Source organism: Salvelinus fontinalis, chromosome 1, assembly GCF_029448725.1.
Source record: "Salvelinus fontinalis isolate EN_2023a chromosome 1, ASM2944872v1, whole genome shotgun sequence".
Lineage (NCBI taxonomy): Eukaryota > Metazoa > Chordata > Actinopteri > Salmoniformes > Salmonidae > Salvelinus > Salvelinus fontinalis.
The window spans coordinates 10,348,589-10,469,333 of NC_074665.1; the positions used below are offsets into that span (position 1 = coordinate 10,348,589).

The 120,745-nt window shown below is 45.4% G+C and overlaps 2 protein-coding genes across 4 annotated transcripts; one reads left to right on the forward strand and one right to left on the reverse strand.

Moving 5' to 3' along the window:
* Window positions 1–6,817: 6,817 nt before the first annotated feature.
* kif20ba (kinesin family member 20Ba) lies at window positions 6,818–69,259 on the forward strand. 3 transcript variants are annotated; one of them, XM_055866708.1, is made up of 32 exons: window positions 6,818–7,020; window positions 7,451–7,649; window positions 9,020–9,127; window positions 9,228–9,366; window positions 9,673–9,857; window positions 9,969–10,011; window positions 10,584–10,793; window positions 11,891–12,002; window positions 12,173–12,244; window positions 12,358–12,504; window positions 12,743–13,157; window positions 13,457–13,596; window positions 13,974–14,097; window positions 14,391–14,592; window positions 15,373–15,434; window positions 15,579–15,698; window positions 15,948–16,101; window positions 16,733–17,321; window positions 17,655–17,793; window positions 18,954–19,076; window positions 19,170–19,218; window positions 20,598–20,723; window positions 21,874–22,004; window positions 22,351–22,506; window positions 23,253–23,429; window positions 55,657–55,809; window positions 56,010–56,108; window positions 58,375–58,572; window positions 64,044–64,097; window positions 65,191–65,265; window positions 65,987–66,104; window positions 68,194–69,259. In XM_055866708.1, exons 2-32 carry the CDS (start codon window positions 7,452–7,454, stop codon window positions 68,301–68,303), a joined length of 4,728 nt encoding a protein of 1,575 aa, XP_055722683.1. In that variant the 5' UTR covers window positions 6,818–7,020; window position 7,451; the 3' UTR covers window positions 68,304–69,259. The 3 variants fall into 3 exon arrangements, with proteins under 3 accessions (XP_055722683.1, XP_055722597.1, XP_055722768.1); XM_055866622.1 differs by having other exon boundaries at window positions 64,041–64,097; window positions 68,194–69,258; XM_055866793.1 differs by lacking the exons at window positions 23,253–23,429; window positions 55,657–55,809; window positions 56,010–56,108; ... (3 more) ...; window positions 65,987–66,104; window positions 68,194–69,259 and adding an exon at window positions 22,817–22,931.
* Window positions 69,260–108,840: 39,581 nt separating this feature from the next.
* On the reverse strand, window positions 108,841–115,424 carry LOC129814087 (5-hydroxytryptamine receptor 7-like). The gene is made up of 2 exons (XM_055866915.1): window positions 114,563–115,424; window positions 108,841–111,809 (listed from the first exon to the last, which is right to left on the reverse strand). The coding sequence occupies exons 1-2, from the start codon at window positions 115,093–115,095 to the stop codon at window positions 111,002–111,004; spliced, it is 1,341 nt and encodes a 446-aa protein (XP_055722890.1). The 5' UTR covers window positions 115,096–115,424; the 3' UTR covers window positions 108,841–111,001.
* Window positions 115,425–120,745: the final 5,321 nt, after the last annotated feature.

Here is a 120,745-nt window from a genome sequence, read left to right on the forward strand (position 1 = left end):
CCTCCTCCACGTCTCCTGATGTACTGGCCTGTCTCCTGGTAGCGCCTCCATGCTCTGGACACTACGCTGACAGACACAGCAAACCTTTTTGCCACAGCTCGCATTGATGTGCCATCCTGGATGAACTGCACTACCTGAGCCACTTGTGTGGGTTGTAGACTCCGTCTCGTGCTACCACTAGAGTGAGAGCACCGCCAGCATTCAAAAGTGACCAAAACATCAGCCAGGAAGCATAGGAACTGAGAAGTGGTCTGTGATCACCACCTGCAGAATCACTCCTTTTTTGGGGGTGTCTTGCTAATTGCCTATAATTTCCACCTTTTGTCTATTCCATTTGCACAACAGCATGTGAAATTTATTGTCAATCAGTGTTGCTTCCTAAGTGGACAGTTTGATTTCACAGAAGTGTGATTGACTTGGAGTTACATTGTGCTGTTTAAGTGTTCCCTTTATTTTTTTGAGCAGTGTATATTAACAAATGATCTGTGGTAGGCTATGTGAATAACGTGGTAGACTACATGAATAAAGATTTGCTTCCGTCTGTAATATTTGATTTAGATTTATAAGGACGGTTCGAGTTTACAGTTGAAGCTGCTTCACTCAACTCTGCCTCATGCCTCACTACTACAGAGTTTAGTTAGCTTCTTAGCTAGCAGTAAAAGGCATTATTGTTATTAGCCTATTTAGCTCTAACCAGCTAATCTAACATGATGGATGTGAAATTACACCACCGAGGCCGCCACCAAGCCCAGCAGCGATGATGCTGCCGAGCTCCAGCTAGCTCCGTGCGCAGAGCCTAGCCCCCTTCCATTAGTGTCGCCAGGATAATATGGCTCCACAGCCCCCCTCCACCCCCGACTGTTCCTGGCGATCTTGGAACAAAGGAGCTAGCCCAGGTTAGCCTAGAATCCTACTCTAGCCGCAAGTTTTCTGTCCAAAAACGTTCATTTAATAGCAACTGGTTCATATGAAGAGAGTGGCCGGGAATACTGCATCTGCAGATGCTGCATTTTGGTTCCCCATGTTCTGTATTGCATCCAACGCTAACGCTAACACCCAGGGCAGTTATTCTAACTGGGAGCATGCTATCGATAGAACCAAAGGATTTGCTAGGCACACATCTAGCAAGGAGCATTTGAAATGCACTGCACTGTGGAAAGAAAAAACAAGTTTTATTCAGTTGCATTCATATAGGCTGTTTGTAATAGGTGAATTACCCTATCTATCTTGTAGCCTATATTCATTACCAAATAGGCCTTGCTTTACTGTGTAGGGCGCTGTCCATTGTGCTGTTACAGCGGAGATGGGATACAGATTTCACTTCAAAAGCACTTAATGGAAACGGAAATTAAACTATGTTTATTGTGGTATAGCGTGATATAAGCAGAATTCAATATAATTCCAATGCAAGAACCCCCCCAAAATTGTGACCCCCTCACCGATTTCATCTGCCCCCTTAGTCACTTCATCCTTGCGCCTCGTCTGTTTTATTTATTGCATTTATTTTACCCTTATTTTACCAGGTAAGATGCCTGAGAACGCATTCTCATTTACGGCAACGACCTGGGGAATATTAACAGGGGAGAGGAGGGGGGAATGAATGAATAAGGGAGAGTAGGAGGGTTGTAGGAGGCAAATCTGTCGGAATTATGGAGGACATCTGTACTAATTGAAACAAATGATTAACAATGAAGTTACGGTGCCACAATGTTGAAACGTTGTCTGGTGGTGGAAGCTGGTGGTGATTACCCAGTCTGTACCCAGTCCCAACTTTGGCAGACATTCATCCCCCCTCCTGAAATTCTCGCTGACCTTTTTAGCCACAAGCATAAGCTAGCTAGCTGGGAAGGGCTCATTAGGAAGACTGGCTGAACTGACTGAACCCAATCCATTCGTTCCCACTCAACACTCACTGTTCGACAATACTGCGCGTCATCAATGTTGGGAACCAGGCGTGTCCGTATAGCCTCTCCCACAAGCCAACCTTTGCTACTAGCCATCGCATGTGCGATAACTATTTATTTCTGATTATTATATTAGCCATACACTCACATTCCTATTATTTACTTTGATCTTTGCCTCAATAGCGATTTTTTTCCCCCACAATCCTGAATTGAGATCTGAGATCTTCTATCTCAAGGCCATCAGACTGTTAAACAGCCACCACTAACATTTAGCGGCCGCTGCCAACATACTGACTCAACTCCAGCCACTTTAAAAATGGGAATTGATGGAAATTATGTAAAAATGCACCACCAGCCACTTTAAACAATGCCACCTAATATAATGTTTACATACCCTACATTACACATCTCTTATGTATATGTATATACTGTACTCTATATCATCTACTGCATCTTGCCATCTTATGTAATACATGGACCACTAGCCACTTTAAACTATGCCACTTTATGTTTACATACCCTACAGTACTCATCTCATAGTTATATACCGTACTCTATACCATGTACTGCACCTTGCCTATGCCGTTCTGTACCATCACTCATTCACATATCTTTATGTACATATTCTTTATCCCTTTACACTTGCGTGTATAAGGTAGTAGTTGCGGAATTGTTAGGTTAGATTACTTGTTGTTATTACTGCATTGTCGGAACTAGAAGCACAAGCATTTCGCTACACTCGCATTAACATCTGCTAACCATGTGTATGTGACTAATAAATTTGATTTTGAATGGTAACTAGGAAAGGAATGAAAACTAGGGAAGGATAGGGAGCAAGGACAGGAATAATGGAAATTGAGTTAGGAAATGATAGGGGGGCTAGGAAATCAAAAGAGGGGAGGAAAGGAAGGAAATAGTTCAAGGAAAGGAGATAGAAAGGAAGCTAGGAAAAGAGGAGACAAAAGGAATCTAGAATAAGAGGAAATGAAAGTGAGTTAGAAAATTGAACTAGGAAATGAAAGTGAGTTAGAAAAGGGAACTAGGAAAGGATGGAAGGAAGAAACGTTATAAAGGAAAGGAAGCTACAATACTCCTTCCATAGTTGTTTTTGACGAAAATTAAAACGTGTCAGTTTGTCTCTCACGAGGTTGGAGTAATAACAAGTTCAACTACTTAAGACATTAGATCGCATCTAGGTTGTGCCTTTTAGATTTCGAGACAATTAACCGCTAAGGAAGAACGTTTCACTTCTCTCATTGACTTCTCTAACACCACACTCATGCCTGGACTGCTTGGTTTGCTTTCCAAACATTCCCGGAAGTCTCGCTGTGTTGCACCTCTGGGTTTAGAAACTCTTGTGGTTACACGGTTTTGATTGAGGTGTGTGTTTTCTTCCGTTTCTTACCACGCAGCTAGCGTACATTTCAGCTACCGTACTGCAAAAGTATGATTCGTATTTCACTATTAGTTATACACAAATAATTGTACATTTTCAGTTATAAAACTGACGTTAGTATTAATGATGGGTGTTGTTGATAAAAGGTGAGGTGCACAGGTGAGCGAGTCGGTCAAGGATCGACTCAGACGAGGAGTTAAAGTTTAACAATCAGCAGTTTATTCAGAGTAAATATATTTGGTACTGCGCATGCGGGGCTCCGTCTTAGAACTCCGAGTGAGCTGAAAAAGGAGAGCCCCTAAAACAGGTTGATTACAGATTATATACAGTACAGAAAGTAGGTTGATTCTTTGAAGTCCTGGTCCTCTGGTTGGCTCTGGTCCGGGCGTAGTCCATGCTTATTGGTCCACCATTGTTGTTGAAGAATGTCCCTTGCTTAATGTCTGTTTTGAATTTCCCAACTGCCGTGGGTGCACAATGTTAATAAGCTTAGGATCCCTAGAAGCTCTATTAGGTATTAATGCGGTGTGTGTGGTTCTCTGTGTTTGAGTGTGAATGTGCGTGGGTGGTGTGTGTGTGTGTGTCTTCCAGCCATCAGCAGATATGTCATCACAAGATAAAGTCCCTTAGACCTCTGCGGTTGACCCAGTTCCTGTTTTCTTGGCTGTATGTGGAAACATATGTATGGCATGCCAGAAGCAGGTTGTGCAACATACTGCAAACACCCTTGTAATATAAGTTCATTTGCTTTGCCTTTTGTTACTAAAAGCTAATGCATAGATATAAAGGCCTATCTTGGCTTCAAGCATATATGAGCATAAAAGTTTTTCTTACAGTGTACTATTGCTTCATGAGTTGTATGCGTGTGCTTGCTGTGACTGTCACCCTGATATAATCTACTAGGTATCTACTCCCCACGTCTTTGCTGGACAGTAGTGCTTGGCAAGCTGGAGCGAACAGCACTGTGTCCCGGTGTTGTTGCGGTTCATGCCCCCCCCATTGAGTAGACTATGTATATACAGTTGAAGTCGGAAGTTTACATACACCTGAGCCAAATACATTTAAACTCAGTTTTTCACAATTCCTGACATTTAATCTGAGTAAAAATTCCCTGTCTTAAGTCAGTTAGGATCCCCACTTTATATAAAAAAAGTGAAATGTCAGAATAATAGTAAAGAGAATGATTTATTTCAGCTTTTATTTCTTTCATCACATTCCCAGTGGGTCAGAAATTTACATACACTCAATTAGTATTTGGTAGCATTGCCTTTAAATTGTTTAACTTGGGTCAAACGTTTCGGGTAGTCTTCCACAAGCTTCCCACAAAAGTTGGGTGAATTTTGGCCCATTCCTCCTGACAGAACTGGTGTAACTGAGTCAGGTTTGTAGGCCTTCTTGCTCGCACACGCTTATTCAGTTCTGCCCACAAATTTTCTGTAGGATTGAGGTCAGGGCTTTGTGATGGCCACTCCAATACCTTGACTTTGTTGTCCTTAAGCCTTTTTGCCACAACTTTGGAAGTATGCTTGGTGTCATTGTCCATTTGGAAGACCCATTTGCGATCAAATTTTAACTTCCTGACTGATGTCTTGAGATGTTGCTTCAATATATCCACATAATTTCCCTACCTCATGATGCCATCTATTTTTCTGAAGTGCACCAGTCTCTCCTGCAGCAAAGCATCCCCACAACATGATACTACCACCCCCATGCTTCACGGTTGGGATGGTGTTCCTCAGCTTGTATGTAACGTTACGTTTTTCATCAATGTTAACGCTAGCTAAAGTTAGCTACCTTAACTTATAAAAAATGCATTAATTTGATAATGTATTACTTATTATTGAATATAATACTTGAAGTATCAAGTCATGGCGGTTGTAAACTCAGCAAAAAAAGAAACGTCCTCTCTGTCAACTGAGTTTATTTTCAGCAAACTTAACATGTGTAAATATTTGTAAAAACATAACAAGATTCAACAACTGAGACATAAACTGAACAAGTTCCACAGACATGTGACTAACAGAAATTGAATAATGTGTCCATGAAAAAAGGGGGGGTCAAATCAAAAGTAACAGTCAGTATCTGTTGTGGCCCCCAGCTGTATTAAGTACTGCAGTGCATCTCCTCCTCGTGGACTGCACCAGATTTGCTAGTTCTTGCTGTGAGATGTTACCCCACTTTTCCACCAAGGCACCTGCAAGTTCCCGGACATTTCTGGGGGGAATGGCCCTAGCCCTCACCCTCCGATCCATCAGGTCCCAGATGTGCTCAATGGGATTGAGATCCGGGCTCTTCGCTGGCCATGGCAAAACACTGACATTCCTGTCTTGCAGGAAATTACGCACAGAATGAGCAGTATGGCTGGTGGCATTGTCATGCTGGAGAGTCATGTCAGGATGAGCCTACAGGAAGGATACCACATGAGGGAGCAGGATGTCTTCTCTGTAACGCACAGCGTTGAGATTGCCTGCAATGACAACAAGCTCAGTCCGATGATGCTGTGACACACCGCCCCAGACCATGACAGACCCTCCACCTCCAAATCGATCTCGCTCCAGAGTACAGGACTCGGTGTAACGCTCATTCCATCGACGATAAACGCGAATCTGACCATCACTACTGGTGAGACAAAACTGCGACTCCTCAGTGAAGAGCACTTTTTGCCAGTCCTGTCTGGTCCAGCGACGGTGGGTTTGTGCCCAAAAGTGACGTTGTTGCCAGTGATGTCTGGTGAGGACCTGCCTTACAACAGGCCTAGAAGCCCTCAGTCCAGCCTCTCTCAGCCTATTGCGGACAGTCTGAGCACTGATGGAGGGATTGTGCGTTCCTGGTGTAACTCGGGCAGTTGTTGTTGCCATCCTGTACCTGTCCCGCAGGTGTGATGTTCGGATGTACCGATTCTGTGCAGGTGTTGTTACACAGGGTCTGCCGCTACGAGGACAATCAGCTGCCCGTCCTGTCTCCCTGTAGCTCTGTCGTAGGCGTCTCACAGTACGGACAATGCAATTTATTGCCCTGGCCACATCCGCAGTCCTCACACCTCCTCGCAGCATGCCTAAGGCACATTCATGCAGATGAGCAGGGACCCTGGGCATCTTTCTTTTGGTGTTTATCAGAGTCAGTAGAAAGGCCTCTTTAGTGTCCTAAGTTTTCATAACTGTGACCTTAATTGCCTACTGTCTGTAAGCTGTTAGTGTCTTAATGACCGTTCCACAGGTGCATGTTCATTAATTGTTTATGGTTCATTGGACCAGCATGGGAAACAGTGTTGTATTCATTGTCAACTCTTTACAATGAAGATCTGTGAAGTTCTTCGGATTTTTACAAATTATCTTTGAAAGACAGGGTCCTGAAAAAGGGACGTTTTATTTTATGCTGAGTTTAGTAGTTGTGAAATTCCAGCGATTCTAGTGTTAAAACTCTATTCGAAAGCCCCCCCCCCCCCATTTTTCCTTATATGGTTCCTTTCGACACCCCCACTTTTCCTGAGAGCTGCACCGAGAGATGACATGTCAGTGGGTTGCAGCATAGAGACTGAGGGATGACGTCGCAGTTGGAGCCTATGGAAAAAAACACTTTATTCGCCCCAATGAACTCTTCCGGTAAAAAAAATAAAAATCACTCTCTCCCGATTGGTCGAATTTAAAAATAAGACCGCGACAGTTTGGGCTGAAGAAAGATTTTTGATGCGATCAATATTTTGGGAATCAGTTCTGTCACGTAAGTAGAAAAAAAGCCTTATGTCAATTGAATGTTTTTTAATTTTTTTATCATTCGGATAGGGTAGCGTTATTCATGTTTCTATATTCTGTTAGCTACGAATATAGTTAGTTAGCGTTGTCATCGTCTGAATGGTTTAGCCAAAGAATACGTTATTATTATTGACTTCGTCTCTTCCTCTCTCTGGTTTAGCTAATGTTAGCTGTAACACAGAGCTGTCAATGCACATACCAAAGAGTTTAAGTTAATGCCAAAATTTGTCTACTCCAACGCCACTTGCTTATTGTGCTGATTAACATTAGTGTTGTGATCTGCTTAGTTACATGTCAAAGGTGCGTTGCTAACGTTAGTTAATTGCGAATGTAGAAGATACGCTTGCTGAACATCTAACGTTAGCTGTCTCTATCTCCCACAACATTATTTGACACAGGATGATGGAATCGTGTTTTTACAACAAATTGGAAAACATGGAGCGGGAAGTTAACTTCGACGACTTGAAGAAAGACCTATTTTCTGAGTTTAATTCCATAGACTCCCAGGAGTCTTGCCTGGAAGAGCATGAACACTTGCAGGTGTACCTTCGCATTCGACCATTCACATCAACTGAGAGTGAAAATGGCGAATCACAGGTAATTGAACTCGACACACACACCCCTCTTGCTTGACATCCAGGCAGGGGTGTATTCATTAACCTTAGCGCACAGAATAATCGATAATTTATAGATCGTGCCAAACACTTTGCAGACTATTCGGAATGGCGATGGTTACATATCGGGATATACATTTTTACATGTATCGTTTTTACTGTCGTAATATTATGTTTGCCCTATTTGGCTGTACCTGCACCAAAACTCCAGTATTTCCCATAGCTTGTTCTCCATCTTTTTAAATAGGGAGCCAATTTGTTTTCAGCGCTAATTTCCATGACGGATCAAAATGTGTTTTCTGATTGTTCTCTCTTGTCCCTCTGCAGTAGACATATGGTGAGCAATATGTTTGGAACAGCAAAACGCAATGCACATAGAAACGTGAGAATTGTAATACATATCCTATTGGCACCAAGTGTCATGATGTCATATCTTCAGGTCCCTGGCAATTCCCAGCCCTAGTGGAAACCATACAATTAAAATTAACTACAACTTCCGTTTAAGAACCCAACAGCTTTTATGTCATGTCATGTTTAAGAGCGTTTGAAATATATGATATCTGTTGCAAAATGTTTTTCGGTGTAATGAATACACCCCAGTTTGTCACATGAACCATCTATATTGAACAAAAATATAAACTCAACATGCAACAATTTCAAAGATTTTAATTAAAGTTCATTTAAGGAAATAAGTCAATTTGAAATTAATTCATTAGCCCGACTCTGTGGATTTCACATGACTGCAAGTGGCCACCATGGGTGGGAATGGACGAACCCACTGGGGAGCCAGCCCAGCCAATCGGAATAGTTTTTTCCAGACGAGGGCTTTATTACAGACAGAAATACTCTGCAGCACTCCCCTCAGAGGGTAGAGAAATAAACAAATTCTCTGGCAACAACTCTGGTGGACATTCCTGCAGTCATCATGCAAAGTGCACACTCCCTAAACTTGAGACGTCTGTGGAGTTGTGACAGAACTGCACATTTTAGTGGCCTTTTATTGTCCCCAGCACAAGGTGCACCTGTAATGATCATGCTGTTTCAATCAGCTTCTTGATAATCCAGCCACCTGACAGGTGTGGCATATCTTGGCAAGGGTGAAATGCTCACTAACAGGGATATAAACAAATTTGTGCTCTATTTGAGATGTTTTTTATGTGTATGGAAAATGTGTGCTGTCTTTTATTTCAGCTCATGAAACATGGGACCAACACTTTACATGTTGCGTTTGATATTTTTGTTCAATATAGATACCCATTACCTCACCACCGCGCACACACTTCCGATTTAACAAGAGACTTGGAAACATAATAATGACTATGACTTGCTGTCTTTTCCCTGTACACATTCAAGGACTGCGTTTCCATCGAGCTCCCGGACACGGTCCTCCTTAAGGCTCCAAGGACTTCGCTCTCAGCACGGCTCCGTGACAAATCGGCTCAACGGTTTCAATTCTCACAGGTCAGTCAGCAGGGTTTGTTGGAGACATCCATGACCTTTTTCCTAGGAACAGAAAATGAAGGTTCTTCCAACCACGTTCTTTTTTTATTTTTGTCCTCAGGTGTTAGGGCCAGAAACCACTCAGAGGGAGATGTTTGACGGCACTGTGAGAGGTCTCGTCAAGGAGGTTCTGGAAGGCGGAAATTCTCTCGTTTTCACATATGGAGTGACAAATGCGGGAAAGACATTCACATTTCTAGGTTTGATTTCTTGATTATTTTCTTGCCCATGCAAAGTTGGACAAATGCAAACTGTGACGATTTGGTGTAACATCCAACTTGTACACGAGGTCCAACCTGAGTTGGCACAGATTCACTGTTAGAATACCAGCAATGTGAAAATCCTATGTTGAGACTTAAATCCTCTGATGGTGCTTATAAGTTTCTATCGCAATCAAAAAAAACTGTTGTAGGTATGAACTGACATGCTCTTTATGGTAAACTCCTGCTAACAAACACTGAGACAAAGTGATTGAGAAATGAAGAGATCCTCAACACCTGTTTTAGGTCCAGAGGCCAATGCAGGGATCCTCCCTAGGTCTTTGAATGTCATCTTCAACAGCATTGCCGGGCGTGTTTATGACCAGATGACTATCAAGCCACAGCGATGCAGAGAGTTCATCAGGCTCACTAAAGACCAGCAGAGTGAAGAGGCCACTAGCAAGCGAAATCTCTTCAGGCTCCTCAAGGAGGTACTGGGTTGGTTCATTGACCTAATAAAAGCCATTGCATTACTCAACAGTTTGTTCTTTTGTTCTAGTAATTTATATTAAATGATGTCCCTTATTGCTCTTCTCCCATAGAGTGATAACCAGAAAATCTTCACCAACAAGACAACCCTGGAAGGCAAGGGAATGTGTTATTTTATATGCCATTCAGCAGATGCTTTTATCCAAAGTGACTTAGACGAGCGTTCATATATTTTTACATATGGTTGGGTCCTGGGAATTGAACCCACTATCCTGGCGTTGCAAGGTTCTAAATTGTGATCATTTTACTCACATGCGCCTAAATATTTTGCTATGCAATCTGTATTTTTATTTAGCACTTGTGCGCCTAGAAAAATAAAGGATTCTAACTTTATTACCTCCAAACATTTTTCATTGTGGTCCTGCATTTCTTTATGCACGCCTATGATTTTGAACTTGGTCGCACACTGGCTCCTTTAAAAAAAATAAAAGGTTTCCGTAGAGAGTTCTGCATTGTAAACAACATGCTCCTAATTGAGTTACATGGGACCAAATTGTTTATATTATCATTCCACGATGCATAGTCCTGTCCTGCATTTAGACATGATTGTCACACCCCACATGTCGCCATCTCTCTGGTAGTTTGGTGTATCATTAGCCATTTACAATAGACTTCTATCCAACCAGAGGTTTGTAACAGTCTAACACCACCACTTGTTTCTCTGACAGGGTCCACACTAAGTGACATTGAGGGGACTGTGACGGAACAACGTTTCAGTCTGGATGTTGAAGCACAAACCAAGTTCTCCGTCTGGGTGTCCTTCTGTGAAATCTACAACGAGAACATTCACGACCTGCTGGAGCCCATGCCGATCGGAGCCCAGAAGAGAATCTCACTGCGGCTGTCACAGGATGTCAAAGGCAACTCCTTTGTGAAAGGTGACGGCTGCGGGTTGTGAAAGGTGACGGCTGCGGGTTGTGAAAGGCGACGGCTGCGGGTTGTGAAAGGCGACGGCTGCGGGTTGTGAAAGGCGACGGCTGCGGGTTGTGAAAGGCGACGGCTGCGGGTTGTGGAAGGCGACGGCTGCGGGTTGTGAAAGGCGACGGCTGCGGGTAGTGAAAGGCGACGGCTGCGGGTAGTGAAAGGCGACGGCTGCGGGTAGTGAAAGGCGACGGCTGCGGGTAGTGAAAGGCGACGGCTGCGGGTAGTGAAAGGCGACGGCTGCGGGTAGTGAAAGGCGACGGCTGCGGGTAGTGAAAGGCGACGGCTGCGGGTAGTGAAAGGCGACGGCTGCGGGTAGTGAAAGGCGACGGCTGCGGGTAGTGAAAGGCGACGGCTGCGGGTAGTGAAAGGCGACGGCTGCGGGTAGTGAAAGGCGACGGCTGCGGGTAGTGAAAGGCGACGGCTGCGGGTAGTGAAAGGCGACGGCTGCGGGTAGTGAAAGGCGACGGCTGCGGGTAGTGAAAGGCGACGGCTGCGGGTAGTGAAAGGCGACGGCTGCGGGTAGTGAAAGGCGACGGCTGCGGGTAGTGAAAGGCGACGGCTGCGGGTAGTGAAAGGCGACGGCTGCGGGTAGTGAAAGGCGACGGCTGCGGGTAGTGAAAGGCGACGGCTGCGGGTAGTGAAAGGCGACGGCTGCGGGTAGTGAAAGGCTGCGGGTAGTGAAAGGCTGCGGGTAGTGAAAGGCTGCGGGTAGTGAAAGGCTGCGGGTAGTGAAAGGCTGCGGGTAGTGAAAGGCTGCGGGTAGTGAAAGGCTGCGGGTAGTGAAAGGCTGCGGGTAGTGAAAGGCTGCGGGTAGTGAAAGGCTGCGGGTAGTGAAAGGCGACGGCTGCGGGTAGTGAAAGGCGACGGCTGCGGGTTGTGAAAGGTGACATTACTTAGTCTTTTATATATTTAACCAATGACACTTAGTCATGCATGCGTACGTTTTTCATCCGGGTGGTCCCGGGAATCAAACCCACAATCTTGTCGTTGTAAGCACCACGCTCTACCAACTGAACCGGAGATGACCAAATGTTCCTTTGTGTGATTTCAGATCTGAAGTGGGTACAAGTGAACAATGCGGAGGAGGCCTACAAGGTAATGAAGCTAGGGAAGAAGAACCAGAGCTTCGCCAGCACAAAGCTCAACCTTCTCTCGAGTAGGAGGTGATTATTAAGCACGTCAATCATTTCCCTTTTTGAATTATTTGAGTCTTTCTTTGAGGCTGGTACGAACTTGCATGAGCCAAGTTCACACAGAACAGATTGACCGCTGTGTTCTTATAGACATCTGTTACTATGCTCAGCCACAGCATCTTTTCTGTTCCTATGCTCAGCCACAGCATCTTTTCTGTTCGTATCCTGCGGATGGAAGATGCTAGGATTCCTCGTGTTAACTCTATCAGCGAGTAAGTGGAATGGATATTTTGTTTTATTAATTTGCACAAAAACGATATCCTTAGAAGCCCTATGCAGTACTTGTGGATGTGTGTGTATTAAGGCAGGGTTTCTTTATGTTCAGGCTGTCCTTGTGTGACCTGGCTGGGTCTGAGAGGTGTGCTAAAACTCAGAATAAAGGGGGGCGTTTGAAAGAGGCCGGGAACATCAACACTTCCCTGATGACACTGGGCAAGTGCATCAACACGTTACGGCAAAGCCAGCAATCCAAGTGAGCCTTGAATGTCTTCTTTCAGAAAAATATTTAATGTTTATGGAATTATACATTTTAAAGTGTCTGGTGGGGTTTACAAATCTGCAGCTTGGAATTGTTGATGTTCTGACCTGATGTGGACCACAGTGGAAATATGTCAGACTTCTTATTCTGCCAGTCATGTTTTTCGATGTACTGGATGTATAGATATTATTTTTTAAATTACTGACAAATGTAATCAAACCCTTGTTGCTAGGCTACCACAGCACGTCCCCTTCAGGGAGAGCAAGCTGACCCACTACCTACAGGGTTTCTTCTGTGGGCGGGGCAAGGCCTGCATGATAGTCAACGTCAACCAGTGTGCCTCCATGTACGACGAGACGCTCAACGTGCTCAAGTTCTCCGCCGTGGCTCAGAAGGTGGTGGTGCTGACCACCAAGACCGTCCCCCACCTCGCCACCAAGAGGTCGGCCCGGGAACTGTCCATGATCATCAACAACGCAGACAGGAAGTACCTGTTGGGTCAGAAGAGAAGGAGCTCCCTGGTTGGCTGGGAGACCAGTCTGGAGGACGTGCAGGAGCATGACGACACGGAAGAGGAGAGCGTGATGGAGACCATGCAGGAAGTGGGCGATGACGAAAAGGTTCTCATCAACAAAGACACTTATGAGGTAAGTCTCTTCCCCCGAACTACTTCTGTTGCTATTTTGATTCTTACACAGAAATTCCAATTGGCTCATCAATGCAAAAAAAAACTAAATTTCCAGGCTCTGATTTGATTTAGACATTTGGGGAAGATTTAGGCCTGCTAATAGGAAATGGACCAGAGTTTTGCTCATCGGGTGAAATGGTCAAAACTCTGGGACCCTAATTAATGTGAAGTTCATCTCCGGGTTAACCTAGAACTACAGTGTCACGTAATGCTCAATGACGTCTGTCCACAAGAGGTAAATGTCTGTCAACCTTTCAGAGCCAGCTACTCCAGTTGACGGAGCTCCGGGAACAGCTGCAGGAAGAGAGGTCTAAAAACGTTGCTTTGGAATCCCGGATCCGTGACGAGGTCACCAAGGAGTTCTCGGAGTTCTTCTCTGAAATGCAGACCGATTACAAGTGAGCTCTTCTGTGCCTTGTTTCAGTCATCTATTTTGTCTGTTTTTGGTTGCTTAAAAAAAAAAAATGGTTTGGTTTTATAGTGTTTTTCTACCAACTGAGGTACTCAAAACACTTTACTTAGTAGGGGAGCTTTTAAAGGTAAATGTTTTTTGATACATAACTGAACAAGCTCTAGCTATAATGTTTGGGATGGCAGGTAGCCTAGTGGTTAGAGTGTAGGACTTATAACCGAAAGGTTGCAAGATCGAATCCCTCGGAACAAGGCATTTAACCCACTGTTTCTAGGCCGTCATTGAAAGTAAGAATTTGTTCTTAACTGACTTGCCTAGTTACATAAAGATAAAAAAAAATATGTGTATATCTCTGTCTTACAGGGAGCGTCTGGCCAAAGAGGAGAAGAATGTCGAGGAGAGAGCAGAGAAGCGTCTAGAGATCCTGAGAAATCTAGTGAACATTAACACCAGCCAAGAGGAGTTGGACAGAGTAGACCGAGTCACAGTAATGCATCGCGTCTAGATATGTTGGACATTAGCAGTGTCAACCTTCATGATGTGGCCATGTCTCTCTTCCTTTACCTTGGTGTTCAAACTGCGGTGACAAAAAAAATACCTAGCTTGTCTTTTCTTACTAGTGCTGTCTTTGCTGAAGGCTACTTTATTGGGGAATAATGTATTTACTATGAGAGGCATATGTGCTTGTCTCACCTAGCTATTTTAAGATGAATGCACTAATTGTAAGTGTCTCTGGATTATAGCGTCTCCAAAATGACTCGTATGTCTTCTCTGCTGTAGGAGGACAGCTCGGCATTGGGAGGGATGTTTGACTCCATGTGCAGTGACCTGGCAGGCATAAAGAAGGCGGCTGAGGAGGCCAAGACATGTCTGGTGGTCACCCAACCCAATGGCGAAACCATCTCCAATCTGGAGAAGAGAGTGGATGATCTCTCGGGGCTGCTGAGCCAAGCCCAGGAGCAGCTCACTGTCAAAACCAATGGTAGCCAACTGACAACCAGTTGCCTCGTTATTTTGAATTGTTTTATATCCCAGTGAATATCCCATATTCAACATTACATTTTTTTGCCCAAGCACTACACCTATTTACAATAATGCTGTGTTCATAACCAAGTGGGAAGGTGATATTTATCACATACAACTCAGGGGGGAAAATCCACTTGAATGGCCCTCCAACTGGTAAGACCTAGTGGGGAAACTATGCTTCATCCCTGAGCTCTGTCTTCTCACACATGCTGACCTCTGACATCACCTACTCAGGAAATTACCTCGGTAACAGCATTTTTTTAAATGCAACAACAAAACATTTGTATAAAGATTGCTTTTTAACTCTATAATTTGTTTATAAACATGATAGCTGTACTTTTAGTTGATGGTTGACGCAGCTTGTTGGCCATTTAGCTAATTGGCTTTCCAACACGTTCAGATAATTACCACTTTCCCACTTGGTTATGAACTCAGCATAAGCAAAGGCTTGAGGAGTTGATTATTTGAATCTGGTGTGTAATGCTAAGGCAAGAACTAAAATGTGCCACCCCTTTGGTTCCCCAGGAACAGCATTACGAAACACTGGTGTAACCTATCACGTTCACATACACAGTAGGTGTATCTCTTTCAGCGATAACCTGTTAATCACCTGTTTTCACTATCCATCGACGACTGCTCCAGATCGGTTTGACTCATCCCATAACAGTGGCTGTGATGGAACTCACACAGTGTTTCCCTTCGGTTGAGTAGTCGTTGTCTTTCCGTTAAATTTCAGAACTAGAACGTTATTGCAGACAAGCTCAGCAATCGAACCAACAGCTTGAAGAGGCTAGAAAGGTATTGTGCAATTGTTTTGGTTCTTTTCCAGCAATGGGACTTTTGGGTTGTCTGTTCTAGTTAATCCATATTCCGCTAGGTTTTAGTTCACGGTTAACAGAGTAGTTCTGACAAGAGTTTTTCTTTTCTGTTTTCTCTTTTTAGACTCTCGAGTCTCAGGAGCTGAAATTCTCCCACTTCCTGGAGATGTGTCATGAGAAGGATGAGATGATCACCTCGCTTCAGAACACTGTAGACCAACAGGTCCAAGCCACGATCAAGGATGTATGTAGATTTTTAAGTGGCCCTTTTGATCTGACTAGCTAATGGACATCAGCCTGTTTCATACTTAGTATTCCACCTTTACATCTCCCATTTATACTAGACTGGTGCCAATATCCCATCCTTATGTCACATTATAAATTCTCATATCTAGAATGTGATTTTAATTATTATTTTTTATATCTTTTTTTATTCCAGCTTGAGTAGGCCATGCTTGATGTCTTTAACATTTTTGGGGTTTTTCCTTGACAGAAGACTACATTTGACGGCATCAAGGATGAGATCCTGCAACTGAAAAGCAGCTGCACTTGCTCCAGAGGGGAGAGGCCCAGCTCTCGCGCAGAGAGCCGCAAACGGCTGGTGGATCTCCAGGCCAACCTGGAGGACCAGCCCCCCAGCAAGAAAGGTACGGGGTGGGCTCCGAGCACTGCCGGGAAGCCCCTCCCACCGTTTGTTGGGGTGAGAGCAGGGGGGAGAGAGAACACAGCCAAAGGTCGCAAAAACACCCGCTTAAAGAGGCGACTGTCTGCGCTCAAGAACTAATGCAGCCCAAAGTTTCAGACACTGGAGCACTTTTCATCATGTTTTTCTATGTATCCATGTTTGTGTTCCCCATTTCTGGCTTGATGTTTTTTAAGTGGTTGTATTCCATATGATTTTGATTATTAATAAAGTTTTTTTGTTGTTGTTGCTGTGCTCAGGTATTTTCCAAATGTTGTCTAGCATTGGTAGGAATTATAGCTGTGTCTCATTGGTAGAGAGACACCACTTCATGTCCTGGGAAATGGGCTTCACTAACCAGACACTATATTGACATGGTTATTAAAAGACAGATTTTTCCCACATCTTGTTTGCAGACCAAAATTGCAACGTGTCCAGTTATGATATTAAACAAACCAACGGTCCTAGTCTCATTCCCCTGGCTAATGCTTAAGGAGCACACTACATTTGGTTTGACACTGTTGACCATCAAGTCAACCTCAGAAGCTTTGCATCACCTTTAAAGATAATTCAATAAGTGTCCATGTCTTTGTTAGGGTTCCTGGGGAGAGGACAGAAGGAGATGGACAGATTGCGCAGGGAGCTGGTGGAGGTACAAAAGGACAGTGGGCTTCTCCGAGACAAGCTGACGGAACAGGAAAGAGAATTCCCGGAGGCCCTAGAGGAGAGTGAGCTGGAAGAGAAACCGTCCCCACAGGAACTGAACTTGGCGCAGCTCAAGGCAGAAATGGAGGAGGCTAAAGCCATGGCCCACAGCGAGAACTCTGTAGCGGAGGTCGTGACCTTGAAAGGAAAGATGGCTGCACTGGAAGAGAAGCAGGGCACCCACCAAACGGAGAGGGAGGCAGCCGTAATCGTGTCCCAGTCATATAACGACGAGCTCATGTCCCAAACGAAGAGAGTGACAGAGTTGGAGAAGACACTGTTTGAGAAGGAGACGCAGGTCTCAGGCCTGCAGAGGAGCCTGAGGGAGGTGCAGGAGATGTGGGAGGAAGAGGAGACCGCTACGGTGCAGGAGGCTCGTAAGAGGGAGGTGGAGAGGAGGAGGGAGCTGCTGGCTGTGGCTGAAGAGGCCATCACTCAGAAGAACGCTGAGCTGGAGAGGAGAGAGCAGGTCATCACCAGGTGGGCTGGCTGGTACCTTTCACTCTGGCTACTGGGGAGGCCTATGTGCCAATCCCAAATCATAACCTACGTCCTATGCACGTGTGGAGATCTGAGGGGATTTGATTGGTATAAGCAATATGGTGAAACTTCCTGCCTAGTCTATCAGGGAGCAAGGTGTAGCTATTACAAGATGGATTACGCTTGTCCTCTCAGATCTCCACAAGTGCGTAGTGCACAGGGGACGATTTGGGATTGGCCTACCATGTTTCTTCCTTTCCCCTGCTCCTCCTTACTGGTAAACCTCTCTAATGTAGTGCTGTTTGAGTTCATCTCGTGTGTTCGTGACCACAGATTGAAGGAGACGGCTAAACTCGACTCGGACAAAGTGAAGAGTTTGACCTTGGACCTTGAGAGGAAAGACGACGACACTTCTGATCTCAAAGAGAAGCTGTCCGACTCAAAAAAACAGATACAGCAAGTTCAAACGGAGGTAAAAGCTGTTTTAATATTTATTTATGCAACAGATACTATCATAGTAGGTTCATAATTACAATCACTAATAACATTCATCACTGTTAATAACATGAATCACTATCAATAACATATGAATCACTATTCATAACGTATGAATCACTATTAATAATGTATGAATCACTATTAATAAGGTATGAATCACTAATAACATACGAATCGCTTAATAATGTATGAATCACTATTAATAACATGAATCAGAATAATATATGACTCACTATTAATAATGTATGAATCACTATTGATAACGTATTAATCACTATTAATAACATATGAATCAGAATAATATATGACTCACTATTAATAATGCATGAACCACTTTTAAAACATGAATCGCTATTAATAACATATGAATCACTTCATAACGTTTTAATCATTATTCATAACGTTTTAATCACTATTGATAACGTATGAATCACTATTTATAATATATGAATCACTATTGATAACGCATGAATCACTATTAATAATATACGAATCACTATTGATAACGCATGAATCACTATTGATAACGTATGAATCAGAATAATATATGAATCACTATTAATAATGTGTGAACCACTTTTTAAAACATATGAATCGCTAACGTATGAATCACTATAAGAACATATGAATCACTATTCATAACGTATCAATCACTATTCATAACGTATGAGTCACTATTCATAACGTATGAATCGCTATTCATAACGTATGAATCGCTATTCATAACGTATGAATCACTATAAGAACATATGAATCACTATTCATAACGTATCAATCACTATTCATAACGTATCAATCACTATTCATAATGTATGAATCACCATTGATAACTCATGAATCACTATTAAAAACGATTGAATCACTATAATAATGTATGAATCACTATATTATATTAATCACTATAATAACGTATGAATCACTATTCATAACGTATTAATCACTATAATAATGTATGAATCACTATAATAACGTATGAATCACTATAATATATTAATCACTATAATAACGTATGAATCACTATAATAACGTATGAATCACTATAATATATTAATCACTATAATAACGTATGAATCACTATCATAACGTATGAATCACTATTCATAACGTATCTCCCCTTTTGTTTTCCTACCCAAGATCATTTCCATGCGAGAAGAGGAGAAATCTCTCAAACGAAAACTGCAGGACTTGGAGAAAGTGAAGAGACTGCAGCAGGCAGACTTGGCTAATAAAGACAGGACCATACAGCAACTGAAAACGGTATGTTGTTTAATCTCGGTTAATCTTGGTTGTTTTACTTTAAATGTGTCCATGTTGTTGACCGGAGCTTGATCCAGCTCGTTCTCTTTCCAGGAACGGTCTGCTGACGAGAACCTCAAGCTGTATCCGAACGCCTGTAAAGGTACATAAAGCCTATTGAGCCATAATGTTCTGCTCTGTATTTCTGTGTGCCGTACATAGGCTGTGTTCTTGCCTACTACTTAGTAAAATGACATACTGTGTATTTATTGTCCTACATACTCTTTGGAGCACACTGTTTAGTTCAAATGTAGGCTCTCCTCTCTGTCCTGTAATCATGGAGTTAGGCTGCTCTCCTCTCTGTCCTGTAATCATGGAGTTAGGCTGCTCTTCTCTCTGTCCTGTAATCATGGAGTTAGGCTGCTCTCCTCTCTGTCCTGTAATCATGGAGTTAGGCTGCTCTTCTCTCTGTCCTGTAATCATGGAGTTAGGCTGCTCTTCTCTCTGTCCTGTAATCATGGAGTTAGGATGCTCTCCTCTCTGTCCTGTAATCATGGAGTTAGGCTGCTCTCCTCTCTGTCCTGTAATCATGGAGTTAGGCTGCTCTTCTCTCTGTCCTGTAATCATGGAGTTAGGCTGCTCTCCTCTCTGTCCTGTAATCATGGAGTTAGGCTGCTCTTCTCTCTGTCCTGTAATCATGGAGTTAGGCTGCTCTTCTCTCTGTCCTGTAATCATGGAGTTAGGCTGCTCTCCTCTCTGTCCTGTAATCATGGAGTTAGGCTGCTCTCCTCTCTGTCCTGTAATCATGGAGTTAGGCTGCTCTTCTCTCTGTCCTGTAATCATGGAGTTAGGCTGCTCTCCTCTCTGTCCTGTAATCATGGAGTTAGGCTGCTCTTCTCTCTGTCCTGTAATCATGGAGATAGGCTGCACTCCTCTCTGTCCTGTAATCATGGAGTTAGGCTGCTCTCCTCTCTGTCCTGTAATCATGGAGTTAGGCTGCTCTCCTCTGTCCTGTAATCATGGAGTTAGGCTGCTCTCCTCTCTGTCCTGTAATCATGGAGTTAGGCTGCTCTCCTCTCTGTCCTGTAATCATGGAGATAGGCTGCTCTCCTCTCTGTCCTGTAATCATGGAGTTAGGCTGCCCTTCTCTCTGTCCTGTAATCATGGAGTTAGGCTGCTCTTCTCTGTCCTGTAATCATGGAGTTAGGCTGCTCTCCTCTCTGTCCTGTAATCATGGAGTTAGGCTGCTCTTGTCTTTTTATTTTAAATCTAAACTTTATTTAACCAGACAAGCCAGTTATGAACAAATTCTTATATTACGATGACGGCCTACCCCGGCCAAACCCGGACGACGCTGGGCCAATTGTGCGCCACCCTACGGGACTCCCAATCACGGCCGGTTGTGATACATCCTGGATTTGAACCAGGGTGTCTGTAGTGACGCCTTTTGCATTGAGATGCAGTGCCTTAGACCGCTGCCCCACTCGGGAGCCCAATATGTATCTCTGTCTTGTATTCATGGGGTTCATTGTGCTTCCCCAGACCTTCAGGCTAAGGAGCGTATGATGGAGGACATGCGTCTGGCTCTAACTGAACAGGAGGATACCCAGACCCAACAGGAGCAGGTGTTAGAGGCCAAACTGGATGAGATTGACGCCCTCATTGAAGGTGGGATTATCTCAAGATGTAGTTTTCCATGACGGTGTATATTTAGTGTTTTAAGTTCTAGTTTATTTATTCGCACACTCACAAAAAGGCAAGTGAAAGACAAACCGTTCAGATAAAGAAAAAGGTATCAAAATCAAATCACATGTATTTGGATAGGCAGAACATGACCAAGATGTTCAAACGTTCATAGATGACCAGCAGGGTCAGATAATAATAATCACAGTGGTTGTAGAGGGTGCAACAGGTCAGCACCTCAGGAGTAAATGTCAGTTGGCTTTTCATAGCCGATCATTCAGAGTTAGAGACAGTAGGTGCGGTAGAGAGAGAGAGTCCAAAACAGCAGGTCCGGGACAAGGTAGCACGTCCAGTGATCAGGTCAGGGTTCCATAGCCGCAAGCAGAACAGTTGAAACTGGAGCAGCAGCATGACCAGGTGGACTGGGGCAGCAAGGAGTCATCAAGCAAGGTAGTCCCGAGGCATGGTCCTAGGGCTCAGGTCCTCAGAGAGAAAGAGAGGGAGCATACTTAAATTCACACAGGACACCGGATGAGACAGGAGAAATACACACCACTAGAGGGATATCTTCAACCACCAACTTACCAGGATGATCAATGGAAACAGGATGCACCTGAGCTCAGTTTCGAGTCTCATAGCAAAGGGTCTGAATACTTATGTAAATAAGATATTTCCGTTTTTTTAACCTGTTTTCGGTTTGTCATTATGGGGTATTGTGATGTCATTATGGGGTATTGTGATGTCATTATGGGGTATTGTGTGTAGACAAAAAAGTATGTTTAATCCGTTTTTGAATAAGGCTGTAACGTGACGAAATGGGGAGAAGGGGTCTGAATACTTTCCGAATGCACTGTATATATGCGTGTACATGTATTTGAAATACTCTAAATAATATTTCACCCCAGATCTGAATACTGTCGGCGCTGGGTTCGACTGAGATCGACATTGTCTTGAATGTATTGATGTTGTTCTGAGGGTACAACTCAATATTAGGAAGGTGTTCCTAATGTTTGTATGCTCAGTATATACAAAACATTGTTCAGTCAATTAAACATAGAATAGTGATTACAACTGAACATGGTGATAGTACTCAAGTGTTCTTGTTGTTTTTTGTTCCCCCCCCCCCCCCCCCCAGAGGTGGATAAACTGAAAGGACTGTTACGCTACCAAGACAGTGGGAAAGACACTGGAGCCATGAGAGACAACCAATCGGACGAGGCCAAGCTAGCCATACAGGAAGCAATTCAGGCTCAAGTCACCTTAAAGGTGGACATCTCAATATGTGACTCACCAACATGGATTTGGTCTTATGTAGCAAAATTTGAAATGTTTTTATTTTATTTTACATTGGATAAAAGTAGATATTCAGAGCTACTAAATGGTATATCATACACTACATTTTAGAGGAACAACGGGAAAGTAATTTTGCTTTGAAAGATGATGAACTTCACTCTCCTCTGAAGTCGTGACTTGCGACATACGCCTTGCTTCCTGAAACGGGTCAACATATGTAGTTGTTGATAGTGTGTATTTTCTCCCTTTATCTTTTACATTGGATTAGTCAGTACATGTAAGTGTACTTCCAAGTATAAGTAATGGTGTGTGTTTCTAGCTGTGTACTGAGAAACACCAAGCTGACAGGAGGAAGTGGCTTGAAGAGAAGACTGTACTGATCCGGCTGGCCAAGGAGGCCGAGGATAAGAGGAACCAGGAGATGAGGAAGTTTGCAGACGGCCGCAAGCTTCACGCCAAGCAGCAAACCCAAGTGGTAAAACAACTTCCCCTCGGGGACCCCCAGCCGTTCCATGTGTATGAACTAATTCCACAGTTATCAAACCTGATTCAACTAATCATCAAGCCCCTTTACAAGGTGAATCAGGTGAGCTAGTTCAACAACATTGTGAAACGTCTGGGGATCCCATAGGAGAGGTTTTCCTTACAATACAGCTACAATACCCTGTACAGACAAAGGCTGCATTTACACAGATCAGACATTTTGCCAATAATTGGTTAAAAAGATCAGAATTGGGCTGCCCGTGTAAATGCAGCCTAAGAAACCCCTGTCTGTGACCCTGTAGGAAGGTCTGGTGGCCCAGCTCAGTGAGAAGGGGTTAAAACCTACTAAGAAACCCCTGTCTGTGACCCTGTAGGAAGGTCTGGTGGCCCAGCTCAGTGAGATGGGGTTAAAACCTACTAAGAAACCCCTGTCTGTGACCCTGTAGGAAGGTCTGGTGGCCCAGCTCAGTGAGAAGGGGTTAAAACCTACTAAGAAACCCCTGTCTGTGACCCTGTAGGAAGGTCTGGTGGCCCAGCTCAGTGAGAAGGGGTTAAAACCTACTAAGAAACCCCTGTCTGTCTGTGACCCTGCAGGAAGGTCTGGTGGCCCAGCTCAGTGAGATGGGGTTAAAACCTACTAAGAAACCCCTGTCTGTGACCCTGTAGGAAGGTCTGGTGGCCCAGCTCAGTGAGATGGGGTTAAAACCTACTAAGAAACCCCTGTCTGTGACCCTGTAGGAAGGTCTGGTGGCCCAGCTCAGTGAGAAGGAGCAGGACCTAGTGAAGTGGAGGAAAGAGAGGGACTCCCTGGTAACAGCTCTGGAGGTCCAGCTAACCAAACTCCTCTCCAGCATCGCCGACAAGGATGAACAGATAGCCAGTCTCCGCTGCCATGCCTCCTCTCAGCCAGCAGAGGTCAGTGCAAGCACACATGATGGACTGTTTAGTTGGTTGGGACTGTCACACTATTTTCCTTTGGAACTATACAAATATGAACTCCCCCAGTCCCAAAACTCCCAGCGAAAATGGGCTTTTCATTTATCCGACTGTCGTTTATCTGATTGTCGTTTATCTCCATGTCCAGCCTTTATACACTGCTCCAAAAAATAAAGGGAACACTTAAACAACACAATGTAACTCCAATCACACTTCTGTGAAATCAAATTGTCCACTTAGGAAGCAACACTGATTGACAATAAATTTCACATGCTGTTGTGCAAATGGAATAGACAACAGGTGGAAATTATAGGCAATTAGCAAGACACCCCCAATAAAGGAGTGGTTCTGCAGGTGGTGAACACAGACCACTTCTCAGTTCCTATGCTTCCTGGCTGATGTTTTGGTCACTTTTGAATGCTGGCGGTGCTCTCACTCTAGTGGTAGCATGAGACGGAGTCTACAACCCACACACGTGGCTCAGGTAGTGCAGTTCATCCAGGATGGCACATCAATGCGAGCTGTGGCAAGAAGGTTTGCTGTGTCTGTCAGCGTAGTGTCCAGAGCATGGAGGCGCTACTAGGAGACAGGCCAGTACATCAGGAGACGTGGAGGAGGCCGTAGGAGGAAGACCCAGCAGGAGGACCGCTACCTCCGCCTTTGTGCAAGGAGGAGCAGGAGGAGCACTGCCAGAGCCCTGCAAAATGACCTCCAGCAGGCCACAAATGTGCATGTGTCTGCGCAAACGGTCAGAAACAGACTCCATGAGGGTGGTATGAGGGCCCGACATCCACAGGTGGGGGTTGTGCTTACAGCCCAACACCGTGCAGGACGTTTGGCATTTGCCAGAGAACACCAAGATTGGCAAATTCGCCACTGGCGCCCTGTGCTCTTCACAGATGAAAGCAGGTTCACACTGAGCACATGAGCACATGTGACAGACGTGACAGAGTCTGGAGACGTCGTGGAGAACGTTCTGCTGCCTGCAACATCCTCCAGCATGACCGGTTTGGCGGTGGGTCAGTCATGGTATGGGGTGGCATTTCTTTGGGGGGCCGCACAGCCCTCCATGTGCTCGCCAGAGGTAGCCTGACTGCCATTAGGTACCGAGATGAGATCTTCAGACCCCTTGTGAGACCATATGCTGGTGCGGTTGGCCCTGGGTTCCTCCTAATGCAAGACAATGCTAGACCTCATGTGGCTGGAGTGTGTCAGCAGTTCCTGCAAGAGGAAGGCATTGATGCTATGGACTGGCCCGCCCGTTCCCCAGACCTGAATCCAATTGAGCACATCTGGGACATCATGTCTTGCTCCATCCACCAACGCCACGTTGCACCACAGACTGTCCAGGAGTTGGCGGATGCTTTAGTCCAGGTCTGGGAGGAGATCCCTCAGGAGACCATCCGCCACCTCATCAGGAGCATGCCCAGGCGTTGTAGGGAGGTCATACAGGCACGTGGAGGCCACACACACTACTGAGCCTCATTTTGACTTGTTTTAAGGACATTACATCAAAGTTGGATCAGCCTGTAGTGTGGTTTTCCACTTTAATTTTGAGTGTGACTCCAAATCCAGACCGCCATGGGTTGATAAATTTGATTTCCATTGATCATTTTTGTGTGATTTTGTTGTCAGCACATTCAACTATGTAAAGAAAAAAAGTATTTAATAAGAATATATTCATTCATTCAGATCTAGGATGTGTTATTTTAGTGTTCCCTTTATTTTTTTGAGCAGTCTAAGTGTTTTACCATGTTATTTTCAGGACAAGCAGAGCTACAAGTAGAACACATAACAATTTGACAAACCGTTCATGTTTTTTTATTTTATTGAAGGACTGCAAAAGCAAAAAAAAAAAAAAATGTGTATTTATTATGGATCCTCATCTGGGGGTCCAACAAAATGAAGGCAGTTATACATTTTAAAAACATTACAATACATTCATAACAGATTTCACAATATATTAAGTGTGGGGCCCTCAGTCTACCACCACATATCTATAACACCATATTCATGTGTGTATAGTGCATATGTTATCTTGTGTTTGTATACGTGTCTATGTTTGTGTCGCTTCACAGTCCCCGCTGTTCCATAACGTGTATTTTATCTGTTTATATTCATTTAATTCTACTGTCACTATCAACAAGGCAGATCCTACAGGCCCTGGTTTTAGCACACCTGAACTATTGTTCAGTCATGTGGCCAGGTGCCAAAGAGGGACGTAGGAAAATTGCAATTGGCTCAGAGCGGGCAGCACGTCTGGCCCTTGGATGTACACAGAGAGCTAACATTAATAATATGCATGTCAATCTCTCCTGGCTCAAAGTGGAGGAGAGATTGACTTCATCACTACTTGTATTTATGAGATGTATTGACATGTTGAATGAATCTGATTCTACTGCTCCATCAGTTACTTGATGTGGAATAGAGTTCCATGTAGTCTTGGCTTTATGTCTTTCTGTGCGCCTCCTATAGTCTGTTCTGGACTTGGGGACTGTGAAGAGACCTCTGGTGGCATGTCTTGTGGGGTATGCATGGGTGTCCGAGTAGTTGAAACAGACAGCTCAGTGCATTCAACATGTCAATACATCTCATAAATACAAGTAGTGATGAAGTCAATCTCTCCTCCACTTTGAGCCAGGAGAGATTGACATGCATATTATTAATATTAGCTCTCTGTGTACATCCAAGGGCCAGTCGTGCTGCCCTGCTCTGAGCCAATTGCAATTTTCCTTCGTCCCTCTTTGTGGCACCTGACCACATGACTGAACAGTAGTCCAGGTGTGATAAAACCAGGGCCTGTAGGACCTGCCTTGTTGACAGTGTTGTTAAGAAGGCAGAGCAACGCTTTATTATAGACAGACTTCTCCACATCCTAGCTGCTGTTGTATCAATATGTTTTGACCATGACAGTTTACAATCCAGGATTACTCCAAGCAGTTTAGTCTCCTCAACTTCCTCAATTTCCACATAATTTATTACAAGATTTAGTTTAGGTTTAGGGTTTAGTGAATGATTTGTCCCAAATACAGTGCTTTTAGTTTTTGAAATAGGCTTCAATTGAAGATATGGCAAATAGGAGTGGCATTATCAGTTGTTTTTATTCAATTTAGTCACATGATTTCTCAAATTGCAATTTGTTTGCCAATCGGTTGTACAGCCAGGCCGATTTGCCATCTCTTTTACCTCATCCCTCACAACCATATCATTTTTAAATTCCTCATCAATCCACGGGGATTTAACTGTTTTTACAGTCTTTTTCTTAATGGGTGCATGCTTATTAGTAACTGGGATAAGCAATTTCATAAATGTGTCAAGTACAGCATCTGTTTGCTCGTCATTACACACCACGGACCAACACATATTCTTCACATCAACAACATATGAATCACTACAAAACGTATTGTATGACCTCTTATACACTATATTAGGCCCAGCTTTTAGAACTTTGGTTTTCCAAGATATGGCTACTATATTGTGATCACTACATCCTATGGATTTGAATACTGCTTTCAAACAAATGTATGCAGCATTAGTACAGATGTGATCAATACATGTTAATGATTTCCTTCCTGTGCTGTTTGTAACTACCCTGGTAGGTTGATTGATATCCTGAACCAGGTTGCAGTCTCTAGTTACAGTTTGAAGCTTTCTCTTGAGTGGGCAGCCTGATGAAAGCCAGTCAACGTTTAAATCATCCAGAAAATATGCCTCTTTATCACATACAGTACCAGTCAAAAGTTTGGACACACCTACTCATTCAAGGGTTTTTCTTTATTTTTTACATTGTAGAATAATAGTGAAGACATCAACACTATAAAATAACACATATGGAATCATGAAGTAACCAAAAAAGTGTTACTAAAGAAAATACTAAACTCAAAGAAACACCCTGGAATGAGTAGGTGTGTCCAAACTTTTGACTGGTACTGTGTGTGGCAGGGTCTACTGTACAGACTGGTACTGTATGTGGCAGGGTCTACTGTACAGACTGGTACTGTATGTGGCAGGGTCTACTGTACAGACTGGTACTGTGTGTGTGGCAGGGTCTACTGTACAGACTGGTACTGTGTGTGGCAGGGTCTACTGTACAGACTGGTACTGTGTGTGGCAGGGTCTACTGTACAGACTGGTACTGTGTGTGGCAGGGTCTACTGTACAGACTGGTACTGTGTGTGGCAGGGTCTACTGTACAGACTGGTACTGTGTGTGGCAGGGTCTACTGTACAGACTGGTCTGTGGCAGGGTCTACTGTACAGACTGGTACTGTGTGTGGCAGGGTCTACTGTACAGACTGGTACTGTGTGTGGCAGGGTCTACTGTACAGACTGGTACTGTATGTGGCAGGGTCTACTGTACAGACTGGTACTGTATGTGGCAGGGTCTACTGTACAGACTGGTACTGTATGTGGCAGGGTCTACTGTACAGACTGGTAGTGTGTGTGGCAGGGTCTACTGCACAGACTGGTACTGTGTGTGGCAGGGTCTACTGTACAGACTGGTACTGTGTGTGTGGCAGGGTCTACTGTACAGACTGGTACTGTGTGTGGCAGGGTCTACTGTACAGACTGGTAGTGTGTGTGGCAGGGTCTACTGTACAGACTGGTACTGTATGTGGCAGGGTCTACTGTACAGACTGGTACTGTGTGTGGCAGGGTCTACTGTACAGACTGGTACTGTATGTGGCAGGGTCTACTGTACAGACTGGTACTGTGTGTGGCAGGGTCTACTGTACAGACTGGTACTGTATGTGGCAGGGTCTACTGTACAGACTGGTAGTGTATGTGGCAGGGTCTACTGTACAGACTGGTACTGTGTGTGTGGCAGGGTCTACTGTACAGACTGGTACTGTATGTGTGGTGTCTGGTACTGGTACTGTATGTGGCAGGGTCTACTGTACAGACTGGTACTGTATGTGGCAGGGTCTACTGTACAGACTGGTACTGTGTGTGGCAGGGTCTACTGTACAGACTGGTACTGTATGTGGCAGGGTCTACTGTACAGACTGGTACTGTGTGTGGCAGGGTCTACTGTACAGACTGGTACTGTATGTGGCAGGGTCTACTGTACAGACTGGTACTGTATGTGGCAGGGTCTACTGTACAGACTGGTACTGTGTGTGGCAGGGTCTACTGTACAGACTGGTACTGTATGTGGCAGGGTCTACTGTACAGACTGGTACTGTGTGTGGCAGGGTCTACTGTACAGACTGGTACTGTATGTGGCAGGGTCTACTGTACAGACTGGTAGTGTATGTGGCAGGGTCTACTGTACAGACTGGTACTGTGTGTGTGGCAGGGTCTACTGTACAGACTGGTACTGTATGTGTGGTGTCTGGTACTGGTACTGTATGTGGCAGGGTCTACTGTACAGACTGGTACTGTATGTGGCAGGGTCTACTGTACAGACTGGTACTGTATGTGGCAGGGTCTACTGTACAGACTGGTAGTGTGTGTGGCAGGGTCTACTGTACAGACTGGTACTGTGTGTGGCAGGGTCTACTGTACAGACTGGTACTGTGTGTGGCAGGGTCTACTGTACAGACTGGTACTGTGTGTGGCAGGGTCTACTGTACAGACTGGTACTGTATGTGTGGCAGGGTCTACTGTACAGACTGGTACTGTGTGTGTGGCAGGGTCTACTGTACAGACTGGTAGTGTGTGTGGCAGGGTCTACTGTACAGACTGGTCTGTGGCAGGGTCTACTGTACAGACTGGTACTGTGTGTGGCAGGGTCTACTGTACAGACTGGTACTGTGTGTGGCAGGGTCTACTGTACAGACTGGTACTGTATGTGGCAGGGTCTACTGTACAGACTGGTACTGTGTGTGTGGCAGGGTCTACTGTGCAGACTGGTAGTGTGTGTGGCAGGGTCTACTGTGCAGACTGGTAGTGTGTGTGGCAGGGTCTACTGTACAGACTGGTAGTGTATGTGGCAGGGTCTACTGTACAGACTGGTACTGTGTGTGGCAGGGTCTACTGTACAGACTGGTACTGTATGTGGCAGGGTCTACTGTACAGACTGGTACTGTGTGTGGCAGGGTCTACTGTACAGACTGGTACTGTATGTGGCAGGGTCTACTGTACAGACTGGTACTGTATGTGGCAGGGTCTACTGTACAGACTGGTACTGTGTTGTTGTAGGGTCTACTGTACAGACTGGTACTGTGTGTGGCAGGGTCTACTGTACAGACTGGTACTGTATGTGGCAGGGTCTACTGTACAGACTGGTACTCTGTGTGGCAGGGTCTACTGTACAGACTGGTACTGTATGTGGCAGGGTCTACTGTACAGACTGGTACTGTGTGTGGCAGGGTCTACTGTACAGACTGGTACTGTATGTGGCAGGGTCTACTGTACAGACTGGTAGTGTATGTGGCAGGGTCTACTGTACAGACTGGTACTGTGTGTGGCAGGGTCTACTGTACAGACTGGTACTGTATGTGTGGTGTCTGGTACTGGTACTGTATGTGGCAGGGTCTACTGTACAGACTGGTACTGTATGTGGCAGGGTCTACTGTACAGACTGGTACTGTGTGTGTGGCAGGGTCTACTGTACAGACTGGTACTGTGTGTGTGGCAGGGTCTACTGTACAGACTGGTACTGTATGTGGCAGGGTCTACTGTACAGACTGGTACTGTGTGGCAGGGTCTACTGTACAGACTGGTACTGTATGTGGCAGGGTCTACTGTACAGACTGGTAGTGTGTGTGGCAGGGTCTACTGTACAGACTGGTACTGTATGTGGCAGGGTCTACTGTACAGACTGGTACTGTATGTGGCAGGGTCTACTGTACAGACTGGTACTGTGTGTGGCAGGGTCTACTGTACAGACTGGTACTGTGTGTGGCAGGGTCTACTGTACAGACTGGTACTGTGTGTGGCAGGGTCTACTGTACAGACTGGTACTGTGTGTGGCAGGGTCTACTGTACAGACTGGTACTGTATGTGGCAGGGTCTACTGTACAGACTGGTACTGTATGTGGCAGGGTCTACTGTACAGACTGGTACTGTGTGTTGCAGGGTCTACTGTACAGACTGGTCTGTGGCAGGGTCTACTGTACAGACTGGTACTGTGTGTGGCAGGGTCTACTGTACAGACTGGTACTGTGTGTTGCAGGGTCTACTGTACAGACTGGTACTGTATGTGGCAGGGTCTACTGTACAGACTGGTACTGTATGTGGCAGGGTCTACTGTACAGACTGGTACTGTATGTGGCAGGGTCTACTGTACAGACTGGTCTGTGGCAGGGTCTACTGTACAGACTGGTACTGTGTGTGGCAGGGTCTACTGTACAGACTGGTACTGTATGTGGCAGGGTCTACTGTACAGACTGGTACTGTATGTGGCAGGGTCTACTGTACAGACTGGTAGTGTGTGTGGCAGGGTCTACTGTACAGACTGGTAGTGTGTGTGGCAGGGTCTACTGTACAGACTGGTACTGTATGTGTGGTGTCTGGTACTGGTACTGTATGTGGCAGGGTCTACTGTACAGACTGGTACTGTGTGTGGCAGGGTCTACTGTACAGACTGGTACTGTATGTGGCAGGGTCTACTGTACAGACTGGTACTGTATGTGGCAGGGTCTACTGTACAGACTGGTACTGTGTGTGGCAGGGTCTACTGTACAGACTGGTACTGTGTGTGGCAGGGTCTACTGTACAGACTGGTAGTGTGTGTGGCAGGGTCTACTGTACAGACTGGTACTGTGTGTGGCAGGGTCTACTGTACAGACTGGTACTGTGTGTGGCAGGGTCTACTGTACAGACTGGTAGTGTGTGTGGCAGGGTCTACTGTACAGACTGGTACTGTGTGTGGCAGGGTCTACTGTACAGACTGGTACTGTATGTGGCAGGGTCTACTGTACAGACTGGTAGTGTATGTGGCAGGGTCTACTGTACAGACTGGTACTGTGTGTGTGGCAGGGTCTACTGTACAGACTGGTACTGTATGTGTGGTGTCTGGTACTGGTACTGTATGTGGCAGGGTCTACTGTACAGACTGGTACTGTATGTGGCAGGGTCTACTGTACAGACTGGTACTGTATGTGGCAGGGTCTACTGTACAGACTGGTAGTGTGTGTGGCAGGGTCTACTGTACAGACTGGTACTGTATGTGTGGTGTCTGGTACTGGTACTGTATGTGGCAGGGTCTACTGTACAGACTGGTAGTGTGTGTGGCAGGGTCTACTGTACAGACTGGTAGTGTGTGTGGCAGGGTCTACTGTACAGACTGGTACTGTATGTGGCAGGGTCTACTGTACAGACTGGTACTGTGTGTGGCAGGGTCTACTGTACAGACTGGTACTGTATGTGGCAGGGTCTACTGTACAGACTGGTAATGTATGTGGCAGGGTCTACTGTACAGACTGGTACTGTATGTGTGGTGTCTGGTACTGGTACTGTATGTGGCAGGGTCTACTGTACAGACTGGTAGTGTGTGTGGCAGGGTCTACTGTACAGACTGGTACTGTATGTGGCAGGGTCTACTGTACAGACTGGTACTGTATGTGGCAGGGTCTACTGTACAGACTGGTACTGTATGTGGCAGGGTCTACTGTACAGACTGGTCTGTGGCAGGGTCTACTGTACAGACTGGTACTGTGTGTGGCAGGGTCTACTGTACAGACTGGTACTGTGTGTTGCAGGGTCTACTGTACAGACTGGTACTGTATGTGGCAGGGTCTACTGTACAGACTGGTACTGTATGTGGCAGGGTCTACTGTACAGACTGGTACTGTGTGTGTGGCAGGGTCTACTGTACAGACTGGTACTGTGTGTGGCAGGGTCTACTGTACAGACTGGTACTGTATGTGGCAGGGTCTACTGTACAGACTGGTACTGTATGTGGCAGGGTCTACTGTACAGACTGGTCTGTGGCAGGGTCTACTGTACAGACTGGTAGTGTATGTGGCAGGGTCTACTGTACAGACTGGTACTGTGTGTGGCAGGGTCTACTGTACAGACTGGTACTGTATGTGGCAGGGTCTGGTACTGGTACTGTATGTGGCAGGGTCTACTGTACAGACTGGTACTGTATGTGGCAGGGTCTACTGTACAGACTGGTAGTGTGTGTGGCAGGGTCTACTGTACAGACTGGTACTGTGTGTGTGGCAGGGTCTACTGTACAGACTGGTAGTGTGTGTGGCAGGGTCTACTGTACAGACTGGTCTGTGGCAGGGTCTACTGTACAGACTGGTACTGTATGTGGCAGGGTCTACTGTACAGACTGGTACTGTGTGTGGCAGGGTCTACTGTACAGACTGGTACTGTGTGTGGCAGGGTCTACTGTACAGACTGGTACTGTATGTGGCAGGGTCTACTGTACAGACTGGTACTGTATGTGGCAGGGTCTACTGTACAGACTGGTACTGTGTGTGGCAGGGTCTACTGTACAGACTGGTACTGTATGTGGCAGGGTCTACTGTACAGACTGGTAGTGTGTGTGGCAGGGTCTACTGTACAGACTGGTACTGTGTGTGGCAGGGTCTACTGTACAGACTGGTACTGTATGTGGCAGGGTCTACTGTACAGACTGGTACTGTGTGTGTGGCAGGGTCTACTGTACAGACTGGTACTGTATGTGTGGTGTCTGGTACTGGTACTGTATGTGGCAGGGTCTACTGTACAGACTGGTACTGTATGTGGCAGGGTCTACTGTACAGACTGGTACTGTATGTGGCAGGGTCTACTGTACAGACTGGTAGTGTATGTGGCAGGGTCTACTGTACAGACTGGTACTGTGTGTGTGGCAGGGTCTACTGTACAGACTGGTACTGTATGTGTGGTGTCTGGTACTGGTACTGTATGTGGCAGGGTCTACTGTACAGACTGGTACTGTATGTGGCAGGGTCTACTGTACAGACTGGTAGTGTGTGTGGCAGGGTCTACTGTACAGACTGGTACTGTATGTGTGGTGTCTGGTACTGGTACTGTATGTGGCAGGGTCTACTGTACAGACTGGTACTGTATGTGGCAGGGTCTACTGTACAGACTGGTACTGTATGTGGCAGGGTCTACTGTACAGACTGGTACTGTATGTGGCAGGGTCTACTGTACAGACTGGTACTGTGTGTGGCAGGGTCTACTGTACAGACTGGTAGTGTGTGTGGCAGGGTCTACTGTACAGACTGGTACTGTGTGTGGCAGGGTCTACTGTACAGACTCGTACTGTGTGTGTGGCAGGGTCTACTGTACAGACTGGTACTGTGTGTGGCAGGGTCTACTGTACAGACTGGTAGTGTGTGTGGCAGGGTCTACTGTACAGACTGGTACTGTATGTGGCAGGGTCTACTGTACAGACTGGTAGTGTATGTGGCAGGGTCTACTGTACAGACTGGTACTGTGTGTGGCAGGGTCTACTGTACAGACTGGTACTGTATGTGGCAGGGTCTACTGTACAGACTGGTAGTGTATGTGGCAGGGTCTACTGTACAGACTGGTACTGTGTGTGTGGCAGGGTCTACTGTACAGACTGGTACTGTATGTGTGGTGTCTGGTACTGGTACTGTATGTGGCAGGGTCTACTGTACAGACTGGTACTGTATGTGGCAGGGTCTACTGTACAGACTGGTAGTGTATGTGGCAGGGTCTACTGTACAGACTGGTACTGTGTGTGGCAGGGTCTACTGTACAGACTGGTACTGTATGTGTGGTGTCTGGTACTGGTACTGTATGTGGCAGGGTCTACTGTACAGACTGGTACTGTATGTGGCAGGGTCTACTGTACAGACTGGTAGTGTGTGTGGCAGGGTCTACTGTACAGACTGGTACTGTATGTGTGGTGTCTGGTACTGGTACTGTATGTGGCAGGGTCTACTGTACAGACTGGTACTGTGTGTGGCAGGGTCTACTGTACAGACTGGTACTGTATGTGGCAGGGTCTACTGTACAGACTGGTACTGTATGTGGCAGGGTCTACTGTACAGACTGGTACTGTATGTGGCAGGGTCTACTGTACAGACTGGTACTGTGTGTGGCAGGGTCTACTGTACAGACTGGTACTGTGTGTGGCAGGGTCTACTGTACAGACTGGTACTGTATGTGGCAGGGTCTACTGTACAGACTGGTACTGTATGTGGCAGGGTCTACTGTACAGACTGGTCTGTGGCAGGGTCTACTGTACAGACTGGTACTGTGTGTGGCAGGGTCTACTGTACAGACTGGTACTGTATGTGGCAGGGTCTACTGTACAGACTGGTCTGTGGCAGGGTCTACTGTACAGACTGGTACTGTGTGTGGCAGGGTCTACTGTACAGACTGGTAGTGTGTGTGGCAGGGTCTACTGTACAGACTGGTACTGTATGTGGCAGGGTCTACTGTACAGACTGGTACTGTATGTGGCAGGGTCTACTGTACAGACTGGTCTGTGGCAGGGTCTACTGTACAGACTGGTCTGTGGCAGGGTCTACTGTACAGACTGGTACTGTATGTGGCAGGGTCTACTGTACAGACTGGTCTGTGGCAGGGTCTACTGTACAGACTGGTACTGTGTGTGGCAGGGTCTACTGTACAGACTGGTAGTGTGTGTGGCAGGGTCTACTGTACAGACTGGTACTGTATGTGGCAGGGTCTACTGTACAGACTGGTCTGTGGCAGGGTCTACTGTACAGACTGGTACTGTGTGTGGCAGGGTCTACTGTACAGACTGGTACTGTGTGTGGCAGGGTCTACTGTACAGACTGGTACTGTATGTGGCAGGGTCTACTGTACAGACTGGTACTGTATGTGGCAGGGTCTACTGTACAGACTGGTACTGTGTGTGGCAGGGTCTACTGTACAGACTGGTACTGTGTGTGGCAGGGTCTACTGTACAGACTGGTACTGTGTGTGGCAGGGTCTACTGTACAGACTGGTACTGTATGTGGCAGGGTCTACTGTACAGACTGGTAGTGTATGTGGCAGGGTCTACTGTACAGACTGGTACTGTGTGTGTGGCAGGGTCTACTGTACAGACTGGTACTGTATGTGTGGTGTCTGGTACTGGTACTGTATGTGGCAGGGTCTACTGTACAGACTGGTACTGTATGTGGCAGGGTCTACTGTACAGACTGGTAGTGTGTGTGGCAGGGTCTACTGTACAGACTGGTACTGTGTGTGGCAGGGTCTACTGTACAGACTGGTACTGTGTGTGTGGCAGGGTCTACTGTACAGACTGGTACTGTGTGTGGCAGGGTCTACTGTACAGACTGGTACTGTATGTGGCAGGGTCTACTGTACAGACTGGTACTGTGTGTGGCAGGGTCTACTGTACAGACTGGTACTGTATGTGGCAGGGTCTACTGTACAGACTGGTAGTGTATGTGGCAGGGTCTACTGTACAGACTGGTACTGTGTGTGTGGCAGGGTCTACTGTACAGACTGGTACTGTATGTGTGGTGTCTGGTACTGGTACTGTATGTGGCAGGGTCTACTGTACAGACTGGTACTGTATGTGGCAGGGTCTACTGTACAGACTGGTAGTGTATGTGGCAGGGTCTACTGTACAGACTGGTACTGTGTGTGGCAGGGTCTACTGTACAGACTGGTACTGTATGTGTGGTGTCTGGTACTGGTACTGTATGTGGCAGGGTCTACTGTACAGACTGGTACTGTATGTGGCAGGGTCTACTGTACAGACTGGTAGTGTGTGTGGCAGGGTCTACTGTACAGACTGGTAGTGTATGTGGCAGGGTCTACTGTACAGACTGGTACTGTGTGTGGCAGGGTCTACTGTACAGACTGGTACTGTGTGTGGCAGGGTCTACTGTACAGACTGGTACTGTATGTGGCAGGGTCTACTGTACAGACTGGTACTGTGTGTGGCAGGGTCTACTGTACAGACTGGTACTGTGTGTGGCAGGGTCTACTGTACAGACTGGTACTGTATGTGGCAGGGTCTACTGTACAGACTGGTCTGTGGCAGGGTCTACTGTACAGACTGGTACTGTGTGTGGCAGGGTCTACTGTACAGACTGGTACTGTGTGTGTGGCAGGGTCTACTGTACAGACTGGTACTGTGTGTGTGGCAGGGTCTACTGTACAGACTGGTACTGTGTGTGGCAGGGTCTACTGTACAGACTGGTACTGTGTGTGGCAGGGTCTACTGTACAGACTGGTACTGTATGTGGCAGGGTCTACTGTACAGACTGGTACTGTATGTGGCAGGGTCTACTGTACAGACTGGTACTGTATGTGGCAGGGTCTACTGTACAGACTGGTACTGTATGTGGCAGGGTCTACTGTACAGACTGGTCTGTGGCAGGGTCTACTGTACAGACTGGTACTGTGTGTGTCAGGGTCTACTGTACAGACTGGTACTGTGTGTGGCAGGGTCTACTGTACAGACTGGTACTGTGTGTGGCAGGGTCTACTGTACAGACTGGTACTGTATGTGGCAGGGTCTACTGTACAGACTGGTACTGTATGTGGCAGGGTCTACTGTACAGACTGGTACTGTATGTGGCAGGGTCTACTGTACAGACTGGTACTGTATGTGGCAGGGTCTACTGTACAGACTGGTACTGTGTGTGGCAGGGTCTACTGTACAGACTGGTACTGTGTGTGGCAGGGTCTACTGTACAGACTGGTCTGTGGCAGGGTCTACTGTACAGACTGGTACTGTGTGTGTCAGGGTCTACTGTACAGACTGGTACTGTGTGTTGCAGGGTCTACTGTACAGACTGGTACTGTATGTGGCAGGGTCTACTGTACAGACTGGTACTGTATGTGGCAGGGTCTACTGTACAGACTGGTACTGTATGTGGCAGGGTCTACTGTACAGACTGGTACTGTGTGGCAGGGTCTACTGTACAGACTGGTACTGTATGTGGCAGGGTCTACTGTACAGACTGGTACTGTATGTGGCAGGGTCTACTGTACAGACTGGTACTGTATGTGGCAGGGTCTACTGTACAGACTGGTACTGTATGTGGCAGGGTCTACTGTACAGACTGGTACTGTGTGTGTGGCAGGGTCTACTGTACAGACTGGTACTGTGTGTGGCAGGGTCTACTGTACAGACTGGTACTGTGTGGCAGGGTCTACTGTACAGACTGGTAGTGTGTGTGGCAGGGTCTACTGTACAGACTGGTACTGTGTGTGGCAGGGTCTACTGTACAGACTGGTACTGTGTGTGGCAGGGTCTACTGTACAGACTGGTACTGTATGTGGCAGGGTCTACTGTACAGACTGGTACTGTATGTGGCAGGGTCTACTGTACAGACTGGTACTGTATGTGGCAGGGTCTACTGTACAGACTGGTACTGTATGTGGCAGGGTCTACTGTACAGACTGGTCTGTGGCAGGGTCTACTGTACAGACTGGTACTGTGTGTGTCAGGGTCTACTGTACAGACTGGTACTGTGTGTGGCAGGGTCTACTGTACAGACTGGTACTGTGTGTGGCAGGGTCTACTGTACAGACTGGTACTGTATGTGGCAGGGTCTACTGTACAGACTGGTACTGTATGTGGCAGGGTCTACTGTACAGACTGGTACTGTATGTGGCAGGGTCTACTGTACAGACTGGTACTGTATGTGGCAGGGTCTACTGTACAGACTGGTACTGTGTGTGGCAGGGTCTACTGTACAGACTGGTACTGTGTGTGGCAGGGTCTACTGTACAGACTGGTCTGTGGCAGGGTCTACTGTACAGACTGGTACTGTGTGTGGCAGGGTCTACTGTACAGACTGGTACTGTATGTGGCAGGGTCTACTGTACAGACTGGTACTGTATGTGGCAGGGTCTACTGTACAGACTGGTACTGTGTGTGGCAGGGTCTACTGTACAGACTGGTACTGTGTGTGGCAGGGTCTACTGTACAGACTGGTCTGTGGCAGGGTCTACTGTACAGACTGGTACTGTGTGTGTCAGGGTCTACTGTACAGACTGGTACTGTGTGTTGCAGGGTCTACTGTACAGACTGGTACTGTATGTGGCAGGGTCTACTGTACAGACTGGTACTGTATGTGGCAGGGTCTACTGTACAGACTGGTACTGTATGTGGCAGGGTCTACTGTACAGACTGGTACTGTGTGGCAGGGTCTACTGTACAGACTGGTACTGTATGTGGCAGGGTCTACTGTACAGACTGGTACTGTATGTGGCAGGGTCTACTGTACAGACTGGTACTGTATGTGGCAGGGTCTACTGTACAGACTGGTACTGTATGTGGCAGGGTCTACTGTACAGACTGGTACTGTGTGTGTGGCAGGGTCTACTGTACAGACTGGTACTGTGTGTGGCAGGGTCTACTGTACAGACTGGTACTGTGTGGCAGGGTCTACTGTACAGACTGGTAGTGTGTGTGGCAGGGTCTACTGTACAGACTGGTACTGTGTGTGGCAGGGTCTACTGTACAGACTGGTACTGTGTGTGGCAGGGTCTACTGTACAGACTGGTACTGTATGTGGCAGGGTCTACTGTACAGACTGGTACTGTATGTGGCAGGGTCTACTGTACAGACTGGTACTGTATGTGGCAGGGTCTACTGTACAGACTGGTCTGTGGCAGGGTCTACTGTACAGACTGGTACTGTGTGTGTCAGGGTCTACTGTACAGACTGGTACTGTGTGTGGCAGGGTCTACTGTACAGACTGGTACTGTGTGTGGCAGGGTCTACTGTACAGACTGGTACTGTATGTGGCAGGGTCTACTGTACAGACTGGTACTGTATGTGGCAGGGTCTACTGTACAGACTGGTACTGTATGTGGCAGGGTCTACTGTACAGACTGGTACTGTATGTGGCAGGGTCTACTGTACAGACTGGTACTGTGTGTGGCAGGGTCTACTGTACAGACTGGTACTGTGTGTGGCAGGGTCTACTGTACAGACTGGTCTGTGGCAGGGTCTACTGTACAGACTGGTACTGTGTGTGTCAGGGTCTACTGTACAGACTGGTACTGTGTGTTGCAGGGTCTACTGTACAGACTGGTACTGTATGTGGCAGGGTCTACTGTACAGACTGGTACTGTATGTGGCAGGGTCTACTGTACAGACTGGTACTGTATGTGGCAGGGTCTACTGTACAGACTGGTACTGTGTGGCAGGGTCTACTGTACAGACTGGTACTGTATGTGGCAGGGTCTACTGTACAGACTGGTACTGTATGTGGCAGGGTCTACTGTACAGACTGGTACTGTATGTGGCAGGGTCTACTGTACAGACTGGTACTGTATGTGGCAGGGTCTACTGTACAGACTGGTACTGTGTGTGTGGCAGGGTCTACTGTACAGACTGGTACTGTGTGTGGCAGGGTCTACTGTACAGACTGGTACTGTGTGGCAGGGTCTACTGTACAGACTGGTACTGTATGTTGCAGGGTCTACTGTACAGACTGGTACTGTATGTGGCAGGGTCTACTGTACAGACTGGTCTGTGGCAGGGTCTACTGTACAGACTGGTACTGTGTGGGGCAGGGTCTACTGTACAGACTGGTACTGTGTGTGGCAGGGTCTACTGTACAGACTGGTACTGTATGTGGCAGGGTCTACTGTACAGACTGGTACTGTATGTGGCAGGGTCTACTGTACAGACTGGTAGTGTGTGTGGCAGGGTCTACTGTACAGACTGGTAGTGTGTGTGGCAGGGTCTACTGTACAGACTGGTACTGTATGTGTGGTGTCTGGTACTGGTACTGTATGTGGCAGGGTCTACTGTACAGACTGGTACTGTGTGTGGCAGGGTCTACTGTACAGACTGGTCTGTGGCAGGGTCTACTGTACAGACTGGTACTGTGTGTGGCAGGGTCTACTGTACAGACTGGTACTGTGTGTGTGGCAGGGTCTACTGTACAGACTGGTACTGTGTGTGTGGCAGGGTCTACTGTACAGACTGGTACTGTGTGTGGCAGGGTCTACTGTACAGACTGGTACTGTGTGTGGCAGGGTCTACTGTACAGACTGGTACTGTATGTGGCAGGGTCTACTGTACAGACTGGTACTGTATGTGGCAGGGTCTACTGTACAGACTGGTACTGTATGTGGCAGGGTCTACTGTACAGACTGGTACTGTATGTGGCAGGGTCTACTGTACAGACTGGTCTGTGGCAGGGTCTACTGTACAGACTGGTACTGTGTGTGTCAGGGTCTACTGTACAGACTGGTACTGTGTGTGGCAGGGTCTACTGTACAGACTGGTACTGTGTGTGGCAGGGTCTACTGTACAGACTGGTACTGTATGTGGCAGGGTCTACTGTACAGACTGGTACTGTATGTGGCAGGGTCTACTGTACAGACTGGTACTGTATGTGGCAGGGTCTACTGTACAGACTGGTACTGTATGTGGCAGGGTCTACTGTACAGACTGGTACTGTGTGTGGCAGGGTCTACTGTACAGACTGGTACTGTGTGTGGCAGGGTCTACTGTACAGACTGGTACTGTGTGTGGCAGGGTCTACTGTACAGACTGGTCTGTGGCAGGGTCTACTGTACAGACTGGTACTGTGTGTGTCAGGGTCTACTGTACAGACTGGTACTGTGTGTTGCAGGGTCTACTGTACAGACTGGTACTGTATGTGGCAGGGTCTACTGTACAGACTGGTACTGTATGTGGCAGGGTCTACTGTACAGACTGGTACTGTATGTGGCAGGGTCTACTGTACAGACTGGTACTGTGTGGCAGGGTCTACTGTACAGACTGGTACTGTATGTGGCAGGGTCTACTGTACAGACTGGTACTGTATGTGGCAGGGTCTACTGTACAGACTGGTACTGTATGTGGCAGGGTCTACTGTACAGACTGGTACTGTATGTGGCAGGGTCTACTGTACAGACTGGTACTGTGTGTGTGGCAGGGTCTACTGTACAGACTGGTACTGTGTGTGGCAGGGTCTACTGTACAGACTGGTACTGTGTGGCAGGGTCTACTGTACAGACTGGTAGTGTGTGTGGCAGGGTCTACTGTACAGACTGGTACTGTGTGTGGCAGGGTCTACTGTACAGACTGGTACTGTGTGTGGCAGGGTCTACTGTACAGACTGGTACTGTATGTGGCAGGGTCTACTGTACAGACTGGTACTGTATGTGGCAGGGTCTACTGTACAGACTGGTACTGTATGTGGCAGGGTCTACTGTACAGACTGGTACTGTATGTGGCAGGGTCTACTGTACAGACTGGTCTGTGGCAGGGTCTACTGTACAGACTGGTACTGTGTGTGTCAGGGTCTACTGTACAGACTGGTACTGTGTGTGGCAGGGTCTACTGTACAGACTGGTACTGTGTGTGGCAGGGTCTACTGTACAGACTGGTACTGTATGTGGCAGGGTCTACTGTACAGACTGGTACTGTATGTGGCAGGGTCTACTGTACAGACTGGTACTGTATGTGGCAGGGTCTACTGTACAGACTGGTACTGTATGTGGCAGGGTCTACTGTACAGACTGGTACTGTGTGTGGCAGGGTCTACTGTACAGACTGGTACTGTGTGTGGCAGGGTCTACTGTACAGACTGGTCTGTGGCAGGGTCTACTGTACAGACTGGTACTGTGTGTGTCAGGGTCTACTGTACAGACTGGTACTGTGTGTTGCAGGGTCTACTGTACAGACTGGTACTGTATGTGGCAGGGTCTACTGTACAGACTGGTACTGTATGTGGCAGGGTCTACTGTACAGACTGGTACTGTATGTGGCAGGGTCTACTGTACAGACTGGTACTGTGTGGCAGGGTCTACTGTACAGACTGGTACTGTATGTGGCAGGGTCTACTGTACAGACTGGTACTGTATGTGGCAGGGTCTACTGTACAGACTGGTACTGTATGTGGCAGGGTCTACTGTACAGACTGGTACTGTATGTGGCAGGGTCTACTGTACAGACTGGTACTGTGTGTGTGGCAGGGTCTACTGTACAGACTGGTACTGTGTGTGGCAGGGTCTACTGTACAGACTGGTACTGTGTGGCAGGGTCTACTGTACAGACTGGTACTGTATGTTGCAGGGTCTACTGTACAGACTGGTACTGTATGTTTCAGGGTCTACTGTACAGACTGGTCTGTGGCAGGGTCTACTGTACAGACTGGTACTGTGTGGGGCAGGGTCTACTGTACAGACTGGTACTGTGTGTGGCAGGGTCTACTGTACAGACTGGTACTGTATGTGGCAGGGTCTGGTACTGGTACTGTATGTGGCAGGGTCTACTGTACAGACTGGTACTGTATGTGGCAGGGTCTACTGTACAGACTGGTAGTGTGTGTGGCAGGGTCTACTGTACAGACTGGTAGTGTGTGTGGCAGGGTCTACTGTACAGACTGGTACTGTATGTGTGGTGTCTGGTACTGGTACTGTATGTGGCAGGGTCTACTGTACAGACTGGTACTGTGTGTGGCAGGGTCTACTGTACAGACTGCTAGTGTGTGTGGCAGGGTCTACTGTACAGACTGGTACTGTGTGTGTGGCAGGGTCTACTGTACAGACTGGTACTGTGTGTGGCAGGGTCTACTGTACAGACTGGTACTGTATGTGGCAGGGTCTACTGTACAGACTGGTACTGTATGTGGCAGGGTCTACTGTACAGACTGGTACTGTGTGTGGCAGGGTCAACTGTACAGACTGGTCTGTGGCAGGGTCTACTGTACAGACTGGTACTGTGTGTGGCAGGGTCTACTGTACAGACTGGTACTGTGTGTGTGGCAGGGTCTACTGTACAGACTGGTAGTGTGTGGCAGGGTCTACTGTACAGACTGGTACTGTATGTGGCAGGGTCTACTGTACAGACTGGTACTGTGTGTGGCAGGGTCTACTGTACAGACTGGTACTGTATGTGGCAGGGTCTACTGTACAGACTGGTAGTGTATGTGGCAGGGTCTACTGTACAGACTGGTACTGTGTGTGTGGCAGGGTCTACTGTACAGACTGGTACTGTATGTGTGGTGTCTGGTACTGGTACTGTATGTGGCAGGGTCTACTGTACAGACTGGTACTGTATGTGGCAGGGTCTACTGTACAGACTGGTACTGTATGTGGCAGGGTCTACTGTACAGACTGGTACTGTGTGTGGCAGGGTCTACTGTACAGACTGGTACTGTATGTGGCAGGGTCTACTGTACAGACTGGTACTGTGTGTGGCAGGGTCTACTGTACAGACTGGTACTGTGTGTGTGGCAGGGTCTACTGTACAGACTGGTACTGTGTGTGGCAGGGTCTACTGTACAGACTGGTACTGTATGTGGCAGGGTCTACTGTACAGACTGGTAGTGTGTGTGGCAGGGTCTACTGTACAGACTGGTACTGTATGTGGCAGGGTCTACTGTACAGACTGGTAGTGTATGTGGCAGGGTCTACTGTACAGACTGGTACTGTATGTGGCAGGGTCTACTGTACAGACTGGTACTGTGTGTGGCAGGGTCTACTGTACAGACTGGTACTGTGTGTGGCAGGGTCTACTGTACAGACTGGTACTGTGTGTGGCAGGGTCTACTGTACAGACTGGTAGTGTGTGTGGCAGGGTCTACTGTACAGACTGGTACTGTATGTGGCAGGGTCTACTGTACAGACTGGTACTGTGTGTGGCAGGGTCTACTGTACAGACTGGTACTGTGTGTGGCAGGGTCTACTGTACAGACTGGTACTGTGTGTGGCAGGGTCTACTGTACAGACTGGTACTGTGTGTGTGGCAGGGTCTACTGTACAGACTGGTACTGTGTGTGTGGCAGGGTCTACTGTACAGACTGGTACTGTATGTGGCAGGGTCTACTGTACAGACTGGTACTGTATGTGGCAGGGTCTACTGTACACACTGGTACTGTATGTGGCAGGGTCTACTGTACAGACTGGTACTGTGTGTGGCAGGGTCTACTGTACAGACTGGTACTGTATGTGGCAGGGTCTACTGTACAGACTGGTACTGTATGTGGCAGGGTCTACTGTACAGACTGGTACTGTGTGTGGCAGGGTCTACTGTACAGACTGGTACTGTGTGTGTGGCAGGGTCTACTGTACAGACTGGTAGTGTGTGTGGCAGGGTCTACTGTACAGACTGGTAGTGTGTGTGGCAGGGTCTACTGTACAGACTGGTACTGTGTGTGGCAGGGTCTACTGTACAGACTGGTACTGTGTGTGGCAGGGTCTACTGTACAGACTGGTACTGTATGTGGCAGGGTCTACTGTACAGACTGGTACTGTGTGTGGCAGGGTCTACTGTACAGACTGGTACTGTGTGTGGCAGGGTCTACTGTACAGACTGGTACTGTATGTGTGGTGTCTGGTACTGGTACTGTATGTGGCAGGGTCTACTGTACAGACTGGTAGTGTGTGTGGCAGGGTCTACTGTACAGACTGGTACTGTGTGTGGCAGGGTCTACTGTACAGACTGGTAGTGTGTGTGGCAGGGTCTACTGTACAGACTGGTACTGTATGTGGCAGGGTCTACTGTACAGACTGGTACTGTATGTGGCAGGGTCTACTGTACAGACTGGTACTGTATGTGTGGCAGGGTCTACTGTACAGACTGGTACTGTATGTGGCAGGGTCTACTGTACAGACTGGTACTGTGTGTGTGGCAGGGTCTACTGTACAGACTGGTACTGTATGTGGCAGGGTCTACTGTACAGACTGGTACTGTATGTGGCAGGGTCTACTGTACAGACTGGTACTGTATGTGGCAGGGTCTACTGTACAGACTGGTACTGTATGTGGCAGGGTCTACTGTACAGACTGGTACTGTATGTGGCAGGGTCTACTGTACAGACTGGTACTGTATGTGGCAGGGTCTACTGTACAGACTGGTACTGTATGTGGCAGGGTCTACTGTACAGACTGGTACTGTATGTGGCAGGGTCTACTGTACAGACTGGTCTGTGGCAGGGTCTACTGTACAGACTGGTACTGTGTGTGGCAGGGTCTACTGTACAGACTGGTACTGTGTGGCAGGGTCTACTGTACAGACTGGTACTGTATGTGGCAGGGTCTACTGTACAGACTGGTACTGTATGTGGCAGGGTCTACTGTACAGACTGGTACTGTATGTGGCAGGGTCTACTGTACAGACTGGTACTGTATGTGGCAGGGTCTACTGTACAGACTGGTACTGTATGTGGCAGGGTCTACTGTACAGACTGGTCTGTGGCAGGGTCTACTGTACAGACTGGTACTGTGTGTGGCAGGGTCTACTGTACAGACTGGTACTGTGTGGCAGGGTCTACTGTACAGACTGGTACTGTATGTGGCAGGGTCTGGTACTGGTACTGTATGTGGCAGGGTCTACTGTACAGACTGGTACTGTATGTGGCAGGGTCTACTGTACAGACTGGTAGTGTGTGTGGCAGGTTCTACTGTACAGACTGGTAGTGTGTGTGGCAGGGTCTACTGTACAGACTGGTACTGTATGTGTGGTGTCTGGTACTGGTACTGTATGTGGCAGGGTCTACTGTACAGACTGGTACTGTGTGTGGCAGGGTCTACTGTACAGACTGCTAGTGTGTGTGGCAGGGTCTACTGTACAGACTGGTACTGTGTGTGTGGCAGGGTCTACTGTACAGACTGGTACTGTGTGTGGCAGGGTCTACTGTACAGACTGGTACTGTATGTGGCAGGGTCTACTGTACAGACTGGTACTGTGTGTGGCAGGGTCTACTGTACAGACTGGTACTGTGTGTGGCAGGGTCTACTGTACAGACTGGTCTGTGGCAGGGTCTACTGTACAGACTGGTACTGTGTGTGGCAGGGTCTACTGTACAGACTGGTACTGTGTGTGGCAGGGTCTACTGTACAGACTGGTAGTGTGTGTGGCAGGGTCTACTGTACAGACTGGTAGTGTGTGTGGCAGGGTCTACTGTACAGACTGGTAGTGTGTGTGGCAGGGTCTACTGTACAGACTGGTACTGTGTGTGGCAGGGTCTACTGTACAGACTGGTAGTGTGTGTGGCAGGGTCTACTGTACAGACTGGTACTGTATGTGGCAGGGTCTACTGTACAGACTGGTACTGTGTGTGGCAGGGTCTACTGTACAGACTGGTACTGTGTGTGGCAGGGTCTACTGTACAGACTGGTAGTGTGTGTGGCAGGGTCTACTGTACAGACTGGTACTGTGTGTGGCAGGGTCTACTGTACAGACTGGTACTGTGTGTGGCAGGGTCTACTGGACAGACTGGTACTGTATGTGGCAGGGTCTACTGTACAGACTGGTACTGTGTGTGGCAGGGTCTACTGTACAGACTGGTACTGTATGTGGCAGGGTCTACTGTACAGACTGGTAGTGTATGTGGCAGGGTCTACTGTACAGACTGGTACTGTGTGTGTGGCAGGGTCTACTGTACAGACTGGTACTGTATGTGTGGTGTCTGGTACTGGTACTGTATGTGGCAGGGTCTACTGTACAGACTGGTACTGTATGTGGCAGGGTCTACTGTACAGACTGGTACTGTGTGTGTGGCAGGGTCTACTGTACAGACTGGTACTGTGTGTGTGGCAGGGTCTACTGTACAGACTGGTACTGTGTGTGCCAGGGTCTACTGTACAGACTGGTACTGTGTGTGGCAGGGTCTACTGTACAGACTGGTACTGTATGTGGCAGGGTCTACTGTACAGACTGGTACTGTATGTGGCAGGGTCTACTGTACAGACTGGTCTGTGGCAGGGTCTACTGTACAGACTGGTACTGTGTGTGGCAGGGTCTACTGTACAGACTGGTACTGTGTGTGGCAGGGTCTACTGTACAGACTGGTACTGTGTGTGGCAGGGTCTACTGTACAGACTGGTACTGTGTGTGGCAGGGTCTACTGTACAGACTGGTACTGTATGTGGCAGGGTCTACTGTACAGACTGGTCTGTGGCAGGGTCTACTGTACAGACTGGTACTGTGTGTGGCAGGGTCTACTGTACAGACTGGTACTGTGTGTGGCAGGGTCTACTGTACAGACTGGTACTGTATGTGGCAGGGTCTGGTACTGGTACTGTATGTGGCAGGGTCTACTGTACAGACTGGTTCTGTGTGTGTCAGGGTCTACTGTACAGACTGCTAGTGTGTGTGGCAGGGTCTACTGTACAGACTGGTACTGTGTGTGTGGCAGGGTCTACTGTACAGACTGGTACTGTATGTGGCAGGGTCTACTGTACAGACTGGTACTGTGTGTGGCAGGGTCTACTGTACAGACTGGTCTGTGGCAGGGTCTACTGTACAGACTGGTACTGTATGTGGCAGGGTCTACTGTACAGACTGGTAGTGTATGTGGCAGGGTCTACTGTACAGACTGGTACTGTGTGTGTGGCAGGGTCTACTGTACAGACTGGTACTGTATGTGTGGTGTCTGGTACTGGTACTGTATGTGGCAGGGTCTACTGTACAGACTGGTAGTGTGTGTGGCAGGGTCTACTGTACAGACTGGTAGTGTGTGTGGCAGGGTCTACTGTACAGACTGGTAGTGTGTGTGGCAGGGTCTACTGTACAGACTGGTAGTGTGTGTGGCAGGGTCTACTGTACAGACTGGTACTGTGTGTGGCAGGGTCTACTGTACAGACTGGTACTGTATGTGGCAGGGTCTACTGTACAGACTGGTAGTGTGTGTGGCAGGGTCTACTGTACAGACTGGTACTGTGTGTGGCAGGGTCTACTGTACAGACTGGTAGTGTGTGTGGCAGGGTCTACTGTACAGACTGGTACTGTGTGTGGCAGGGTCTACTGTACAGACTGGTACTGTATGTGGCAGGGTCTACTGTACAGACTGGTACTGTGTGTGGCAGGGTCTACTGTACAGACTGGTACTGTATGTGGCAGGGTCTACTGTACAGACTGGTACTGTGTGTGGCAGGGTCTACTGTACAGACTGGTCTGTGGCAGGGTCTACTGTACAGACTGGTACTGTGTGTGGCAGGGTCTACTGTACAGACTGGTTGTGTGTCTGTGGCAGGGTCTACTGTACAGACTGGTAGTGTGTGTGGCAGGGTCTACTGTACAGACTGGTAGTGTGTGTGGCAGGGTCTACTGTACAGACTGGTACTGTATGTGGCAGGGTCTACTGTACAGACTGGTACTGTGTGTGGCAGGGTCTACTGTACAGACTGGTACTGTATGTGGCAGGGTCTACTGTACAGACTGGTAGTGTGTGTGGCAGGGTCTACTGTACAGACTGGTACTGTATGTGGCAGGGTCTACTGTACAGACTGGTAGTGTATGTGGCAGGGTCTACTGTACAGACTGGTACTGTGTGTGTGGCAGGGTCTACTGTACAGACTGGTACTGTATGTGTGGTGTCTGGTACTGGTACTGTATGTGGCAGGGTCTACTGTACAGACTGGTACTGTATGTGGCAGGGTCTACTGTACAGACTGGTAGTGTGTGTGGCAGGGTCTACTGTACAGACTGGTAGTGTGTGTGGCAGGGTCTACTGTACAGACTGGTACTGTATGTGGCAGGGTCTACTGTACAGACTGGTACTGTATGTGGCAGGGTCTACTGTACAGACTGGTACTGTGTGTGGCAGGGTCTACTGTACAGACTGGTCTGTGGCAGGGTCTACTGTACAGACTGGTACTGTGTGTGGCAGGGTCTACTGTACAGACTGGTACTGTGTGTGGCAGGGTCTACTGTACAGACTGGTAGTGTGTGTGGCAGGGTCTACTGTACAGACTGGTACTGTATGTGGCAGGGTCTACTGTACAGACTGGTACTGTGTGTGGCAGGGTCTACTGTACAGACTGGTCTGTGGCAGGGTCTACTGTACAGACTGCTAGTGTGTGTGGCAGGGTCTACTGTGCAGACTGGTAGTGTGTGTGGCAGGGTCTACTGTACAGACTGGTCTGTGTGTGGCAGGTTCTACTGTGCAGACTGGTACTGTGTGTGGCAGGGTCTACTGTACAGACTGGTACTGTGTGTGGCAGGTTCTACTGTGCAGACTGGTACTGTATGTGGCAGGGTCTACTGTACAGACTGGTACTGTGTGGCAGGGTCTACTGTACAGACTGGTCTGTGGCAGGGTCTACTGTACAGACTGGTACTGTGTGTGGCAGGGTCTACTGTACAGACTGGTACTGTGTGTGGCAGGGTCTACTGTACAGACTGGTACTGTATGTGGCAGGGTCTACTGTACAGACTGGTAGTGTGTGTGGCAGGGTCTACTGTACAGACTGGTACTGTATGTGGCAGGGTCTACTGTACAGACTGGTACTGTGTGTGGCAGGGTCTACTGTACAGACTGGTACTGTATGTGGTAGGGTCTACTGTACAGACTGGTACTGTGTGTGGCAGGGTCTACTGTACAGACTGGTCTGTGGCAGGGTCTACTGTACAGACTGGTACTGTATGTGGCAGGGTCTACTGTACAGACTGGTAGTGTATGTGGCAGGGTCTACTGTACAGACTGGTACTGTGTGTGTGGCAGGGTCTACTGTACAGACTGGTACTGTATGTGTGGTGTCTGGTACTGGTACTGTATGTGGCAGGGTCTACTGTACAGACTGGTAGTGTGTGTGGCAGGGTCTACTGTACAGACTGGTAGTGTGTGTGGCAGGGTCTACTGTACAGACTGGTACTGTGTGTGGCAGGGTCTACTGTACAGACTGGTAGTGTGTGTGGCAGGGTCTACTGTACAGACTGGTACTGTGTGTGGCAGGGTCTACTGTACAGACTGGTACTGTATGTGGCAGGGTCTACTGTACAGACTGGTAGTGTGTGTGGCAGGGTCTACTGTACAGACTGGTACTGTGTGTGGCAGGGTCTACTGTACAGACTGGTAGTGTGTGTGGCAGGGTCTACTGTACAGACTGGTACTGTGTGTGGCAGGGTCTACTGTACAGACTGGTACTGTATGTGGCAGGGTCTACTGTACAGACTGGTACTGTGTGTGGCAGGGTCTACTGTACAGACTGGTCTGTGGCAGGGTCTACTGTACAGACTGGTACTGTGTGTGGCAGGGTCTACTGTACAGACTGGTAGTGTGTGTGTGGCAGGGTCTACTGTACAGACTGGTAGTGTGTGTGGCAGGGTCTACTGTACAGACTGGTAGTGTGTGTGGCAGGGTCTACTGTACAGACTGGTAGTGTATGTGGCAGGGTCTACTGTACAGACTGGTACTGTGTGTGGCAGGGTCTACTGTACAGACTGGTACTGTATGTGGCAGGGTCTACTGTACAGACTGGTAGTGTGTGTGGCAGGGTCTACTGTACAGACTGGTACTGTATGTGGCAGGGTCTACTGTACAGACTGGTAGTGTATGTGGCAGGGTCTACTGTACAGACTGGTACTGTGTGTGTGGCAGGGTCTACTGTACAGACTGGTACTGTATGTGTGGTGTCTGGTACTGGTACTGTATGTGGCAGGGTCTACTGTACAGACTGGTACTGTATGTGGCAGGGTCTACTGTACAGACTGGTAGTGTGTGTGGCAGGGTCTACTGTACAGACTGGTAGTGTGTGTGGCAGGGTCTACTGTACAGACTGGTACTGTATGTGGCAGGGTCTACTGTACAGACTGGTACTGTATGTGGCAGGGTCTACTGTACAGACTGGTACTGTGTGTGGCAGGGTCTACTGTACAGACTGGTCTGTGGCAGGGTCTACTGTACAGACTGGTACTGTGTGTGGCAGGGTCTACTGTACAGACTGGTACTGTGTGTGGCAGGGTCTACTGTACAGACTGGTACTGTATGTGGCAGGGTCTACTGTACAGACTGGTAGTGTGTGTGGCAGGGTCTACTGTACAGACTGGTACTGTATGTGGCAGGGTCTACTGTACAGACTGGTACTGTGTGTGGCAGGGTCTACTGTACAGACTGGTACTGTGTGTGGCAGGGTCTACTGTACAGACTGGTAGTGTGTGTGGCAGGGTCTACTGTACAGACTGGTACTGTGTGTGGCAGGGTCTACTGTACAGACTGGTAGTGTGTGTGGCAGGGTCTACTGTACAGACTGGTACTGTGTGTGGCAGGGTCTACTGTACAGACTGGTACTGTATGTGGCAGGGTCTACTGTACAGACTGGTAGTGTGTGTGGCAGGGTCTACTGTACAGACTGGTACTGTGTGTGGCAGGGTCTACTGTACAGACTGGTAGTGTGTGTGGCAGGGTCTACTGTACAGACTGGTACTGTGTGTGGCAGGGTCTACTGTACAGACTGGTACTGTATGTGGCAGGGTCTACTGTACAGACTGGTACTGTGTGTGGCAGGGTCTACTGTACAGACTGGTCTGTGGCAGGGTCTACTGTACAGACTGGTACTGTGTGTGGCAGGGTCTACTGTACAGACTGGTAGTGTGTGTGTGGCAGGGTCTACTGTACAGACTGGTAGTGTGTGTGGCAGGGTCTACTGTACAGACTGGTAGTGTGTGTGGCAGGGTCTACTGTACAGACTGGTACTGTATGTGGCAGGGTCTACTGTACAGACTGGTACTGTGTGTGGCAGGGTCTACTGTACAGACTGGTACTGTATGTGGCAGGGTCTACTGTACAGACTGGTAGTGTGTGTGGCAGGGTCTACTGTACAGACTGGTACTGTATGTGGCAGGGTCTACTGTACAGACTGGTAGTGTATGTGGCAGGGTCTACTGTACAGACTGGTACTGTGTGTGTGGCAGGGTCTACTGTACAGACTGGTACTGTATGTGTGGTGTCTGGTACTGGTACTGTATGTGGCAGGGTCTACTGTACAGACTGGTACTGTATGTGGCAGGGTCTACTGTACAGACTGGTAGTGTGTGTGGCAGGGTCTACTGTACAGACTGGTAGTGTGTGTGGCAGGGTCTACTGTACAGACTGGTACTGTATGTGGCAGGGTCTACTGTACAGACTGGTACTGTATGTGGCAGGGTCTACTGTACAGACTGGTACTGTGTGTGGCAGGGTCTACTGTACAGACTGGTCTGTGGCAGGGTCTACTGTACAGACTGGTACTGTGTGTGGCAGGGTCTACTGTACAGACTGGTACTGTGTGTGGCAGGGTCTACTGTACAGACTGGTACTGTATGTGGCAGGGTCTACTGTACAGACTGGTAGTGTGTGTGGCAGGGTCTACTGTACAGACTGGTACTGTATGTGGCAGGGTCTACTGTACAGACTGGTACTGTGTGTGGCAGGGTCTACTGTACAGACTGGTACTGTATGTGGCAGGGTCTACTGTACAGACTGGTACTGTGTGTGGCAGGGTCTACTGTACAGACTGGTCTGTGGCAGGGTCTACTGTACAGACTGGTACTGTGTGTGGCAGGGTCTACTGTACAGACTGGTACTGTATGTGGCAGGGTCTACTGTACACACTGGTACTGTATGTGGCAGGGTCTACTGTACAGACTGGTACTGTATGTGGCAGGGTCTACTGTACAGACTGGTACTGTATGTGGCAGGATCTACTGTACAGACTGGTAATGTACATTATCAAGCATTTCACATGTTATCCAGATAGACTGTTATCACTTGGTGGTCTATAGCAGCTTCCCACCAGAATGGGCTTTAGGTGAGGCAGATGAACCTGTAGCCATATCACGTCAACAGTATTTAAATGAATGCTGTAAGTACAGAAATTGTTTTCTCACTGGGAAATGAATATCCAATACAGGAAGTTGGTGGCACCTTAATGAGGGAGAACGGGCCTGTGGTAATGGCTGGAGCGGAATCAGTGGAATGGAATCAAACACATGGTTTCCATGGTTTCCATGTGTTGGATGCCATTCCATTTACTCCATTCCAGCTATTATTATGAGCCGGCCTCCCCTCAGCAGCCTCCAAAGATATCCAACTACACATTATTATGAGCCGGCCTCCCCTCAGCAGCCTCCAATGATATCCAACTACACATTATTATGAGCCGGCCTCCCCTCAGCAGCCTCCAATGATATCCAACTACACATTATTATGAGCCGGCCTCCCCTCAGCAGCCTCCAATGATATCCAACTACACATTATTATGAGCCGGCCTCCCCTCAGCAGCCTCCAATGATATCCAACTACACATTATTATGAGCCGGCCTCCCCTCAGCAGCCTCCAATGATATCCAACTACACATTATTATGAGCCGGCCTCCCCTCAGCAGCCTCCAATGATATCCAACTACACATTATTATGAGCCGGCCTCCCCTCAGCAGCCTCCAATGATATCCAACTACACATTATTATGAGCCGGCCTCCCCTCAGCAGCCTCCAATGATCTCCAACTACACATTATTATGAGCCGGCCTCCCCTCAGCAGCCTCCAATGATATCCAACTACACATTATTATGAGCCGGCCTCCCCTCAGCAGCCTCCAATGATATCCATCTACACATTATTATGAGCCGGCCTCCCCTCAGCAGCCTCCAATGATATCCAACTACATATTATTATGAGCCGGCCTCCCCTCAGCAGCCTACAATGATATCCAACTACACATTATTATGAGCCGGCCTCCCCTCAGCAGCCTCCAATGATATCCAACTACACATTATTATGAGCCGGCCTCCCCTCAGCAGCCTCCAATGATATCCAACTACACATTTTTATGAGCCGGCCTCCCCTCAGCAGCCTCCAATGATATCCAACTACACATTATTATGAGCCGGCCTCCCCTCAGCAGCCTCCAATGATATCCAACTACACATTATTATGAGCCGGCCTACCCTCAGCAGCCTCCAATGATATCCAACTACACATTATTATGAGCCGGCCTCCCCTCAGCAGCCTCCAATGATATCCAACTACACATTATTATGAGCCGGCCTCCCCTCAGCAGCCTCCAATGATATCCAACTACACATTATTATGAGCCGGCCTCCCCTCAGCAGCCTCCAATGATATCCAACTACACATTATTATGAGCCGGCCTCCCCTCAGCAGCCTCCAATGATCTCCAACTACACACTATTATGAGCCGGCCTCCCCTCAGCAGCCTCCAATGATATCCAACTACACATTATTATGAGCCGGCCTCCCCTCAGCAGCCTCCAATGATATCCATCTACACATTATTATGAGCCGGCCTCCCCTCAGCAGCCTCCAATGATATCCAACTACATATTATTATGAGCCGGCCTCCCCTCAGCAGCCTACAATGATATCCAACTACACATTATTATGAGCCGGCCTCCCCTCAGCAGCCTCCAATGATATCCAACTACACATTATTATGAGCCGGCCTCCCCTCAGCAGCCTCCAATGATATCCAACTACACATTATTATGAGCCGGCCTCCCCTCAGCAGCCTCCAATGATATCCAACTACACATTATTATGAGCCGGCCTCCCCTCAGCAGCCTCCAATGATATCCAACTACACATTATTATGAGCCGGCCTACCCTCAGCAGCCTCCAATGATATCCAACTACACATTATTATGAGCCGGCCTCCCCTCAGCAGCCTCCAATGATATCCAACTACACATTATTATGAGCCGGCCTCCCCTCAGCAGCCTCCAATGATATCCAACTACACATTATTATGAGCCGGCCTCCCCTCAGCAGCCTCCAATGATATCCAACTACACATTATTATGAGCCGGCCTACCCTCAGCAGCCTCCAATGATATCCAACTACACACTATTATGAGCCGGCCTCCCCTCAGCAGCCTCCAATGATATCCAACTACACATTATTATGAGCCGGCCTCCCCTCAGCAGCCTCCAATGATATCCAACTAGTCAGTGACAACTGTTTGGAGTCTTTGACAGCAACTATGTGAGGTTATAACAGTATTATAGACACTATGTCCTGGGATTTCTTATGATTGTCTATGTGTAGCTTGTGAGCGTCGTAAGAGCAAAACATGTTACATGTGTGTGTTCGTGAGACTTTTCAGCTTTTCATTGATAGCTTTCAATAGTTTGTAGCTCTAACCATTCGGACTCTACGGACGTTTTTTGTAATAAAAAAAAGACCCGTCCCCCTTTTGCAGGATCGGCCCTTGTCTCAAACACCGCTCAGCTCAGTTAATCACACAGATGCAGAAGAAATAGACGAATCCAATGGTTTAAATCCAGAACGCATGATGTTTAGAAGGGGTTAGAAGTCCAAGACAATCCAGCGTTACGGTTGGGTGCAGGGTTCTTGGTCATTTCAATTTTAAATGATTTGTATTTTGCACTTGTTGTTGCACTTATTTTATGCGTGTTGAAATGCGCTCTACAAATGAATTGTTTTTGATATTATTATCAATTATTTTGAATTTGAAATAAAAACGGACACAAACTCTGTAATGGGGACACAGTTCACTTTCAGTGACCTTTTTTGTGGTACTGAAGCATGCTAAAGAACACACCTTTGGACCATATGTATTGATGGCATTATTGGTCCACTGTTTCCTTAGCGTTGTATTATTCTTCCCTCTCCCCCCAGAGAGACCGTGGCCAGGTGGAGGTGGTGGAGCTGCAGGGCCTTCTGTCTGACAGAGACGCTGAGATTCTTAACCTGAAGGAACAACTGAAAACTGCATCCGAAGCCAGCAGCGACGTCTCAGCCCCTACTAGACACAGAGAGACATCCAATCAGGTGAGGGAACAGTCCAAATCAAAGTTTATTGGTCTCGTGCTCAGGATACAGGGGTGTACAGTGAAACGCCTACTTGCAAGCTCTCCTCTACAGTACAGTACACATTATCCCAAAATATAACTTTGTATTCAATCCCTTATCCATATGTTGTATGTTGGTCTTGTTAATACAATGGATGTTGTTCATGATGTCTCTCGCAGACTAAAGCAGAGGAGTGCCCTCCCAAAGTCCGTGAGAGGAGTCTCCATGGCAACAGTCAACGAGTACACGGCGTAAAGACGTTGAAGAGGACCAGTCAGGTAATCTCTCTAGACGTCTGGGTTTCCTCCTGCAATGTTCCAATCTTCCGGCTTAACACGTCTGTACGTAAGGAAACGTCCGTTTGGCGTACAGGAAGTACGTCACTGCCTTTATCCGCCTGTTGCCCACGTCCCCCACGACAAAATAGTAGCCATCAAGATGGAGATCACTGAGGTTATTTTTTTTAAATGAGAGCATTTCACAAGTGGCTAGTTCTCATCAACTACCTTCGCTAAAAACACTGCAAAAGGTTTAGCCTGCAAACCTTGGTTTCAAGTTGTGACGTTCTGGCACGTCTGCCTCGTGGTTTGTTGGGAGTCACTGCTGTTGCCAAGGTGTCGGGTTTCCAAGGCTAGGTTCTCATCTGCATGTCTTATGTCAGTTAGCGCCATGTCCGTCTGCTCTGATGGAAGTTTACGAATGGAACCAAGGTTATGTGAGCTATTGAATCAATCCAACATGGTTACCTTCTTGCGTCAGGAGACACTCCGAGTAAGGATTTTTTGTTATAAAAACATAAATTACTGCAGAAACAATAGAAAGTGGGGAGAGAGCCTCATTCTAGTCCACACTCATTTTTGCAGTGAGTAAAAAACATTTTTTGGTGGGGGCGGGCAGATCTAATTATTTTGTCAGGTAAAAATATATTTGAACTGGCATTTCACAATGTTCTAGGCTTTAAATTAGAGATTGACAATTTTGTCATGGTTTTAGGTCCATTTTAAGCACTACTAAACGACTCATTTAGGTGAATGGAGCTAAATGATCCGGCTCACTGAAAGACTCGGAATGCCCGTCACTAGTTCCATAGCTACGGTAGTCAAGGGGGAGCGCAGTGATTTATGAGCTATTTTCACATAGATTAAGAAAAATCTTGGTTTTTAAAGATGAGTTCCACGATGTGCAGCCCTGATGGCTCCAAGCAACGTGTGTCGCGTTAGAATGACATCATCTGTCAGAACATCATGCTGTATTGTTCCAACTGACTAGACACTCCTTCCTGTAGGTTAACCCAACTGACTAGACACTCCTTCCTGTAGGTTAACCCAACTGACTAGACACTCCTTCCTGTAGGTTAACCCAACTGACTAGACACTCCTTCCTGTAGGTTAACCCAACTGACTAGACACTCCTTCCTGTAGGTTAACCCAACTGACTAGACACTCCTGTAGGTTAACCCAACTGACTAGACACTCCTTCCTGTAGGTTAACCCAACTGACTAGACACTCCTTCCTGTAGGTTAACCCAACTGACTAGACACTCCTTCCTGTAGGTTAACCCAACTGACTAGACACTCCTTCCTGTAGGTTAACCCAACTGACTAGACACTCCTTCCTGTAGGTTAACCCAACTGACTAGACACTCCTGTAGGTTAACCCAACTGACTAGACACTCCTTCCTGTAGGTTAACCCAACTGACTAGACACTCCTTCCTGTAGGTTAACCCAACTGACTAGACACTCCTTCCTGTAGGTTAACCCAACTGACTAGACACTCCTTCCTGTAGGTTAACCCAACTGACTAGACACTCCTTCCTGTAGGTTAACCCAACTGACTAGACACTCCTTCCTGTAGGTTAACCCAACTGACTAGACACTCCTTCCTGTAGGTTAACCCAACTGACTAGACACTCCTGTAGGTTAACCCAACTGACTAGACACTCCTTCCTGTAGGTTAACCCGACTGACTAGACACTCCTTCCTGTAGGTTAACCCGACTGACTAGACACTCCTTCCTGTAGGTTAACCCGACTGACTAGACACTCCTTCCTGTAGGTTAACCCGACTGACTAGACACTCCTTCCTGTAGGTTAACCCGACTGACTAGACACTCCTTCCTGTAGGTTAACCCGACTGACTAGACACTCCTTCCTGTAGGTTAACCCGACTGACTAGACACTCCTTCCTGTAGGTTAACCCGACTGACTAGACACTCCTTCCTGTAGGTTAACCCGACTGACTAGACACTCCTTCGTGTAGGTTAACCCGACTGACTAGACACTCCTTCGTGTAGGTTAACCCGACTGACTAGACACTCCTTCGTGTAGGTTAACCCGACTGACTAGACACTCCTTCCTGTAGGTTAACCCGACTGACTAGACACTCCTTCCTGTAGGTTAACCCGACTGACTAGACACTCCTTCCTGTAGGTTAACCCGACTGACTAGACACTCCTTCCTGTAGGTTAACCCGACTGACTAGACACTCCTTCCTGTAGGTTAACTCACACTCACTGTCATCCTGTGTACCCCTGTCTGTCTGTAGGCATCTGGGGGCTACCCGTCGGTGCTAGACTCCTCAGAGATCTCCACAGAAGGAGGCAGGACCAGCCGCTTCCCCAAGCCGGAGCTGGAGATCTCCTTCAGCCCGCTGCAGCCCAACAGGATGGCCCTGAAACGCCAGGGAGAGGCCGTGGTCAACGTCAAAATCACCCGCAAGAGGAAGAGCTCTGAGATTGACAAGGTAGACGGTGTTAACGTGCAGCGAGGGACGTTACTGCAGGTTCAGTCCAGGGTACAACTGTGTGGTCCTTCTGCCACTAGTTGCAGACCCTGTCCGTCTTACCATTCAGGCGGTGGTCTCTCTCCTGTCAGTCATCTTAAATACATTTTACAGAGAGAGAATTGGTACTGCAGCAGTTCTGTTATCCCATGTCCAAAGTCAGGAGTCACCCACCTATCTAATTGCAATGGCATAAGAAACCAAGCAAGAAGCAAAATGTTTAAATAGCCTCAGATAAGCCATAATGAAGTGTTAATTAGGTTCATCTGAAGAGCAAGTTGTTCAACATATTAATAGTTCACTGCCCCATCTTACATTATGCATTGAAATGAAAGGCTTGTGCTTCTTTTTATGGAAGTAAATTATAGAGTTTCCTGTTACATCTAACACACGCATGGCTGTTGTGTGAATATAATGAGTCGATGTAGTGTAGTGTCTCTGCTGCGTAGGAGGAGGTGGGTCTCTGCTGCGTAGGAGGAGGTGGGTCTCTGCTGCGTAGGAGGAGGTGGGTCTCTCCTGCGTAGGAGGAGGAGGTGGGTCTCTGCTGCGTAGGAGGAGGAGGTGGGTCTCTGCTGCGGCGGAGGAGGAGGTGGGTCTCTGCTGCGGCGGAGGAGGAGGTGGGTCTCTGCTGCGGCGTAGGAGGAGGAGGTGGGTCTCTGCTGCGGCGTAGGAGGAGGAGGTGGGTCTCTGCTGCGGCGTAGGAGGAGGAGGTGGGTCTCTGCTGCGGCGTAGGAGGAGGAGGTGGGTCTCTGCCGCGTAGGAGGAGGAGGTGGGTCTCTGCCGCGTAGGAGGAGGAGGTGGGTCTCTGCCGCGGCGGAGGAGGAGGTGGGTCTCTGCCGCGGCGGAGGAGGAGGTGCGTCTCTGCCGCGGCGTAGGAGGAGGTGGGTCTCTGCCGCGGCGTAGGAGGAGGTGGGTCTCTGCCGCGGCGTAGGAGGAGGTGGGTCTCTGCCGCGGCGTAGGAGGAGGTGGGTCTCTGCCGCGGCGTAGGAGGAGGTGGGTCTCTGCCGCTGCGTAGGAGGAGGTGGGTCTCTGCCGCTGCGGCGTGGGGGGAGGTGGGTCTCTGCCGCTGCGGCGTGGGGGGAGGTGGGTCTCTGCCGCTGCGGCGTGGGGGGAGGTGGGTCTCTGCCGCTGCGGCGTAGGGGGAGGTGGGTCTCTGCCGCTGCGGCGTAGGGGGAGGTGGGTCTCTGCCGCTGCGGCGTAGGGGGAGGTGGGTCTCTGCCGCTGCGGCGTAGGGGGAGGTGGGTCTCTGCCGCTGCGGCGTAGGGGGAGGTGGGTCTCTGCCGCTGCGGCGTAGGGGGAGGTGGGTCTCTGCCGCTGCGGCGTAGGGGGAGGTGGGTCTCTGCCGCTGCGGCGTAGGGGGAGGTGGGTCTCTGCCGCTGCGGCGTAGGGGGAGGTGGGTCTCTGCCGCTGCGGCGTAGGGGGAGGTGGGTCTCTGCCGCTGCGGCGTAGGGGGAGGTGGGTCTCTGCCGCTGCGGCGTAGGGGGAGGTGGGTCTCTGCCGCTGCGGCGTAGGGGGAGGTGGGTCTCTGCCGCTGCGGCGTAGGGGGAGGTGGGTCTCTGCCGCTGCGGCGTAGGGGGAGGTGGGTCTCTGCCGCTGCGGCGTAGGGGGAGGTGGGTCTCTGCCGCTGCGGCGTAGGGGGAGGTGGGTCTCTGCCGCTGCGGCGTAGGGGGAGGTGGGTCTCTGCCGCTGCGGCGTAGGGGGAGGTGGGTCTCTGCCGCTGCGGCGTAGGGGGAGGTGGGTCTCTGCCGCTGCGGCGTAGGGGGAGGTGGGTCTCTGCCGCTGCGGCGTAGGGGGAGGTGGGTCTCTGCCGCTGCGGCGTAGGGGGAGGTGGGTCTCTGCCGCTGCGGCGTAGGGGGAGGTGGGTCTCTGCCGCTGCGGCGTAGGGGGAGGTGGGTCTCTGCCGCTGCGGCGTAGGGGGAGGTGGGTCTCTGCCGCTGCGGCGTAGGGGGAGGTGGGTCTCTGCCGCTGCGGCGTAGGGGGAGGTGGGTCTCTGCCGCTGCGGCGTAGGGGGAGGTGGGTCTCTGCCGCTGCGGCGTAGGGGGAGGTGGAGGTGAGTGAAGGCTATGGTGCAGTATTAAGTCCGTATAGGAGGAGTATTTATGGTATTAAACCTCTTCAGTTTGAGACTAAAGTAATTCTATTACTGACTGTCCCAGAGGGGGGGAGGAGAGAGGGGAGGAGAGACGATGGGGGAGATAGGGGAGGAGTGAATCTCCATTTTATTTACTTGATTCCTCACCTCCCTAAGAAGTTCTGAGGGGAGGAACCTCAGATCTTTTGGTCCAATGTGCTTTGAGAAGGAGACGAGGACATGAGGAAACAAGGAAATACTATTGGGATTCACCCGAGGACTTGGGAAAGGTGTGTGTCTGTGTGAGAGAGAGAGAGAGCGCTGACGGCAGAGAGGGGTTTGGTCCACTGCCTGTACTTAAAAATATATATACTGTATATATTTGAACCTTTATTTAATTAAATTAGGCAAGTCAGTTAAAAACAAATTCTTATTCAACAAACATTTCTCAATGGCTGGCCATGCCTTCCTCCTGGCGACTCCAACCTTGGCCAACAGCCCCACCCCCCCCGCTGCTACTCGCCCAAGCCTCCCCAGCTTCTCCTTTACCCATATCCAGATAGCAGATGTTCTGAAAGAGCTGGAAAACCTGGACCCATACAAATCAGCTGGGCTTGACAATCTGGACCCCCTATTTCTGAAACTGTCCGCCGCCATTGTCGCACCCCCTATTACCAGCCTGTTCAACCTCTCCTTCGTATCATCTGAGATCCCCAAGGATTGGAAAGCTGCCGCGGTCATCCCCCTCTTCAAAGGGGGAGACACCCTGGACCCAAACTGTTACAGACCTATATCCATCCTGCCCTGCCTAGCTAAGGTCTTCGAAAGCCAAGTCAACAAACAGATCACTGACCATCTCGAATCCCACCGTACCTTCTCCGCTGTGCAATCTGGTTTCCGAGCCGGTCACGGGTGCACCTCAGCCACGCTCAAGGTACTAAACGATGTCATAACCGCCATCGATAAAAGACATTACTGTGCAGCCGTCTTCATCGACCTGGCCAAGGCTTTCGACTCTGTCAATCACCATATTCTTATCGGCAGACTCAGTAGCCTCGGTTTTTCTAATGACTGCCTTGCCTGGTTCACCAACTACTTTGCAGACAGAGTTCAGTGTGTCAAATCGGAGGGCATGTTGTCCGGTCCTCTGGCAGTCTCTATGGGGGTACCACAGGGTTCAATTCTCGGGCCAACTCTTTTCTCTGTATACATCAATGATGTTGCTCTTGCTGCGGGCGATTCCCTGATCCACCTCTATGCAGACGACACCATTCTGTATACTTCCGGCCCTTCCTTGGACACTGTGCTATCTAACCTCCAAACGAGCTTCAATGCCATACAACACTCCTTCCGTGGCCTCCAACTGCTCTTAAACGCTAGTAAAACCAAATGCATGCTTTTCAACCGTTCGCTGCCTGCACCCGCACGCCCGACTAGCATCACCACCCTGGACGGTTCCGACCTAGAATATGTGGACATCTATAAGTACCTAGGTGTCTGGCTAGACTGCAAACTCTCCTTCCAGACTCATATCAAACATCTCCAATCCAAAATCAAATCTAGAGTCGGCTTTCTATTCCGCAACAAAGCCTCCTTCACTCACGCCGCCAAACTTACCCTAGTAAAACTGACTATCCTACCGATCCTCGACTTCGCGGATGTCATCTACAAAATAGCTTCCAATACTCTACTCAGCAAACTGGATGCAGTTTATCACAGTGCCATCCGTTTTGTTACTAAAGCACCTTATACGACCCACCACTGCGACCTGTATGCCCTAGTCGGCTGGCCCTCGCTACATGTTCGTCGTCAGACCCACTGGCTCCAGGTCATCTACAAGGCTATGCTAGGTAAAGTGCCGCCTTATCTCAGTTCACTGGTCACGATGGCTACACCCACCCGTAGCACGCGCTCCAGCAGGGGTATCTCACTGATCATCCCTAAAGCCAAAACCTCATTTGGACGCCTTTCCTTCCAGTTCTCTGCTGCCTGCGACTGGAACGAATTGCAAAAATCTCTGAAGTTGGAGACTTTTATCTCCCTCAACAACTTGAAAAATCTGCTATCCGAGCAGCTAACCGATCGCTGCAGCTGTACATAGTCCATCTGTAAACTACCCACCCAATTTACCTACCTCACCCCCATACTGCTTTTATTTATTTACTTTTCTGCTCTTTTGCACACCAGTATCTCTTCTTGCACATGATCATCTGATGATTTATCACTCCAGTGTTAATCTGCTAAATTGTAATTACTCGATTTATTGCCTACCTCATGCCTTTTGCACACATTGTATATAGATTCTCTTTTTTTTTCTACCATGTTATTGACTTGTTTATTGTTTACTCCATGTGTAACTCTGTGTTGTTGTCTGTTCACACTGCTATGCTTTATCTTGGCCAGGTCGCAGTTGCAAATGAGAACTTGTTCTCAACTAGCCTACCTGGTTAAATAAAGGTGAAATAAATAAAACTAAAAATTACAATGATGGCCTACCGGGGAACAGTGGGTTAACTGCCTTGTTCAGGGGCAGAACGACAGATTTGTACCTTGTCAGCTCGGGGATTCGATCTAGCAACCTTTCGGTTACTAGCCCAACGCTCTAACCACTAGTCTACCTGCCGCCCCTAGTTAACAACATGGTAACTAGCTATACAACACCGCGGGGGAGTCTTTGGGAGCTCTGATGTTCCTGGTCCTATCTTTAGTGTTACTCAGCCTTTCTGTTATCTGATTGGACACAAAAACAAGTCTTTCCCTGAGGTCTGTGTCTCTGACTCCCCCGTGTCTCTGACTCCCCACTGCTGGGAATAAAGTGCCAAGCATTCTGTTGATCACGATATGAAGAAAGATATGTTGAGAGATGACGACAAGGGAAAGTTGGAGTTCAATTCAAAATATTTTTCACAATGTTTTCTATTTAGTAATAAAGGTTTTATTTTAAATTCATGATGTGGGTTTTATCAGCTTTCTCTCTGCCTTCAGTGATCCAGGTGTAAAAAAAACACAGCCACTAAATCTTTTAGACGGTTAATTATTTTATTTAAGGTTCACAACAAACACATAAACAGAGCAATGGTTTTAGAATTAAAGATAAATGCATTTGAAGCACCAGAAGTTGAAGCTTCTACAACTTTTAAATGTGCTGTTAAACTATTTATCTAAACATTATGACACGCCCTTGTAGCCTTTTAGTACTGATGTAATTCACGTGTCAATATAACATCAATGTCAGATGTTCTATGCGTCTTTGTGGTTGGTTAGTTACCTGGTACATGGTTGACACATATAGCCCTCGGTGTATTAGACTCAGGTTATTCTTGCTAACTTTATAACAAACCTCTTTCTTTTTTTTAAGAAGAGCGGATGGCGAAGTCCAGCTAAAAGGAGAGCAACGCATGAACTCCCATCTCAGGTACCGCTCCCCTCTTCCTGCCTGGTCTCTCCTCTCTCCCTGGTCTCTCCTCTCTCCCTGGTCTCGCCTCCCTCCCTGGTCTCTCCTCCCTCCCTGGTCTCTCCTCTCTCCCTGGTCTCTCCTCTCTCCCTGGTCTCTCCTCTCTCCCTGGTTTCTCCTCCCTCCCTGGTCTCTCCTCCCTCCCTGGTCTCTCCTCCCTCCCTGGTCTCTCCTCCCTCCCTGGTCTCTCCTCCCTCCCTGGTCTCTCCTCCCTCCCTGGTCTCTCCTCTCTCCCTGGTCTCTCCTCTCTCCCTGGTCTCTCCTCTCTCCCTGGTCTCCTAAATCTCATATCTCTCTCCCTGGTCTCTCCTCTCTCCCTGGTCTCCCAAGTCTCATCTCTCTCTCTCACTGGTCTCCTAAATCTCATCTCTCTCTCCCTGGTCTCCCAAGTCTCACCTCTCTCTCTCACTGGTCTCCTAAATCTCATCTCTCTCTCTCCCTCACTGGTCTCCTAAATCTCATCTCTCTCTCTCCCTGGTCTCGCTCTCCCTGGTCTCCTAAATCTCATCTCTCTCCATGGTCTCTATCCCTGGTCTCATATTTCTCTCCCTGGTCTCCCAAGTCTCATCTCTCTCTCTCACTGGTCTCCTAAATCTCATCTCTCTATCCCTGGTCTCATCTTTCTCTCCCTGGTCTCCCAAGTCTCACCTCTCTCTCTCACTGGTCTCCTAAATCTCATCTCTCTCTCTCCCTGGTCTCGCTCTCCCTGGTCTCCTAAATCTCATCTCTCTCCATGGTCTCTATCCCTGGTCTCATATTTCTCTCCCTGGTCTCCCAAGTCTCATCTCTCTCTCTCACTGGTCTCCTAAATCTCATCTCTCTATCCCTGGTCTCATCTTTCTCTCCCTGGTCTCCCAAGTCTCACCTCTCTCTCTCTCACTGGTCTCCTAAATCTCATCTCTCTCTCCCTGGTCTCGCTCTCCCTGGTCTCATCTCTCTCTCTATGGTCTCTCTCCCTGGTCTCCCAAGTCTCATCTCTCTCTCCCTGGTCTCCCAAGTCTCATCTCTCTTTCCCTGGTCTCCTAACTCTCATCTCTGTGCTGGTGTTTTTCAGGATGAGGTGCGCAAGGAGAACCATAGAAACCCCAGAACCAGACTGGCTCCTAAACTGGCTGTGCATCAAGAGTTGGTGAGACACACGGCTTTTATGTTTGAACAGATACAAACATGACTGTCCCCCTGTCAATAAATCTGTTAAACAGTAGGGGAGACACAGAGGCTGATGATAATGGACTGGAGCCTGGCCTGTAGGGCCTCATCATGTGGAGGTGTCACCTCGTCACAGCCTTGCCTGGCATGAACGAATGGCAGTTTGTGTGTGGGGGGGGCAGTTTGTGCGGGTGGGGAGGGGGGGTGCAGTTTGTGCGGGTGGGGAGGGGGTGTGCAGTTTGTGCGGGTGGGGAGGGGGTGTGCAGTTTGTGCGGGTGGGGAGGGGGTGTGCAGTTTGTGCGGGTGGGGAGGGGGTGTACATTATGATGACAGTGTTCGAATGAATTGACACAATGTACATTGTTATGTGTTTATTTGGATGCTCTGTCAGATTTTCCCTCTGAGATAATAAAGTATAGCATCTCACCTTTAGTCTTTATATTACTTATTGGTTTACTTTGCGTCTCCCGAGTGGCGCAGCGGTCTAAGGCACTGCATCTCAGTGCTAAAGGCATCACTACAGACACCCTGGTTCGAATCCAGGCTGTGATTGGGAGTCCCATAGGGCGGCGCTCAATTGGCCCAGCGTCGTCCGGGTTTGGCTGGGGGTAGGCCATCATTGTAAATAAAAATTTGTTCTTAACTGACTTTCCTAGTTAAATAAATGAAGACTTATGTCCTGGTTTCTCTTCCGTCTATAGCCATCTCCGGCCAGTGGCAGTAAAGACCCGGGATCCATAAGGCCCCAGGACTCCCAGTCCAGCTTGCATAGCAGGAAAGAAGGAACGATGCAGAAGATCGGAGTCTTCGGTAGCAAGGGTAAGAGTTGACACTGACAGTAGCACGGAATGGCTTGGTGCAACTCTGCACTGACAGAATGACCGTCTATCCCACACAGAACAGCACTGCAGAGTATAGAGCACCGAGCACAGACTATATGATCAGCATCATCATCAGACCAAAGAGCCAGAAACTGAAACCACACTGGAGTCAAAGTAACTTCTGCAGTGGAACAAAACACACCTTAATGGTCAAGTTCAATATAACCTGCCACAATCCCTCTGTCCAGAACAAGCCCATGGATGCTGCCACAATCCCTCTGTCCAGAACAAGCCCATGGATGCTCTCCGGTCTCTCTCAGTCCACAGCTAGTCCATGGATGCTGTCCTGTCTCTCATTCCACAGTTAGTCCATGGATGCTGCCTGGTCTCTCATTCCACAGTTAGTCCATGGATGCTGTCCTGTCTCTCATTCCACAGCTAGCCCATGGATGCTGTCCTGTCTCTCATTCCACAGCTAGTCCATGGATGCTGTCCGGTCTCTCATTCCACAGTTAGCCCATGGATGCTGTCCGGTCTCTCATTCCACAGTTAGTCCATGGATGCTGCCTGGTCTCTCATTCCACAGCTAGCCCATGGATGCTGTCCGGTCTCTCATTCCACAGTTAGTCCATGGATGCTGCCTGGTCTCTCATTCCACAGCTAGCCCATGGATGCTGTCCGGTCTCTCAGTCCACAGTTAGTCCATGGATGCTGCCTGGTCTCTCATTCCACAGCTAGCTCATGGATGCTGTCCGGTCTCTCATTCCACAGTTAGTCCATGGATGCTGCCTGGTCTCTCATTCCACAGCTAGCCCATGGATGCTGTCCGGTCTCTCATTCCACAGTTAGTCCATGGATGCTGCCTGGTCTCTCATTCCACAGCTAGCTCATGGATGCTGTCCGGTCTCTCATTCCACAGCTAGTCCATGGATGCTGCCTGGTCTCTCATTCCACAGCTAGCTCATGGATGCTGTCCGGTCTCTCATTCCACAGTTAGTCCATGGATGCTGCCTGGTCTCTCATTCCACAGCTAGCCCATGGATGCTGTCCGGTCTCTCAGTCCACAGTTAGTCCATGGATGCTGCCTGGTCTCTCATTCCACAGCTAGCCCATGGATGCTGTCCGGTCTCTCTCAGTCCACAGCTAGTCCATGGATGCTGCCTGGTCTCTCTCATTCCACAGCTAGCCCATGGATGCTGCCTGGTCTCTCTCATTCCACAGTTAGTCCATGGATGCTGCCTGGTCTCTCTCATTCCACAGCTAGCCCATGGATGCTGCCTGGTCTCTCTCATTCCACAGCTAGCCCATGGATGCTGCCTGGTCTCTCTCATTCCACAGCTAGCCCATGGATGCTGCCTGGTCTCTCTCATTCCACAGCTAGCCCATGGATGCTGCCTGGTCTCTCTCATTCCACAGCTAGCCCATGGATGCTGCCTGGTCTCTCTCATTCCACAGCTAGCCCATGGATGCTGCCTGGTCTCTCTCATTCCACAGCTAGCCCATGGATGCTGCCTGGTCTCTCATTCCACAGCTAGCCCATGGATGCTGCCTGGTCTCTCTCATTCCACAGTTAGTCCATGGATGCTGCCTGGTCTCTCTCATTCCACAGTTAGCCCATGGATGCTGTCCGGTCTCTCTCATTCCACAGCTAGCCCATGGATGCTGCCTGGTCTCTCATTCCACAGCTAGCCCATGGATGCTGCCTGGTCTCTCATTCCACAGCTAGCCCATGGATGCTGTCCGGTCTCTCATTCCACAGCTAGCCCATGGATGCTGTCCGGTCTCTCATTCCACAGTTAGTCCATGGATGCTGTCCGGTCTCTGTCCACAGCTAGCTCATGGATGCTGCCACCAGGGCCGTTTTCTGTAGCCTGGTCCCAGATCTGTTTGTTATTTTTCCTATTCCATTGTCCTTGTCAAGCATGGTTCCATAATTCCATAAGGAGTTGACAAGAGTATGGAAACAGACTGGCACCCAGGCTAGTTTTTTCTGGCCTACTGTAATGGCTTGCTCTGGTTGTAACTTTTTATTGGCCTTTGCTGCTCTGCTTTTTAAAAGCCTTTAACGTCCCTCTTTCTCTCTGCAGCTAAAAAGATAATGGGATTGGTGAGCGGGAAATCCCCAGAGACGGAAAGGGGTTCGTCCATGAGCTTTAGACCCATGAAGTCCAAGTGGAAGAGATCTCCTCCCCGATAGACTTCTCCTCCCTCCCGCCCAGCTGCACGTCCGTTTAATTAGGCCTGGGCAATATGGCCAAAGTACATCACAATTATATGTCTTATTGTTGATAGTATAGCTGTATTTCATGTTTCTGAATAATACAAATATTAAATATGTTTTATTTGTAGCCGGGGGTTGGAACCGGTTAAGGGAACAGAACACCGGAAAATAATGACATTTTTCAAGAAACAGAACCGGGAATGAAAGTGATCCATGGTGTTCGGGAACAGAACCGTTATTTTAAAAGCATGGGAACCAGCTAATAACGTTCTTTTAGGTTACGGGCATTTTTCTATAGTTGCATCTTGCGCCATAGGCTACACTTGTCTGTCCATCATGCATGTAAACAACTAGCTTGGCTGCTCTATCCACACTGATTGGTGAAGTCATTTAATGAACTAAATGTAAACAACTGTCGATTTTTCACAGGTTAATAACAAAAAAGGAACTGAATGGAACAATATACACCGGTACTTTTTGGGGGGTTCGAACCGGTTCAGAACTTTATTTTGCCGAATGGAACAGTGGAACGGAATTTAAAAAAATAATGGTTCTGTTCGGAACGAAACGATCGGTTCGAACCCCTGATGAGTAGTGCAGGACCCTAGGATGGCTACAAATACATTTTACATGGTTTTAATGGGCTTTCTCCATTCTGGTTTAAATGGATTTTCTCTCTTCTGATTGGTTTATACTCAACCAAAACTGACAGTGAAATAGTCCAATTTGTAGAACTTATTTATGTAATTTTGTATCAAGAAGTCGTTATAGACGGTATTGTAAAAACCCATACCTGTATGCGGATCCATCCGTATGATATATGGCCCAGCCCTACATCTGATTAGTACAAACAGGAAATATATCTGATTGGTGGGCCTGCTCCAGACCCGGGACAACAGGGCTATTGGTACAACAGGGCTATTGGGGCAACAGGGCTATTGGGGACAACAGGGCTATTGGGGACAACAGAGCTATTGGGGACAACAGAGCTATTGGGGACAACAGAGCTATTGGGGACAACAGGGCTATTGGGGACAACAGGGCTATTGGGGACAACAGGGCTATTGGGGACAACAGGGCTATTGGGGACAACAGAGCTATTGGGGACAACAGGGCTATTGGGGACAACAGGGCTATTGGGGACAACAGAGCTATTGGGGACAACAGAGCTATTGGGGACAACAGAGCTATTGGGGACAACAGAGCTATTGGGGACAACAGAGCTATTGGGGACAACAGGGCTATTGGGGACAACAGGGCTATTGGGGACAACAGGGCTATTGGGGACAACAGGGCTATTGGGGACAACAGGGCTATTGGGGACAACAGGGCTATTGGGGACAACAGGGCTATTGGGGACAACAGAGCTATTGGGGACAACAGAGCTATTGGGGACAACAGGGCTATTGGGGACAACAGGGCTATTGGGGACAACAGGGCTATTGGGGACAACAGGGCTATTGGGGACAACAGGGCTATTGGGGACAACAGGGCTATTGGGGACAACAGGGCTATTGGGGACAACAGGGCTATTGGGGACAACAGGGCTATTGGGGACAACAGGGCTATTGGGGACAACAGGGCTATTGGGGACAACAGAGCTATTGGGGACAACAGAGCTATTGGGGACAACAGAGCTATTGGGGACAACAGAGCTATTGGGGACAACAGAGCTATTGGGGACAACAGGGCTATTGGGGACAACAGAGCTATTGGGGACAACAGAGCTATTGGGGACAACAGAGCTATTGGGGACAACAGAGCTATTGGGGACAACAGAGCTATTGGGGACAACAGAGCTATTGGGGACAACAGAGCTATTGGAAACTACAGGGCTATTGGAAACTACAGGGCTATTGGAAACAACAGAGCTATTGGAACAACACGGCTATTGGGACAACAGGGCTATTGGGGACAACAGGGCTATTGGGACAACAGGGCTATTGGAAACAACAGGGCTATTGGAAACTACAGAGCTATTGGAAACTACAGGGCTATTGGAAACTACAGAGCTATTGGAAACTACAGGGCTATTGGAAACTACAGGGCTATTGGAAACTACAGGGCTATTGGAAACAACAGGGCTATTGGAAACAACAGGGCTATTGGGACAACAGGGCTATTGGGACAACAGGGCTATTGGAAACAACAGGGCTATCGGAACAACAGGGCTATCGAAACTACAGGGCTATGGAAACAACAGGGCTATTGGAAACAACAGGGCTATTGGAAACAACAGGGCTATTGGAAACAACAGGGCTATTGGAAACAACAGAGCTATTGGAACAACACGGCTATTGGGACAACAGGGCTATTGGGGACAACAGGGCTATTGGGACAACAGGGCTATTGGAAACAACAGAGCTATTGGAAACTACAGAGCTATTGGAAACTACAGGGCTATTGGAAACTACAGAGCTATTGGAAACTACAGGGCTATTGGAAACTACAGAGCTATTGGAAACTACAGGGCTATTGGAAACTACAGGGCTATTGGAAACAACAGAGCTATTGGAACAACACGGCTATTGGGACAACAGGGCTATTGGGGACAACAGGGCTATTGGGGACAACAGGGCTATCGGGACAACAGGGCTATCGGGACAACAGGGCTATCGGAACAACAGGGCTATCGAAACAACAGGGCTATGGAAACAACAGGGCTATTGGAAACAACAGGGCTATTGGAAACAACAGGGCTATGGGAACAACAGAGCTATTGGAAACTACAGAGCTATTGGAAACTACAGAGCTATTGGAAACTACAGAGCTATTGGAAACTACAGAGCTATTGGAACAACACGGCTATTGGGACAACAGGGCTATTGGGGACAACAGGGCTATTGGGACAACAGGGCTATTGGGACAACAGGGCTATTGGGACAACAGGGCTATTGGGACAACAGGGCTATTGGGACAACACGGCTATTGGGACAACAGGGCTATTGGGGACAACAGAGCTATTGGGGACAACAGAGCTATTGGAAACTACAGGGCTATTGGAAACTACAGGGCTATTGGAAACAACAGGACTATTGGAAACAACAGAGCTATTGGAAACAACAGAGCTATTGGAAACAACAGAGCTATTGGAAACAACAGAGCTATTGGAAACTACAGGGCTATTGGAAACTACAGGGCTATTGGGAACAACAGAGCTATTGGTACAACAGGGCTATTGGGACAACAGAGCTATTGGAAACAACAGGGCTATTGGGACAACAGGGCTATTGGGAACAACAGGGCTATTGGGAACAACAGGGCTATTGGGACAACAGGGCTATTGGGAACAACAGGGCTATTGGTACAACAGAGCTATTGGGGACAGAAGCTCTTCATTTTTAAAAATGTATTTATCAGCAGGGTTGTTGATACATTTTAGGGGGGGTATGTTGTTTATCACAGATGTGTACCCAAATAAAAAGGTATGTACGAAGGCAAACCTAGAGGCTCAGGTCCTACGCTGCTCAGCCCTGCCCTGTGGATAGTGATTCCCATTCATTTGAGGTTGATATGGTGGGTGTCATGTAAGAGGTACTTGTTGATTAACTTTGGTTGTAAACCTCTGTCTCAGATCATCAGTGGAGTTCCAGACGAGAAAGAGAGTGACCATCTCATCGTCAAGAGAGAACTTCGGACTGAAGTCAAAGACGCTGCTCTTAATGGTACTGGGAAATTAATGAATTGATTTTGTAATGAAGGACATCTTGAGGTTTACTTTATTGTTAAGGTCGTTTTTCTTTCCAGAAGTCGTGTATTTTCTGAAATCACTTCTCTTAGCTGCCTGTTTTCTTTCATATAGTCTTCATTTATCACTTCAGTCTATTTTATTTCTACGTATTTAACGTTGCACATATTCTGATTATTTCTCTTCATTGTGTGCTATGTATAATATGATTTAACAGAATATAATCAAGTAATTGTTATTCTCAGTCCAGAACATCATTGTGGTAATGCAGTAATCTGAAGATTTAGTATAGTACTTTATAAAAACACAGTATAGTACTTCGTAAAAACACAGTATAGTACTTCGTAAAAACACAGTATAGTACTTCATAAAAACACTGTATAGTACTTTATAAAAACACTGTATAGTACTTTACTGTGATCATCTTAGATGTTCATGTAAAAACACAGTATAGTACTTTATAAAAACACAGTATAGTACTTTACTGTGATCATCTCAGATGTTCATGTAAAAACACAGTATAGTACCTTATAAAAACACAGTATAGTACTTTATAAAAACACAGTATAGTACTTTATAAAAACACAGTATTGTACCTTATAAAAACAGTATAGTACTTTATAAAAACACAGTGTAGTGTATAGTATAGTGTAAAGTATAGTACTTTACTGTGATCATCTCAGATGTTCATGTAAAAAAAAAAAAGTAAAAAAAAAAAAACATCTGTATGCTGATGACACAATTATTCATTTATGCGTATCTAATATGCAGAAGGCTTTTCAGGACTTACAGTACAGAGTCACAGTACAGAGTCACAGTACAGAGTCACAGTACAGACTTACAGTACAGACTTACAGTACAGAGTCACAGTACAGAGTCACAGTACAGAGTCACAGTACAGAGTCACAGTACAGAGTCACAGTACAGAGTCACAGTACAGAGTCACAGTACAGACTTACAGTACAGAGTCACAGTACAGGCTTACAGTACAGAGTCACAGTACAGACTTACAGTACAGAGTCACAGTACAGGCTTACAGTACAGAGTCACAGTACAGACTTACAGTACAGACTTACAGTACAGAGTCACAGTACAGAGTCACAGTACAGAGTCACAGTACAGAGTCACAGTACAGACTTACAGGCTTTTGATGTTATTCAAAGGCAGCTTTTCCAATTGAAACTTAATGCAAGGAAAACAACATTTATGGTTTTCTGTTCCCTGAAAGGTAACAGATGGAGTCACTTGCAGATTTTAACTATAAAATTCCAGCAAATTGATAGGGTCGCCTCCTATAAGTATCTTGGGATTTAGTAAAGTAGTTTATTGTGTTCATCTCAACAATGTTCATGTAAAAAAAAAACAAAAAAAAAAACACTAGTTTCTTTTTGTGGAGCAGAATGAATATCTCACTCGGGACAACCACTACCGAGTCCTATTTTTGTTGTAAACGTGTTGATAATGCATGGTGTGACATAGATATAGGGGCCCTATTCAGTCAGATCTGCTAATCAGCGTAGTATTCCGGGATAAGACGGAACACCATCACAAACTGCTCTTTTGGTTTAACTCGGTAAACCTTTTTTTTTTTTTTTTTACTAAATGAATCTAAATGTCTTTCCCAGTCTCCTTTTCAATACCACTGCTAACATATACCACGGTGGTTGAATAAAACACTACTATTCCTTTGTAATACTGTACTGCTAACATATACCACGGTGGTTGAATAAAACACAATAACCTGGTTGAGCCATCAATTGTTTAAGTTTTGTGCATACAAACCCTTGCCTACTAAAATCTAACTTTCTAGTTTGCTGAATTATTGCAGTGACTTGAGGCTATCTACAGTAACTAAGTATATACCCAGTGGTGTAAAGTACTTAAGTAAAATTACTTTAAAGTACTACTTAAGTAGTTATGGGTATCTTTACTTTACTATTTATATTTTTGACAACTGACTTCACTACATTCCTAAAGAAAGAATGTACTTTTTACTCCATACATTTTCCCTGACACCTAAAAGTACTTATTACACTTTGAATGCTTATTAGCAGGACAGGAAAATTCACGCCCTTATCAAGAGAACATCCCCAGGTCATCCCTACTGCCTCTGATCTGGATGACTAACTAAACAGAGAACATCCCTGGTCATCCCTACTGCCTCTGATCTGGAGGACTAACTAAACAGAGAACATCCCTGGTCATCCCTACTGCCTCTGATCTGGAGGACTAACTAAACAGAGAACATCCCTGGTCATCCCTACTGCCTCTGATCTGGAGGACTCACTAAACAGAGAACATCCCTGGTCATCCCTACTGCCTCTGATCTGGAGGACTAACTAAACAGAGAACATCCCTGGTCATCCCTACTGCCTCTGATCTGGAGGACTAACTAAACAGAGAACATCCCTGGTCATCCCTACTGCCTCTGATCTGGAGGACTAACTAAACAGAGAACATCCCTGGTCATCCCTACTGCCTCTGATCTGGTAGACTCACTAAACACATGCACTGAGTTTTTCCCCTGGCTATCCGTAAAGAAAAAGGTTTCCGTCTGGTTTACTTAATATAAGGAATTTGAAATAATTTTTACTTAAGTATATTTTAGCTATTGCATTTACTTTTGATACTTAAGTTATTTAAAACCAAATATTTTATTGAAGTAGAATTTTACTGGGTGACTTTTACCTGAGTCCTTTTCTATGAAAGTGTCTTTTACTTTTACTCAAGTATGACAATTGGGTACTTTTTCCTCCACCGTATTGCACCCGAACCAATTGCATCCAAACCACTCAAAGTATTATGACCATCCATTCGTGTACTCTGATATCAGCTCCACAGTCACTGTTTTGGGACATAATGGATGTTGCTTTTTTGTTGTTGTTATTCATAGAATATTTGAATTGCACCCGAAATACGCTAAATGATTAAGTGACACATCATGACAAGGCAGCTGCCGGGCTGACAGTATTGAAAAGGTTTTGTTCTGGGACGGATGTCACAGTTATGGCCGTTCATCCAGCATGGACGGTGGGGGTTCTTGTGCTTTTTCTTTCTCTGCAAAGCTGTAAATGTGTGGAAGTGATATAATGAGCCTGATTCTCATTCACAGCACAATCATGTTCTTCACTATGTTTTGAAATGAGATGGCTATGAGGAAGATAATCATTTGGCAGCGTTCTGGGTTCGGCAGTTGGTATCAGCTCAAACCCAGAGATAGGCCTTATAGTCGGCTAATTATATATTACAGCACCATCGAATCCAGCTAAAAGATTTTCAGAGTGCTTAGTGTTTCGTGAACTAGGAGAGAAGGAAAGGAGCCTTCATCCAAAGGCCTCATCAGGAACCTTTTGGTATTTAGTATTTTATTAGGGTACCCATTAGCTGTTGCGAAAGAAATCTTCCTGTGGTCCACACAACATGAAATAATACAGAACATTAATAAACAAGAACAGCACAAAGACAGAACTACATCAATTGAAATACATGTAAAAAAAAAAAAAAAAAAAAATGTAGCCTACATATCAATACCAATACATACAAACATACTATCTGGGTCAAATAGGGGAGAGGTGTTGTGCCGTTTGGTGTTGCTTTACCTGTTTTTTTAAACCAGGTTTGCTGTTTATTCGAGCAATATGAGATGGAACGGCGTTCCATGCAATAATGGCTCTATATAATACTGTACGCTTTCTTGAATTTATTCTGGATTTGGGGACTGTGAAAAGACCCCCTGTTGGCATGTCTGGTGGGGTAACTGTGTAACAATTTGGGATTTTCAACACATTCATGTTTGTTATCAAAAAAGAGGTGATGCAAGTCAGTCTCTCCTCAACTCTTAGCCAAGAGAGACTGGCAGTAATAGTATTTATATCAGCCCTCTGATTATGGTTCATCTTGCATTTTTACAGAGAATGAGCTTTCAGAAGTTGTAAAGGCTCTCAAATCTATTGATATTAAGAAAGTGTCTGACCCGGACGAATTAAAACCTTATTTTCTAAGAATTTGCACCGCGATCATTGCTGCCCCTCACTCATATATTAAATCTTTCATTGGCGAGTAATACCATTCCAAAAGTCTGGAAAGCAGCCTACGTCACGTCTTTACATAAGTGTAGAGATCCGTCCCTGTTGGATAAATATCGTCTCATATCTAAACTGTCTGCACTGGCAAAAACCTGATGAACTCGCAGTTGAAAGACTTTCTTTATAATAACTCAATTTTATCTCGATTTTAGAGCCAAGCATAGTACAATTACTGCAGTAAGTAAGGTTATAGGTGATATTCTAGATGCTTAGGACAATAAAAATCACTGTGTTTCACTTTTTATTGACTTATCGAAGGCCTCTCCATCTGTATGCTGATGACACAATGATTTATTTATGCGTATCTAATATTGAGAAGGCTTTTCAAGATTTACATTTGGCTTTTGATGTTAAAGGCAGCCTTTTCGAATTGAAACTTGTGCTTAATGCAAGGAAAACAAAATGTATGGTTTGAAAGAAAAACCGATGGAGTCACTTGCAGATTTGATCTATAAAATGACAGAAAATTAAATAGGGTAACCTCCTATAAGTATCTTGGGATTTGGTAAGATGAAAAGATGAATTTTAAACAGCACATTTCTAACTGAAATTGGGTTTCTATTTGAGGCACACATCTTGCTTTTCAATGTTAGTCAGAAAGGATTTTGTTCAAGGCACTTTTGTGTACAAAGCATTGATGGGACAACTCCCTTTGTATCTCTGTTCTTTACTGACCAGATCAGTCACTCAATACAGTCTTCGCTCACAGTCGCTGCTGTCCTTGTCTGTTCTTAAAGGCTAGAACTGAGATGGCGAAACAATCATTTTCCCATAATGCCCCTTCATCCAGGAACATGTATCAAAAGATTTTAAAGTTAGGCGAGTTAGTGTCCTTCCCTGTTTTTAAGACTCTGATCGACAACACTGTTTGTGATAGCTGCGGTTTCGAATCTTCAATTGTATCTGTAACTTGTGACACTCTTTTGTGTGTATTTTGTATTTTTCTGTAATATTTTATGTACACGCTGCTATTTCTCTGTTTTGCCTTTTTGCCAGGTCGCCCTCACAAAAGACTGTTTTAACCTCAATGGGTGTTACCTGGTTAAATAAAGGTTTTAAAAAAACAATGAAGGGCAAAACTTGCCGCTCTGTTCTGGGCCAGCTGGGGCTTAACTAGGTCTTTCCTTGCAGAACTGGACTATATGACTGGACAATAATCAAGATAAGACTAAACTGGAGTCTGTAGGACTTGCTTTTTGGAATGTGGTGTCAAAAAAGCAGCGTATCTCTTTATTACAGACAGACCTTTACCCATATTTACAACCATTTAATCTATATGTTTTGACAATGACAGTTTACCATCTAAAGTAACACCAAGTAATTTAGTCTCCTCAACTTGTTCAACGGCCACACCATTCATTAACAGATTCAGCTGAGGTCTAGAATTTAGGGAATGATTTGTACCAATCCAATGCTCTTAGTTTTAGAGATGTTCAGGACCAGTTTATTACTGGCCACCCATTCCAAAACAGACTGCAACTCTTTGTTAAGGGTTTCAGTGACTTCATTAGCAGTGGTGGCTGATGCGTATATTGTTGAATCATCAGTATACATGGACATATGCTTTGTTTAATGCCAGTGGCAGGTCATTGGTAAAAATAGAAAAGTCGAGGGCCTAGAGAGCTGCCCTGCGGTACACCACACGTTACATGTTTGACATTCGAGAAGATTCCATTAAAGAAAACCCTTTGAGTTCTATAAGATAGATAGCTGTGAATCTACAACATGGCAGAGGTTGAAAAGCCATAACACATTAAAAAAATTCAACAACAGGTTATGGCGGGTGGAATAGTGGGGACCAATTGGCGGTTTACTTAGTAGCAATGCAAATATCATGGTACAGCTATATAGACACTCAATCATTATGTTACTTTTTAATGGTACGTTTACAAACATATATTTTGATAAATAGAATTGAAAGTTGTCTCATTATGGTAAATGGTGAATTAAGTATAGCCAGTTACAATTGTAATGGCTTAGCAGATAATAAGAAAAGACGATCAGTATTTAGCTGGCTAAAAGAGAAGGAATATAATCTAAATTGTTTACAGGAAACTCATTCAACAATTTTAGATGAAGTTTTGTGGGAAAAGGACTGGGGGGGGGTGAAATATATTTCTCCCATGGGGAAAGAAATTCAAAAGGGGTGATGGTTTTAATTAACAGTAATTTTGATCCAAATGTGCAAATTGTCCAAACAGATCATCAAGGTAGATGGATTATTATAAATATGTTATTGGACAATAAACAGATATGGCTTATTAACCTATACAGTCCGAATAATGATGATCCAAGCTTCTTTGAAAATATATATAAAAATTGATCATTACTGCATTGTCGGAACTAGAAGCACAAGCATTTCGCTACACTCGCATTAACATCTGCTAACCATGTGTATGTGACAAATAAAATTTGATTTGATTTGATCAACTCTACAAGCAACACTAGACTCTATTATTATGGTGGGAGATTTTAATACGGTCTTAAATACCTCTATGAACCGGAAAGGAAATCACACTACAAACTATCACCTTAAGGCATTTAAGGAAATCATGAATGTCATGGATATATTGGAATTAGTTGATATATGGAGACTTAAATACCCTGACCTAGTGAGATATACATGGCGGAGGCTTAATCAAGCTAGTCGTCTTGACTACTTTCTTATACCATTCTCTCTGGCACCAAAAGTTTAAAAAGTGTTGATAGGGGACAGAATGTGGTTGGACCATCACATAATTGGCATATATATTACTCTTACAGAATTTCCACGTGGGCGAGGATATTGTGAATTTAATCAAAGCCTACTAGATGATACATTAATTAGAACTAGGACAGAAGAATTTATAACTGACTTTTTCAGACATAACATAGGTACAGCAGATCCCCTTATTGTATGGGACACTTTTAAATGTGCCTTTAGAGGCCATGCAATTAGGTACTCATCGCTAAAACAAAAGCAATTTAGATCAAAAGAGTCAATATGTAACGATCTTCGTCTGGAGAAAGAGAAGAGGACCAAAGCGCAGCGTGGTAAGTGTTCATGATGAAACTTTAATAGAACAAACTGAACACTGAAATACAAAACAGTAAATTGAACTAACGAAAACCGAAACAGTTCCGTGTGGAACACACAGACACGGAAGACAACCACCCACGAAACCCAGGTGAAAAAAGGTTACCTAAGTATGATTCTCAATCAGAGACAACTACCGACACCTGCCTCTGATTGAGAATCATACCAGGCCAAACAAAACAAAAAACATAGAAACACAAACATAGATAACCCAACCACGCCCTGACCATACTAAAACAAAGAAATAACAAAAGAACTAAGGTCAGAACGTGACACAATATTAACAAAGGAAATTGAAGGACTAACCGTACAGTTAGATAGCAATAAAAACTTTACCATAGAGGCACAGAATAAGTTTGAGGAAAAACAAAAAGAAATGGAGGAACTTATTCAAGAAGGATCCAGTGTAATATATTATAACAATACAGCGAACTGGATGGAATATGGGGGAAAATGCACCAAATTATTTTTTCAATCTTCAATATAGAAATGCTACCAAAAAAAATGTTTTATTGAAACTTGTTACAAATGATGGAGTCACGCATGATTCACAGAATGATATTTTGAAAGAGGAAGTAAAATACTTTAAAATAATATGTTTTCATTTTAGTCTCCTCCATCTCCACTAACTGCAACTAATTGTATGGATTTGTTCCCTAATAATAATGTAAAGTTCACATGAGTCTTTCTGTACAGATGTTAAGGCCAAATTACAGAGGAAGAACTTCTTGATGCAATGAAAGCCTTTAAAGCTGGGAAAACTTCAGGGCTGGATGGCATACCACTGGAAGTATACAAAACCTTTTTTGATATACTCAGAGGACCATTATTAGCTTGTTTTAACCACTCCTATATAAATGGTAGATTATCAGACACGCAACAAGAAGGTCTGATATCATTATTACTGAAACAGGACCCAAGTGGTATATATAAAGATCCAGTCCATTAAAAGAATTGGAGACCTCTGTGATGTGTTGTGATGCAAAAATCCTAGCAAAATGCTTGGCGCATAGAATTTAAAAAGTATTGGCAGATATTATTCATCCTAATCAGACAGGTTTTTTACATGGACAATACATTGGAGATAATATAAGACAAGTACTGGAAACAATAGAATACTATGAAATATCGGGGACACCAGGCCTGGTTTTCAAAGCTGATTTTGAAAAGGCTTTTGATAAAGTACGACTGGAGTTTAATATTTGAATATATAATGCCTAGAATATTTAAATTTTGGGGAATCTCTTATAAAATGGGTTAAAGTTATGTATAGTAACCTGAGGTGTAAAATAGTAAATACTGGCTACATCTCAGAAAGTTTAAAACTATGTAGAGGAGTTAAACAAGGTTGTCCACTATCGGCACATCAATTTATTATTGCCATCGAAGTGTTAGCTGTTCAAATTAGATCAAACAATAATATTCAGGGATTAGAAATCCGTGGCTTAAAAACTAAGGTGTCATTGTACGCTGATGATTCATGTTTTCTTTTAAAACCACAATTAGAATCTCTCCATGGCCTCAGAGGATCTAGATACTTTTGCTATCTTCTCTGGATTAAAACCAATTTATGATAAGTGTTGGATCACAAAAAAAATCACATTTTACATTACCGTGTAGTTTACCAATTAAATGGTCGGACGGAGATGTGGACATACTCGGTTTACAAATCCCAAAAGAAAGAAATGATCTCACTCCAAATAATTTTTTATAGAAAGTCAGCAAAAATAGATAAGATCTTACTACCATGGAAAGGAAAATACCTGTCTATTTGTGGAAAAATCACCCTGATTAACTCTTTAGTCATATCACAGTTAACTTATTTGCTTATGGTTTTGCCTACACCTAGTGACCTGCTTTTTAAATTATATGAACAAAAAATATTCAATTTTATTTGGAATGGAAAGCCAGACAAAATTAAAAGGGACTATTTATATAACGAATATGAATTCGGAGGGCAGAAATGATTACATTTTAAAGCATTAGACGTCGCACTAAAGGCATCAGTCATACAAAAGTTATACTTAAATCCAAACTGGTTCTCTAGTAAATTGGTAGGAATGTCTCATCCTATGTTCAAGAATGGCCTTTTCCACTTTATTCAGATTACACCTGCTCACTTTCGGTTGTTTGAAAAGGAAATAATCTCCAAAATATCATTATTTTTTAAACAAGCCTTAGAAACGTGGTTGCAATTTCAGTTTAATCCACCTGAAAAGACAGAACAAATAATACAACAAATATTGTGGTTAAACTCAAATATACTAATTGATTTTTAAAAACTACGTATTTTTCAAAGAAATGTTTTTAAAAAATGTATAATTTTTGTGAATGATATAAGTAGGACTGGTGGAGTTATGTCACACATGCAGCTAACACAGACATATATGGAAATGTCTGCTCTACCCAAAATTACAACCAACTAGTTGCATCATTACCACAAAAATGGAAGAGGTAAGTAGAAGGGGAAAAAAGGAACTTGTATGTCGGCCCTGTATTAAAGAACATAAATGGTTAAAGAAAAGTGTGATAAATAAAAACACTAACCCTGCAGATAGCAATACTGGGTAATTTGAAAAGCCATAGTCAATCAATCAATAATATAATAATTATTTTAGCAAAAATGTTATCTTTAATTTACAATCTATAGAAGCTATGAGAATAGAAAGGTTCAGTACTTTTGTGAAGCATCACATCACAGTTGAAAAATATATGGCAAATAGAAATCCAAAATGGATGGTGTTGAGAGATAGATGGGAGGGATTGAACGGAGCTGAAGGATGGGACTAATAACAAGATAACCAATGTAAAACATACGGGGTCTGAAAAAATGTATATAGGTTCAGAAATGTTGTGAAATAGCACAGTTACAAATCAAAATCAAACTGGATGGACATCAGAAATAGAGGAAGGACTAAAAACAAACTAAATATAACTATTGTAAAATAGATTGTCTGTAAAATGTGTATAGTATGTATAAACTGAAGGTAGAAGTGTTATTGTTTATTAGTTAACTCCAATGGGGGAAGGGTGGTCAAGTTTGTGGAATAATACAGGAATATTCTTTAAAAAAGTATGTATGTCTATATAGGTATGTGTATGTATATATGTATGTATGCATATGTATATGAATATATATTTACCCCCCAAAATATATGGGGGATTGGAAATGATGCAGACAATTACATTGATGGAAGCAACAATCTCTCCGCAATAGTATGCTGATCCCCCCCCCCCCCCCTTAAAATGTAAATCTGAAATCTAACAGTACAGCTCCCACAATCTTCTTATTATCAATTTCTTTCAACCAATCATCAGTCATTTGTGTCAGTGCAGTACATGTTGAGTGCCCTTCTCTATAAGCATGCTGAAAATCTGTTGTTAATTTGTTTACAGAGAAATAGCATTGTGTTTAGTCAAATACAATTTTTTCCAACAGTTTGCTAAGAGCTGGCAGCAACCTGATATGTCTGCTGTTAGAACCAGTAAAGTCCGCTTTACCACTATTGGGTAGCAGAATGACTTTGGCTTCCCTCCAGGCCTGAGGACAAAGACTTTCCTCCAGGCTCAGATGAAAGATATGACAGATAGGAGTGGCCATAGAGTCAGCTACCATCCCCAGTAGCTTTCCATCTAAGTTGTCAATGCCAGGAGGTTTGTCACTACTGATCGATGACAATCATTGTTCCACCTCTCCCACACTAACTTTACAATATTCAAATTTGCGATGCTTTTCTTTCATTATGAGATTTTTTATGCATGAATACGATGGCTCACTGTTCGTTGTTGGCATTTCCCACCTAAGTTTTCATTAAAATAATTGGCAACATCAAATGGTTTTGTGATGAATAAGCCATCTGATTCAATGAAAGATGGAGTCGAATTTGTCTTCCTGCCCATAATTTCATTTAAAGTACTCCAAAGTTTTTTCCCCCCATCATTCTTTATATCATTGATCTTGGCTTCATAATACAGTTTTGTCACATAATTTCTTAATTTGCAGTAAATCAGCCAGTCAGATGTGTTTTCAATTCCTCATTAATCCATGGAGCTTTAAGGGTTCTAACAGGTGCATGTTTATCAATAATTGGAAGAAGCAATTTCAATGCAGCTTCTGGATTCTCCTTATTATTCACATCAGAACAACAAATATTTTTAACATCATCCACATAAGAGTCACAGCTAAATATTTTGTATGACTAACCACATAACGGCACATACAGCACTGCAGAACTAAACATAACATACAGATAGGCTACAGCACCGTAGAGCTAGAGATAACAGATAGGCTACAGCACCGTAGAGCTAGAGATAACAGATAGGCTACAGCACTGTAGAGCTAGAGATAACATACAGATAGGCTACAGCACTGTAGAGCTAGAGATAACATACAGATAATATAGGCTACAGCACCGTAGAGCTAGAGATAACAGATAGGCTACATCACTGTAGAGCTAGAGATAACATACAGATAGGCTACAGCACTGTAGAGCTAGAGATAACAGATAGGCTACAGCACTGTAGAGCTAGAGATAACAGATAGGCTACAGCACTGTAGAGCTAGAGATAACAGATAGGCTACAGCACTGTAGAGCTAGATATAACAGATAGGCTACAGCACTGTAGAGCTAGAGATAACAGATAGGCTACAGCACTGTAGAGCTAGAGATAACAGATAGGCTAAAGCACTGTAGAGCTAAAGATAACATATAGGCTACAGCACTGTAGAGCTAGAGATAACAGATAGGCTACATCACTGTAGAGCTAGAGATAACATACAGATAGATGTGTGATTGGAAGGCCACGCTCCTAAATCAATGCTGCTCCGTCTTCTCCATATACAGAGCATTCAGAAAGTATTCTGAAAACGTGACTCTTTCCACATTTTGTTACGTTACAGCCTTATTCTAAAATTGATTAAATAATTACAAAATAACAGAAACACGTTATTTACATAAGTATTCAGACCCTTTGCTATGAGACTCGAAATTGAGCTCAGGTGCATCCTGTTTCTATTGATCTTCCTTGAGATGTTTCTACAACTTGATTGGAGTCCACCTGTGATAAATTAAAATGATTGGACAAGGGTACCAAAACATTTCTGCAGCATTGAAGGTCCCCAAGAACACAGTGGCCTCCATCATTCTTAAATGGAAGAAGTTTGGAACCACCAAGACTCTTCCTAGAGCTGGCTGCCTGGCTAAACTGAGCAATCGGGGGAGAAGGGCCTTGGTCAGGGAGGTGACCAAGAACCCGATGGTCACTCTGACAGAGCTCCAAAGTTCCTCTGTGGAGATGGGAGAATCTTCTAGAAGGACAACCCTCTCTGCAGCTCTCCACCAATCAGGCCTTTATGGTAGAGTGGCCAGACGGAAGCCATTCCTCAGTAAAAGGCACATGACAGCCCGCTTGGAGTTTGCCTAAAGGCACCTAAAGGACTCTCAGACAATGAGAAACAAGATACTCTAGTCTGATGAAACCAAGATTGGACTCTTTTGGCCTGAATGCCAAGTGTCACATCTGGAGAAAACCTGGCACCATCCCTATGGTGAAGCATGGTGGTGGCAGCATCATGCTGTGGGGATGTTTTTCAATGGCAGGGACTGGGAGACTAGTCAGGATCGAGGGAAAGATGAACGGAGCAAAGTACAGAGAGATCCACGATGAAAACCTGCTCCAGGTTTAATCAATTTTAAAATAAGGCTGTAACGAACAAAATGTGGAAAAAGTCAAGGGGTCTGAATACTTTCTGAATGCACTGTAGCCTACTCAGAGCCAAGTCAAAGTCTTCCCACACAGCTGTGCCATTGTACCTTCTGAATGTCAGCTCCAGCTTCCTGTTCTCCAAAGACAGAGTGAGAGTCTCTGTGTCACACTAGCATGATTCCAAACAGAGAAGTGAAGATAGAAGGAAGATAAGCCACTTCATTAACTTACTCACCTTGGAGATGCAGCTTCTGCTGTGAGCTCAAAAGAGGATCTGGGAAAGGAGAAGAAACTCAACAATCCATTCTACAGACCATAGAATCTACTGTTCTGTTTGCATGGCAGGCTGTTCTGTGTGTGTTGAATCAGAACGGATGCCTTCATGGTTAACATCTTTAGAGTCCCAAACTCCCAGCAGGAGAGTGACATTCAAGTGCATTAAAGTAAAAATCCACCCAAAACCACTCATTCCTTTAATTTAGTGTAAAATATCACTATGTGAAAACAATATTTTTTTGTGAACAAATGTTTCATTTTGGAGTTATAATAAGGTTGGTATCAACATGGAAAATCATTGTGGAAATCTGTTGCACCACAAGCCGACTACAAAATCCACCAATGCTCTATCTATGGGCTTGCAGGCTCCCTAGCTAGGTAGCTAGCTAGCAAACGTAGCTACACACAATAATACCAAAGTCAATATCGGCATGTAATGTAGCTAGTTAGCTGTAAAATTGCCTAAACAAACTGCACTATAAATTTAGGAGTCTACAATCTCGCCATGTTCAACCTGCAGATCGATGTGCCTCACAGAATGGAGTCTGACATTCACAACAGCAGATAAACTTTTGAGGAGATGGGAAACGTTGCCCATTCTAAGGCAGTGGGCCGCGCGGTGCATTCTGTGTGATTCTGGGACAAGGAGTGAACTGGAGTTTATTGGGCGCTAGCTCAGAACCCCACATTAGCACAAATTTTGCCAACAATAAGTACAGAATTACAAATCTTTTCCGAGATCTGAGATAATTAACTTGCTATATGTAGTATCGTATAGCTTCGTAATCGTGAAATTACGTACTTTTTAGGAAAATAGGCACGTTTCTCGACATATGCTGACTTTGAGAAGTGATTGCGTGAAGATTAGCTTAGCAACCGCGTGACGCAGCATGACAACGTGAACGCGATTGGTCGACAGCCAGCTGGGTGTGGCGTTATGCGTTCCTTCCTTCAATGTATTTGTAACGGCAGCGAGAGGGTGTAACAGGGATCGGACCAACACGCAGCGTAGCCAGTGCTCAACATGTTTAATAAAACGATAAACAGTGAACACTTAACACGATACAAAATAACAAATGTGGCAAACTGATACAGCCCTATCTGGTGCAGAGAAAACACAAAGACAGGAAACATGGTCAGAACGTGACAGTATTCCTATCTCCTTTCTATAATAACTCTGGCAACGGCACCATGCAATGCACCCTGGACTAAAGAGAAAGACAAATAGGAAAAATGTACTAGACCCTCCGTTAAAGTACACATTTCTTGAGGTAGGAATATCGCAAAAATATGATCAATGGCTCATTCGAGAGAAGACAACCTACCACGTTATAACATCTGCCAGTATTAGACTCAGACATGTATCATAGATGCTTTAACTATCTAAAACTTGTATTCCTATACACTTCTAGTGTTGTGAGAGAGACTTTATCACAGTTCTACGTCATACCGGACGGATCTCTGCCTGCTTGAACGCCAATAACTCAGATACACATGAAAACATGAAATGACCCAGGGAATCGATATAACATCACTCAGAGATGCAAAAAAAAAAAACTTAATATTCAAAAATGGAGTGAAGCTTTTCTTTAAACAGGAAAAGAGCGATGTCAGATTCCCTTTTCTCCTTCACATTGTTTCAGAGTAAGTCACAGCGATCGGTAGCCATCTTTTCAGAAAAAGGCCTTTAGACCTGGTCCCTTTAAAGTTCAAGAGTCTGGAGGTATCTACTCTGTTTCAGTAAGAACCAATGAGATCCCTGGGATCGGTACCCTCACTCTGTGTAGTTCAGTTGGTAGAGCATGGTGCTGTTAATGCTAGGGTAGTGGGTTTGATTCCTCGGGACCACCCATACATAAACAATGTATGCATGCGTTACTGTAAGCCATTTTAGATAGAAGCGTTTACTAAATGGCATATACACCGAACTGAAATATAAACGCAACATGTAAAGTGTTGGCCCCATGTTTCATAAGATTAAATAAAAGATCCTAGACATTTTCAATACGCACAAAAAGCTTATTTCTCTAAAATGTCTCACAAATGTGTTTATACCTCTCTTAGTGAGCATTTATGCCTTGCCAAGATAATCCATTCACATGACAGGTGTGGCATATTAAGAAGCTGATTAAACAGCATGATCATTACACAGGCCGCTCTAAAATGTGTAGTTTTGTCACACAACACAATGCCACAACATCAGATACTGACTGGTTTTCTGATCCATGACCCTACCCTTTTTTTTTAAGGTATCAGTGACCAACAGATGCATATCTGTATTCCCAGTCGTGTGAAATCCATAGATTTGGGCCTAATTTATTTATTTTAATGGATTGATTTCCTAATGTGAACTGTAACTCAGTAAACTCTTTGAAAATGTTGCATGTTTGCGTTTCTATTTTAGTTCGGTGTATTATTGGTATCCTCACTCTGGTGATTAATCCACCGTTGAAAGACTTGATTTCTCTGTACATTTCTGAACATGAGATAATACGTACGACCATCAAACAGATATGATATTAATCCAATAGGGATTGTTTTTAGTGGGGGGGGGGAGTGAGGATGGCACCTTCATCCTGAAGAGGCAACATTCTGCTCTGCATCACATTCTGCTCTGCATCACGTTTCCATGGTAACACACCGACACAGACATCCATATGGCATGGTGTCAACAGTGAACGCCTTTGTAACTAGATAATGTAGATCCGCAGTGTAGCTGTAGGCCTATTGTGTCCGTAGACGGCTACAAGCTGCAGGCTAATTTCACTGAAAAGACAGAGAGAGAGAGAGAGAGAGAGAGAGACAGAAAGCAGTTCTCTGAGATGAACCGTGCGTTGGTCTGCCAGATGGCCACAAAAGAGCTCTAGTTCTACCACCACAACGATGCAGTTACTGTTTTAAAGGGGATTTAACTAAAAATGACAGAAAATCAACAAAAACACATTACCTCTAGCTAAATAAATGTTTTATGGTTGACGACTCTAATTGTGTTTGTTATGACAACTAAACTCAATACTGGTTCTCAGGCCTACTGAGACCCGTTTTATGGTGTGATATTTTCAATGGAATATATTTGGGTAAAAAAACATATACAGTAGGATGTACAATGTATTCCCAGAGGATATTACTGGTGTCACGTTCCTGACCTGTTTTCTGTTGTTTTGTATGTGTTTGATGGTCAGGGCGTGAGTTTTGGGTGGGCAGTCTATGTTTTCTGTTTCTATGTTGGTTTTGGGTTGCCTGGTATGGCTCTCAATTAGAGGCAGGTGTTTGACGTTCCTCTGATTGAGAGTCATATTAAGGTAGGTTGTTCTCACTGTTTGTTTGTGGGTGAATGTCTCCTGTGTCAGTGTCTGTATGTTACGCCACACGGGACTGTTCCGGTTTTTGTTAGTTCGTTCGTTTTATGTAGTCTGTTTTCCTGGTTCATGCGTTCTTCACGTTGTATGTAAGTTCGTGTCCAGGTCTGTCTACATTCGTTTATTTGTTTTGTAATTATTCAAGTGTTCGTCGTGTTCTTCAGTTTTTGTTTATTAAATCATTATGTATTCACAACCCGCTGCAGTTTGGTCGAATCACTACTTCTCCTCTTCGTTAGAGGAGGAGGAAGCCCGTTACAACTGGAAAGTATTCATTTAAACACTTGTTTCCAAAGTGGTCCTCGATCTATGGTTAAAATAAATAAAACATCTAATGATTGAAAGACAAGAAAAGATTACAAACAACCACATTATAATTCAAATTGTCGTACCAAAAAAGTGTCACTATATATCTGATGAATCTGATTAATGATGGAGACGTCCCATACACAGACACAATGCTCTCAGCCTTCTGGGTTTCTGAGTGTGATTTATTGGGGATAACACTATTTACAGGGGAGGAAAATCACAATGTGTCTTATCAGTGTCCCCAGGCAGTCTGTGCAGATCGCCTTACAAACCCCATTCATCACACCTGAATGCTGAATACCAATAGAGCGACTGGCACTTTGAAAAATGTACCTCCCTTTTCCTGAAACACATTATAGGCAGATACAGAAGAGGAGACTCAGTGAAACTTTGAGTTAACGTACAATGGGGAATTTGAAGAAAGGGCTCAATTGAATGAAGGCCTATATCAGATAAGTTGCTATTTATGGCATTATGGCATTATTCTCTATAATGTAGATCAGGAGGTAAGGGTAGGTAACAACACATCCGCCACGCTGATCCTCACCTAGGGGGCCCCTCAGGGGTGTGTGCTCAGCCCCCTCCTGTACTCCCTGTTCACACATGCCTGCACGGCCAGGCACGACTCCAACACCATCATTAAGTTTGCCGATGACACAACAGTGGTAGGCCTGATCACCGACAACGATGAGACAGTCTATAGGGAGGAGGTCAGAGACCTGGCGGTGTGGTGCAAGGACAACAACCTCTCCCTCAACGTGATCAAGACAAAGGAGATGATTGTGGACTACAGGAAAAGGAGGACCGAGCACGCCCCCATTCTCATCGACGGGGCTGTAGTGGAGCAGGTCGAGAGCTTCAAGGTCCTTGACATCCACATCACCAACAAACTAACATGGTTCAAGCACACCAAGACAGTCGTGAAGAGGGCACGGCAAAACCTATTCCCCCTCAGGAGACTGAAAAGATTTGGCATAGGTCCTCAGATCCTCAAAAAGTTTTACAGCTGCACCATCGAGAGCATCGTGACGGGTTGCATCACTGCCTGGTATGGCAACTGCTCGGCCTCCGACTGCAAGACACTACAGAGGGTAGTGCGTACGGCCCAGTACATCACCGGGGCCAAGCTTCCTGCCATCCAGGACCTCTATACCAGGCGGTGTCAGAGGAAGGCCCTAAAAATTGTCAAAGACTCCAGCCACCCCAGTCATAGACTGTTCTCTCTGCTACCGCACAGCAAGCGGTACCGGAGCGCCAAGTCTAGGTCCAAGAGGTACCCCCTGTATATAGCCCCACTATTGTTATTTACTGCTGTGCCAGGGAGAGAGTCCAAACCCCTCCTCTGGTTCTCTGGTGTACATAATCAGAAGTATTCTTGTTGAATCACACAAAATGTTAATAATTATTTTTAGTTATATGACGAAATGTGGTATGTAGGTTTAAGTGGAAGAATGACACCTCCTCTCCAACTCTACATGTACAGAATGTCTCCCTGGATACGTGTTGCCATGTAGAGGTCACTGGAGGTCACTGGTGGTTGAATCTACATAGCTGACATCAGACAGACTCGTAACTCTTCCCTTACCTTTATGTTAACTCCCACTGTGGAGGTTGTGGTTTGCACCTTCGGCATAATAATCACTACCCACTGGGCACATACGCCAATTCAACGTCTATTCCACTTTGGTTCAACGTAATTTCATTAAAATGACGTGGAAACAATGTTTATTCAACCAGTGGGTAGAGTTAACAATTTGTACAAAATATAAAACTAATAGCTTGATGAGTTGTTTTTGTTGTTCCAGCTTTGCTGACTTTTCAGTTGAAGTGTGCAAAGGGATTTTTTGTTATTGCTGAGCCTCCCCTTCATTCGCCATGCTCTACAGAGCGTGAATGGGGATAACTATTCGATACAGGCTATTTATGCCCTTATATGGTGTTTTCTTAAGGTCAAACCATTAAAAAGCTCATATGGAATTCCTGTTATAAGGGGAAGGGCTTAAGGTGCAGACAGGAAGGGGGAGGCGGGGTTGGACTGCTCTATGGAAACCAAGCACCATGGCAACAGACGTGGTGTCAAAATGCCCTGTGATATTACAAACTTCAATTAAATTTGGTTCACTTTTCAAGTGTGATGGTTTTTACGACACTATTGTCACCGCTCTCTTAGCAAAGGCAATAAAACCTCTTAAACCAACCCTCAAAGCAAGCCTTGGTCAACAATGGCAAGGATATCTCATCTAATGAACAGAATAATACATTTTGTCTAATGAATAGAATAATATATTACATCTAATGAATAGAATAATATATCTCATCTAATGAACAGAAAGGGGGCTCTTGTCTTTGAGTGCTGACAAGGCTGAGAAGAGGACAGGTCCATGAATGTTAAAGGAGATTTTCAGGTGTGGGCTTTTAAGTCATTAACTTCCAGACAGCCACAGCATTCATCATGCTGTGAAGACTGGAAATGTAATTCTGCACAAGAATCCATAAAATATAATTTTAATGCTAAATTCTATCAAATAAATAAGCTCTCTGTAAATTATATTTGAACATTTTGCTATTGCAGTCACATCCCCTTTCTGACATCCTGGAGAAATAGCCTATTATTGTGCATCACTTAGCTAACCCACCAAACCCACCAACACTTAGCAAACTCGGCAACACCTAGCAAACCCACACGCACCTAGCAAACCCACCAGCACTTAGCAAACCCACCATCACTTAGCAAACCCACCAACACTTAGCAAACCCACCATCACTTAGCAAACCCACCATCACTTAGCAAACCCGCCATCACTTAGCAAACCCACCATCACTTAGTAAACCCACCATCACTTAGCAAACCCACCAACACTTAGCAAACCCACCATCACTTAGCAAACCCACCAACACCTAGCAAACCCGCCATCACTTAGCAAACCCACCATCACTTAGCAAACCCACCATCACTTACCAAACCCACAATCACTTACCAAACCCACCATCACTTAGCAAACCCACCATCACTTATCAAACCCACAATCACTTACCAAACCCACCATCACTTAGCAAATCCACCATCACTTAGCAAACCTACCATCACTTAGCAAACCAACCATCACTTAGCAAACACACCATCACTTAGCAAACCAACCATCACTTAGAAAACCCACCATCACTTAGCAAACCCACCATCACTTAGCAAACCAACCATCACTTAGCAAACCTACCATCACTTAGCAAACCCACCAACACCTGTAAAGCCACCAACACTTATACTCTTATGTGGATGATGTTAAAAAATATTTGTTAGTTTGATGTGATTAATGAGGAGCATCCAGACGCTGCACTTGATGAATTATTGAAATTGCTTCTTCCAATTATTAATGAACATGCACCTGTTAAAAAAAATACTTTTAGAACTGTTAAGGCTCCATGGATTGATGAGGAATTGAAAACTGTATGGTTGAAAGAGATTGGGCAAAGGAGTGGCTAATAAGTCTGGCTGCGCATCTGACTGGCTGACTTACTGCAAATTGAGAAATGATGTGACTAAACTCAACAAAAAGAAGAAGAAACTTTATTATGAAGCCAAGATCAATGATATAAAGAATAATGGGAAAAAAACTTTGGAGTACTTTAAATTATGGGCAGAAAGACATATTCAACTCCATCTTTCATCGAATCAGATGGCTTATTCATCACAAAACCATTTCATGTTGCCAATTCTTTTCATGGTTATTTCATAGGCAAAGTGGGCAAACTTAGGCAGGAAATGCCCACGACAAACAGAGAGCAATTATATTATATATATAAAAAAACAAATAATGAAAGATAAGCAGTGCAAGTTAGAATTTTGTAAAATTAGTGTGGGAGAGGTGGGAACATTATTGTTAACGATCAATAATGACAAACCTCCTGGCATTGACAACTTAGATGGAAAGCTACTGAGGATGGTAGCTGACTCTATAGCCACTCCTATCTGTCGTATTTGTAATCTGAGCCTAGAGGAAAGTCTTTGTCCTCAGGCCTGGAGGGAAGCCAAAGTAATTCCGCTACCCAAGAGTGGTAAAGCGGACTTTACTGGTTCTAACAGCAGACCTATAAGCTTGCTGCCAGCTCTTAGTAAACTATTGGGAAAAATTGCATTTGACTAAACACAATGCTCTTTCTCTGTAAACAAATTAACAACAGATTTTCAGCATGCTTATAGAGAAGGGCACTCAACATGTACTGCACTGACACAAATGACTGATGATTGGTTGAAAGAAAATGTTAATAAGAAGATTGTGGGAGCTGTACAGTTAGATTTCAGTGTAGCCTTTGATATTATTGACCATAACCTGTTGTTGAAAAAACTTAAGTGCTATGGCTTTCAACCTCTGGCATATCGTGGATTCAGAGCTATCTATCTAATAGAACTCAAAGGGGTTTCCTTAATGGAAGCGTCTCTAATGTCAAACATGTAAAGTGTGGTGTACCGCAGGGCAGCTCTCTAGGCCCTCTACTCTTTTCTATTTTACCAATGACCTGCCACTGGCATTAAACAAAGCATGTGTGTCCATGTATGCTGATGATTCAACCATATACGCATCAGCAACAACAGCTAATGAAGTCACTGAAACCCTTAACAAAGAGTTGCAGTCTGTTTTGGAATGGGTGGCCAGTAATAAACTGGTCCTGAACATCTCTAAAACTAAGAGCATTGGATTTGGTACAAAACATTCCTTAAGTGCTAGACCTCAGCTGAAGCTGGTAATGAATGGTGTGGCTGTTGAACAAGTTGAGGAGACTAAATTAATTGGCGTTACCTTAGATTGTAAACTGTCATGGTCAAAACATATACAGTGAGGCAAAAAAGTATTTAGTCAGCCACCAATTGTGCAAGTTCTCCCACTTAAAAAGATGAGAGAGGCCTGTAATTTTCATCACTTCAACTATGACAGACAAAATGAGAGAAAAAAATCCAGAAAATCACATTGTAGGATTTTTAATGAATTTATTTGCAAATTATGGTGGAAAATAAGTATTTGGTCAATAACAAAAGTTTCAAGTTTCATCTCAATACTTTGTTATATACCCTTTGTTGGCAATGACAGAGGTCAAACGTTTTCTGTAAGTCTTCACAAGGTTTTCACACACTGTTGCTGGTATTTTGGCCCTTTCCTCCATGCAGATCTCCTCTAGAGCAGTGATGTTTTGGGGCTGTTGCTGGGCAACACGGACTTTCAACTCCCTCCAAAGATTTTCTATGGGGTTGAGATCTGGAGACTGGCTAGGCCACTCCAGGACCTTGAAATGCTTCTTACGAAGCCACTCCTTCGTTGCCCGGGCGGTGTGTTTGGGATCATTGTCATGCTGAAAGACCCAGCCACGTTTCATCTTCAATGCCCTTGCTGATGGAAGGAGGTTTTCACTCAAAATTTCACAATACATGGCCCCATTCATTCTTTCCTTTACACGGATCAGTCGTCCTGGTCCCTTTGCAGAAAAACAGCCCCAAAGCATGATGTTTCCACCCCCATGCTTCACAGTAGGTATGGTGTTCTTTGGATGCAACTCAGTATTCTTTGTCCTCCAAACACGACGAGTTGAGTTTTTACCAAAAAGTTCTATTTTGGTTTCATCTGACCATATGACATTTTCCCAATCTTCCTTCTGGATCATCCAAATGCTCTCTAGCAAACTTCAGACGGGCCTGGACATGTACTGGCTTAAGCAGGGGGACACATCTGGCACTGCAGGATTTGAGTCCCTGGCGGCGTAGTGTGTTACTGATGGTAGGCTTTGTTACTTTGGTCCCAGCTCTCTGCAGGTCATTCACTAGGTCCCCCCGTGTGGTTCTGGGATTTTTGCTCACCGTTCTTGTGATCATTTTGACCCCACGGGGTGAGATCTTGCGTGGAGCCCCAGATCGAGGGATTTTATCAGTGGTCTTGTATGTCTTCCATTTCCTAATAATTGCTCCCACAGTTGATTTCTTCAAACCAAGCTGCCTACCTATTGCAGATTCAGTCTTCCCAGCCTGGTGCAGGTCTACAATTTTGTTTCTGCTGTCCTTTGACAGCTCTTTGGTCTTGGCCATAGTGGAGTTTGGAGTGTGACTGTTTGAGGTTGTGGACAGGTGTCTTTTATACTGATAACAAGTTCAAACAGGTGCCATTAATACAGGTAACGAGTGGAGGACAGAGGAGCCTCTTAAAGAAGAAGTTACAGGTCTGTGAGAGCCAGAAATCTTGCTTGTTTTTAGGTGACCAAATACTTATTTTCCACCATAATTTGCAAATAAATTCATAAAAAATCCTACAATGTGATTTTCTGGATTTTTTTCTTCTCATTTTGTCTGTCATAGTTGAAGTGTACCTATGATGAAAATTACAGGCCTCTCTCATCTTTTTAAGTGGGAGAACTTGCACAATTGGTGGCTGACTAAATACTTTTTTGCCCCACTGTACATCTGAAATTGCGCCCCTAGGAAGCTTGTTCAGCTCCAAGATGCTCTCTATAGCTGTATTCGCAGGCCTATGGGGAAATTCAGAGTTCCTAGTCTGGAGATAGCGGAAAAAGTGGGATTGGGGTAGGTTGAACTTTTCCTGTAGCTGAGCAAAAGAGGCAAATGTATCATCAAAGAATAATTGGGCTAGTGAGGAGAGGCCTAGTGAGTGCCAGATGCCAAAAGCCCCATCATTCAAAGATGGAGGAAATAATATGTTCTGATTGATTGGAACTGATAGAGAATAGCCTCGGAGGCTAAAGGCTAAACGGAACTGATTCCAAATTTTAAGAGACTGCTTTACAATTGGGTTGACACACCTTTTGCCTAGGGACACTGGGAGAGACGAGCACAACACAGAAGAAAGTGCAGCAGGTTTACACGATTCAGACTCCATCTGGACCCAGAGTGGTCTAGGGCCAGTAGGATCAGTCTGCAGCCAGTACAGAAGGGCTCTGAAATTTGCAGCCCAATAGTATGTCTGAAAATCTGGTAGAGCTAAACCGCCCAATGACCTAGGCTTCTGTAAATGTTTTCTACCAATCCGTGGTACCTTGCCATCCCAAATAAAATGCATGAATGTTTGATCCAGTGAAATAAAAAAATATTTTGGAATAAAAATGGGTAAACATTGAAATAAATATACAAATTTGGGCAACACACTCATTTTAATGACATTAATCCTTCGAATAAGAGAAAGGGGTAGCAAATTCCAAAAAGTCAAAGATTGTTTTAAACTGTCTGCTAGAGCAACAAAGTTTTCCTGAAACAAATTTGAATATTTCCTTGTCACTTTAACTCCCAAGTAGGTGAATTGATCCCGGACAATCCTAAACTGAGAACTTGTAAAAGAGCACTTTAAAGCAGCCTTGTTTACAGGAAAAAACTCACTCTTGCCTAGATTCAGCTTGTACCCTGAGATTGATCCAAACTTTTTAAGAACAGATAAGGCGCGTGGCAATGAGGTATCAAGGTTAGAGATAAACAAAAGGAGGTCGTCCGCATATAGCGAGACTTTCTGCTGTAAGCCCGTCCTGATTATTCCTTGAATGGCATCATTAGAGCGTAGTGCAATGGCGAGAGGCTCGATTGCCAAAGCAAACAACAAGGGGGAGAGTGGACAACCCTGTCTGGATCCGCGGTGCAAGGGAAAGTTGTCAGAGGACAAGTTGTTAGTCCGTTCCGAAGCCATGGGGGAAAAATAAAGAATCTTTATCCACGCAATGAATTTGGGGCCAAAGCCAAATCTATAAAGGGCAGCTGTTAGGTAATCCCACTCAACTCGGTCAAACGCTTTTTCCGCATCAAGTGAGACCACCACCTCCGGGTCCTCCGACGCTGGGGAGTACAGTATATTCATAAGGCGCCTAATATTGAAAAACAAATGCCTATTTCTCACAAAGCCAGTCTGGTCAGAGTGTATTACTTGGTGCAGCGAGCCATCCATACGGATGGCTAAAAGCTTGGCTAGGATTTTGTAATCACAGTTTAATTGCGAGATTGGGCGATAGGACCCACATTCCAGGGGGTCTTTGTTTTTCTTTAAAAGTAATGAAATTGAAGCCTGATAAAGACTAGGCAGTAGCTTTGAGGTATTAAGGCACTCTGCAAATAGTCGAGACAAGAATGGGCAAAGCAGACCAGAAAACGTCCTGTAAAATTTGGTTGGAAAACCGTCCGGACCCGGTGATTTACCACTTTTCATTGCGGACACTGCTGTTGCAATCTCAACAGGTGTAAATTCTTCTTCTAGACAGTCATGGGAGTCTGTATCAATTGAAGGCATATTCAGGCCATTAAAGAATGAATCAATCAGCAAAGGGTCTTGAGGAGATTGAGGTGTATAGCGCAGAGTAAAATTGTTTGAATTGATCATTAATCTCTTTATGTATAACTGTGGTGGCACCAGACGGGGTCCTTATTTGTGGGATTAAACGTGAGGTCTCAGATTTACGGATCTGATGTGCAAGGTGTTTACTGGCCTTGTCGCCTTGTTCATACACTCTGTACCGAGCTCGCAAGAGTAACTGTTCAGCTTGCCTGGTAAAAAGCTCATCAAATTCAGATTGGAGTAGTTGGTGCTCTTTATGCAGATCAGAGGAAGGATCCGTAGCATACTTCTCATCCAATGTGGCTATGGACTCGCTCAGGTCCTGAAGTCGCTGAGAGCGAACTCTGTTTTGGTTGGCTGTATAAGAAATCATTTGGCCACGTAGGTATGCTTTGAGAGACTCCCATATGGTAGAGCAGGATATACCTGGTGTTGAATTAGTTTCTAGAAATAATGTGATTTCAGAAGAAATGAAATTGACAAACTCCTTATCTGAGAGAGAGTAAAATGGGGTTAAGACACCATTGATAACACATAGGAGGTAGCTGGGGAAACTCTAGTTCAAGCACTAATGGTGAATGGTCAGAAATAACAATACTAACAATAAATAACAATAAAGTACACTGCCGAAGGCAGAAGTTTTTTGTCCAAAAAGAAGTAATCAATCCGGGAGTATGTTTAATGAACATGAGAATAAAAGGAATACTGTCTATCTGTAGGATGTAAGAAACGCCAGGCCTCAAACATGGCATATTTCTGAAGAAAGGATTGAATAAGTAGGGCACATTTAGATGGGCCTGTAGTTGTTCGTGAGGACTTGTCAAGAACTGGGGACATTTTACAGTTGAAATCCCCCCCTAAAATCAACAAATGAGAATCTAAATTGGGTATAGCAGACAAAAAGGAAGAAATGAAACTTGTGTCATCCCAATTGGGAGCATAAACACTAGCCAAAACAAGAGGGGTAGAAAACAGTTTACCGGTTACTATGACGTATCGTCCCTTAGGATCAGCAATGACCTCAGAAGCTATCAACCAAAATGGCAGCACCTCTTGATTTACTATGAAAGTTAGAGTGGAACACTTGACGAACCCAGTCCCTACGCATCCTAAAATGCTCACCAGTCCTCAAGTGAGTCTCTTGTAGAAATGCAACATTTGCATTCAAACCCTTTAAGTGTGTCAACACCCTCTTACGCTTCACCGGGTTATTAACCCCTTTGATGTTCCACGAAATGTACTTGATCACATTTTTTAGGCCCCTCTGGGAATTCCCGTTATACAACCCTGTCATTAGAGCATAGAGTGGAAAAGCAATGAGAGCCCAAAAACCCCAGAATAACTTGTCTCAGAGTAATAATGTACGGTGGTAGATGTTTGGAAAAAGTACAGGAAAAAATACTAGAAAGACAGAATGACAACATTAGAACTGAACAATTCAACCCCCCCCCCCCCCCCCCCCCCCAACCCCATCCCCCATCCCCCATCCCAGACAATACCTCCCCAAACGAGGTACAAGCCTAAATAGAACATGTTCTCTTCGCACAGTATGTCTGTGAGAGTGCGGTCTTAAACCTAAACCCACAGTCCCGCTCTTTAAAGTCGCGTTTTGTTAGTGGATCAAACAGCAAAAAGAGATAATATATATATATTTTTTATAAATAAAAGTGAATCCCATGTGCAAACGAAATTACAGAAGCACCACTTGTAGATGTATATAATTATATTCCCAGTCTTATAACAGGCATTGAGAGAGAAAATAAATAAAATGTATAAAGGCTCACAGCCAAAAACCTAATTTGAAGTAAGGAAATCGTAGTAAGACAATCAAAAATAATAATAATAATAATTATAATAGTTGTCTAGTTGACGCTGAGACAGCTTACAACCAAGACCAAAAAACTACGTGTGCGCAACGTTGAACGTTTGCTGGGCATAAATGACGCTTTTAAAATTGAAGTGAAGACCCCAAAAAACGTGTAGCCTCGGGAAATATTTAGTGTTTACTGGGTCAATGCAAACGGATGCAGTAAACAAATAACCAAAAATATTTTGAGTCACTGAGATACTATGTAAACAAACTGAATAGGTGAGCGAGACAGCCTAGAAACACAGGAGTTAAGTAAAACCTTAATACAATGAAATTAAAATGACTGAATGCTTGTAAGGCAAGCACACTAGATGATCAAAACATTAGATCACATCAAATAAGCCTGAATGGGTTCGCCAACTCCCCAACTATACAAGACTAGCATGTTATAACTAAACATAATTGTACCACAGGTGGGTTACTTACTATCCACAGTTCGCAAGCAACAGTTGCTGACCTGTGAGCAAGTTCAAGACTTCTTGATGTGACGTTGAATGTGAAACATAGCCTCATCCGGAGACTCAAATGTGTAGCCTTTACCATCATGAGATAGCCATAAACGGGCCGGGAATCGCAGTCCATAATTCACACCTGGATGGTCCCAAAGTAGTCATTTGGCCTGCCCGAAAGCTGCGGGCTGCCTGGAAATAGTGGGGGAGTAGTCCTGGTAGATGGAGAAGCTCTGTCCTTGAAAGCTCAGAGTGGTATTGCGGGCTCGTCGGAGAATCTCCATCTTCTCATGGAAAAAGTGCACTCGAAGAATTATGTCACGGGGCCTCTCACCATCCTGGGGCTTTGGGCGCAGCGACCGGTGGGCACGATCAATCAGGGGCTTTTCATCTAAGGCAAGAACATCCTTCAGCAGCCCAGAAACGAAATCCGTGGCGCGAGGCATTTCCGCCGACTCTGGGACCGATACAAGTCTTAGGTTGTTGCGTGAGAGAATCCCTCTAAACTCACACAGCTCTCCTTCACCTTTTTCAAATCCGCAGCTAGGCGTTTCACGTCAGCCTCCAGGGATGTAGTTAAGTCGGAGACATTGGTAGCGGAGGTCTCCAGTGCTTCAATCGTTGTAGTGTGCAACTCTGTTGTTGTTTTGAGTGATGTGATTGCTGGCACCGTCTCGTTCCGCAGGATGGTTAGATCTGCTTTTAAAGTATCAGAAACCTCCTGTATTCGGGCCTCAATCGTAGCAACCACCTTCGTTTTCATTTCAACTATCTCAGAGCGTAGTAGTTTGATGGCCTTGAGAATGTTCATTTCAGCGCCGCCAGGCCAAGCCGCACCCCCGGGTAAAGTGTGAGTCCACGGGCCCTCAAGCTCAGGAGAGGGCGATGATGAGAGTGGGTCTTGTAGGCCGGGTTTTCTCAAAGTCATGCTTTTGGCCTTATGTTTCGTCGACATGCTGACATTCGGAAGCAAAGTAGTCTTGGTTTTTACGGAAAGGGATCACCAAACTAATATTTGAAAATAAATACGGTTCTGCTGCAAAATTCACACAAACTTTAGGAATACCGCGGGAGCAAACGGAAAACATGTCAGACGCACATGGCGTCCCTCCAATCCCCCCTTGGGTCTTACTTTTATCCTGATAATACGAACTGGCCATGACTGACCCAGCAGACCTGGGCCAGCTGCGCGACACCATCTCCTCCCAAGGAGCCACCATTGGGAGGCACGAGGAACTGCTTCGTGGCCTCATGGAGGAGGTTCAAACGTTGGCTGAACACCATGACCGGGCATTGGACAGTTTGCTGGAGCAATTCTGCGGGTTGTCTGGGAGGTAGCCTACCAAGGTGGTAACCCCACAGCCCCTCAGTAACTCAGGGGTTCGCAGTGCCGTCTCATCGGCCACTCCACCTTCTCGGGAGCCCTGTTTACCATCCCCGGAATGCTTTAATGGAGAGTCGAGCACCTGTCGGGCGTTTGTAGCTCAGTGTGCCCTCATTTTTGAGCTTCAGCCCTCCTCCTTCCCCTCAGATCGCTCCAAGATAGTCTACCTCATCACGCTGATGTCTGGGAGGGCTCTCACCTGGACTACTGCTGTATGGGAACAGCAGCCGGCCATATGCGTTAGTCTGGAGCAGTTCATGGGAGAGGTGAAGAAGGTTTTTTACGCCCCGTTCTCCGGGAGAGAAGCTGCCCGGAAGCTAATCCAGCTTCAGCAGGACTCCTGCAGTGACTATGCGGCTGACTATGCGGTGGATTTCCGCACACTGACAGCAGAGAGAGCTTGGACCTAGGAAGAACTGTTCGATATGTTCCTGCACAGCGTCTCGGAGGGCAAGGGGCGAGCTTGCTGCTCGGGAGTTACCTACGGATCTCGATTCCCTCATCACTTTGACCATCCGAATGGGCGACAACGGGAACGACGGAGGGAGAGGAAATTTGACTTCGCTCGCACGTCCAGGGCCTCCACCTTGCCCCCGAGTCATCCCGGAAGTCCCCGATGATCCCGTTGCCAAGAGAACCCGAGGCTTCCCAACCTTCCCCGAGAGTTGCCGAAGGCGACCGAGTCACAGCTTCCTGAGCGTATGCAACTAGGAAGAGCTGGGCTACCACCAGCGGAACGGCAATACAGGATCAACACGAAGAGTTGTATGTATTGCGGGACTCTTGGTCATTTTGTGGCCTCTTGTCCTTTAAAGTGGGTTTCCATGGCCGAGCAGCCAAACACAAGCCTAAGATCACCATGCGCTATGCCAAGCGTCGGCTGGAGTGGTGTAAAGCTCACTGCCATCGGACTCTGGAGTGGTGTAAAGCTCACCGCCATCGGACTCTGGAGTGGTGTAAAGCTCCCCGCCATCGGACTCTGGAGTGGTGTAAAGCTCACCGCCATCGGACTCTGGAGTGGTGTAAAGCTCACCGCCATCGGACTCTGGAGCAGTGGAAACATGCTCTGTCAGTCCGACGGACGCATCTGGGTTTGGCGGATGCCAGGAGAACGCTACCTGCCGGGAATGCATAGTGCCCACTGTAAAGTTTGGTGGAGGTTGAATAAAGGTCTGGGGCTGTTTTTCATGGTTCGGGCTAGGCCCCTTAGTTCCAGTGAAGGGAAATCTCAATACTACATCATTCAATGACGTTCTAGACGATTCTGTGCTTCCAACTTTGTGGCAACAGAAGGCCCTTTCCTGTTTCAGCATGACAGTGCCCTCCGTGCACAAGCGAGGTCCATACATAAATCGTTTGTTGAGATCGGTGTGGAAGAACTTGACGTCTAGAGGAAAGCCTTCCCAGACGAGTGGAGACTGTTATAGCAGCAAAGGGGGGTACCAACTCCATATTAATGCCCATAATTTTGGAATGAGATGTTCAACAAGCTGTTGTCCACATACATTTGGTAATGTAGTGTAAATCATAAGGAATAAGGTTTTGAAGTGTCTGTCCTATATATAGGAGATATAAGAAAGCTCAGGAAATATATATTTTTAGACACATATTTAACCCTTTATTTTTGTTGGCAAAAAACTACTTCCACACTTCATTCATTTTTTTATACCGGTTACCTTCAGACGAGTCCTTTGAATAGCAAAACGGAGAACACCATTGTGTTCGTGAGAGTCTCATCTTTCCATAGAGTCTCATCTTTCCATAGAGTCTCATCTTTCCATAGAGTCTCATCTTTCCATAGAGTCTCATAGAGTCTCATCTTTCCATAGAGTCCCATCTTTCCATAGAGTCTCATCTTTCCATAGAGTCTCATAGAGTCTCATCTTTCCATAGAGTCTCATCTTTCCATAGAGTCCCATCTTTCCATAGAGTCTCATCTTTCCATAGAGTCTCATCTTTCCATAGAGTCTCTTCTTTCCATAGAGTCTCATCTTTCCATAGTCTCATAGAGTCTCATCTTTCCATAGAGTCCCATCTTTCCATAGAGTCTCATCTTTCCATAGAGTCTCATCTTTCCATAGAGTCCCATCTTTCCATAGAGTCTCATCTTTCCATAGAGTCTCATAGAGTCTCATCTTTCCATAGAGTCTCATCTTTCCATAGAGTCCCATCTTTCCATAGAGTCTCATCTTTCCATAGAGTCTCATCTTTCCATAGAGTCTCTTCTTTCCATAGAGTCTCATCTTTCCATAGTCTCATAGAGTCTCATCTTTCCATAGAGTCTCTTCTTTCCATAGAGTCTCATCTTTCCATAGTCTCATAGAGTCTCATCTTTCCATAGAGTCCCATCTTTCCATAGAGTCTCATCTTTCCATAGAGTCTCATCTTTCCATAGAGTCCCATCTTTCCATAGAGTCTCATCTTTCCATAGAGTCTCATAGAGTCTCATCTTTCCATAGAGTCTCATCTTTCCATAGAGTCTCATCTTTCCATAGAGTCTCATCTTTCCATAGAGTCTCATAGAGTCTCATCTTTCCATAGAGTCTCATCTTTCCATAGAGTCTCATCTTTCCATAGAGTCTCATCTTTCCATAGAGTCTCATAGAGTCTCATCTTTCCATAGAGTCTCATCTTTCCATAGAGTCCCATCTTTCCATAGTCTCATCTTTCCATAGAGTCTCATCTTTCCATAGAGTCTCATCTTCCCATAGAGTCTCATCTTTCCGTGTGAGTTTGTAGGCCAAACAGACGTTTTCATGAACAGAACGAGATCCAGGATGTCTCCTGGTCTGACTAACATCTCTGTAGCCATGTCACTTTCCACCACAGATGAGGAAAGCCGCCATAGGAGGATGTGGTGGATTGAGACGCAGCCCATACAAAGAAAAAACTATATCGCTAGCTTAAACAAATGGATTTTAATGGGGATTTATTATGTTAAATAGATTGACACAGGTGCATCAGTCGACTTTTAAAGATTAATTAAGAAGATTGTATTGATAGGCCATGACGCTTGCAAGGCTGTTTAGTCTCAGCAGCCTGTGATTGGTAATTTCCAGTCATCATCTCTCTGCTGCCATCCATAGCCCTACAGCAGTCTGACATAGCTTTGCAACCTGGTCTCAGAGCATTTCATATTATTCTGTACGTAAATCCGAGAACAATCCATTTAGTATGATATGGTACCTTTGGTATGATTACATTTTTTTTCATTTTTTTTTTTTCATTTCACCTTTATTTAACCAGGTAGGCTAGTTGAGAACAAGTTCTCATTTGCAACTGCGACCTGGCCAAGATAAAGCATAGCAGTGTGAACAGACAACAACACAGAGTTACACATGGAGTAAACAATAAACAAGTCAATAACATGGTAGGAAAAAGAGAATCTATATACAATGTGTGCAAAAGGCATGAGGTAGGCAATAAATCGAATAATTACAATTTAGCAGATTAACACTGGAGTGATAAATCATCAGATGATCATGTGCAAGAAGAGATACTGGCGTGCAAAAGAGCAGAAAAGTAAATAAATAAAAGCAGTATGGGGGTGAGGTAGGTAAATTGGGTGGGTAGTTTACAGATGGACTATGTACAGCTGCAGCGATCGGTTAGCTGCTCGGATAGCAGATTTTTAAAGACAGATGGTTACTTAACCCTTTAAGCTAACCCATCCCCTAACCCTAACCTTAACCTAACTCCTAAACTTAACCCCAGCCTTAACCCTAAGCCTACCCCTACCCTAGCTAACCTTAGCGAGCTAGCTAACGTTAGCCACCTGGCTAGAATTCATAACATTTCATATGTTTTGCAAATTTGTAATTTTGTAAATTTAGCAAATTCTTGAGCCTCCTGAGTGGTGCAGAGGTCTAAGGCACTGCATCGCAGTGTGTCACTACAGCCTCGGGTTCGATCCCAGGCTGTGTCACAGCCGGCTGTGACCGGGAGACCTAGGAGGCAGCACACAATTGGCCCAGCGTCGTCCGGCTTAGGAGAGGGTTTGGCCAGACGGAATTTCCCTGTCTCATTGTGCTCTAGTGACTCCTACTCCTCGAATTGTAATTCGTAACATATAATAAGAAATGGGTGATGGACATCCACAGATTAATACATACCTTACGAAACGTAACATATCCTACTAAATAGAGTGTCTCGGATTTACGTACATAATAATGCAAAAATGTTCTGAGACCAGGTTGAGCTGTTCGAGCGGATGTGTTATGAAGTGATATAGCCCAGAGCCTTGTGGACCGCTGGTGCTAATAGCTCATTTAGATCTGTGTGGTTGATAATCCACCACTGGATTTGTCACATTCCGTCGCAGTAATTCATTTAAAAGATGTGTTTTACCGCTGGTCACGTGACCTGTCAGGCCGGTACGTCCTGGGCACGAAGACACTGGACATCTGGACACTCACACACACACATTTGTGTTGTGTGTGTGTATGTGTGTGTGTGTGTGTTGGGAGCTGTGGGGACTGGTCAGGGAGGATGGAGATAGATAAGAAATGCATTTAATTCTGATAGAGAATTAAGGAACGCTACAAACAGGAAAGACCCTTTTCATACAGTTACAAAAGACGTTTGAGGACAGACAATTTATAATATCCGTTTTTACATATAGCTAACTGACTCGTTTTCCCATAACGTGTTGTTTTATATTATAACCAATAATCTATAGCCTATAGTGTTCTGCATTTTTTTTCTCCGATTTTGCAAAGTGAGTGACTGGCTAAATGTTGGATTTAGATCAGAAATAGAAAGCCAGCTTAATCCCCTTTTCCTCCTTCAGCTGTCTTGGTTTTGACTCATAATCAGACTAACGATGCCTTTGTGACGTACGATTCAGGGGTGTTAATAAGTGCGTGTGACTGCCTACACCCCTACGCTTTCCTGTACTTCTCTGGGCATTCATGACTGAGAGAATACTGACACTTTAGTCAAGAAAATGTCAAACACAAATTATGACAACTGTAAATATTTAATAAATAAATAAAAGATTCATAACACTATGTAAATTCAACAATGTTATCGCCATTCTATAAAAACTATTAATGGTTAACAGAATATGGTCACCTAATAATCCCCAGTTTACAATTGGCTCATTCATCCCCCTCCTCTCCCCTGTAACTACTCCCCAGGTCGTTGCTGCAAATGAGAACGTGTTCTCAGTCAACTTACCTGGTAAAATAACGGTAAAATAAAATAAAAAATAAAAAATACCCTCGGATTATATTTACACTTTGAATCTTTATACCATTATTATCAAAACCATGCAATTCTGTCTGTTTAATAATTTAAAAAAAGTACATAATGACTTGTCAACCACATTTATATGCTGCCATTCAACAAACAGACATTGAACATAAATGAACAGAGATTAAAAAATGTCTTTATACACTTGAATAGGCGTACATACTCGCAGTAAGTAACATATCAGGTGTTGGTCGTCTTGTTCATTGGTTATGACCCATGTCCAACACATCACAATGTCAACTTTTGCATTTAGAGTCTGCATTAACTGTAATTAAAAAGACGTCTGAAGGTCAAACGAATTAAACATGGTACAACATCAACACACCATCGTTGATTTTTCACCCAGCCACAAAATTGTTGCAGTGACATTCAGAAAATGTTCATTTCCAACTCTTGAGGGGGAAATTTGCAGTTTATAACATCAACAGAGCTCACCCACCCCACTTTTTAATAAACAGCTGAGGGATGGGTTTGGAGAAATGTAACCACTCTCAAATTCGTAGACAGAGCTATGGATGCAAGGACTGACCATCCATTATATCAACATTAGTTTTACCTATGTTTCGGGACTAAATAGGGTTTGTTTACATTTACTTTGCTTACAATAATTGGACAATTATATTTTGGGTTCTCATGGTGTGTGACAGTTGAACTAAGCTCATGATGGATTTCTAAGTTATATCATTCAAGAATCAATGGGTATATCTTTCATTTAAGTACAAAAATGGATGTAGCAACTGCTGATTGCCCCTTTAAGCAACACCTAACCATCATTCATTGTTCTGAGGGGTCATGTTTGGGCAACCATAGCACAACTAGCACAACCATAGAACTAACCATAGAACCATAGCATAACTAACCATAGAACTAACCATAGAACCATAGCATAACTAACCATAGAACTAACCATAGAACCATAGCACAACTAACAATAGAACTAACCATAGAACCATAGCATAACTAGCCATAGAACTAACCATAGAACCATAGCATAACTAACCATAGAACTAACCATAGAACTAACCATAGAACCACAGCATAACTAACCATAGAACCATAGCACAACTAACCATAGAACTAACCATAGAACCATAGCATAACTAACCATAGAACTAACCATAGAACCATAGCATAACTAACCATAGAACTAACCATAGAACCATAGCACAACTAACCATAGAACCATAGCTTAACTAACCATAGAACTAACCATAGAACCATAGCATAACTAACCATAGAACTAACCATAGAACCATAGCATAACTAACCATAGAACTAACCATAGAACCATAGCATAACTAACCATAGAACTAACCATAGACCCATAGCATAACTAACCATAGAACTAACCATAGAACCATAGCATAACTAACCATAGAACTAACCATAGAACTAACCATAGAACCACAGCATAACTAACCATAGAACTAACTTCCAGGCGAGCTTCAATGCCATACAACTCTCCTTCCATGGCCTCCAACTGCTCTTGAATGCAAGTAAAACTAAATGCATGCTCTTTCACCAATCGCTGCCCGCACCCACCCGCCAGTCTAGCATCACTACTCTGGACGGTTCTGACTTAGAATATGTGGACAACTACAAATACCTAGGTGTCTGGTTAGACTGTAAACTCTCCTTCCAGACTGACATTAAGCATCTCCAATCCAAAATTAAATCTAGAATCGGCTTCCTATTTCGCAACAAAGCCTCCTTCACTCATGCTGCCAAACATACCCTCGTAAAACTGACCATCCTATCGATCCTTGACTTCGGCGATGTCATTTACAAAATAGCCTCCAACACTCTACTCAGCAAATTGGATGCAGTCTATCACAGTGCCATCCGTTTTGTCACCAAAGCCCCATATACTACCCACCACTACGACCTGTATGCTCTCGTTGGCTGGTCCTCGCTTCATATTCAAACCCACTGGCTCCAGGTCATCTATAAGTTTTTGCTAGGTAAAGCCCCGCCTTTTCTCAGCTCACTGGTCACCATAGCAGCACCCACCTGTAGCACGCGCTCCAGCAGGTATATCTCACTAGTCACCCCAAGGCCAATTCCTCATTTGGCTGCCTCTCCTTCCAGTTCTCTGCTGCCAATGACTGGAAAAATCACGAACTGCAAAAATCACTGAAGTTGGAGACTCATATCTCCCTCACTAACTTTAAGCACCAGCTGTCAGAGCAGCTCACAGATCACTGCACCTGTACATAGCCCATCTGTAAATAGCCCATCCAACTACCTCATCCCCATACTGTTATTTATTTTATTTATTTTGCTCCTTTGCACCCCAGTATCTCTACTTGCACATTCATCTTCTGCACATCTATCACTCCAGTGTTTAATTACTATATTGTAATTATTTTGCCACTATGGCCTATTTATTGCCTTACCTCCCTTATCCTACCTCATTTGTACATGCTGTATATATACTTTTTCTATTGTATTATTGACTGTATGTTTGTTTATTCCATGTGTAACTCTGTGTTGTTGTTTGTGACACACTGCTTTGCTTTATCTTGGCCAGGTCGCAGTTGTAAATGAGAACTTGTTCTGAACTAGCCTACCTGGTTAAATAAAGGTGATATAAATAAATACAAATTTAAACTGGAAAATGCAACACCCCATAGTTGATTTTTGACAGAGCCACACCATTGTTGTAGTGACATTCTGTACAGAATTGTTTTGTTCCATGCAACAGCTAACCATCATTGTTGTAGTGAAATTCTTTTATTTAAAAAAATAATTTTTATCCCCTTTTCTCCCCAATTTTCGTGGTATCCAATCGCTAGTAATTACTATCTTGTCTCATCGCTACAACTCCCGTACGGGCTCGGGAGAGACAAAGGTCGAAAGCCATGCGTCCTCCGAGGCACAACCCAACCAAGCCGCACTGCTTCTTTAACACAGCGGGCCTCCAACCCGGAAGCCAGCCGCACCAATGTGTCGGAGGATACACCGTGCAACTGGCCCCCTTGGTTAGCGCGCACTGCGCCCGGCCCGCCACAGGAGTCGCTGGAGCGCGATGAGACAAGGATATCCCTACCGGCCAAACCCTCCCTAACCCGGACGACGCTAGCCCAATTGTGCGTCGCCCCACGGACCTCCCGGTCGCGGCCGGCTGCGACAGAGCCTGGGGGCGAACCCAGAGACTCTGGTGGCGCAGTTAGCACTGCGATGCAGTGCCCTAGACCACTGCGCCACCCGGGAGGCCCGTTGTAGTGACATTCTGTACAGAAATGTTTTTGTTCCATGCAACAGCTAACCACCATTGATTGCAGTGACATTCTGTACAGAAATGTTTTTGTTCCATGCAACAGCTAACCATCATTGTTGTAGTGACATTCTGTACAGAAATGTTTTTGTTCCATGCAACAGCTAACCACCATTGATTGCTGTGAGACATCATCACAAATAGCACAACTGGGAAAAGCCCAGAAGAAGAACCATATGGTCACGGACACAAAGCCAGTGACCATGGACTCACATTCAGATGGAAAGAGTGCTTCATATTTGTTTCATAATCAGACCTCTCCAATACCGTACCAGGGCTCTCCAACACAGATCCTGGAGAGCTGTAGGTTTTCCCTCCAACCCCAGTTGTAACTAACCTGATTCAGATTTTTCAACCAGCTAATTATTAGAATCAGGTGGCTAGATTAGGGTTGGAGCGAAAACCTACAGGAGGGTTACCCTCCAGTAACAGGGTTGGAGTTAAAACCTACAGGAGGGTAGCTCTCCAGGAACAGGGTTAGAGTTAAAACCTACAGGAGGGTTTCTCTCCAGGAACAGGGTTGGAGTTAAAACCTACAGGAGGGTAGCTCTCCAGGAACAGGGTTGGTGCGAAAACCTACAGGAGGGTTACCCTCCAGTAACAGGGTTGGAGTTAAAACCTACAGGAGGGTAGCTCTCCAGGAACAGGGTTGGAGTTAAAACCTACAGGAGGGTGTCTCTCCAGGAACAGGGTTGGAGTTAAAACCTACAGGAGGGTAGCTCTCCAGGAACAGGGTTGGAGTTAAAACCTACAGGAGGGTGTCTCTCCAGGAACAGGGTTGGAGTTAAAACCTACAGGAGGGTGTCTCTCCAGGAACAGGGTTGGAGTTAAAACCTACAGGAGGGTAGCTCTCCAGGAACAGGGTTAGAGTTAAAACCTACAGGAGGGTGACTCTCCAGGAACAGGGTTGGAGTTAAAACCTACAGGAGGGTGACTCTCCAGGAACAGGGTTGGAGAGCCCTGGTTTAGACTGTCTGAACATGCAAGATCTTGAGTAGAGGACCAGGCAAGCAGATACCATCGACCTAAGACTTCCTCAGTGTGGCAACTCCCACAATATCACAACAATAACACCATTTAGATGGCAACTCCCACAATACCACAACACCATTTAAATGGCAACTCCCACAATACCACAACAATAACACCATTTAGATGGCAACTCCCACAATACCACAACACCATTTAAATGGCAACTCCCACAATACCACAACAATAACACCATTTAGATGGCAACTCCCACAATACCACAACAATAACACCATTTAGATGGCAACTCCCACAATACCACAACAATAACACCATTTAGATGGCAACTCCCACAATACCACAACAATAACACCATTTAGATGGCAACTCCCACAATACCACAACAATAACACCATTTAGATGGCAACTCCCACAATACCACAACAATAACACCATTTAAATGGCAACTCCCACAATACCACAACAATAACACCATTTAGATGGCAACTCCCACAATACCACAACAATAACACCATTTAAATGGCAACTCCCACAATACCACAACAATAACACCATTTAGATGGCAACTCCCACAATACCACAACAATAACACCATTTAGATGGCAACTCCCACAATACCACAACAATAACACCATTGTCACATTTAGATAACAGAGTGAGTCTTTTCAACCAGTTTGAGGGCCTGGTGCATCCCGTCGGCAGACAGCTTGCGGTTGATATTGCGGTAACGGCAGCGCAGCAGGTTACTGTAGGTGGTCCTCAGGTCCCTGTTGAAGAAGGCGTAGATGAAAGGGTTGAGGAGGGAGTTGGCATAGCCCAGCCACAACAGGGTCCTCTCCACCCACAAGGGCACACAGCTAGGGCAGTCCGCCCTGCAGATGAAGGGTCTGGCCGTGGACAGTAAGAAGAAAGGCATCCAGCAGACACTGAAGGCCCCTACCACGATCCCCAGGGTGGCTGCTGCCTTCTGCTCCCGCTTGAAGATGGACATGTTCCTCCTGTTGCTCCTCATGAGGCGCGAGAATCGCGTGCACTCCTCCACCTCCCTGTGGAGCCTCAGGGCGGCCGACACACAGTCCACGTTGTCCTCTTCCTCCTCCTGTTCCTCCATGGCTTCCTCCTCTTCCCCCCGCGCCTCCTCCTCCCTGACCCGCGGGAAGCCCGTGATGGTGTGCTTGGCGGCGCTGAGCTTGGCGGCGCGGTAGATGCGGTAGTACATAATGAGCATGACGGATACGGGGATGTAGAACGCCACTGAGGTGGAGTAGATGGTGTAACCAAAGTCCTGGCTGATCAGACACACATTGTTGTCGTTTACGTTCTGGGCCCAGCCGAAGAGGGGGGGCAGGGTGATGGAGGCGGAGAGGAGCCACACGGACAGCACCATCTTGGCCATGCAACAGCCATTCTGCCTCATAGGGTAGGTCAGAGGCTTGGTTATGCCCAGGTACCTCAGAAAAAAACAACAAAAATACATATAATTAATTAGCTGCTAAACATAAGCTGTTTATACATACAGAACATACTACTGTAAATACATTACATGAACAGAAAACAACTTCCAACAGAAAACAAACACTGGGGAGTTATTCACCCCAAATGAACTATAGCAATTATAATAAGATACTGTATAACAATGTTATTATAATGTAGCCTACTACTACAGCTAGGCTATACTTTTGAGAATGGAATTCTGAACTCCTTACGCGCTTGTATTAATATTATTACAACAGGATAAGAGCAGAGTAGAGGGAGCAGCAGAGACAGGAGAGGAGCAGAGTAGAGGGAGCAGCAGAGACAGGAGAGGAGCAGAGTTGAGGGAGCAGCAGAGACAGGAGAGGAGCAGAGTAGAGGGAGCAGCAGAGACAGGAGAGGAGCAGAGTAGAGGGAGCAGCAGAGACAGGAGAGGAGCAGAGTTGAGGGAGCAGCAGAGACAGGAGAGGAGCAGAGTAGAGAAAGCAGCAGAGACAGGAGAGGAGCAGAGTAGAGGGAGCAGCAGAGACAGGATAGGAGCAGAGTAGAGGGAGCAGCAGAAACAGGAGAGGAGCAGAGTAGAGGGAGCAGCAGAGACAGGATAGGAGCAGAGTAGAGGGAGCAGCAGAGACAGGAGAGGAGCAGAGTAGAGGGAGCAGCAGAGACAGGATAAGAGCAGAGTAGAGAAAGCAGCAGAGACAGGAGAGGAGCAGAGTAGAGGGAGCAGCAGAGACAGGAGAGGAGCAGAAGCAGGGAGACAGAGTATAGGGAGCAGCAGAGACAGGAGGAGCAGAGTAGAGAGAGCAGCAGAGACAGGAGAGGAGCAGAGTAGAGGGAGCAGCAGAGACAGGATAGGAGCAGAGTAGAGGGAGCAGCAGAGACAGGAGAGGAGCAGAAGCAGGGAGACAGAGTAGAGGGAGCAGCAGAGACAGGAGGAGCAGAGTAGAGGGAGCAGCAGAGACAGGAGGGGAGCAGAAGCAGGGAGACAGAGTAGAGGGAGCAGCAGAGACAGGAGAGGAGCAGAAGCAGGGAGACAGAGTAGAGGGAGCAGCAGAGACAGGAGAGGAGCAGAAGCAGGGAGACAGAGTAGAGGGAGCAGCAGAGACAGGAGGAGCAGAGTAGAGAGAGCAGCAGAGACAGGAGAGGAGCAGAGTTGAGGGAGCAGCAGAGACAGGAGAGGAGCAGAGTAGAGGGAGCAGCAGAGACAGGAGAGGAGCAGAAGCAGGGAGACAGAGTAGAGGGAGCAGCAGAGACAGGAGGAGCAGAGTAGAGGGAGCAGCAGAGACAGGAGGAGCAGAGTAGAGGGAGCAGCAGAGACAGAAGGAGCAGAGTAGAGGGAGCAGCAGAGACAGGATAGGAGCAGAAGCAGGGAGACAGAGTAGAGGGAGCAGCACAGACATAAAGGGCTCGAACCCGCTGCAGGGGGAAAATATGGTTCTGGAAGCGAAAGTGTTACCCACTCAATTTACTATGTAAATATGTATGATAGATTTTTTGAGTATATATTTATTTATTTATTACATGAATTGGTGCACAACCCGTATGGGAATATTAACACACAATTTCATCAAGTAGCCTATGTGTGCACAAAACACAATTTTTATTTAACAAATTCAATGCAATTAACAATTAAATGCATAATTAACAATCATAACCAAATGGATTTAACCTTGTGAAACAACACAAACAATACACTTGTCCTTCTATGTAGGTAACAGCAGTGCTTCACCGGAGCTGGAGCTGAGTACCGGCACTTCGAATGTTCTACTGCTTGAGCTCCTGTCCCTCTTATAGAATATCAGCTCAAAAGTATTGTGGAGCTCCTGCACCTAAATATAAACAGTACTGGCACCCAAAATGAGTACCCCTGTTGTGCCGAAAATCTCCCCCCTGTCAGAATCCCCCCCTTCGCGTTCTTCATTGCTGCGACTTGCTTGCTAGTTGAGATTTCTGTTCTTCGCTCCGTTGTCAGTTTAGCCTACATTTCACTGATCTTAGTAGCAGAAAGCATTTTTGTCTGCAGTTTTCGGTTTGGCTATTTGTTTCAATATGGCGCCCTGGGCGAACCCCCCCCCCCTCCCCCCGTCCGCACCGGGGGGCGCCCCGTGCCATAGTTGTTCTGAAATGTTTATTGCTTGCCAACATTTGACTCCCTCCTCTGTTTAATATAACACACATGCCTTAATTATTAATTTCGGTTACCTATCCTGACGTGAAGTTTGTTCTATAGAAGGTATTTGACTCTGATGTGTGCCATTGAAAGTATTTGACTCAAGCCACAAAAATGAAGGAAATTAGAAGGGGTGGGGGATTCTGGCAGGAGGGATATTTTCGACACGACACCCGCACCTATTTCAGTCCGTCAATCAAATCAAATCAAATGTTATTTGTCACATTCAAATGGTTAGCAGATGTTAATGCGAGTGTAGCGAAATGCTTGTGCGTCTAGTTCCGACAGTGCAGTAATATCTAACAAGTAATCTAACAATTTCACAACAACTACCTTATACACAAGTGTAATGGAATGAATAAGAATATGTACATAAAATATATGAATGAGTGATGGTATAGAACGGCATAGGCAAGATGCAGTAGAGGGTATAGAGTACAGTATATACATAGGAGATGAGTAATGAAGGGTATGTAAACATTATATAAAGTGGCATTGCTTAATTAAAGTGGCTAGTGATACATGTATTCACTGGGCAATAGGAGTTGGAACGGCACGTACCTGTCTATACTAATTACGCACAGCGTCATTATAGATGCAGTGCAACACATCACGTCCATGGCAATAAAAACATTGCAGAAGACTTGGCCAAAAACCCATTGCCCCCCAATAAGGTCCGTTATACTGACAAATGGCATAACTGCCACCGCGATTGAAAGGTCGGCAACCGCCAGAGACACGATCAGATAGTTGGACGGCTGCCGCAACTTTTTCACGAAACACACCGAAATCACCACCAGCAAGTTCCCGCAGATAGTAAACAGCGTGAGCGTGGTGAGGATCGCTCCAATAAATACTTTCTCCATCTTGTCGTAGTTCCGAATTTGTTCCCCGCACCTGGTGCCATTATCCATCAGCAGAGTTGAAGACTGCGAAGTGGCGGACACCACCTCCACCGCCTCTTGCACAATCTTCAGCAAGTGTGGAACGAGCGCCTCCGAAATCATGTTAGTTGCGCCAGGCTCTTCCGCTCTCTCTGTCGCGTAAGATCTCATGTTGCTGTGGTTTAAAGTCCCATTTGCATCCACGACCATGCTGGTTGATTTTTATCCATGAACATGCAACCCCGTAAAATGCCTATTCACAGACGTGCATGTGTGATGCAAATTGCTCTATTTTATGGACATTACTCAAAACGCACGGCGGAAAAATGTATACAAAATGTTTCTGCGGACATCTCTCACCTCTGGACGCCACCTAGAAATAACAGCTCCTGGGGGCATGTCAGCGCAATTATAGCTGAGTAACAAAATAACATCCGAAACACCCTGAATATTGGAGTACTAGCAAATATATTTCAAACAATTTCAAATCTATCAATGATTTATTCAGGACATTAAATAAATATGTCATTGTATGAATAGTCAACCAATCCAATGCGGCCACGGACAATTACGCATGGAGACACGGGGAACTGTATCCAAATACCAAATTTTATTGGCTGTAATAGAGTTTCAAAGTAGGCCTAATAAATGTGTAGGCTGCAATATGGCCACAAGAAATGCATATATAGCCTACTGTAGAACTTCTTGGAGCGGTCGTGGTTAGCAGGTCTGGGAGACCCTGGATCGAGACCCCCTGCGTTACACTGTCGCTGTTCGCATATAATCGCTACGTTGGTGTCATAAGTAGGATGGAGCCCGTGAGGCCATGGTATGTACACGTCCATTTGAATTCGGATCACTTTTTGACAGCACCCCTTTTCATTTGAACCAAACCTTCCATACACATGTGCCCATTGTAGGAGTGGTGACTTTTTGTATGGCAAAACATCCAACAGATAAATGTGTTCAAAGTTCACTTTTTTTTAAAACCCCACCTTAAAAAAAAATACAAATTAACTTATTGTATTCTTTTTACCTTAAAACGTCAATTAGACCTATCTAAAAACGCGCAAACTCAGTTATTTTTTTCATATTCGCAAATGTTGTAGCTTAAACCCTATTTTACACCATCTGAGGTTTTTCTGTCGTGCCCGCCATCGGTTGAGACACAACATGCTCTTGAATACAGGGTGGATGTAATATTCTAACTGATAAACGTAGTAAAATGGGAATAAATTGAAATGTGGCCTTTCAAATGGTACTACAAAGATGGTTGGAGTTTCACACATCAGAGAATTTTGACATGAATGGGAAAATATGTTGTTTTAAATCATACTGTCAATCCGCTGTTCCCAGCCTGTGAGGTTGGGTACTGGAACAGCAAAAGAAATAATATTTGTGTAAATGTGCAAATATAGTACTGTAATCTGATCGACACCTGGTCACAACCAAGTTTGTCATGGGGTTATCATGTACTGAAGAGTGTCGCTGACCCTGGTGCCAGAGGGGGTACGGCAGCTGGAGGTTGAATGTTTGAAGGGGTACGGGACTATAAAACGTTTGGGAACCACTGATTTAGGAGATTATCACCAGATATAGGCAGTGACCATGGACCATTCAGCAGAATAGTTTTTGTTGATCTACGATTACAGGTGTAACAGGGTTATATTGGTGATTCCCCTTACCACTTTATTGTTAAGCCAATGGGTTTTTGGTTTTAGTTCTGTCTTGCCTTCACCTACTCAACATGGCATCTTTTTGGCTGGTTTGCGTAGCTTGCTTACGAGGGAAGATGTTTCAGTTAGAATCATCCCAGTGAACAAGCACCAAACCAGCGGTAAGTTGTTGGTTGCAAAGCACTGTACGTCAAAAGGGATTTTTATACTCCCAAGTGATGATTTAAATGTACAATTTATATCAATTTGTTTGTAAATGTTATTCTAACATCACACATAAGATGCAGCGTTTTTTGGTGAATATTTGTTGTGCATTTTGTTGTAGAGAATTCCCGCTAATACTAGCTAGCAACTTACTGTGTCTGGTGGGGGGGTTCGTATATCTGCATGAGTGCAGAGTTGGATGGTGAGACGTGCATTGCATGACGCGCAATTTTGTGCTGTTTCTATCAGGTACATTGTTCAAAATATTATATTGTATATTGTAATTGTTGTATTATTTTGGTAACTACATTGCCCAGTGAACAAGCACCAAACCAGCGTGCGTGAGTGCAGAGTTGGATGGTGAGCCGTGCATTGCATGACGTGCAATTTTGTGCTGTTCCTATCAGAATAAAGTTGGAGTTGGAGTTCGTGTCGATGATTAATTGTACACAACGCAAGAAGAGTACTGTTACACAGGGACTCTCCGTAACTATATTACATGTGTGGTACAAAATTGAGGCTATGATTAATAAGTTGGAGCTCTTCACTGTCTGCATTAACAAGGTCAGGTCTTTCCATCATTGTATGATTTTTTGTGTGCAAATGAACTCAAGCTTAGGACAATGTCAAAAGCGAAGCACCTGAGTGAGTTGGGTGCTCAATTACGCAGGTACTTTACAGAAACGGATGACACAAACAACTGGATTCGTTATCCCTTTCATGCCCTGCCTCTAGTCCACTAACCGATATCTGAACAAGAGAGCCTCATCGAAATTGCAACAAGCGGTTCTGTGAAAATTGGAATTTAATCAGAAGCCACTGTCAGATTTCTGGATTAGGCTGCGCTCAGAGTATCCTGCCTTGGCAAATTGTGTTGTTAAGACACTGATGCCCTTTGCAACCACGTACCTATGTGAGAGTGGATTCTCGGGCCTCACTAGCATGAAAACTAAATACAGGCACAGACTGTGTGTGGAAAAGGATTTAAGACTGAGACTCTCTCCAATACAACCCAACATTGCAGAGTTATGTGCATCCTTTCAAGCACACCCTTCTCATTAACCTGTGGTGAGTTATTCACTATTTTCGATTAACAAATAAGGTTTTATATGTAAGATGGTTAAATACAGAGCAAAATTACTGATTATTGTATTATTATTTGTGCCCTGATCCTATAAGAGCTCTTTGTTACTTCCCACGAGCCGGGTTGTGACAAAAACTCACACTCATTCTTGTGTTTAATAAATGTATCGTATAGTGTGTGTGTGTGTGTGTGTGTGTGTGTGTGTGTGTGTGGCAGGCTTACAATGATGGCAAAAAACAACATTTGAGAGTGCGCTGACCCTGGTGCCAGAGGGGGTACGGCAGCTGGAGGTTGAATGTTTGAAGGGGTACGGGACTATAAAACGTTTGGGAACCACTGATTTAGGAGATTATCACCAGATATAGGCAGTGAACATGGACCATTCAGCAGAATAGTTTTTGTTGAGGACAGTATATTACATAGTGCCATCATGTGGTCTTACTGGGTATCAGTATTTGTCCTCGTGGCAAAGCTGTGATCAACTCTAAAGTCTATAGCTTGAGGGTATTTTGAAGACACTAATGACTACTCAAACCAACCATCATCTTCAATATTAATACACTATTATCACTCCTGTGTTGGCTGAGGCTGCAGAGCATCTTCCCAAATAAGATGCCAAGTGATGCTGTATGAATCGTAACATTGTTACGTAGGACCCTTACAGTGTTACATAGGACCTTGCTACGGTATCAAGTTTCACCTGTTTAATCAGAAGGGCTACACAAAAAAGCTGTTGACACAGAAGTTTTAAATGGAAAAAAAATCCCCACACAATAATAGGATATACATTTAAAGTTATTTTATACTATAAAACATTATAACGTGTTTTACATTTTAAAAAAAGTATAATTTGCTTTTAATTAGGCTAAAGAACCGTAGGTTAAAGGAAAGGTTCACTCAATTTGAATATTATATTGTTTTTTGTGCATCTCTGAGTGATGTTATATCGATTCCCTGGGTCATTTCATGTTTTCATGTGTATCTGAGTTATTGGCGTTCAAGCAGGCAGAGATCCGTCCGGTATGACGTAGCACTGTGATGAAGTAGATCTCACTACACTGGAAGTTAATAGGAATACGAGTTTTAGATAGTTAAAGCATCTATCATACATGTCAGATTCTAATACTGGCCGATGTCATAACGAAATCGGTTGTCTTCTCTCGAATGAGCCATTGATCATATTTTTTGCGATTATTCCTACCTTGAGAAATGTGTAATTTAACGGAGGGTCTAGCACATTTTTCTTATAGACTCCTTTCCAGTACAGTGCACACGCACAGATGCACACTACTCTTGGCGGCAGTAAGAAACATAATCTAGATGAACATTTTTATTACTTCTAAACAAAATAACTTTTTTTGGGGGGGGGGGGGGGGGGTTCTCAGCCACTTAGAATGATATTTTGATTCTTGCTTGAACAGTCGCTAAGATTATACAGTGCCAGTCAAAAGTTTGGACACACCTACTCATTCAACGTTTTTTCTTTATTTTTTACATTGTAGAATAATAAACACATATGGAATCATGTAACAACCAAAAAAGTGTTAAACAAATCAAAATATGTGTTATATTTTAGATTCTTCAAAGTAGCCACCCTTTGCCTTGATGATAGCTTTGCACACTCTTGGCATTATCTCAACCAGCTTCACCTGGAATTCTTTTCCAACAGTCTTGAAGGAGTTAGCCCTTACATAGCCTTGAGGTGTGTTGGGTCATTGTCCTGTTGAAAAACAAATGATAGTCCCACTAAGCGCAAACCAGATAGGACGGCGTATTGCTGCAAAATGCTGTGGTAGCAATGCTGGTTAAGTGTGCCTTGAATTCTAAATAAATCACTGACAGTGTCACCAGCAAAGCATCCCCAAACCATCACACCTCTTCCTCCATGATTCACGGTGGGAACCATACATGCGGATATCATCCGTTCACCTACTCTGTGTCTCATAAAGACACGGCAGTTGGAATCAAAAAGCTCAAATTTGGACTCATCAGACCAAAGGACAGATTTCCACCAGTCGAATGTCCATTGCTCGTGTTTCTTGGCCCAAGCAAGTCTCTTCTTACTGGTGTCCTTTAGTAGTGGTTTCTTTGCAGCAATTCGACCATGAGGGCCTAAATCACGCAGTCTCCTCTGAACAGTTGATGTTGAGATGTATGTTACTTGAACTCTGTGAAGCACTTATTTGGGCTGCAATCTGAGGCTGGTAACTCTAACTTCTCCTCTGCAGCAGAGGTAATTCTAGGTCTTCCTTTCCTGTGGTGGTCCTCATGAGAGCCAGTTTCATCATAGCGCTTGATGGTTTTTGTGACTACACTTGAAGAAACTTTCAAAGTTCTCGAAATGTTCCGCAATGGCTGATCTTCATGTCTTAAAGTAATGATGGACTGTCATTTATTTTTGCTTATTTGAGCTGTTCTTGCCATAATATGGACTTGGTCTTTTACCAAATAGGGCTACCTGCAGTATACCACCCTTATTCCACAAATTCCACAAATGATATTTTAACAAGGCACACCTGTTAATTGAAATGCATTCCAGGTGACTACATCATGAGCTGGTTGAGAGAATGCCAAGAGCGTGCAAAGCTGTCATCAAGGCAAAGTGTGGCTACTTTGAAGAATCTCAAAAATAAAATAGATTTTGATTTGTTTAACACTTTTTTGGTTACTACATGATTCCATTTGTGTTATTTCATAGTTTTGATGTCTTCACTATTATTCTACAATGTAGAAAATAACAAATAAAAAAATGACCTGGAACGAGCAGGTGTGTCCAAACTTTTGACTGGTACTGTATGTGGCAGGGTCTACAGACAACCTCGGATTACAAAGGGAAACACCTTCTTTGCCCGCTTTAAGGACAACACAGTACCATTGACACGGCCCGCTCCCAAGG

Coding starts and splice junctions, on each gene's coding strand:
- LOC129814087 (XM_055866915.1), bottom strand. CDS start 115,095: ATGGTCGTGGATGCAAATGGGACTTTAAACCACAGCAACATGAGATCT. Junction 111,810..114,562: donor TGCGTAATTAGTATAGACAG/GTACGTGCCGTT, acceptor TTTTTTTCTGAG/GTACCTGGGCATAACCAAGC.
- kif20ba (XM_055866622.1), top strand. CDS start 7,452: ATGATGGAATCGTGTTTTTACAACAAATTGGAAAACATGGAGCGGGAA. Junction 9,367..9,672: donor AAAGACATTCACATTTCTAG/GTTTGATTTCTT, acceptor CACCTGTTTTAG/GTCCAGAGGCCAATGCAGGG. Junction 14,098..14,390: donor ACAGAGTAGACCGAGTCACA/GTAATGCATCGC, acceptor TCTCTGCTGTAG/GAGGACAGCTCGGCATTGGG.